Source organism: Mauremys reevesii, linkage group 15 (genome assembly GCF_016161935.1).
Source record: "Mauremys reevesii isolate NIE-2019 linkage group 15, ASM1616193v1, whole genome shotgun sequence".
In the NCBI taxonomy this organism is placed as follows: Eukaryota; Metazoa; Chordata; order Testudines; family Geoemydidae; genus Mauremys; species Mauremys reevesii.
Window position 1 is genome coordinate 19,596,529 of NC_052637.1, and position 143,517 is coordinate 19,740,045.

The 143,517-nt window shown below is 44.1% G+C and overlaps 3 protein-coding genes across 4 annotated transcripts; all 3 read right to left on the reverse strand.

Moving 5' to 3' along the window:
• Window positions 1–3,268: 3,268 nt before the first annotated feature.
• On the reverse strand, window positions 3,269–88,068 carry LOC120383845 (myosin-1B). Of its 2 annotated transcripts, none has more exons than XM_039502131.1 (40): window positions 88,021–88,068; window positions 87,745–87,796; window positions 31,305–31,544; window positions 31,076–31,219; window positions 30,831–30,987; window positions 29,978–30,005; window positions 29,769–29,877; window positions 29,580–29,672; window positions 29,318–29,381; window positions 29,124–29,222; window positions 28,446–28,549; window positions 28,145–28,283; window positions 27,107–27,225; window positions 26,858–27,007; window positions 25,976–26,146; window positions 25,067–25,373; window positions 24,863–24,936; window positions 23,239–23,326; window positions 23,027–23,144; window positions 22,518–22,641; window positions 22,296–22,432; window positions 21,155–21,410; window positions 18,541–18,783; window positions 18,257–18,433; window positions 18,025–18,170; window positions 17,849–17,939; window positions 16,920–17,309; window positions 15,979–16,105; window positions 10,963–11,081; window positions 10,442–10,638; window positions 9,919–10,102; window positions 9,677–9,842; window positions 9,400–9,524; window positions 8,843–9,151; window positions 8,539–8,742; window positions 7,001–7,126; window positions 6,737–6,907; window positions 6,548–6,652; window positions 5,064–5,159; window positions 3,269–3,543 (listed from the first exon to the last, which is right to left on the reverse strand). In XM_039502131.1, exons 3-40 carry the CDS (start codon window positions 31,506–31,508, stop codon window positions 3,391–3,393), a joined length of 5,814 nt encoding a protein of 1,937 aa, XP_039358065.1. In that variant the 5' UTR covers window positions 31,509–31,544; window positions 87,745–87,796; window positions 88,021–88,068; the 3' UTR covers window positions 3,269–3,390. The 2 variants fall into 2 exon arrangements, with proteins under 2 accessions (XP_039358065.1, XP_039358066.1); XM_039502132.1 differs by lacking the exons at window positions 87,745–87,796; window positions 88,021–88,068 and adding exons at window positions 34,874–34,925; window positions 35,149–35,162 and having other exon boundaries at window positions 3,391–3,543.
• Window positions 49,062–88,061, reverse strand: LOC120383847 (myosin heavy chain, skeletal muscle, adult-like). Its single transcript, XM_039502134.1, has 40 exons — window positions 88,021–88,061; window positions 87,745–87,796; window positions 85,163–85,402; window positions 84,934–85,077; window positions 84,689–84,845; window positions 83,835–83,862; window positions 83,626–83,734; window positions 83,437–83,529; window positions 83,173–83,236; window positions 82,979–83,077; window positions 82,775–82,878; window positions 82,557–82,695; window positions 80,071–80,189; window positions 79,822–79,971; window positions 78,965–79,135; window positions 75,210–75,516; window positions 73,645–73,712; window positions 72,228–72,315; window positions 72,015–72,132; window positions 71,045–71,168; window positions 70,823–70,959; window positions 69,544–69,799; window positions 67,671–67,913; window positions 67,387–67,563; window positions 67,155–67,300; window positions 66,983–67,073; window positions 65,888–66,277; window positions 56,500–56,626; window positions 56,105–56,223; window positions 55,592–55,788; window positions 54,963–55,146; window positions 54,717–54,882; window positions 54,440–54,564; window positions 53,885–54,193; window positions 53,581–53,784; window positions 52,847–52,972; window positions 52,583–52,753; window positions 52,394–52,498; window positions 51,981–52,076; window positions 49,062–49,358 (listed from the first exon to the last, which is right to left on the reverse strand). The coding sequence occupies exons 3-40, from the start codon at window positions 85,364–85,366 to the stop codon at window positions 49,206–49,208; spliced, it is 5,808 nt and encodes a 1,935-aa protein (XP_039358068.1). The 5' UTR covers window positions 85,367–85,402; window positions 87,745–87,796; window positions 88,021–88,061; the 3' UTR covers window positions 49,062–49,205.
• Window positions 88,069–95,406: 7,338 nt separating the features above from the next.
• Window positions 95,407–129,308, reverse strand: LOC120383846 (myosin heavy chain, skeletal muscle, adult-like). Its single transcript, XM_039502133.1, has 40 exons — window positions 129,256–129,308; window positions 128,982–129,029; window positions 127,531–127,770; window positions 127,302–127,445; window positions 127,053–127,209; window positions 125,648–125,675; window positions 125,438–125,546; window positions 125,242–125,334; window positions 122,590–122,653; window positions 122,396–122,494; window positions 121,703–121,806; window positions 121,485–121,623; window positions 120,999–121,117; window positions 120,750–120,899; window positions 119,670–119,840; window positions 116,760–117,066; window positions 116,584–116,654; window positions 113,653–113,740; window positions 113,440–113,557; window positions 112,931–113,054; window positions 112,709–112,845; window positions 112,354–112,609; window positions 110,005–110,247; window positions 108,690–108,866; window positions 108,458–108,603; window positions 108,286–108,376; window positions 107,612–108,001; window positions 107,190–107,316; window positions 105,391–105,509; window positions 104,656–104,852; window positions 104,071–104,254; window positions 103,825–103,990; window positions 103,549–103,673; window positions 102,992–103,300; window positions 102,688–102,891; window positions 100,847–100,972; window positions 100,583–100,753; window positions 100,394–100,498; window positions 100,176–100,271; window positions 95,407–95,720 (listed from the first exon to the last, which is right to left on the reverse strand). The coding sequence occupies exons 3-40, from the start codon at window positions 127,732–127,734 to the stop codon at window positions 95,568–95,570; spliced, it is 5,811 nt and encodes a 1,936-aa protein (XP_039358067.1). The 5' UTR covers window positions 127,735–127,770; window positions 128,982–129,029; window positions 129,256–129,308; the 3' UTR covers window positions 95,407–95,567.
• Window positions 129,309–143,517: the final 14,209 nt, after the last annotated feature.

Sequence of the window (143,517 nt, forward strand, 5' to 3'; positions counted from 1 at the left end):
CAAAATTTTATCTGACATGAAAAAAGAATCTATGTGTTTAACTTAAAATGATGATCTTTTCTCATTCTGAAAATAGTATTTTAAATTGTTTAAAGTTGGAGAGAAAATTAACCAATATGTGAACAACATAAATTTCAAGAGAGACACCTTTGATCATTCTTGCTGGTTCTCTGCACTGGTTCTCTGTTTTTGACATGCCTATGAAAGGCAGATTGACTTCACAATACACTTTGATAGATTCCTTTCTAAAAATATAGTTGCATACTTATTTCACAGCTGCCATCACTATCCTGAACCCAAGAATAGTTTCCACTGTAAGAGCAGTATGGGCAGGAAAAGAGTCTGACAGCTGGTTGCTAAACACTGCACATCACTGTACATCACAAGTTATCAGGAAATGATGCTCACTACAATAAACCTGTCACTTTGTCATCTCCCAGCACAAACCTGAAAAATAACCATGATCATATGTCTTTAGAACTGTGCGAATAACTGCTTTTTGATTTGGTGGCCAAACAAAAAAAATAAAAATAAAAAAGCATTAGGTTCAGGTCAGCCAAATCTTTCTTTTTTACTTTCAAAGTTTTCTAATTTTTTTTAAATAATAAAATTGAAGTAACATTCAAAACAAAAAGTTATTTTGACTTAAAAGATTGAAATGTTTAATTGAAAAAAAAATAGTTTTGACTGAAACAACTCAGTGAATTCAATACAAATTCCAGGCAGCCGCCCAACAGGAGGCAGTACGGCTGCAGCAGGAGACCAATTTCCTGCTGATAAGCCAGGCCGCCCAGGACCGCGCCATGCTGCAGGAAATGGTGAACGAGATGAAGGCCCATATGGAGCTGAGCCGTGGCTGTGACGGTACACGGACCGTACCAGTCAGCAACTGCCTGCAGGAAATGATGCAGGAGGATGATGTGGAGGCGTACCTCTTGGCCTTCAAGAGGGGAGCCCTACAGGAGGCCTGGCCCCGAGATCAGTGGTCTGGCATCCTCACCCCGTTCCTGTGTGGGGAGGCCTGCAATATGGCCGTGAAGGCTGTGGCAGACTACCCCCAGCTGAAAGCAGAGATCCTGGCTAGATCCGGAGCAACGACGTCATTGCAAGCCCAGAGGTTCCATGAGTAGCTGTATAGTGCGGACAAGGCACCATGGTCACAACTGTGTGACCCAATCCACTTGACCCAGAAGTGGCTGTGGCCCAAGGCCCTCAGCTCTGAGAAAATGATGGAGCTCCTGGTGCTGGACCAATATACGAGGGGGCTACCCTCGGGCATCTGAGCCTGGGTTGGCCAGAATGACCCTTCCACCTATGACAAGTTGGTTACCCTGGTAGAGAGACAGCTGGCAGCCAGTGAACTGTTCCAGACCTCAGGAGATGAGGCATGACAGACCAGGAAGCCAGTCCCAACCCTGAAGCCCTGGACTATCGAGAACTCCAGGAGAGCTATAACTGGAAGGAGGGGCACTGAGGAACAGCCCAAGGTCCTGAAGGGACCAGGGGGCTTGGGAGAAGGGGGCCGGGGGAGTGGGCCGAATAGCCCAATGCAGAGGGCGACAACCAGGGTAAAGTATCAGTGTTACGAGTGTGGGGAATTAGGGCACATAGCAGCCCCATGGCCCAACAGGAAGGAGCCCATGCAATGCAATCTGGGGTATCACAGGGAGGAATGTAACCTAATCGGCCTGGTGGGGGTCACAGTGACCCTACGCGGGTACATGAGATCGGTAAAAATGAATGGCATCGAGACCATAGCTCTGGTGGATTCTGGGAGTGCTGTCACACTGGTCTTGGGGAAATTAGTGGGGCAAGAACAACTGACGTGGGCCAAAACCACAGGAGTAATGTGCGTCCATGGCACTACAAATTTCTACCCCATGATTCCAGTGCGGGTTGAGATCTAGGGGAATATTACCAAGGTGACCACAGGGGTGGTCTCCGGACTCCCCTACCCGGTCTTAATCGGTAGGGACTTTGCAGGATTTGAGAACCTACTCCCCCCAGTAGAGCCAGGGGGGGGCTGCAATCCCCAGACTGAGATTGAGGCACCCATGCCAACTTTAACCAGACTTGCCCAAGAATTATTTTCATGTGAGAATTTTGGGTAAGACCAAGCCTATGCGAACATGAGGGAGGAGGTAGTGAAGGTAAATGGCTTGCCCACAGAGGGGAAAACCAAAGGCCCAGGTCCATACTAGGTGGTCAAACACAATCTGTTGTACCACGTAGCCCAAATATGGGGGAGGGGGAGAAGTAGAGATGCTCTTAGCGCCAAGGAAGCACCCAAGGGCAGTGTTAGAGCTAGCTCACAGCCATTTATTAGGAGTAGATAAGACCCTGGATAGAGTCCTAAGGAGGTCTTACTGGCTGGGAGTATAGGTGGAAGTCTAGCACCTCCTGCCCAGAATGCCAGTTGCACATCCCCCGGCCTCATTTACGGGTCCCATTGGTGCCCTTGCCTGTTACTGAAGTTCCTTTCAAAAGGGTAGCCATGGACCTAGTGGGCCCTCTAGAAAGATCATCCTAGGACCACCGAAGCATACTACCTCTCATCCTAAGTTGCCCAACCCTGTGGTGTTGAGCAGGAGGTGGGAAGGGGAAGGAAGATATGTGATACAGCAGGGCCAGAGTGCAGCAAGAGAGTGATAGATGGGAGATACATAAGTCCCTTCTCCGCTCCCCTTCTCTCTCCTACCAGGGTACTAGTGGAGTCCTCGATGCCCAAGAATAGGGGCAAGAGGTGGCACCCTGACTCATCACACGAAGGGAAAGCACAGCACCCACCATAATATCACTGGCCATTTGCCACACTACACAGGGAGCGGATCTGATTTGTGGGGTCAATTTAATGTAACACAAGTTCCAGGAAGTTGAATTTAGAAAAACTCAAATTGGAAATAAGATACAACTTGTTAACAGTGTGAGTAATTAACCAGTGGAACAGATTACCAAGGGATGTGGTAACTTCCTCATTGCTTGGTGGCTTTGAATCAAGACTGGATGGGCTGACAGCATTCCCTGTCATCATACAGAAGAATAATTTCCTTTACTCCAGGAATTCCTGGTGAATTCTGTGGCCTTGTATTTGCACGAGGTCAGATTGGATTATCTTAAGGGTGGCCCAAATTCTTTTAAAATGTAGGGATGACAGTTTACAAATATTTAGTGTATTTTTAGTTAGAAAAATATAAGTGCACAAACCTTAATAAGACTCTAGAGCTAATGAGTACAACACAAAAGCCACTTCTGGGTCTTTGTATGCAAAGCTCTCTACAATCTTTATTTGCCAGAAACTGAGGACAGAATAAACAATAATTACAAAGCAAAGTGACAGAGAGATTCACATTTTGTGCATTTCTTCAGTCACTTTGCAGCATGGAGACATCTTCACTCTTCTCCTTCAATCTTCTTGTGAACCTCGCGGCTCTTCACCCGGAGCTTATTGACCTGGGACTCCGCAATGTCAGCCCGCTCCTCAGCCTCTTCCAGCTCGTGCTGGATCTTGCGGAACTTGGTGAGGTTGACATTGGATAGTTCCTCCTGAGGATGGAGAGAGAGTTGTGAAAACCAAAAGGCCAACAGTTCCCCTTCTCCCACATTTGGGACATGATTCGATGCAATTCTTTGCCAAGGGGAAGGCCCAGACTCTGTCATCCACTGACCACTTCTTACCTCATCATTTTCTAATTTAGAAAATTTATTTAAAACTAATTGAAATACCTTTGCAAACATTTAAGAGTTATGTATCTTTAGCTGTGTATGCTCATTGATAATGCTGGAGTCTTTTGCATTTGCAAAATGACAGTAAACATATGATTGTTACAAAAAGTTTATCCTACAGTGGATGGGACAGTGAAGAAATCCAAATGACAGATGCCACAGCATTCTAGCTCATAAGCATTTTAAGGGGAACATTTTAGATGAGCAGTATAAAAAATCTCCTATTTGATAGATTTTTTATTAGATTCACAAAAAAATTACCTTTCATACAATTAGAATGTGTGCTCATGGTTTTGCAAGAAAAGGGCAATTGGTACTTTCTAGTGAGATGTATCTTACAAGGAAGAGGAAGACAGAACTGAATGAAAGGAACAGATCAATTGTGTTATATCAAAAGCACTATAAACCCGTCACAAAAACCTCAAAAAAGTTTTAGTTCCTTAGTGCAAATCTATCTACCTGTGTGAAACACACACAAACACACACACACACGGAGTGGCTCCTTATTTTTTGTGTATTGTTGCAGGGAAATCAAAAGTATTCTGATAGATAGTGGGGATTTAAATAATTAGAAGAGTTACTGGACAGGTGATTTACATTCTGGGAAAGATAAGAGGGAGTTTTATATTAAAAAGACTTTAATGGTATTTACTGTATGTACTTAATATTTGAGTAGGTAGTGTATACTGTAGTTCAGGTAGCTTCCATTCTAACCCCTTTCTCAGTTGCCCATAACTTTCTGTTACAAATTCTTTTCAAGAAATGTACAAGCACCCCTGAAAAACAGGAGGAGTGTAAATATTCCACCAGACTGATAACACCATGCTAAAGAATGTACAAGAGTGGTAAACCGAACAGGTACAGGCCAAAGGATGTGCAAGCTCTGCTACACAAATCCTGATTTGTTCCAAGACTGAAGTACCTCAGCCATTGCCCCAGGGGAAGAAACGTTCTTTGATAAGGTGACAGCATTTTCTGGCTCTGGCAAAATTGCAAATTAAAGGTATTATTTATATCTGAATGAAATTGTGTTTATTGCAGTCTCCATTGTTCTGGGTTGGCACTGTGTTGTGGGAAGCCCTCTCCCAATGACGTTGCTCTGAACCCATCCAGGTGTCTACAAGGGATGTTACAATGGCCAACACAAACTAATTCTCTGTGTACTTGAGCTGTTGTGCAAAAAACAACCATTAAGGCATCAAACAAATCCCAGGGGCTTAGATAGATAGGCATATAGACAGACAATCAGTTGAAAACAACTTAATATAATTCTCCTCAAAGTAGCAGAATTTCTATCCCATCAGAGGATGAATATTTGCCTGCCTCAGAATGATACTTACAGCCTCCTCAGCTTGTCTCTTGTAAGCTTTCACTTTCAGTTGTAGTTTGTCTACCAGATCCTGGAGCCTGAAAACATTCTTGCGGTCTTCTTCAGTCTAAAAAGAGTTTGTAATGGAAGAGAGTCAATTCATTTCCTAATTATTTGTCTATTTCCTTCATATTATACAGTGAAAGCAATGTTCCATATAAAACATTTTGGTAAGTAGGATAAAAAGGTTATAACATGGATATTTTAATAGTCTTTCAAATGATTTCCTGGTGAACTCTTTGTTTTTTCATAGTATTACTATTAAAAGTCTTGCTGTTTGAGAATGGCAATAAAAATTCTGCCCTGCAGGTTCAGGTACAAACAATTCATGCTCCCAGGAGAAGGATGTGACAGCACAAAGGCCCTCCCTCCTTACCCAGAGGTGAGCTGGAGCCGGTTCCCACTGGTTCGCAGGAACTGGTTGTTAAATTTAGAAGCCCTTTTAGAACCAGTTGTCCTGCGAGGGACAACCGGTTCGAAAAGGGCTTTTACATTTAACAAAAGCTCCAGCAGCTCCCTGCCCTTCCCCCAGCCCCAGCTCACCTCACTCTGCCTCTGCCTCCTCCCCTGAATGCTCCCCTGGCTTCTCCTCCCCATCCCCGGCTTCCCATGAGTCAGCTGTTCGCGCGGGAAGCCTGGGAGGGCTGAGAAGGAAGCAGCGGCTTCCCGCAGTTGAGCTGGGGCAGGAGGGTGGGGACGTGAGGAGGGCTCCAGGTGCCGCACGGCTCCGGCCTGGCCCCCAACCCTGTCCCCGTCCCCGTCCTCGGGTGGAGTGGCTCCGGCCCAGCCCGGCCCCGACCGCGGCCAGCCGGGCAGCGCAGCTCTGGCCCAGCCCCGACCTCAGCCGGGTGGTGCGGCTCCGGCTCCGGCTCCGGCCCCAGCCCTGGCCCCGGCTCCAGCCAAGCGGCTCCGGCCCTGGCCAAGCGGCCCAGCCCGGCCCCGTCTGAGCGGCTCCAGCCTGTGGCCCCGGCCCAGCCCCCACCTCCAGGCAGCGTGGTAAGGGGACAGGAAGCAGGGAAGGGGTGCTGGATAGAGGGAAGGGGAGTTGGAGGGGTGGATTAGTGTCGGGGCAGTCAGAGGGCAGGGAACCGGGGGATTGAATGGGGGCAAGGGTCCTGGGGGGGCAGTCAGGAAGGAGCAGGGGTTGGATGGGACGGTGGGGCGCAGTCAGGGGTAGGGATTCCAGGGTCAGTCAGGGGACAGAGAGAAGGGGTGGTTTGATGGGGCAGGGGTCCCGGGGGGCCATCAGGAATGAGAGGAGGGGTTGGATTGGGTGGCAGGGGGCAGTCAGGGTACAGGGAAGGGGGGTGGATGGGGCAGGGGTCCTGGGGGGGGCTAAGGAACATGGGGGGTTGGATGGGGCACGACCCCTGTGGGGGTGGGGCACAACCCCCTTGTGGGGTGAGGGGGAGGGAACCTGTTGTTAATATTTTGGCAGCTCATCACTGTCTTTACCTGATAGGTCAGTTCCTTTACTCTTCTCTCATACTTGCGCATACCCTTGATAGCATCAGCGCTGCGTTTCTGCTCATTGTCAACCTCACCTTCCAACTCACGCACCTGAAATGAGAAATGGATCGTTGAGTTTCACTGTGACTGGACATAGGAAATGCTCCTAAATGCACAAATATGGGGAATACGCACTCTAGCCTCCAGTTTCTGGATATGCTTCTTGCCACCCTTCAGTGCCAGCTGCTCTGCCTCATCCAGACGGAGCTGCAGGTCCTTCACCGTCTGGTCCAGGTTCTTCTTCATCCTCTCCAGGTGGGCGCTGGTGTCCTGCTCCTTCTTCAGCTCCTCCGCCATCATGGCCGCCTAGTGAATAAAGAAAGGAAACCGGTCCAGAAAACCAGCCATTTCAGGTGCAAACATGGCCATGTTCTCCAAAGAAAGGTGCCTTCAACTCACATCCGTGATTGCCTTCTTGGCCTTGTCTTCTGCATTACGTGCTTCCTGAATTGTCTCCTCCATTTCACTCTGGATTTGGGAAATGTCTGTTTCCAGCTTCTTCTTCGTGTTGATCAGGCTGGTGTTCTGTTTAACAACAACAGACAAGATGTGTTTACAGTTAGTCCCAAAATATTGACTCTGGAGCATGAACTGAATATTTGTATTTAATATACCGGTTACTATTAAAATTTTGTAAAACAGAACTCTCCTCTAAATGAATTATCACTGCAGAACACTGGCAGATAGTCAGTGACGTGCTGTGAATATTTTGAGATAGAGCTCTCAAAAACATTACCCCTCCCCACCCAGTTTGTGACAAACCCAGTATACCAAGGCTGTGTGCTTGCAGGAAGGACAGAAGTAGTGAGTGAATAAGGACTATATTAATACAAAGAAATATCTTTCTCATTCCCTTATTAAAGGTAGCAGTAAGGAGTACTTGGCAAACACAGAAAGCACCTCACGCACATGTTTGATATATATTACCGTGTACTGACAATTTAGTATAGCACACAGTTCAATGTGTGTCATTACAAAAAGGTACAATGGGAAGATCATCTTTTAAGGTCTACTGGTGATATCATCCCTTGTGAAAATAGGTTGGAAATACCTGCCAGTTGGTGCAATCTGGTCAACTCCAAAAGCAAAATAATTGCTCTTTAGAAACACTTTCTCGCCCCAAATATCATCTGTGGCAAAGATGATTTAACAGTATCCATCGACAGCAACTACGTCTGAGGCAGGAAACCCACCAGCTCTCCCTTCAGATTGGTTCCGAATGATTCCAAAAGGCTACCGAGGTCCCTGATATCCCCCTCCATCACTCAACTTCAAGTATTGCTGTAATTCCCTCTGACCTTCACAACCCCCATGTAGCCTTCAACATGGAGTTGCAGTTTTCTGCTTCCATTTCAGCAATGGTCCATCCTACTGAATATTGCCACAATGCTCATTTCAGAAAAGGTCTTTACTGCTTCTTAACGCTGCCTATCTCTGCTCTTTGGAGAATATGCTGTGAATATTTTAAGAGCTCTCACAGAAATTACCCCCATAGTCTGTGACAAACCCAATGTGCCAACTGTTGTAAATCTGGTCCTTTCCAAAACAAAACAATCACTGTGTAGAAATACTTCCTGAGCCCCAGGGGATGGCAGAGATGACTTAAAAGTATCCAATGCCAGAAACTGTATAAGAGGCAGGAAAGCCACTCCCAGAGCCTCTGAGACACTTGCCCTGCTCCATCACATCACTGCAATTATAACCTTCATCATCCCTGTGTCGCCTTTAACACAGCAACATGAGGAAAACCAAGGATGGCCTTGTAGCTTCTTGCTTTCTGTTTAACAAAGGTCTATCCTATGGACATTAGCATAAAGGCCATTTCAGGAATAAAAATCTTCTAAACACCTCCTAGCGCTGCTCTTTGGAGCAGGGAACATACAGAGCAGTCTCCTGCTTAGGGGTTTGTGGGATTTCTTTTCACACTAGACCCTAACCTGGGTGTGCAGGAGCTGCACTCGTTCACTTGCATCCAGAAGCTCCTGTTCAGCCACTTTCCTGGCCCTCTCTGTCTGTTCTAGAGCTGCCCTCAGCTCCTCAATTTCGGCCTGCATCAGGTTAGCTCTGCGCTCAACCATGGCCACCTGCTCCTTCAGGTCTTCTTGGCTTCGGAGAGCATCATCCAAGTGTATCTGGGTATCCTGTAAAACGAGTGAGAGAAATTACCTGGAGGCGCAGACTCCTTGCCATGCTGAAAAGACCAGCTGAGCTATCACACTAAGTATGTGTGGCTTACTGTACCTTGAGCACTCCTTGTGTGTTTCGCAGGTTCTTCTGTGCCTCTGCAGCCAGGCGGCTGGCATGGCTCAGCTGGATCTCCATTTCATTCAGATCCCCTTCCATCTTCTTCTTTAGCCTCAGGGCTTCGTTTCTGCTCCTGATCTCAGCATCCAGGGTGCTCTGCATGGACTCCACAACTCTGATATGGTTTCTCTTCAGCTGATCAATTTCCTCATCTTTCTCAGCAATCTTCCTGTCAATTTCAGACTTTACCTGGTTCAGCTCAAGTTGGATGCGGAGGATTTTGCCCTCTTCATGTTCTAGTGAAGCCTTAAGAAGAGCAAGTGAAGGGTTAATAAAGGGACATAAATAGATTTTTCCTTCCAAATAAAGTATTAAATGCTCCCACAGCCTGTAATGTAGTGCTATGGGTAGTATGGGCACTGAGTACATAACTTCCAGGACAGCATGAGCTGTCCTCCTGTCCCTGTGAATTATCCCACCATGTTTACAATAGGATACAGCTCCAAGGTTTTCTGACTTTCTCTCTGTAAAGCAGTGACTAATGGTGTGTGTACCTCAGCTTCCTCCAGAGCAGACTGGATTTCTGATTTCTCTTGCTCAATCTGCTTCTTCACTTTCTCCAGCTCATGCATGGCCTTTCCCCCCTCTGCAATCTGCTCCGTGAGGTCAGAAATCTCCTCTGTTGGGTTACAGATAAATAACGCAGTCAGACAAAGGGCCCAAAGAGAGAGAGAGGCTCCTTAGAAATGCCACAGGCACAGATAGATTCACTTTAGAGTGTTGACAAGCTTTCCAGAAGGCCCATGTTAGAGAAGAAATCCGGGGACTTACGCTGCAAGTTCTTGTTCTCACGCTTCAGAGTTTCAAGTTGATCCAAGGTTTCCTCATAAGCATTCTTCATCTTAAACAGCTCCGTGCTGAGAGAGCGAGACTCCTTCTGGGAAGCTTCCAGTTCAGCCTGCGTTTCCTCATATTTCTGCTTCCATTCTGCCAGAACCTGAAGAACAACAAGACCTTACAACAACAGAGATGACTAGAGGATGCTCCATCCAACACCCACAAGGCTGAAATACCTTATCGAAATTCTTCTGCTTCTTATCCAGAGCTGCACAGGCAGCATTAGATCTTTCCACATCAATCATCAGGTCCTCCACTTCATTCTGCAGCCTCTGCTTCGTCTTTTCAAGAGAAGCACATTTGGAATTCACAGCTTCAACATGTTCTTCAGCATCCTGCAGACGCTGGGCAAGCTTCTTCCTGGAAGATTGTAAATACAGCTCCCATTTAGTGAGCAATATGGGAAACAAACTGTGTGCAGCTGCTCTGGGATTTGTGAGAATACAAGTCACCTCTTCTGGGCTGTGACCCCAGTACATACATAATATGTGCCCTCTCCTAATCTTGGAGACACTACTGCACTTGGACTTTCTCCCTATTGTTTCCCAGGAGATATATACACTTTAGTTTTTCTTTTTCTCTACCATACATCCCATCTGGGCCCCATATATTCCATGTTCTGGGCATATTGTTGGCATCTTCCCATTTCCACATTACATTCTTGGTTTCTTCCAGTCCTTCCCCCATCCCAGCACATACTTGGCCTCTTCCAGTTCCTCTGTGCGCTGAATGGCATCCGTCTCATATTTGGTTCTCCACTGGGCAACTTCACTGTTGGCCTTGGACAGGGTGCGTTGCAGCTCACCCTTGGCTTCCTGCTCCTCCTCATATTGCTCCCGGAGCAGGTCGCAGTCATGGCGAGCAGACTGCAAGGCGTGGGCCAGTGCGTTCTTAGCCTGGAGATACAACAGTGTTAGTATAGTGTTGCTAAATATCCTGGGAATACTTCTGACAGTATCCTCCGTCTGTCGATGGAGTGGTAGAAACCCCATTGTATGGGAGCATTTAAAATTGATCCAGATAAATATAAATACGCTGCAGGGAAATTACCTGCATTGTAAGGGGCTGTGCTAGGTGACTTAATAAGTCATTTCCCTGTCTAGTTTCCAAACTGGTATGATTTTATATGAGGTTAAAGCATCCTTTGTAGATGATGAATCAGGCATCAAATGAAACTTCCAACCTTCAGATGAAGACAATACTTTTGGAAAAATCCTCACCTTTATCTCCTCCTCTAGGTGCCTCTTCAGTTCCTCAATCTGTTGGGTAAAAGCCTGCTTGCCTCTTGAGAGCTGAGAAACTAATGTATCTTTTTCCTCTACCTGGCGTGAAAATTCACCTGAAAAGGACAAAGTGAAATAGGAGGGATTTAATGAGACTCAACTGAAAATTATGGAAATAATGTTTTTTCACAAATGAGACAAAATCATATGTTAGATGTGAGAAACTCCTGTTACATCATCCAGTCTATTTCTCTGCCAATCTCGTGTTCCCTACAGTACATTTTCTAGTGGCTTTCACTAGTCCACTTTTCTAGTCCCATATAATTTTATAGACTCATCACCTGTAGAAGTCTAGTACATCTCGCTGTCAGGAAGGTTTTCCTAATATTGAGTCTAAATTTTCTTTTCTTAGTTTCATTCCAGTAATCCTACTTATACCCTGGGTGCATCATACTAAACATAGTCTTCCACCATTCATATTTCCATTAAAATAAACTTAAGTTATCACTTAGCCACACTGTATGTTATTATCTTATTAAATCATTTCTCATTACTAGTTCCTTCATCCCCTTGGTCAGGGTTGGATTAAAGAATTTTGGAGCATTGTGAACTGTGGAATTTGGAGGCTCCTTATCTTCCTTAAACCCTAGACACGGCATGTGATATACAGTCTGTAAATATGGCAGCATGTCTTGGTTAGCTTGGCATTGTGCCAAGACTCGAATGATCCAAATGTGTATATAAAGGGAATCATAGAATGTTAGGGTTGGAAGGGACCTCAAGAGATCATCGAGTCCAACCCCCTGCTCAAAGCAGAACCAATCCCCAAATGGCCCCCTTGAGGATTGAACTCACAACCCTGGGTTTAGCAGGCCAATGCTCAAACCGCTGAGCTATCCCTCCCCCCTGGACAGCCTTCTGAGAATCAGGGAGAGAGCACCTGTATCCCAATCATTTTCCTCTTCATAGAATCATAGAACTTAAGATCAGAAGGGACCATTATGATCATCTAGTCTGACCTCCCGCAAGATGCGGGCCACAAAAGCTGACCCACCCACTCCTGAAATAATTCTCTCCCTTGACTCAGCTGTTGAAGTCCCCAAATCCTGATTTAAAGACTTCAAGTAGCAGATAATCCTCCAGCAAGCGACCCCTGCCCCATGCTGCGGAGGAAGGCGAAAAACCTCCAGGGCCACTGCCAATCTACCCTGGAGGAAAATTCCTTCCCGACCCCAAATATGGCGATCAGCTGAACCCCGAGCATGCGGGCAAGACTCTCCAGCCAGACACTCAGGAAAAAGACTTTCAATATCCCAACATTGACCCTCGGTACTAATTACCAGTGGCCGCACGTTATTGACCTATTGACTAAATCACGTTATCCTATCAAACCATTCCCTCCATAAACTTATCAAGCTTAATCTTAAAGCCAGAGAGGTCCTTCACCCCCACTGTTTCCCTCGGTAGGCTGTTTCAGAATTTCACTCCCCTGATGGTTAGAAACCTTCGTCTAAACTCTTGCACCTATTGATTTCAGAGTAGGTCCATGGATTTGGTTTCAGGGCTCAGGGTGGAAGTTTTCAGCTCATTGTACAGCCACACAAGTTTGCGCTCAGTCTCCCAGTACTAAAATGAATGTCTGTGCCAGCCAAGCCCAATAACGTGGTAGCTTTGCAATGAGATTTGATTGCTTCCTTTTACTCTTGACCATAAAGATGCCTTCACAACCTCAGGTCACCATAGGACTCAGCATTGTTATTTTCACGTATGGGACATCAGGAATAATAACTTATCCACCTTTCACTAGGGGTCTGTCTACACTGCAATGTAAGCCCAAGGTTAATAGAACTCGAGTTAGAAGACCTTGGGTTTGTTAACCTACAGTTTGAGCGTCTACACTCATTTGTAACCTCAGGTTAGGAACTGTTGAACCCGGGGTCCCAAACTGAGGCTCCAGTGTCTATGCTACATTATGCAGGACCGAGTTCAGCCACCCACATCCCAGACTTCTTAGCACCATCCCAAAATGTGGCCACTCTAACCCTTTGTTCATGGTGCAGTGGAGGAAAACTTGATTGTTTGGAGGACAAAGAAAGTCAGCCTGTGGAGTTGTGCAGTACTTTTGGCAAACTCCCAGAGCATGAGTCCTGTGGAGCAGTGTCTACACTGCAAAGCAATAGGGCTTGGACCCTGGGTCCTGGCTTGACTCAGGCTTGGACCCCAGGGGGTCCTGAGACCCTGTGTCTGAACCCAGGGTTCGTGTGATTTGTGTGTAGTCAAAAAGGGGGTTAGGCTTAAGCTTGAACCTGGGCTTCCTTTCAGTGTAGACATACCCTGAGAGATCGGATCATGTCACCAGGACTTTCCCAAATAACCAGCTGAGATAACTATTCTAAACTGGTAGAGAAAGTTCAGAGAAGACTTAAAAAATTGAATATGAAATATATTAGTATTAATAGATCTAGAATATTTAATTTAAATATACATGGCCATTTATTAAAAATTTAATACCAACTCTCTGTTTCTTCTTTTGCTCTGGAAAACATTTGCAAAGTAAGATAATTGTTGGGGTATATTTATGAAATGGGACTTAGAAAATTAACATGACAGGGCCCAGTTGGCTCTTCAGCTACAGGGAGAAAGTTTCCAATGAAAGCAAAACTTGCCAGAGACCATACAAATCAGAAAAGAGGAAATACATTAGCGCATTGGAACCTGTGTGAGCCTCCTGAACCACAGATGCTTCTCCGCCTTTGAAAAACAGGGAGGGCTCAGAGAGGAACTTTGCCAGCTCCTCAGGGAAAGGGGTTCTGAGTCTCAGCTGGTTCCAGACACATGTTGGATCCAAATCAATACAAATAAGGGACTGACTCTAAGACACCAATTGTGGGATTGGGCTTCACCTGCCAAGCAAGCAAGCTGGTTCTTTTCCTCTGAGAAGAAGGGTGGACTTGAATACCAAGATGCCCAGCTCCCAGGACCCAAAGATGACAAAGAGGCAGAAGGAGACATGGACAAGCTGAAGCCCAAAAAGCGACCCGAGAAACCAGACTCCTCCCAGAAGCCCCCTCTGATCGCCATGGCATTCGGGAGAGCACTAAGAAGAGACCCAATGCTTAGGGCGCCAGTCCTGCCAATTCATCTGCCTACGGTGCCAAACCTGGGTAGCCTGCAACCCCATGAAGCAGGTCACTATACCACTCACTGAAGTCTGGCCCAGTTGCCCCTGTCTCCCCCCGTCATGACAGCGGGGGCAGCCGGGCCAGATTTAATGGAACCCAAAGGGGATTGCCATCGCCGAGCGTCAGAAACACCAGCCACTGACCTCCAATCCCTGGACACACATGCCAGCCTGTCCCTCCTCTTCCTCAGATAGACACCCCACACCAGCCTGACCCCCCCGCACTTTTCTCCTCCCAGGCATCCCCCATCATACTGACCCTCCTCTTCCCCTCCCAGGCATCCCCCAATCAGCCTGATCCTCCTCTTCCCCTCCAGCCAGACCCTCCTCTTCCCCTTCAAGGTGCCCCCCACCATACCACCCTGACTTACCTAGCCCATGAGCCCCTAGACGCATCTCCTCCTAGAAGCCTCAAGCAGGTAGCTTACTCTACGCTCCCAGGAGCCCCTGCCACCCCACCTTGGTCCCTGCTCCTTATCCCTCCCAGCTTGCAGAATAAAGAATGCAGTGCTTTAAGGCCTATGGACTCTAGACAATTTGCTTGGAATTGTGGGAATTTTTATTTCCTTGATGAGAGTCATGCCAAAAGAATCTGATATACTCAAAGGCCTTGCATGTAGTTAATAAAGGTCTACATCATGTATTGACATTAAAAAGTTGAAGCCTAAAATTATTTAAAAAAACCCTAAAGTAGAATCCTAGCTCTGACGTGCAAAGGAACATCCAAATTAACCCTTTGCTGTAAAAATGGCCCCACAATGTTCAATACAGCATGTTTAGAACCGCCCTGTTTTGTGACGTGATGCATTTGCCCATTCAGCACAAAACAGCACTGAGCTTCTTTGCTGTCATATTAGTTGGCAAATGTAAATCTAGTCTGGGGTCCAGTGTGTCTCCCAGACCTCTCTCAATGTTCCCATTTCTCAGAGTTCCCCCACCCATCAAGTACATGTACTTTGGTTCATTTCCCCATAAATCTTCTAGTTGTATCTTTCCAAAAAGCATCTTGTATTATTTTCCTGCTCATCTTCCTAATCTCTCTAGGTTCCTTTTTATTATATTTATCCTTGCTGGGTTTTGCTACTCTCACCATATAAGTATCCTCTGCAAATTTAATTAGTGTGTCATGACTTATGAGGAGAGGCTGAGGGAACTGAGATTGTTTAGCCTGCAGAAGAGAAGAATGAGGGGGGATTTGATAGCTGCTTTCAACTACCTGAAAGGGGGTTCCAAAGAGGATGGATCTAGACTGTTCTCAGTGGTAGAAGATGACAGAAAAAGGAGTAATGGTCTCAAGTTGCAGAGGGGGAGGTTTAGGTTGGACATTAGGAAAAACTTTTTCACTAGTAGGGTGGTGAAGAACTGGAATGGGTTACCTAGGGAGATGGTGGAATCTCCTTCCTTAGAGGTTTTTAAGGTCAGGCTTGACAAAGCCCTGGCTGGGATGATTTAGTTGGGTTTGGTCCTGCTTTGAGCAGGGGGTTGGACTAGATGACCTCCTGAGGTCCCTTCCAACCCTGAGATTCTATGATTCCCCTCTCTTCCTTATTATTCTTAGCAGTAACGGCAGTAGCAATGCATTCGGTGATGTATTCAAAATAAAACAAAAATCTTTCAGTCTTTATTCTATTCGCATGAAGTATTCAAGAAGGAATTTCTACTTGGTAATGATCTGACACATGGTAATCTAGAGTGTTTATAGGCATCACATAGAATGGCAGGTAGATTCTAAGCCATAGAGAGATAAATTCACCATTGTCAGAAGTATCCCAATTCTCAGGCATAGACTGGTCAAATTTCTGCCTTGAAGCAAACACTTATAAGTGTCTTACCTGCTTCTGTCTGTAGACGAGCTCGTTGAGTGCTCAGGTCATTGATCAGGCGCTGGTGCTCCTCTTCCTTTGTCTTAATCTCACTAAGCTGATCTTCCAGAGTGCGGCAAATTTTCTCAAGGTTTGCCTGCAATATGTGAAATGGACAAAAGGAAAGAGGCTACACAACTGGCTCTGTTGTATTCTGAGATCACATGATCTGCAATGCTCCTGGACCACAAAATGCTAGCCAGCATTTAAGAGTGAAAACAGTTCTATAGTAAGGACTTACATCACTAAGGCTGCAGGATTTATAGAAGCTATGCCCCACGATACGTAGTAGTGTGTGATAATGTATTATCATAAATCATTCAAATGTTATCTCACTTGTTTAAATTAAGGCACAGATTGTTAGTTGAGATGCAGAGTCCTTGATTTTTATTTTAAATCATGATTTATTGCGTATTTATTATTCCCAGGGAAGGGAGGGCAGAAGAGAAAAAGACAGGAAAGTTAAAAAGAGTGATGTTAAGATAATTAATCTGTCAGAAGTTTTTAATGTTTTTCCTTTTATTATTTAAATTTTAATCATTTAATTAAAGTTTCAGTGTAATAATAATTGTGAAGCTCTTTCCTGCTAACGTGGTACTAACCTGGGCTAATGAAGGTAGAGGCCTTTGGATTTCAAGTTTCTTTCCTATCAAAACATTGGCCATCAGCCTTAGACTCTATTCAATCCTGCATTTGATTCTTATCTTATAAACCAAAATACCCATTAGTTATCATTGTATTAATGCCAAAATTACTAAACACCAACTCATAGTAATACATGTACAGCTCTTACCCTTCTTTTAAACCCTGCTAACATGTAAATTTGATATAATTAAATATAAATCCTCTGCTCTTTTCATCTGCAATAACACTTAGGCTGAAGACAGCACTTTCAATACACAGCTCTGTACCTTGGTTTTGGAGACAGTCTCCATGTTACTAGCCAGGTCATCAATCTCCATCTTCAGTTCACTCTTCTCCTTCTCCAGCTTCTGCTTGACTCGTTGCAGGTTGTCGATTTGCTCCCCAAGCTCTGCTGTGCTGTCCGCGTGCTTCTTCCGGAGGGCGGCGGCTGTGGCTTCATGCTGCAGAGTGGCCTCTTCAAGGTCTCGGCGCATTTTCTGGAATTCTGCCTCACGCTTCTTGTTCATCTCAATCTGAACCGCTGTGGCTCCACCAGCTTCTTCCAGACGCTCACTGATCTCCTCAAGTTCCCTGGAGAGATCACCCCGCTGCTTCTCTGCTTTAGCCCGAGAGGCACGTTCAGCCTCTATCTCCTCCTCCAGTTCCTCAATACGAGCCTAGAGAACAACAGGAAACACTAACACTGTGGCTTCGTTCTGGGGTCTATACCAGTATGGCTGTTGGCAGAGTTCTGCTGGCATAACACCGTAGAATAGATGCGGCCTACACTGACAACAGGGGTTCCGGAGGCAAAGGAACATCACCTCCCTGAACTGGGGTAGCTACATCCAAATACCCATTGAGAGAAATGTGGGTCCCTGGTACATCACGTTCACTGGGTCCACCTCTTTTCATTTCACTTTATTTACACAGATGTTAAAGATGTTTTGGGGGGTCCCCTGAGCTCAAGGCCCTGGTACAACTATCCCTCCTTTCTCCCTCCTCTCATCTGCCTACATTGATGGAAGCTTTCTTCCACCAACACAGCTGGTGTGCATCTACACTGGGGCAAATCTATGTCAGTCAGGAATGTGGTTTTATCAAACCTCTGGCCGACATGACTATGTCAACCTAACTTAGACCAAACCTAAGAAAGATGGCTTCCCTTTAACTAAACTTGTTCTGAAGGCTAGAAGAGAGAGAATTTATGACTAGCCTGTAACTCTTTGATCTTCTTCTGCAGCTGGATGCCCAGGACTTGTTCATCCTCAATTTTGCTTTGGAACTGACTGATTTCAAAGTCTTTCCTTTTCACATGCAAAAAAAAAAAAAAAAAGCGTTGGTGCTGGAACAAAATGTATCTGCAGGATACCCCCTGCAAACCATACCTACTTCTTCAGTTTTTCCTCCAGCTGCTGTTTATCATTTTCTAAATCCATTGTGGATTCCTGGGCCAGCTTCAAATCTCCTTCAAGTTTCCTCTTAGCTCTTTCAAGGTCCATGCGAATCTTCTTCTCTTGCTCCAGTGACCCTTCAAGCTAAACAGAAAAAGGCCATAAATTCTCTGCTAACAAGAGCCTAACTTCACACTGTTTTTGTTCTCTCCATATGTTATTGTGCCTACATCATCCACTTGCTGCTCCAGCTTGGTTTTAGCTTTGCTCAGCGTGTTCACTTTGTCCTCTTCTGCCTGCAGGTCATCCAGGGTCTGCTGATGGGCCTCCTGGAGGGCTTTCTTTTCCTTTGTCAGTTTAGCGATGGTCTCATCCAGGACTGCCATCTCCTCCGTGAGGTTTTTCACCTGCAGAGTTGAACAGAGGTAGTTAAAGAAAATGGATACAAAATGTTATTGTTTGTGAACCAACAGTGTCATATTTTAAAATGTTTGTTAGAGATTCTGCCTTATACCTTGTTTTCTGTGGCATGTTTTTCCTTTTCAACCTTGGCCAGTGTTAACTCAAGGTCATCAATGTCTTTCTTCAGCTCTGAACACTCGTCCTCCAGTTTCCTCTTTTTGGCTGTCAGCTCAGCATTCATCTCCTCCTCATCCTCTGCTCTTTCAGTCAGCTCCTTAATTTTAGCTTCAAGTTGGATTTTGGTTTTGATCAGCTGGTCACATCTTTCCTCAGCATCAGCCAAGCCATCAGATTCCTACAGTGAATCCATTATTAGGAACTTTTTTTAAAGGTTTCTTTTTCTTACTGATGTTTGTCTCATAATGACTTTTACTGCGTCTTTTATAGCACGGAATAGGTATTTTATAGTTATGGTTCTGATGACACTTCCACTTATAGCTCATATTATCAGTCACTTAAAATTTTCTGGAAAAAAACAACCATTTGGCCTGAAATTTCTCTAATTTCAACACAACTCAGAAATGAAAAACAAATATATTTCAAATATCTGGCCATAAATGAAGCATCTCTCACCTGTTCATATTTTTGGCAAATATTTTTAGTGCTTAGGTACCTCAAGTATGGCTTGACTGAGAATATCAAATTTGGGGATAGATCCTGCAAATGGATCTACTCACATGGAGCCCATGTCTTCCATTTGACTCCACCCAGCTGGACTCTGCACCCACACAGAGCCCTCTGACATCAGTGGGGCACCCTGGAAGCAGATCTTTTTGCAGGGTCTAGCCTTGGCATCAATTGAGTGTTCAAATTGAGGCTTAGTCCTTCAGAAGCCTGGCTGAGAAACAGTGGAGTTAAGCCCATGCAAAATCATCTACTGAGTGATTTTTTTAAAGAAAAAACCTGAAATTTCCTTAACTTTTTATGCACATCCTGTAGCTCAGGCTCCAAAATTTTCTCTAAGAGTCATTATTTTCACAGGGCCAGATTAAGGCATAGGCACTATAAGCTTGTATGTAGGGCTTCAACTCTGGAGTCATGTGGCTGCAATAAAACCTCAGCATGGGGCTATGAAGAACAGCTTGAAAATGTGAGCCAAGTGTAACTGATGCAGTGACAACTGCTTGAGTTTGCAGACAGCCTAAAACAATAGTTCTGAGAGGGCAGAATGGCCCCATTCATCTCTTTGGGGTGTGAGCTCCAAGCCCTGCTGCTTTGATGGGCAACAGACACCACCCAAGCAGAGGACTGTGTGCGGCCAGAGTGGAAGGGTGCATGGATAGACACCCTGGACAGGGGCGTGTGCAGGAATAAAAATTTGACACCCCCCCTTTAGGGGGCACATTCCGTGCTCTCCCCACTGCCCTGGGCCAGAGGAGCTCGCTATCCCCCCAGGGCAGCACTGGGGACCCTGTGCTTCTCCCTCCTACCCAGCCTGTGCTCCCACCACCACTGTCCAGGGGCCCTGTGCGCTCCCGTCAACCGATCCCTTTCCTTGCCTGCCCATCCCAAGAGGCTCTGCTCACTGCCGCACTACTATTGGTTAAGAGGATTGTCACTCTGTATCATCTCAGTGCTAATTGGTGGAGGCAGAGAAGGGGGTGGGGTGAGTGAGCTCCAGAGAAGGCGGCTACTGAAAGAGGGGATCTGGCTGCCCAGTGCTGCAGTAAAGAGCTCTGCATTGCTAGCAGCCCTCCAGTATGAAACTCAGAGGGCAGGTCCTAGCGTGACCACACAACAAGTGTGAAAAATCAGGAAGGGGTGGGGGGCGGTAATAGGAGCCTATATAAGAACAAGACCCAAAAATCAGGATTGTCCCTTTAAAATTGGGACATCTGGTCACCCTATCAGGTCCCCACTCCACCCTGGGGGCTGAGGAGCTTGCTCTCCCTCCACGGCCCTGGGGCTGCCAGAGTTGTTTTGTCCCCCTGCCAATTACTAGGGGGCGTGCCCCTGCTTTTCCCCCCCTGCGCACACCCTGGCTCATAAAGCAAGTACTCAGGGTGCTGCCACCTCTACTTCTGTGGAGTGAGAGAGGGAACCCTACATCTGACACTGCTGCTCCAGAGGAGAGGAGGTCCTTTCTGCCTCTTCTTCTGGGAAAAGAGGACCTCGTACTGTGGCCACTGCTTCTCTGGGAAGTGAGGAGCCCTGCTGCCACTGCCATTTCAACTGTGTCTGTTGGAGAGGTCAGGGGACCACATCACAGGGCTGGGCTGTGCAGGTGGAGCCACAGATGGACCCTTGTCATGGTGTGTGTGAGGCTCCAGATTGCCTTAATCCAGCCTGGGATGGCAACATTGGTGGCATAATACATTTAAAGGGTACAGCAGATGTGTAAATTCATCAGGGCTTGTGAATACATTGGCATTGTCACGGTAAGTTGCCATGGGTGAGGCAGGAGTATTTAAAGAGCATAACTTTGCTTCTCCAAATTTGCCTGCTCTCACCTTGTTTTAGGGCACAACCTGTCATACGTGGCTGGGAGTATTGTTATTTATTTATACACCAATACTTTATATTTTAAACACTGGGAATATTTTATCTTGGCCAAACACTGATCCCAGTGCTATTAATGGGATGCTTCATGGGAAAGTTGCATTTGGAACTTTCAGCTTGGACTTTTCTACTGTGCAATAAGGGTCGAATGCACTGGTGATACTCACAGACTGCACTTGGAGCTGCAGGTCGTTTTTCTCTTGCAGCAGGGTCACCATTTTTTCCTCCAGTTCTTTCCTTTTTGCCTCAGACTTAGCAAGCTCTTCCTTCGTTTTCTCAAACTCTTCCTTCATGTTGGCCATCTCCTTCTCAGATTCAGCACTCTTCAGCAAGGGCTTGATCTTGAAGTACAGCTTCATCCAGGGCCAGTGCTTGACATTCATGAACGAGCGAACGTTGTATTGGATACAAAAGAGGGACTCTCTATAATGTAATCAGAATATATGGTTAATGTTAAAGGCCAGATACTGCAATGTTACTAATTGTGAGCAGCACTGGGGCCACTCACATGAAAAAGCACTACTCTGAGGGTTACATCTTTGGACCTGCTTGAGCCTTAGAAAGTCTAGGGGCAGTAAAACTCCACTGTCGATCTCCTTAATGTGCATGTTGAACTAATGTCTGTTCTCTGTAGACTCACACTCACAAACCGGGATAAACTTTCACTCCCTCTTTACACATCACATCTGTAACTGACCCACTCCCTCTGATGAGTGTTTTGAAGTCTAAGGGACTCTGACTTGGTATAACTCACAGGTTGAGGATTTAGCATAAAAGTACCCAACTGGAAGGTGTAAGTTAAAGTTGGCCACCCTTAGTCTAACATGCACTTTATTACACCTTCTTCTTGCTGCTTGGTATACCAGTTATATCGATTTGCACTCCCAGATAGAGCTGGGCAAATAATTGATTTGTTGGTTCACTGGCAGTTCCGAAAAATAAAATAAAAAAAATCAGTTTGGGTTGAACCAAAACTAATGTTCAACAAAAACTACTGAAAGGTATTCTGGGGCTCCTCCTCAGGTGTCATTCACAAAACAACCAAAGGCCCCTTGTGAATCTTAATTGGACATTTTCTTGGGCCTAAATTACAAGCAAATTCATTAATGGTTTTGGTTGACCTAAAACTGCATTTTTCAGCAAATGAACTATTTGTCTGAAAATTTTCACCCAGCTCTATTCCCAAGCGCTCACACCTTGATACAGTGGATTAATGAGATCTAAGTTAGACTGAGTCCATCCTACAATTTTGTTCATTTCACCTCTGTGGGGTGACACAGACCTAGCAGATATACAGTATGTTGCTACCTTCTTTCCATCATTTTCTTGAACTCCACTCTCATCAGGAAGCCACGACACATGGCTTGTGTGCGGGTGATAAGCTGTGCCAGTTTATCATCTCTCATCTCCTCTAGAAGACCCAGAAGTCCTGCTTTGAAGAACACCTTGAGGAAGAGAATGTTACAAACAATCACTTTCATTCTGAACAGAATACAAATAGACGGTGCTTGAATCAAAGAGTGTTTGTACCTTGGTGTGACCAAATTTATACTGGGTCTGATCAATATCAATGGACCCAAGTAGTTTCTCAGAAGCCTTCTTGCTGTCCATGAACTGTCCTTCTGGAACAGCGCTTGCATTTAAAATCCTATATCTGTGGGAGAAAACAAAATATGAAAAAGCTCACATTGCTCACAATTCTGGCCACACTGGCCATGTCTCTGCATTTGTCCTCCCATGAAGCACCTATTCTGAGGTCCCACAAACAGACCCATCATGAAACTCAGCTTTATGGTATTTAAAGGGCTACATAGTCACCTGGCATGGCCACTCCACTGCTCACCCAGCCTCTTTTCCTCCCCCCACATAAGAAAAGTGTGGCATTTTTGCTGCTTTTTGGACTACACCAGTTTGGTTCTAAATTTCTTCTATATACACAGCATGTGCTGGGTGCTGGACTGACTACAATAGTTAAAGCATTTAGAAAATGCAAGCTACTCAACAGACAGCGAATGGAACAGGAATTAGAGGACTCTGACCTCTGTTTAAAGTCTGCATAAATGATTCTGCTGGGGAATCCTTTCCTGCAAATTCTGATCCCTTCCAGCACGCCGTTACACCTTAGCTGGTGTAGTACGAGTTCATGTTCCATGGCACCTTAACAAATCACAGCATGAATTAGTACCTTATTGTGCAGCCCAGAAGGAATGGCTGCATCTCACTGAGATTTCTGTACACTGACACTTCTTACCGGGTGTCTTTGTTTCATTGGGAATGAGGCACCGCACAAAGTGAGGATGAGTGCTTCTCAGATTGCTCATCAGTTTGTTTAAATTCTCCTGTGAAACCATAAGCAAAGGTTTAGGTTAACCAATATTACTCCTATGCAGATGTATGCAGATCTATTCATGGATAGATACAGTGAAATGTTTATAATGGGATCATGATTTGTAGCAAACTGTTGACCAGTGTTTGAAATTCAGACAAATGAGTTGTCAGGTCTTACCAGCTGGAGCCATTCTAATCTATGCCTCCTCCTTCTTGTAATTTTGAAACTTGTTAATAAATTGAAATTAAATAATTACAAATAGTACAATTGAGCCTATGAGAAATGGCCATTATGACTGGCAGAAGAGCCATTGGAGTTGCTGAAACATAAGGCATCTTTCAAAAATCTGGGACAAACATCAGAAGTTTATTCTAAACTTAAAATTTAATGGCCTGTATGTCAGGATAAAACACAGGCCTGAACGCAGACTCTCCATGCCCTCCACCTTGTCTAGTCATCGACATCTGAACAAAGTAAGTGCGAGGTGGGTGTCAGGCACTGCCATTCACGGGACAGACGGAGGGAGGAATTCTGATTTGGGAGCGTTGTACACCGTTTGCACTTCTTTGCACCAGTGAAAGTGACACCGAAGGTGTCAGGCAAGGGAGAATCAGGACACTTAAGAGCAGGGGTGGCCAACCTGTGGCTCCGGAACCACATGCGGCTCTTCAGAAGTTAATATTGTATAGGCACCAACTCTGGGGCTGGAGCTACAGGCGCCAACTTTCCAATGTGCCAGGTGGTGCTCACTGCTCATCCCCTGGCTCTGCCAAAGGCCCTGTCCCTCTCCACCCCTTCCTGCCCCCTCCCCAGAGCCTGCAGTGCCCTCGCTCCTCCCCCCAGAGCCTCCTGCACGCTACAAAACAGATGATTGGGAGGTGCGGGGAGGGAGCGGGAGGCGCTGATCAGTGAAGCTGCTGGTGGATGGGAGGAGCTGGGAGCAGGATGGGGGAGCTGATGGGGGGCTGCTGACGTATTACTGTGGCTCTTTGGCAAAGTACATTAGTAAATTCTGGCTCCTTCTCAGGCTCAGGTTGGCCACCCCTGCTTAAGAGGATGAGAAAGGAAGGGGGGTGAAAGGCAGAAGGGAAGTGAGACACATGTGACACACTCATAACTTTGTCATCTCTTCAGTTATAACCAGAGACATGAAGGGCGCCTACAGACCCGACCCCATTGCAACATGTGGGGGGCGGGGCGGAAGCTGCATAGTTTATGGCCTTGAATCAATTTCCTCTGAAAGGGTAAGTAGAAGAAAGGAACACGTTAAGCCCCATATCAGAGGATGATTTTGTTTTATATCATTTTTTACATCATCCAGAGGAGACAGTGACTCTGGCCCTTATTCTCATGTTGTTAATTAGGCAAAACTCCTAGTGACCTGCCTGGAAGTTTTGTTTGATTGAGGATTACAGCCTTTGCTTTTTATGAGCAAGGAGGCTTGTGCACGTCAGAACTAACTGGAAATCAGGCTATGCAGAATTAAAGGGGGTCTTCTTTCCTCCTTCACATAGAAAAGAGATTTATAGTAACCACTGTACTGTACCCTGAAAAGAGCAGAGACGGTCTGGAAAGAAGAACCCTTCTTCTTGCCTCCCTTCTTGCCACCACCACCACTCTCTGAATAATACAAGAAAAGGATGCAATTAAAATGTAAGGATCTCATGAAGATGAACATTTTGCATCATTTTTAATTCTATAGGAGCCACCTGCTGTGTGTCAGAGAAAATACTGATTTCACAGAAATTACCTGCATCTCCACCATACGCGGCAAAGAGCAAAGCCAGTGTTTTCAGTGACGATTTCTGGTACAGCCCAATGACAGTTTCATTCAGGGGATCCTTGTTCTTCTCAAGCCAGCCAGTGATGTTGTAGTCCACAGTGCCAGCATAGTGCACCAGGGCGAAGTGGGCCTCAGCCTTTCCTTTGGCAGGCTTGGGCTTCTGGAAGTTGTTGGACTTGCCAAGATGCTGGTCATAGAGTTTGTTCTTGAAAGACACATCAGTTGCCTTGGGGAACATGCACTCCTCTTCCAGGATGGAAAAAATACCCATTGGCTGAAAGAAACAGCAACAGATGAGAGGAAATAGAGATATTACAAATCAGCCTCCTAGACAATGTGAGCATCTCTTGGTTGTGTTCAGGAGGGATATTGTGTCAGGGAACATGCCTTCAACGAGATGAAATCATGCTAACCTACCTGTGGTATCTGTCTGTAGGTTTGAAAATAATAAAGATATCGTTCATGGAAAATCACCTTGCGTGTGCTAGACAGATTTTCTGTGTGCTAGAGAACCAAAGTGAATGAAACAGGAATCACTCTAAACCTGCTGTGTCTAGGTGTGAGGCCATGCAGTTCTTTAGAGGGCCTTCAAATAGTGACTGTGTCTCAGGAACTGAAAAGAGGCTCCAAAACTTATACTCTCCTCTTCTTTGTGGAAGTGAGCAGGGACAGGGACTGTTGCCATCGAGTTATGTGTGGCTGCCTTGTGACCCTATCCCAAAGTTATGGATTGAGACCTTTTCACAACCAATGTCCAGTATATTTATTTAATTATTCAGAGTATAGTAAATCATTTACATGCATTTATTAATTATCTTAAGTATAGCAAAATCCTTTAGAAGCTAAAGAACCCTTGAGCACATAAAGCATAAGAACCTTCTCAATGAGCTCAATGCAGGCAGCCAAGTCCATCCCAAAGTCAATGAACTCCCATTCGATTCCTTCCTTCTTGTACTCCTCCTGCTCCAGCACGAACATGTGGTGGTTGAAAAACTGTTGAAGTTTCTCATTGGTGAAGTTGATGCACAGCTGCTCCAGGCTGTTGTACTACACAAAGGCAAAAAGAAGATCTCTATCTGTAAAATTCTGGGCACACCTGATATACCTAATAATGACTCTTCTTTCAACTCATCATGTCTGTGTAACTAACCTGGGCTTCAATGGAATTCTGAGTTCTCTTCCCTAAAACTAGCCAGATGTTTTGGGATTCGACCCTCAGCTCTGCATAGACATTTCTGCAGTGTACAGCCCAAGCTTGTCTAGCTATTTTTGTGCTCTGGGGACCAAGCCTACTCGGGCATTTTTAAGCTCTTGGTCCTGATCAGATATTAGGATCTGGGCCTTCCCAGCTCCTTCTGAGCTCTCAGTCCTCTGGCCTACCCAGACATTTCCAGATACTCAGCTGCAAGCCTGCCTGGGAGTTAGTGAGCTGCCCTCTAGGTGTCATGAACACCTACAATAATTTGCGTTAGGTGCAGGATAATTTCTTTGCTATTAGGCACCACCTGTTAACAATTTGAAGGCACTTTCAGTGTAGTTGCCATTTCTGCATGTACCACACAAAATCTATCCAAAAATTAAATCACTGGGGGGTCATACTACTGTGGGGGAAGATCAAGAGACACCTGTTTCTGCAGAAAAGTCAGGCTTTTGCAGGAAATTATTTAAATAAAAAAATTGTTAAAAAATAGCCCTCAAAGTTCTCAGAACCCCTGAGCATCCCCTCCAAGAACCTGCTGTAAAATCTCTGCTCCTTACATCAAAGATCTCAAAACCAGCAATGTCCAGGACACCAATGAAGTACTGTCGGGGCTGCTTGGTATCCAGCTGCTGGTTGATACGAATGACCATCCACAGGAACATTTTCTCAAAGACCGCCTTTGCCAGAGCACCCACTGAATTGTGCACCTACAACAGTGGGAGAAGGACTGGTGTTACCATACAAAGCAGAGGAAGAAACCTGGGTGTGTTAATTCAAACCAGGAGTTCTAGATCACCAATTGTTACCTGCTGCACGGTTTGACCTTTGGTCACATATTCATTCCCAACCTTGACTCGGGGGTAACACAGGGCTTTGAGCAGGTCAGCTGAGTTCAGACCCATCAGGTAGGCTGCTTTGTCAGCCACTAAACAAAGAGTGAGAGGAATGAACTAGTAGCTCAAAGATAGACTTTGGTGTCTTTTATAATGACTAGAAAAGAGCAATGAGATCTGTTTGTGTTTCACCAGCTACCACATCTATTAATAACTCCAGTAATTATGGAGTTTAGAGCTTCCTTTATTTCTTACTGAAATGTTTTGCATTTGATTCAGAGGGTCTGTACATCAAGTGATTGAAAGAATTTGTCAAAAAAAATATCCCATATGGTCTGAATAAAAAAATGTTAAAGGAGAAAGAAGCAGATGACTAGCCAGAATGGAAAGATGGCTTTGAAGTTCTTTCTTTGCCACTTTACTGTGCAGCCTGTCTAGAGATTCTGATTTCTGAATGATCAGAATAAAGGACTCAGGTTAGTGGCCATATACCATTCTGTGCAATCCAACTGACTTCAACAGGATTACAGAGGGATGCATTTCAGTGCAGAAACAAATGAGAAAGTCTCTCTTCAGTTTCGAACCGTGGCCCAAATTGTGTCCACAGAATGAACATAGACAGGAGTCTTCTGGGACACAATGGAACTTCATGACGTTTAACTAGTATAAATACCCACTCCTGGCCCTCTTCTGCCATCACATCCCCACTGCCTGTCTCATCTCATAGCACGATCCACAAGCTGGTTTGGCAATAAAACACCTACATGGCCCTTTTCATGTGCAAAGCTAAGCTGCTTTACAAAGATGGCCATTTTAAGATTACACCTTATGTGTCATTTACACCTATGTGTAGTAGGTATGTTATAGTAGGTATGATATAACTTAGATCAGCCCTTATAGCCACCTCCCTCATGAGTTAAGTTGTGCCAACACCCAGATCAGCACAAGTGATGATTTAGGCTTCAGTTTTTGCTTGTATTATTGAGCGTTTAGCTCAGATTCTGCTACTACCTTCTGTGCCATCCGGCTCCGCCTGCTCCTCGCGCTGCTTCTGCTTGAACTTCATGTTCCCATAGTGCATGACTGCCCCCGTCAGCTTGTATATGGCCATTTTTTCATCAGAACTGAAGCCCAGAATGTCAATGGCGCTCTGTTGACAGAATCATTAAAGGAAAGATCTACCACCTAGGTGATTTAGGAGCCAAAGCCCCATTGACTTAAAATGGGATTTCAGCTCTTAAAGCACTCAGACATTTTACTCCTTCTCTGATATAGTTAATAGTCCCTGTGCTAATTTATGTGTGTTACTCACATCTGTGGCCATGAGTTCTTCCTGGTCATCGATGCTGGCTACAGTGATCTCACCTTGACTCACAAACGGGAAGTCATATGGGTTGGTGGTAATCAGAAGCAGCTCTGAAAACAAGAATAGATCCCAATTTTTACCTGCTGCAGTTTGGTCTTTGGTCACGTATTTATTCCAGACTTTGCCTCAGGGTAACACAGGGTTTTAACGGTATGTCAACATTCCATTGCAAACCCAGGTCGGTGGGCCCCATGCATACAGACTCAGTGTTTCCAAGCTTACACATGTGCATCATGCTCCATAGTAAACCCAGGTTTACAATTGAAGGACCTGGTTCTCAGAACCATGCTGATGCGTCCATACTGCTCGCAGACTCCAATCAGACTTTCTGCTTCTGGGGATCCAGGCTTATGCTGTGTCCACACTGCGAAATGACGGAGTTTGGACCCACCTCAAAACAGGATTTGGGGTTGGACCTCCCATGCCACATGGGTCCTAGGACATAGTGACCCAAGTCAGATAGATTTGAGTGTGAACTGTAGAGGAGGGGTTGGGCTCAAACCTGAGTCTGAGCCTGGGTTTCCAATGCAGTGCAGACATGCCCATAATTGCCCATGTAACAAAGCTCATCAGTTGGTGTTACTCAGTGACCAGTTCCGCCAAAAGAGTGAAAATGTTTCTTACCAATTAGTTCTGGCTTCTTGTTGGACATGATCTGATAAAATATGTGGTAGCTTCTTTCCGCCTTGAGCTGAAAAGTGACTCTAGATTTCTCCAGCAGATCTTGCAAGGCAGGTAAAGTACAATTAGTGACAAGAAAACACAATGAGAACGAAAGAGAGACAGAGAATTGTGACCCATAAAGGGAGGTCCCTTACATGTTTCAATGTCAGCAGAAGCCAGTTTCCCTGTGGTACCAAAGTGGATTCTGATGAATTTACCCTTTAAAGGAAAAAAGTCATTTCATTTAAAACCCTCACAGGCAGACTCCAAAAGTGGGATTTGCAAAGCTGCCCTGGGGGTCCCTTCAGCAGGCTTGAAAACTCAGCCAAGATTTGTATTATCACAGTCTAATGATAGGGAAATATATGGTCCATCACTGCACTTGTGACTAGGAGCAATTTTGGCAAAAAGACTTACAAAACGAGAGGAGTTGTCATTCCTCACAGTCTTGGCATTACCAAAGGCCTCCAGCAGGGGGTTGGCGCTGATGATTTGATCTTCAAGGGTCCCCTACAAAGTAACAATTATCATCAAATTAAGGTTGTTTTAAACGACGCGGCAGTTTCAGAACGGAACATTTAATCCCATCCCTAGTGACCAACTCACGTGCATTTTGCCTGGCTCTTCCTTCTTCTTCTCCCCAGAAACTGCAATTGTTGCAAAGTACTGGATGACACGCTTGGTGTTCACAGTCTTTCCAGCACCGGATTCTCCGCTGCAAATCAAACAGAGAAGCAGAGAACACATAACCAAAGAGTTTCTTCCTGCAGTCCACAGCAAAGCCAACAAAAACCGGAGCAGGGAAATATACATACGTGATGAGGATCGACTGATTCTCCCGATCTGTGAAAGAGACAGAACCAAAGAGACTTTTGAAAGAGTTACTGAGTAACATTGAACTCACTGAAAACGGAGTGAAACAAATAAGTGCTGGGATTTGCAAAGGGGCCTCAGGACATCAGGCAACTAACTCAAAGTCCATAGGAATTGGGCATCCAACTCCCTTAGGCCTCTTTGAAAATCCTGGCCATAATAAATAATAACTATACGCTCATGCAGCTCAATAGAGCCACCCCAGGATACTTATACCCACTTCCCTTTCACAGAATTCCCTCTTACAGAAATCTGATAAAGCTACTTATCTCTCTGGACAGCAAAGGGTTATACAGAATAATGACTTGATCCTCAATTTATAACCATCTGCATAGCATCAGTGCAAGAAGAGTGCAAAGTGTGTGCGAATTACTGTGCAAGGTGTAGGGGAGTGGAGAATTATGATGCACCACTTTGCACAAGTGTAAATGACACATAAGATGCAAAGTCAGGAAGAATCAGGCTTCCTGAGAACAGAGCGTCATGATTTTTGACAGTTCTTCTTTGGGCCCAGTTAGAGCCAAAATGTGCAGAAGCAGATATGGACATTCTGTACTTTTTCCATTAACCACATGCTTGTGAACTTCCAAAAAGGTTTGCTTTGGGTTCTTCAAGAGCTGGGCTAATGTTTGGGTCAGGCTCAGTTTGTCTTTGAACAAATTCATGTTTGCACATTGCTAGTTCTGAATGTTTTTGGTGTCGTTAGCTGTATGTCATATTTCCCGGAAAGAAGATTGTGATTCCTCATAATAAATTTTCATTCTGTAATCGCTTTTCAGGAGTTGAGCCACTCACCAGTTAACATGAACTGATAGGCATTGTCAGAGATGGAGAAGATGTGGGGAGGGGCCTCTTGACGCTTTTTGCCCCTGTAGGCAGTCACAACTTCTGGGTTGTACACAGGCAGCCACTTGTAGGGGTTGACAGTGACACAGAAGAGACCCGAGTAGGTCTGAAAGAAAGGGAGATAGCCTGGTTGGCTTCCACAGTGATTTAGCTGTTAGTTTAGAAATCCAGGAAAGACTTTGACCTTTACTTACATAGATCATCCAGGCTGCGTAACGCTCTTTGAGGTTATACAGGACGCCAGGTTCATGGAGATGGGTCATCATCGCCATGTCCTCGATTTTATCATATTTGGGAGGGTTCATGGAGAAGACTTGATCGTCCTTAACAGTCAAAGTCTGGAGGGAAAGAAGAGACCCATTTCTATCAGCTAAGAACAGAGGAGGAACAAAATGCTGTTCCTTACTCCTTGTTTTTACTCACTTCTCCTTTTTCAGACTTGACTGTGACCTTCCCACCTTCCCTGCTCTGGATTACGCTTTTCACATAGGATTCCTTGGGATGCACCACAAAGACCGAATTCTTAGCATCAAAAGGCTTGTTCTGGTCCTCAATTCTCTCCTTCTCTGTCTTTCGGAGGAAAGGAGCTGCTGCCCCAAAAATGGCCATCTCAGCATCCGACGACATGGCTGCGGTTTATCTAGGGCAGCTCAGCAGTGAGCTCTGATGAGGAGAAAATGTGTGACATTGATTCACATGCTGTTTATTTAGAATGTCAGTTTCTTACACTTGTTTAACTGGTCACGTCACTCCCAACTGCCCCTCCTGAGATCAGGGTGAGAGGCTTTCTCAGCCATTTAGATCCAGACACTAATTTTGGGCCTCTGTTATCACACACATGGGGGACCAGGAAGACCCAAAAACATACCAGGAATTTTGAAAGCCCTGTTAGGTCCTCTTTCCTGAGTACATATTAGCAGGGGCGGCTCTAGACCCCAGTGCGCCAAGCAGGCGCGTGGGGCGGCCCTTTCCCAGGGGGGCGGCATTTGGCTCCGGGACGAGCGGACCTGCCGCAGGCATGACTGCGGTGGGTCCCCTCTTCCCGCGGCTCCGGTTGAGCTCCCGCAGGCATGCCTGTGGCAGGTCCGCTCATCCCAGGCTCCGGTGGACCTGCCGCAGGCATGCCGGCGGGAGCTCAACCGGAGCCGCAGGAAGAGGGGACCCGCCGCGGGACCGGGGAAGGGCGGCGCAGCGCACCGCGCTGCTTGGGGCAGCCTACTTTCTAGAGCCGCCCCTGCATATTAGACTGTGGCCTTGGCTACACTTGAGAGTAACAGCACTGTTGGTGGCTTTATAGCACTGTAACTCACTCCCCGTCCACACTGACAAGGCACATACAGTGCTGTATCTCCCTCGCTACAGCACTGCTTGTACTCCACCTCCATGAGAGGAATAAAGAGTATAGTGCTGCTGCTGCAGCGCTGGGGTGCCAGTGTGTAAACAGGGAATAATCTTAGTATGCTGTAACTGACCTCCAGAAGCTTCCCAAAGTCCTTTTAAGTAAAGATTACTCTCTTTGTTTTGTTGTGATGCCTCTGTTTGTTTTGTTGTGAACTCAGGGCTCCCGGAGCTACTTATCAAAAAAAACAAACACAGCTACTGTTTGCTCTGAATGAGCAGAGGCAGGCAGGGGGGCTTCCTTTGGAACGCCCACAGCTAGTGTTTGCTTGAAGAGAGGGGGAGGGAGGGAGCTTGAGGAGAGAAGCAGCTCGGCGGGCAGGAGAAGGGGTCCATTTCGGTGTGGCTGCTTATCTGGTCAGTGAGGGAAAAAAACAAAGAGTTTCTGTTTGCTTTCAGTGAGTGAGAGAGGAGTGGGGGAGGGAGTCGGAACTTGCAAGGCAGCTGCTGACACAGTGTCGGCTCCAAAAATCCACTCTCTCTCTCCCCCACACTCCCTGTCACACTCCACGCCACCCCACCCCACCCCTTTTGAAAAGCACGTTGCAGCCACTTGAACACTGGGATAGCTGCCCATAATGCACCGCTCCCAATGCCGCTGCAGATGCTGCAAATGTGGCCACGACAGTGCGCTGGTAGCTGTCAGTGTGGACAGACTGCAGCGCTTTCCCTACTCAGCTGTACGAAGACAGGTTTAACTCTCAGCGCTGTGCAGCTGCAAGTGCAGCCATACCCTGTGTGTTATGGTTACAATGAAACGGTTGATGGGGGCACTGCAAAGTGGGTTTTGGGAGAGGGACAAGATAGAAGCTGCTATTGTCAGTGCTTTTGATACAGAATTTTCTTGCACTGAATAATAAAGATACTGGTTTTGATGTAATTTAAGCTTTTCATTCAGGATTCCATTCCGCATCTTATAAGTATGATCTCCCTTCTTTGTATTTGATTTTCTATTTGGCTATATTAAAACACAAGTTGATCAAATGAGCTAAGCTTTACAAGTGATCCAGTTTAGTCTCTATAACTGACCTGTCCTCATTGTCATTTACCACTTCACCAATTTTAGTGTCATCTGCAAACTTGAGCATTGATAAAGAGATTGAATAACATCGGGCCAAAAGCAGGTCCCCCTGAGCCTCCATTAGAAATCTGCCAATGGATAATGATCCTACATTTACAATCACTTCTTGAGATCTATCAATTAACTAGTTTTTATTTCATATGAGCTACACTGATAAAACAAACTTTTTTTGTTTTATTAGAATGTCATGTGGAACTAATCCAAATACCTTACTGAAGTCTATTATGTGAACAGAGTTACTTTTATCAACCAAATTCATGAACGCCTACAAAAATCACAAGTTTGTTTAGGAAGATCTATTTTCTGAGATCATATTGATCAGAATTAATTAATCTTAATTAATTATATTGCTTTACTGACTGCCTTCCACACCCGCTTTTCCATGATTTTTCCTGGGATCAATGTTAGGCTATCCCATAGGCGCTGGAACTACGGGTGCAGGGGGTCCTGCAGCACCCCCTGGCTTGAAGTGGTTTCCATCATATACAGGGTTTACAGTTTGGTTCCATGGCACTCAGCACCCCCACTAAAAAACTTGTTCCAGCACTCCTGGGCTAACCAGGTGATCTTGTTTATCCTTTTTAAATATTGGCACAACATTGGCTTTTTTTCATTTCTCTGGAATTACTCGTGTTCCAAGGTTTGTTAAAAATCATCATTAGTGGTTCAGAGAGGTCCTCAGCCAATTCTTTTCATACATTTGGGTACAAGTCATCCAGTGCTGCCAATTTAAGAATGGTTACTTTAATAGTTACTCTGCCTGCCTGCCTCTCCCATGCCAGTTAATCAAATATTATCAATATGCCTTTATTTGCCATTACTCCTTTTAAAGTTTTCCTTATTTAACTATATAAGAACTATACGTGCATTAGTGGCACTGTCAGACTGGTCAAGGAGACAGTGTGAAAGGACCACCAGTTGCTTTAAATGCTGCCTGAAACCCTCTTCTGCAGTTATTTTCACACATATAGCATCTAAGGGCCCCTTTAAGCTACTCTGCGCAGTAAGAGATGAAAACTTGATTAGCATTTACCAGAGAAATGTGTGTCTCTTTCAGATGGGGCACAATTATTGTCAGTGATGTTTGGGGTGTGGGGGAAAAGCAAATTCTGGATACATGCTCATTAAAAGAATAGATTTATTCTATGGACAAGTAATTAGATTCTATCCCCTGTTGGGTCGCCTCTGTTGGGCCACTCTGTCCTGGTTTATTAGAGACCTATGAGCTGGAGTGTTGGAGCTCTCTGTGTACAATTGCGTTGTGACGTGTGTATTCAGGAGAGGTATCTCAGAGAGGGCACTGGCCGGTCCAGCATTAGTGGTGAGTGGCTTCAAGTCCAGCCACTTTGGAGACCTGCCTGTCATGGGCAACAGAGCCCAGGCACAATATACAGTGAATTTACACAATGGGCATAGGTATTAGGGGATACAATGTCTGCTTATTGAGCTAGATAGAAATCCCACCCTAGAGGGTACTCACCATCCCCTGGGAATTAGTAAATCAGGATCTTACCTCTTTCGGGATACCAGATGGATAGTATGCAGGCTGCAAGCTGGTCAATATTCTAAAATAGAAATAGAAATGCCTTTCTTATTGATGCATGAAACTCCAGTGATAAATTGGAGACTGAAAATGTATAGATGCCTCGAAAAGTAGATATAAAAGTCCTGCTGTCATAGGCAATCCCTCCTGGAAATGAGTGCTAGCGGCAGCAGGAATGCAGTGGGATGTGTGGAATGCAGAGTGGGCTCCCCCTCCCTTCAAACCCACGTCCCTTATACTCTTACCTTAGAGCTTTCTGCGAAAGGACAAGACAGACTGGTCCCAGGGGCTTTTATAGGGTGCGAGCTGCAAACACAGCAGCCGCCTCCTCTTTCTTAGGTCAAAATATTTTTGGCAATCCTGTCTCCTAACATATTCCGATTCATATTAGATGTGAATGGATATAATTAGCCATAGGTCTGTGAATGAGTCTCCTATAAATACTTGGACAAGGGAGCTGGCAGGGGCAGTTGGGGAGATGAAACGGGCTGCCTGGAGTTTGTGCTTTAGGGGATCCTGAAATCAAGCAGAAGAAGAGAGACTGGGAAGAATCCAGTTCCTGCAATGGGAGACAGCTCCTAGCAGAGGGAGCGAGGAGCGAGATAGAGAGGGGAGAGATTTCCATGGGCACGTAGCTGGAGAGGAAATTGGGGTCTCAGGGACAGGGATCTAGCAGTGGAAGAAGGTCTCTGGGTCTAGCAGGAGGGAGCCTGGGAATGGAGGCAAAGCTGACAAGAGCAGGGGACTAGAGAGGATACAGATGTCAGGGGAGCAAGGGGCCTGGAGGCTCAGTGATAGGGAATAAAGAAGAACGGGAATCCTTGGGGCAGTGAGATAGAGAGAAGAAGTAAATCCAGGGCCACAAGGGAGGGCAGTAAGTGCAAGGGAATAGCTAGGAAATGTGGGCCAGTGGAAGGGAAAGAGCAGAGAAATGGAAGTCCAGAGTCAAGAGACTGGAGCAGAAGTCCTGAAGAAGGAGGTCCCCACATGAGTGAGTCCAAGGGGAAGAACCCTGGAGATGGTGTGGATGGAGAATGTTAAATGGATGCAAAAATTATACATTCTACTGAAAAGGGGCAAGGAACAGCTACCCCCAGACTGTGATAGGTAGCCAGATTCCACCACCCCTGATATGGGGACGGTACATGCATCCCACATTGTTATGGAGGGAGCAGATGCATCCCAAACTGATATGAGAGAGCAGGAGCACCCCACATTGATCTGGAAGGGGAGGTTCCCCCTGCTATTTTATGGGGAGATCACGTGCATCCTCCCATTCTTGGTGGTGAGTCAGGTGCACCTCACATTGTTATGGAGGGGCAGATGCCTTCCACACCATTCCTGGGTGCACTGGGGTTCTGGGGCCACTTTGGCATACACCACAGAGTGACGGAGAGTCCGTCTCTTTCCCATCTGTCATGCCTCAGTTTCTAGGTGTCAATTTCTATAATAAGCCAGGCAAACTGTTGTGTAACTGGGATTAGTGCTGAAATCCCAATACAGGGATCACTGCATACACCCCCATTAGTGCTTCCAGTTTGGGCTGCCCACCCCATTAAAGCTGCCTGCCTAGATGTCCAGCTATGAGGTTGAGGAAATGCTTTCCTCCTTTGCTCCCAGTGAGCTGACTGCCTGGTACAGCACAATAGTGCTGGAGGTGGGGGCTGGATCCTAGGAGCCCTGCAGAGGTCAGGTTTCACATTTGGCATAAATCCACCTTGAAAATGTGCAGAAGATATTAAGCTCCAAGAACTTAAAGCCTAAGAGCAAAATTCTCAGCGGGTGTAAATCAGCATTGCTTCATTGACTTCAGCGGATTTATACCCGCTGAGAATCTGGGCCTAAAAATGCTGTAGGATTTCAGCCAGCATATCAATCGCTGTGAGCTGTCCTCACGCCTGTGCTGGTATGAAAATGATTAAAACCAAATGAAGCACATATGTATCTCAGCACAAACATACCGCTTGACACCGCCGTTATGTTCACATACCTGCAGAAACTCTACAACTGAGTGAAATTCTTTGGTCAAAACTTTCTTTTAAAACAAAAAATTACTGCTTTCAAAGCCAAATCTTTCACAAAAAACCTTCTGTTTTTCAAAGTTTGCTGGTTTTTCTTCAAAACTGGACATTTTATAAAATTTCAAAGTTTGTTTTTTGAGGTTGTTTTCCTCTATCCCTTACCACTTTTGCCCCTTTTTTCCTGTGTTCCTTTTGCCTCTGAATTCATTAGAATAAATTATATTTAGGGACTTGGGATTTTGGGGGTTATTTACTTGTTTGTTTGTTTGCTTTTCTTTTTGCCACTCTGGAAAATTTCCACAAGCACAAAAAGAAAAATTAACTGTAATTTTTCCAAGTTGGAGAAGTTCTGAAAAGTTACAGAATAGGAAAAGGAAAAACTGAGGGACACCGGGGAATTAAAACATTAAATGGCAGTGCGGGGAGAACCTGAATACCATATTTTTGGTTGCATTAATGGCAAAAAATGAAAGGTCATAAATTGGAAATTTCAATTTTGTAAATTAAAAATTTCACAATTTTTCAATAAAATATTTCAGATGAAAATCAAACTATTAAATATTATTACATTTGGAACCCTGCAAAATGGAAACATCTTCAGAATTTCAAAATCTTTCACAAAACAGTATTTCCATTTTTCAGCCAGCTCTCATCATCTCCCTGCTCTCTTCTGTATGCCCTCCAAGCTTCCCTTTCCACATTACCTACACACAACCACATACACCGCTGCAGAGACCCAAAGGACCAAAGCCTCAAAGGGCTAGATTCACCAAAGTACATAGGCTTTCGACTCCAAAGTCTCAGCTTTAACTCCCATGCAATCCACAAACCTCCTGCTGAACCCACCTAAACTCACTACTTTTTTGCAGTGGAAGTTCCCTAGGCACCTATCTTTCTGGCACTGAGCACATGCATTGCTGTCTTCTTCTAGGTGCCTGTCTCCCACCTAAGCCCCAGAATGATGCACAAACCAGGGCAGACAGGTGGCTGGCTGCCTAAGGGCTTGTCTTCACTATGGCACTTCTTCTTCTTTCATATGGCTCATGTAGAGCAGCAACTACAATTTCACCTGAAGTTGATTGAGCCAAATGGCTACATCAGGAGTAGCAGAATTTATTGGAGTAATGCCTCCTTCATATTTATAAATTGGGCAGTAGGTAGTGATATGTTCAGTGGTCTGTCATGGAGAGCCACAGTCACACACCAGGGAGTCCTTGATTTTCCATTTGTGCATTAGATATCCACATCTACCATGGTTGGTTCAAATTCGGTTCAGAGTTGACCAAGATGACTGTGGAAGGTCAAACCCAGGAACCTTCTGCATGGGATCTGGAACAAGGTGCTTCTTTTTTAAATCTTGTTTAGCCCAATCCGCTTTCCAAGCCTCCTTCTGATCATAGCCTGATTGCATGAGGCTAAATGAAAGTTCCCAGAAAGGCCTTGTGGGACTTAAGACGTTGCGGTGGGTAGGGACATTGTTAAGGTCTTGGTGGCTAGGAGGATATCTGTTTTCCTGGATTCGCTGAGCTTCGCAGAATGTTGCAGCAGTTCGGCGTATCAGCAGGGGAGCGATGTTAGACGGGACAGGTAGCCATGGTGTTGGAGTTGACTTAAGGGTTCCCATGATGCACCACATCACTGTATTTAGCTGGCTATAGACAAGTCATGTGTGGCTGCATCTGCTCCTGTCAGGGTTCCTCCCTCGAACTCTGAATTCTGGGGTATGAAAGACCCCCTAAGCTTATATTCTACCAGCTTAGGTTGAAAACTTCCCCCGGGCACAAATTCCTTTCCTTGTCCTTGGACAGTATTGCTAACACCAAGTGATTTACACAAAAATTCAGGGAAGGGTCACTTGGAATCCCTATCCCCCCAAAAGATCCCCCAAGCCCTTTCATCCCCTTTCCTGGGAAGGCTTGAGAATAATATGCCAACCAATTTCCTTAGCAATGCGAGTACAGACCAGACCCTTTGTCTTCAGGACACTGAAAATCAATCAGGTTCTTAAAGAAGAACTTATTTAAAAAGAAAAAAATAAAATAATCACACCTGCAAAATCAGGGTGGAAGGTAACTTTACAGGGTAAATAAAAGATTTAAAACTCTCTGGCTCAGCTTCACAATTACAAAAACAGGAATAAAACTACTTCATAGGAAAATTCACAAACTAAAACAAAAGACAACCTAACGCATTTCCTTGCCTTACTTACAATTGCTGTGATTTTAGATGGCATATTCCACGTATCTTTTCAGGAGATGTTGTACTTGCTTGGCTTCTCCCTACATCCATAGAGGGGACAACAAAGAGAGAACCCAAACAAAACCTTCCTCCCCCCCAGATTTGAAAGTATCTCCTTTCCTCATTGGTCCTTCTGGTCAGGAGCCAACTAGGTTATTTGACTACTTTACCCCTTACAGGTAAGGCAATTCAGTACAGCTGCCAAGGAGGAATTTTATGCTATCCTTCTCTATATATTCATGACAGCTTCACACCAGGGCACAATATTCAGCTACTAAATATACAAATGGTATTGATGATCTTTGCAACACTGATACTGATGCACCCCAGGTTGTACCTGCTAGTTTCTGGATTATGTTGGCTCTTGTTTTTATCTTTGCAGCTACCTTCTCAAGATGATCATGGAAGGAGAGGCTGCAGTCAAATTTCATTTCGAGATATGTTGGATTGTGTAGCGGGGTGGTTACCTGCTCCAGCCCTGACAGGATTGAAGCCACCCCTGGGAGAGGGCTGAGAGAAAAGCTGGGCTGATTGGGAGGCAGCCTCAGCTGGAGGACATGCCCCAAACAGACCCAGCTGGCTGTATAAAAGTCAGGGAAGCCAGGAGTTTAGAAGGCTCTCTCTGGTCTGAGAGGGAGCAGGGCCTGGCTGCCTAGAAGAAAAGGTACTAGGAGTGAAGCAGGGCTGGGGAAAGCCAGAGGAGCAGGGGAACTCCTGGCTGGCAACTCCCCAGGCAGCAAGGCCTGGTTTAAGGCCTAAAAAGGTACTGGGTGGTAGAGGAAGGCGGCAGGTCTGAACCCCCTTGCCTGTGATGAGTGGCTTTTATACTGCAGTCTGCTGCAGTGAGCGGGTGCTAGGTGAGGACTGGCAGTAGCCCAGACTGAGGCGAGGTGGGGGTAGTGGGTGGCAGTTCCCTGGGGAAGGGAGACCGCAGAGAGTGTTGGGGTATTGCCAGGGGGCAGCACCTCAGGGAGAATGGGCACTGGGGTCCAGGAGGGACACGGGGGCCAAACTGTGGTGGATCACCTGCCTGCAGAGGGTACTCCAGACTGGAAATTGAGCTAATTCCCTGAGAGACCAGCAGAAGGTGCTGCAGGGGGTGAGTCCACATGCTTTCAGAGTGCAATCGTGTTGCACATTTTTACCACAGAAAGCTACTTTTGGTGTGTTTTTGGCACTCTTATTATCAAGATGAAATGTGCTTACTATTGTTTTTCCAGGGTTTGGTTTGAGCCTCCATTTCCGGAAATATTGTTCCATATTTTGGAGATCCTCAGTTAATGCTTTCTCACTGTCATGGAGATTTGATGCTTGGATTGTCATGGCAAGATCATCTACATATCCAAATTTTCGTGATTTAATTGGAGGCATGTCCCTTATGTATACTGTATCTTAAAAAGGATTGGCACAAGTACAGAGCCTTGTGTTAATCCATTGTTTATGATACAGGGCGAGCTGGTCTTATTACCCAGGTACACCCACAGGCGTCTCTTACTCAGCAAGGTCCACATCAGGCGAAGTGTTTGGTAGAAAGGTATAATTTTAGCAAGTTACTACATCAATGTAAATTATACTGCTTAAGTTACATAAACTAAGTAACTTAAGTCAAGTAACCTACATTGACTTACTGCGGTGTCTCCACTGCGCTGTGTCGATAGGAGAAGTTCTCCATCAACATAGCTTCTGCCTCTCGTTGAGGTGGATTCCTGAAGTTGACGGGAGAGCACTCTCCCATTGACTTAGCGTGTCTTAACCAGTCCTGCTAAATTGACACCACTGCACTGATGGCAGCAGTGCCGATTTAGTGCTGTAGTGAAGACAAGCCCTAAGTCACATGCGGGAGCTGGTCCTGAAGGTGTGCTTAGAAGCCATCTATTGGATTGAGCCTTTCACATGAATTCACACCAAACAGTTGCAGGGAGAGGAGTCCCTCATAGCTTTTAGTGATTAGAGTGCACCACCCAGAATAGAGGAGACACATGTCAAATCTCCCCTCTGCCTGATGAGAAGGGATTTGAACAGGGATCTGCCACCTTTCAGGTGCATGCCCTAATCATAGAATCATAGAATATCAGGGTTGGAAGGGACCTCAGGAGGTCATCTAGTCCAATCCCCTGCTCAAAGCAGGACCAATTCCCAGCTAAATCATCCCAGCCAGGGCTTTGTCAAGCCTGACCTTAAAAACCTCTAAGGAAGGAGATTCCACCACCTCCCTAGGTAACCCATTCCAGTGCTTCACCACTGTCTGAGTGAAAAAGTTTTTCCTAATATGCAACCTAAACCTCCCCCACTGCAACTTGAGACCATTACTCCTTGTTCTGACATCAGATATCACTGAGAACAGTCTAGATCTATCCTCTTTGGAACCCCCTTTCAGGTAGTAGAAAGCAGCTATCAAATCCCCCCCATATTCTTCTCTTCCGCAGACTAAACAATCCCAGTTCCTGCCGCCTCTCCTCATAAGTCATGTGCTCCAGCCCCCTAATCATTTTTGTTGCCCTCCGTTGGACTCTTTCCAATTTTTCCACATCCTTCTTGTAATGTGGGGCCCAAAACTGGACACAGTACTCCAGATGAGGCCTCACCAATGTCGAATAGAGGGGAATGATCATGTCCCTCAATCTGCTGGCAATGCCCCTACTTATACAGCCTAAAATGCTGTTAGCCTTCTTGGCAACAAGGGCACACTGTTGACTCATATCCAGCTTCTCGTCCACTGTAACCCTTAAGTCCTTTTCTGCAGAACTGCTGCCTAGCCACTCGGTCCCTAGTCTGTAGCTGTGAATGGGATTCTTCCGTCCTAAGTGCAGGATTCTGCACTTGTCCTTGTTGAACCTCATCAGGTTTCTTTTGGCCCAATCCTCTAATTTGTCTAGGTCCCTCTGTTTCCTATCCCTACCCTCCAGCGTATCTACCACTCCTCCCAGTTTAGTGTCATCTGCAAACTTGCTGAGAGTGCAGTTCACGCCATCCTCCAGATCATTAATGAAGATATTGAACAAAACCGACCCCAGGACTGACCCTTGGGGCACTCTGCTTGAATCCGGCTGCCAACTAGGCATGGAGCCATTGATCACTACCCGCTGAGCCTGACGATCTAGCCAGCTTTCTATCCATCTTATAGTCCAATCATCCAGCCCATACTTCTCTAATTTGCTGGCAAGAATACTGTGGGAGACCGTATCAAAAGCTTTGCTAAAGTCAAGGAATAACACATCCACCGCTTTCGCCTCATCCACAGACCCAGTTATCTCCTCATAGAAGGCAATTAGGTTAGTCAGGCATGACTTGCCCTTAGTGAATCCGTGCTGACTGTTCCTGATCACTTTCCTCTCCTCTAAGTGCTTCAGAATTGATTCCTTGAGGACCTGCTCCATGATTTTTCCAGGAACTGAGGTGAGGCTGACTGGCCTGTAGTTCCCCGGATCCTCCTTCTTCCCTTTTTTAAAGATGGGCACTACAGTAGCCTTTTTCCAATCATCCGGGACCTCCCCTGTTCACCAGGAGTTTTCAAAGATAATGGCCAATGGCTCTGCAATCACATCCGCCAACTCCTTTAGCACCCCTGAATGCAGCGCATCCAGCCCCATGGACTTGTGCTCGTCCAGTTTTTCTAAATAGTCCCGAACCACTTCTTTCTCCACAGAGGGCTGGTCACCTTCTCCCCATACTATGCTGCCCAGTGCAGCAGTCTGGGAGCTGACCTTGTTTGTGAAGAAAGAGACAAAAAAATCATTGAGTACATTAGCTTTTTCCACATCCTCTGTCACTAGGTTGCCTCCCTCATTCAGTAAGGGGCCCACACTTTCCTTGACTTTCATCTTGTTGCTAACATACTTGAAGACACCCTTCTTGTTACTCTTAACATCCCTCGCTAGCTGCAACTCCAAGTGTGATTCGGCCTTCCTGATTTTACTCCTGCATTCCTGAGCAATATTTTTATACTCCTCCCTGGTCATTTGTCCAATCTTCCACTTCTTGTAAGCTTCTTTTTTGTGTTTAAGATCAGCAAGGATTTCACTGTTAAGCCAAGCTGGTCGCCTGCCATATTTACTATTCTTCCTACACATCGGGATGTTTTTTTCCTGCAACGTCAATAAGGATTCTTTAAAATACAGCCAGCTCTCCTGGACTCCTTTCCCCCTCATGTTATTTTCCCATGGGATCACTGGGCTGTGGGACAGTCTGACATGGGGATCCCACAATCTCTCCGGTAGAAGCTGTTACACTGTGGATAAATCATTTTTAAAAGTCACTGGAGCAGGGGGAGTGGATCCCAGGCCTCCCACATCCCGGGTGAGTGTTCTAACACCAGGCTTTGGGGTCATTCTTATGCCTGTGTTCTCTTTCACTCTCTCTGGAAGATCTCTGTTCAAATCCTGTCTCCCCTCAGGTGGTTGGGAGACATGAAGTGGGGGTCTCCCACATCCCAGGGGAGTGCCCTAACCATTGGGCTAAAGCTTATGATGGAAGTCCTCCTCATCCCCCAGACCCCCAGCTTCTTGTTAACAGTGTAGGCACCTACTGCAAAGAGTAAGTTTGCATCTGAGACTCTCATGCAGAGCTAGAATCTCCCTGAAGCCTAGATTTAGGTACCTATTGCTGAGAAAGGGGTGTGTGCTAAGCCTGCCCCTCTTGTTGGCATCTCCCATTGGCTAGGTTAGGTGACTCCCTGCCTAGCATGCTGCCTTTTGTGATTCACAGTCTAAGATGCCTGCTTCTCCCCATTCCTTATAAAGGAGTTTAGGTGCTTAACTCAGCTTTTGGAATCTCAGTGATTTTCAAGGCATCTTTTGTGTACTGCACTCAGGTCTCTATTCCTAGATGTATACATTTATCTTTGGCCATATTAAAATATCTATTGTTTATTTGCTCTGTCAGTGACCTGTCCTCTTCATTGTTTGTTTGTCATTCCCCCAATTTTTGTGTCATCTGTAAACTTTATCAGTGATGATTTTATGGTTTCTTCTAGGTTATTGATAAAAATGCTAAATAGTGCAGATCCAAGAACCAATCTCTGTGGGACCCCACTGGAAACATACCTGCTCGATAATGATGCCCTGTTTACAATTGCTTTTTGAGACCTGTCATTTAGCCAGTTGTGCACGATGTTAATTTTATATCATTTTAGTTTTTTAAAATCAAAATGTTATGCTGTACCAAGTCAAATGCCTCACAGAAGTCTGACTATATTAGGTCAACACGCATATCTTTATCAACCAAACTCATAATCTCATTAAAAAAATCAAGTTAGTTTGACAAGAACATTTTCCATAAACCCATGTTGATTGGCATTATTTATATTACTTTCCTTTAATTCTTTATGATGAATCAGACACTCCATTATCTTGCCCAGGACTGATGTTAGGCTAGCAGGCTTATAATTACCGGGGTCATCCCATTACCCTTTTAAAATATTGGTACAAAATTAGCTTTCTTCCAGTCTTCTGAAATCTCTGTTCCAAAGCATATTGAAAAATCAATATTAATGATCTAGTGAGAGCATAAGTCAGCTCTCTTAAAACTCTTGGATGCGGGTTCTCCAGACCTGCTGATTTAAAATGTCTAGCTTTAGCAACAGCTGTTTAACATTCTTCTGAGTTACTATTGGAATGGAAATAGTGTTTCAGCATCATCATATGATGTGACTACATATACAGAACAGAAATATTTATTGAACACTTCTGCCTTTTCTATATTATTGACATTTCTGCCATTTCCATCTAGTAATGGACCAATAACATTATTAGGATTCTTTTTGTTCCTAATATACTTTTAAAAACTCCTAATTGTCCTTAACGCTCCTGGTCATAGATTTCTCTTCATGTCCTTTTGCTTCCTTATCAATTTCTAAATTCCTAGCTTTTGAGTTATATTTTTATTATCAATTCTCCTTTCTTCCATTTGCTATATAATGAGTTTTTATTATTATTACTATTATTGTATAGATGCTTTCACTTCCTGTCTAAGCCAGATTTATTTTTTTAACCAAAGCGTCTTTCTCTGTCAATTGTGGGATTGTGGCTTTTTGGATATATAGTAAAGTCTTCTTAAACAATTCCCAATTATCTTGCTAATTTAGTTTTGCAGAATTTTGATTTTTTTGGCACAGAATCCCCCCAGGAGTAATCAGTGGCTATTAACTAAGGTGGTCAGGGATGCAACCTCATGCGCTGAATGTCCCTAAACCTCTGACTGCCAGAAGCTGGCCATGGGTGACAGGGGATTGATCACTCAATAATTGCCCTGTTCTGTTCATTCCCTCTGAAGCATCTGGCACTGGCCACTGTCAGAAGACAGGATACTAGGCTAGATGGACCATTGGTCTGACCCAGTATGGCCGTTCTTATGACAGTAGATAAATTAAAAGGACAAAAACTGACTGGTCAGTAAATGAAGAACATAATGTTTCACAAACACAAAATAAATAAAGATGATAATGACCAAAAATACTCAAGATGACTGAGTGATGACTGAACAGCAAAAGAAGTACAGAGCCAATCACATACAAGAAAAAATAGAACAATGACGACTAGCTGAACAAAAACAGAATAACCCCAATGACTGGTTGGAGAAAAAGGAGGATGACAATAACCACCAAAAGAAAGGCTATGACAATGAAGATGACCAAGCATGAAAGGCTAGAGAAAGAGAATCAATAAAAGGAAAAGGATGACAATGATGACTGAATACAAAATAGAAAACGATGTTGCTGATAGGCCACAAAGAGAAGAAAAAGAAGCATAATTTTGACAACTAAGCAGAGAAAGAAGAGAGAAAGGTGACTGGAAACTTTGGTGGATCATTGTGGAGGTTTCTGAATATGACGTGGAATGGGAATACAAAATGCATTCTGCTATAATTGTATAAAGCTTGGACTTTTCAAGAGCGCAGTGATAGTGGTATGATCTTGTATTTCCTAATTTGTGTGATTTTGACTTGGGTGCCATTTGTCCTTTGGAACTTTAATTGTTTTCTAAGGAATTTTTTTTTGTAATTTTTGTAATATTGGATATTTGAACTTCATTGTGTTGCTATTAGTAAGGAGCACTGAAGTGTTGCTGCATGGTTTATAAAGCAATTGTTGTTGTTTAGTAGGCAAGGGATAGCTACCATAACTTAGCATTATTGGGTTAGAGTTGTCTGGACAGCATGCTGGCGACCCTGGTTGGTTACTGTTGATTTTTTTGTGGTAAGGATGATACACACCCAAACACACTCACAATCCCGTATGTGTGAGAAGGTGATGTATGTAGCTATATGACCTTATGCTTTATTTTATCATTTTTGTGGTTTTGAACATAAGTTATCCATAAAACATTAAACTGTTTGTAGCAATTTTTTCTGTATGTTTGAATTTTGCTGGATTCTTTGTTTTAAAACTGAAGACATTTTAAAGAGGACAAAGAGACCAACTGTAAAGTTTCAAGTTGCCCGCCTGCGGTCCCTCAGGCTGCTCCTCATGACTCCATCCTCATCACAAGTTTGGCCCAATAAAACATTTGGATTGGTCAGACTGATATTCTCATATAATTTGCTGTCTGGGTCTGCTGCACTTTTTCACATGACATTGCATTGTGATATCATTTGGTTTCTCTCCACTGTCCCCCTTAGGTGTCTTTTGTCATTATTTCCTACAAGAAAATATCTGTTCTGTACTTTTATCCAGATGTGTTAGATTTCAGCCCATTGAAATCTCATTTTGTTATTCCTTACCCATATTTATAACCCTCCCAATCCTTTTGTATTGTAATCCCTCCCACTTCAGTATCCGGTGTGTAAGCAGAGTCAGGATGAGCTCTACCCTGACATCTGGTGATGAATTGTGGCAAGTTGTGGAAAAGAACTTCAGTGGCTGGTCTTGTTTACATAGGCACACCGACTCTGCCTATCATGAGCCCACAGCAACCCAAATGGTCACTTTGGCTGCTGTGGGATCCCCAGTTTCTCTGTTATTGGGGCAGGAAGAATAAAGTGTTGTTACCCTGATTATGTGAGTCAAGGCCAGTGGAACTGTTTTATGCAGAGAGGCTCACCATCAACTAAGTAGCACTCGCTAGATAAGGGACATGGGTTCCAAAACACAGTGAATTAAGAGAGACTGAGAACAAGTATTTGTATCTGATGGTATGGGCCCCTTTTGAGGGCCTGAAACACCAATTGCTCCTCCTCCTTCTCTCTCCACTGTTAAATAGCAGAGCTAATTTTGATTCCATTAAGAGTTTAGTTGCAGGTGGCTGTGCTGAATTCACTTTGGGCCAATGGTGCACCAGCACTGGGGTGCCCCTACTACAAGCAGAAACCACTAAAGAGCTAAAATTACTAAGAGCTGAGATCACTGAGTACTGTGTTAACTAATGGGGAAGCCTGAAGATATATTGTTAGGCAGCTGGCAGAGCGGAGCAGCTTGTGGGATGATTGGAGCAGCCCATGGGACAGTGAGTGGAGTGGAGCAGAGCGGAGCTGAGCAGTTTGTGAGATGGTTGGAGTGGCCCATGGGATGGTGAGTGGAGTGAGGCGGGGCAGAGTGGAGCAGTTTGTGGGATGCACGGTTGGAGCGGCTCATGGGACGGCTCGTGGAGTGGAGTGGCTCGTGGTGAAGACTGCAGCAGAACCCCATGGAAAGGTGGGGCAGTTGGCCTCAGACCACGTACGGTTCCCCTTAACACCCTGTGTACCTCTTCCCCCCCCCCCATTTCCACTCAGGCCTGGGGGGTGCGGTAAAATTCTGCAGATAAACTTTTGAACTCTGGGCTGCGCTGACCAAGGACAGAGACTTTTGGGTTGTTGGAATTTTGGGTGATTTTTTGGGTTGCTGGACTCAAGAGACTTTTGGGGTGTTGGACTTTTGCGACTTTGGGGTGATCTTTTGGGTGGTAGGACTTAAGCCCCTGAGGGGAAAAGGATATCTCCAAACTTACTTGGGGGTGGGTCTTTTCCTCACGGTTTGTGTTATGAATCCTGTTTGTGGTGTTTCCCCAACATAATGCCGCATTGTTTCCCTCCTTTATTAAAAGGATTTTGCTACACTCAGACTCCGTGCTTGTGAGAGGGGAAGTATTGCCTCCTAGAGGTGGCCGGGGTGGTGGTGGTATGTAATTGTCTCCCAGGTCACTGGGTGGGGGCTCGAGCCGCTTTTTCATTGCGTTATTGAAATGGAACCCCTGGATACTGAACCCAGCCCTTGTTGCTGTCAACTCAGACGGGCATGAGGGTTACATGTGTAAAGTTCCATTTGCCCCATCTCTCAATCATTAATAATCATGTTTAATAAAACCAGGTCTTACACTAATGTCTATGGCTCCTCACCAGATATCTCCCCATCCCAAAGTTACCAGCGTATAGGTTTAGCATCATGTGCACTATGTCAAATGCCACGCTAAAATGCAGAATTACTGCACTTTTATCTCTAATGCTGTACCTTACTAAAAATTCAATTATATTTGTCCAGCATTAGCTTGTACTTTATCATCTGTGCTGCTTATTATTATTGCACAGAAAATTCATATCCTTTAGATATTTGCAAATTTTAAAAAAAACGTATTTATTCCGTTGTTTTGGAGGAAATTATATTTAGCTTACCAGATGGTAATTGTCAGGAAAATTTCCATCCTATTTTAAAGCAAATCTGTCTCTACAATTCTGTCTGGAGTGCTGTTTGAAACGGTTTGAAAGAATAAAGCCATGAATGATCTCAGAGGACTTTGGCATCTTTCTCCATACAAGAGGTCTGATTCATTCAATTGACAGAACAATCAGTTCTGAAGCTAAAACCTGTGAATTACAGTATTTGAAAATTTAGGGGTAAGTGTTCAACGTATGTTTGATTATGCAAATATATCTTGTAAATGCACAAACCTTAATAAAACTCCAAAGCTAATGAGTACAACATAAAAGTCCTTCTGCTTCTTTGTATGCAAAGGTCTCTACAATCTTTATTTACCAGAAACTGAGGACAGAATAAACAATAATTACAAAGCAAAGTGACAGAGAGATTCACATTTTGTGCATTTCTTCAGTCACTTTGCAGCATGGAGACATCTTCACTCTTCTGCTTCAATCTTCTTGTGAACCTCGCGGCTCTTCACCCGGAGCTTATTGACCTGGGACTCCGCAATGTCAGCCCGCTCCTCAGCCTCTTCCAGCTCGTGCTGGATCTTGCGGAACTTGGTGAGGTTGACATTGGATAGTTCCTCCTGAGGATGGAGAAAGAGAGTTGTAAACCAAAGGTCTGAGGGTTCCCCTTTTCCTGCATTTGGGACTTAATAGGAGGTGTTTGTTTGCTGAGGGGACAGGGAAGGCCCAGACTGTTACCCACTTACCATTTCATATCTAAAATCTAAGCACGGCCCTTCTCACTCTTGCCCTTTTCTAATTTTTTTTAAAAATCATTAAAAACTAATTGAAAATAGATTTTTGAACATTTTGGAGTGATTTTTTCTTTAGGTTTATACATTCATTTATAACTCCCTTTTCCTAATCAGGCCATATTAATGCAGTAGTATATGTTATTTTAAATATAGATACATGACAGTAAACAACAATATGCTCGGTGATAGATACGGAAATGAAAGCATCCAATTTAGGAAAGCAACAGTATTCTAGTTTGTGAGTCCTTCATGTCAGCAATTTCACAGGCAAGTTCAGGGTTAGACAATCAGAAATTATTCTTCCTCATAACAAAAATCTTAGGACAGCCAGCTTCCTACCAACTGTAATGAGGTGCCCCATTCAAAGGGAGAGGGGAAGAAGATAGCATTGAATTCATGGAGCTTGTACAGTACTAGAGGCTCTCTAGCCCTTTCACACAGGATGGAATCGAGCAAGAGATGTACATTTTAACTGTGTGTGTGCATGTATTGTATAGAAAGATAATGCTAGTAGTCTAATTGTAATGTGAATTTATTGTAAGGGGGTTTCTCCATTCCATGAGTACAGAAACCCTGACCGTGGGCATGGAGTAACCAGTATCTGGCAGGGCTGGTGTCAATTGAGCTCAATCTGCCAGTGGGACTTTGCCCTGCTGATTGGCATGAGCACATCCCTTCCTCGGAAGGCTTTCTCTTGGAATTGGGGGGCAGTGGCCCTTTTTGATGGTTCCCTAAACCTGGGAGATGGGGAATGCAGCTGGACACCCACTGAAGCCAGTGGGCTGGGAGCAGAGTAGCCATCAGGTCCCCCAAAAGTGCCCTGTGGTCAGGGGGAACTGGGACCTGGGGGTAGGTGTGAGACATGAGAGAGACAGCAGCACATCAACATGGGTCATGGGACATCATACCAAGAAGGGCAGAGGCAAGACATGGGGTAAATAGGGGTAGGGCCATATGGGGGCAGCGTATGGGGTTAACAGAGGGCAGCAGTACATTGGGAGAGAGGCAGCAAATGCCGGAACAAACTCGGTATACATCAGCAATCTGTATCAGTTAGTCACCAAAACCATGGTCACGGTCATAGCAAAAGCTGTTAAGATGTCAAATCAGCATGATCAAAATGGCCAACTGAGTTTAATCACTCTCTTCCTCTTCTCCTCCCACCCCAGCTAAATGTAAAAGACTCAGTGGCGTTCTATTTAATATAAGAAGCAGAGGGATGCTGCTCTTCCCTTTGGTGAAGAGATCCCTTGGAAAACACCAATATCATTTTATGACCATTATATGTTCATCTGTTTGGTTGGTTGTGTTTGTGTTGATTGCTATATGATTGCTAAAGGGTTAAACCAGGCATGGCTCACATGTAAGCAGGAAGGGAGACAAGAGTTTCAGCACCATTCACCAGTACTAAAGCAGATGTCAGAAGTTTCCTTCTGACCATGCCGAGTTCAACATCCTGTCTTGGTACAGAGGAGTGGGTAACCCAGACAGGAAACTGAGGCAACAGGGCTTAGGAGTGGGGTAAAAACTGAGCAACTGCGGCACAGGGAGAGAGGGTGACACAGGGATTGTGGGAAATCAGGCTGTGCCCACCCCCATTCCTAGAAAAGGGGGTGTCTGGATAAGCTAAGCCTACCTACGTTTTGGGTAACATAGCTCTGCATGTAGACAGTGATGTTAATAACCATTTGCTCTTGTTACTTTGTGTTCCTTCTGCTGAGATTAAACAATATATTGTTTTGAAAAGGCTGTTTTATGTCCTTTGTGTTTGCACTGGTCACAACTCCTGAAGAAAAGACTTGCAAGGCAGCTGACTGGGTCAGGCCTCATGAAGAATCTCAGTTGGTTGCAGTACTGTACCCTGGGACCCAGTCTGGGAGCAGGAGAAAATTCTGCTGCAGAAAGATGACGTTTCAAGGCCTGTCACCCAAGGGGGTTGCACTCAGACAGACCAAAAGGGGTCAAAGGTGCAGTTAGCCCTGAACTGTGACAGTCCAACAGCTGTGACATCCCAGAAGATTCCCAACCAGCCTATCAGAACGTAAATTTAAACTAAAAAAAAAAAAATCCATATCCCCACTGGCCACCTCATGTATTTCAAGTAAAAGAGGTAAAATAGCTGCTTCCTCATTTCTCAATACTACATGATTTGTAGTAGCAAACAGAGCCTGCATCTCCAACCATGTCTAAGTGACATATGCAGATCCAGGTAGCGTGTCACTATAGAATTATGAAAACTGTCAAACTAAGTCAGATCTTTGATTACCCTACCAAAAAGTGATAGAGAAACAGTCAGAGTTCCTCACTAAGCTCTGCACACATAAGTATTTGTTAATGAGAGCCAAGCATTTTTACTAAAGGAGACTTAGAAAAGGTGTATTCTGACATCCCTAAAACATTCTGCAATATCAAAGGATGCATATCGTCCCTCCTCAGAATGATACTTACAGATTCCTCAGCTTGTCTCTTATAAGCTTTCACTTTCAATTGTAGTTTATCTACCAGATCCTGGAGCCTCAAAACATTCTTGCGGTCTTCCTCAGTCTAGAAACAGTTTGTAATGGAAAAGAGTAATTTCATTACCAAATTATTTGTCTATTTCCTTCACATTATACAGTGAAAGAAACATTGCATATAAATATTTTGGTAAGTATATAAGATGGATAATAAAGATTATAATGGATATTTTAACATTCTCTTTCAAATGATTTCCTGGTGAACTCTTTGTTTTTCCATAGTATTACTGTTAACCATCTTACTGTTTGAGAAGGACAATAAAAATTCTCCCCTGCAGGTTCAGGTACAAACAATTCATGCTCCCAGGAGAAGGATGTGACAGCAAAAAGGGCCTCCCTCCTTACCTGATAGGTCAGTTCCTTTACTCTTCTCTCATACTTGCGCATACCCTTGATAGCATCAGCGCTGCGTTTCTGCTCATTGTCAACCTCACCTTCCAACTCACGCACCTGAAATGAGAAATGGATCGTTGAGTTTCACTGTGACTGGACATAGGAAATGCTCCTAAATGCACAAATATGGGCAATACGCACTCTGGACTCCAGTTTCTGGATATGCTTCTTGCCACCCTTCAGTGCCAGCTGCTCTGCCTCATCCAGACGGAGCTGCAGGTCCTTCACCGTCTGGTCCAGGTTCTTCTTCATCCTCTCCAGGTGGGCGCTGGTGTCCTGCTCCTTCTTTAGTTCTTCCGCCATCATGGCCGCCTAGTGAGTAAAGAAAGGAAACTGGTCCAGAAAACCAGCCATTTCAGGTGCAAACACGGCCATGTTCTCCAAAGAAAGGTGCCTTCAACTCACATCTGTGATTGCCTTCTTGGCCTTCTCTTCTGCATTCCGTGCTTCCTGAATTGTCTCCTCCATTTCACTCTGGATTTGGGAAATGTCTGTTTCCAGCTTCTTCTTTGTGTTTATCAGGCTGGTGTTCTGTTTTACAACAACAGACAAGATGTGTTTACAGTTAGTCCCAAAATATTGATTCTGGAACATGAACTGAATATTTGTACTTAAGGTAGAGGTTACTATTACTGCAGCAGAACTCTCCTCCAAATGTATCATCACTGCAGAACATTGATAGCTAGTCAGTGATGTGCCGTGAAAATTTTAAGAGCTCTCACTAACATTACCCCCATAGTCTGTGACAAACTCTATGTGCCAATTGTTGTAAATCTGGTCCATTCCAAAACAAAATAATCACTGTGTAGAAATATTTCCTGAGACTTAAAAGTATCTGATGATGGAAACTGTATAGGAGGTAGGAAAGCCACTCCCAGAGTCTGAGACACTAGCCCCCCTCCAACACATCACTGCAATGTGTTGCCTTCAACACACCAACATGAGGAAAATCAAGGATGGCCTTGCAGCTTCATGCTTTCTGTTTAACAAAGGTCCATCCTAAGGACATTAACATAAAGGCCATTTCAGGAACAAAAATCTTCTAAACACCCCCTAGAACTGCTCTTTGGAGCAGGGAACATACACAGTAGTCTCCTGCTTAGGGGTTTGTGGGATTTCTTTTCACACTAGACCCTGACCTGGGTGTGCAAGAGCTGCACTCGTTCACTTGCATCCAGAAGCTCCTGTTCAGCCACTTTCCTGGCCCTCTCTGTCTGTTCCAGAGCTGACCTCAGCTCCTCAATTTCGGCCAGCATCAGGTTAGCTCTGCGCTCAACCATGGCCACCTGCTCCTTCAGGTCCTCTTGGCTTCGGAGAGCATCATCCAAGTGTATCTGGGTGTCCTGTAAAATGAGTGAGAGAAATTACCTGGAGGCACAGACTCCTTGGCATACTGAAAAGACCAGCTGAGCTATCGCACTAGGTATGTGTGGCTTACTGTACCTTGAGCACTCCTTGTGTGTTTCGCAGGTTCTTCTGTGCCTCTGCAGCCAGGCGGCTGGCATGGCTCAGCTGGATCTCCATTTCATTCAGATCCCCTTCCATCTTCTTCTTTAGCCTAATGGCTTCATTTCTGCTCCTGATCTCAGCATCCAGGGTGCTCTGCATGGACTCCACAACTCTGATATGGTTTCTCTTCAGCTGATCAATTTCCTCATCTTTCTCAGCAATCTTCCTGTCGATTTCAGACTTTACCTGGTTCAGCTCAAGTTGGATGCGGAGAATTTTGCCTTCTTCATGTTCAAGTGAAGCCTTAACAAGAACAAGTGAAGGGTCAATAAAGGGACAAAAATAGATTTTTCCTTCCAAATAAAGTGTTAAATGCTCCCACAGACTGTAATGTAGTGCTATGGGTAGTATGGGCACTGAGTACATAGCTTCCAGCACAGCATGTGCTGTCCTCCTGTCCCTGTGAATTATCCCACCGTGTTTACAATAGGATACAGATCCAAGGTTTTCTCTTTCTCTTTGTAAAACAGTGACTAATGGCATGTGTACCTCAGCTTCCTCCAGAGCGGACTGGATTTCTGATTTCTCTTGCTCAATCTGCTTCTTCACTTTCTCCAGCTCATGGATGGCCTTTCCCCCCTCTGCAATCTGCTCCGTGAGGTCAGAAATCTCCTCTGTTGGGTTACAGACAAATAACACAGTCAGAGAAAGGGCCCAAAAAGAGAGAGAGGCTCCTTAGAAATGCCACCAGCACAGACAGATTCACTTTAGAGTGTTAACAAGCTTTCCAGAAGGCCCATGTTAGAGAAGAAATCCAGGGACTTACGCTGTAAGTTCTTGTTCTCACGCTTCAGTGTTTCAAGTTGATCCAAGGTTTCCTCATAAGAATTCTTCATCTTAAACAGCTCTGTGCTGAGAGAGCGAGACTCCTTCTGGGAAGCTTCCAGTTCAGCCTGCGTTTCCTCGTATTTCTGCTTCCATTCTGCCAGAACCTGAAGAACAACAAGACCTTAGTCTAAGCAACAGAGATGACTAGAGGATGCTCCATCCAACACCCACAAGGCTGAAATACCTTATCGAAATTCTTCTGCTTCTTATCCAGAGCTGCGCAGGCAGCATTAGATCTTTCCACATCAATCATCAGGTCCTCCACTTCATTCTGCAGCCTCTGCTTCGTCTTTTCAAGAGAAGCACATTTGGAATTCACAGCTTCGACATGTTCTTCAGCATCCTGCAGACGCTGGGCAAGCTTCTTCCTGGAAGATTGTAAATACAGCTCCCATTTAGTAAATTCAGCTCCCATTTAGTGAGCAATATGGGAAGCAAACTGTGTACAGCTGCTCTGGGATTTGTGAGAGCATAAGTCACCTCTTCTGGGCTATGACTCAAGTGCATACACAGTTCAGGTCCTTTCTCAGTCACTCTTATCCAATTGATGTACAGTACAATGTCTCTGATAATCCCTCTACCATCAGCTCACACGCATTATCAACAGGGTCTCTCTCAGTCTTTCTTAACCTAATGAGCATATTTGCCATTTTCCAACCCATACCATTACATGGATATACTGCATCTCCTCTAATCCCCCACCCCAAAGCACATCCTTGGCCTCTTCCATTCCCATCCTGAGCATATCACTGGCCTCTTCACATTTCCCCATTTAGTTCTTGGTTTCTTCCAGTCCTCCACCCCAACACATACTTGGCCTCTTCCAGTTCCTCTGTGCGCTGAATGGCGTCCGTCTCATATTTGGTTCGCCACTGGGCAACTTCACTGTTGGCCTTGGACAGGGTGCGTTGCAGCTCACCCTTGGCTTCCTGCTCCTCCTCATATTGCTCCCGGAGCAAGTCGCAGTCATGGCGAGCAGACTGCAAGGCATGGGCTAGTGCATTCTTAGCCTAGAGAAACAACAGGAGTAGCACAGTGATGTAGCTAAATATCCTGGGAATCCTCCGGACAATGAACTCTGTCAGACTGTGGAAAGCTATCCCAGGGAAGTGGTGCTAGATTTGATGGATGGCAAATTTAAAGCTGGGAGTAAATAAAACATTGTTAAATATATTGTAGGGAACAATCATGCATTGGCAGGGCCTGGGTTAGGTGACCTAACAAGACCTTTCCCCCTCTATCCTCTATGGTTTCATTTGAGGTTAAAGCATCTTGCTCACAACAAGAATCCAGCTTCACAGAAAAGGCTGCTGGAAAAATCCTCACCTTTATCTCCTCCTCTAGATGCCTCTTCAGTTCCTCAATCTGTTGGGTAAATGCCTGTTTACCTCTTGAGAGCTGAGAAATCAAAGTATCTTTTTCCTCTACCTGGCGTGCAAATTCACCTAAAAAAGTGAAAATGAAATAGGAGGGATTTAATTTCACTGACTGGAAAATGATATAGTCATCCATTAACTACAAATGGAAATGCTTTAAAGAAAAGCAAATAACTTGAGTTCTCAATTCATCCAAGTCATTGTTCAAGAACTTCTAATAGCAGGTGCCAAGCAGCATGGTGGATATGCAGTTTTTCCATAGAATGGCAATTTCCTCCCTTTTGCGCCTCATATTTTCTCCATACACTCACAATGTCTACATCAAAAAACATGTATGCATCTTACCTGATTCTGTTTGTAGACGAGCTCTTTGAGCACTGAGGTCATTGATTGTACGCTGATGCTCTTCTTCCTTTGTCTTAATTTCACTGAGCTGATCTTCCAGGGTGCGGCACATCTTCTCAAGATTTGACTTTGTGTAAAATGGACAAAAAGAAAGAGGATAAATACATGCGGTCTCCAGCATTCTGAGATAATTGAGAGCTTTGGCATGACAAACACACATGGGCTCAATTAGTGAGGAAACCTCACCCTTCATAAATCTGTGTGCAACAAAGTATGCAAAAGGTAAAATGAGAAGGGGAATGGAGCAAAGAGGGAGCGTGAGGAGAGAGGGACAGGCTGAGACCTTAGTAGAATGTGGCAGAAAGTATGGTAATGGGAAGAAGACACAGGATGGTAGAGGCTGTGTCAGCCCTATCATAGAATCATAGAATCATAGCATCTCAGTGTTGGAAGGAACCTCAGGAGGTCATCTAGTCCAACCCCCTGCTCAAAGCAGGACCAAACCCAACTAAATCATCCCAGCCAGGGCTTTGTCAAGCCTGACCTTAAAAACCTCTAAGGAAGGAGATTCCACTACCTCCCTAGGTAACCCATTCCAGTTCTTCACCACCCTACTAGTGAAAAAGTTTTTCCTAATGTCCAACCTAAACCTCCCCCTCTGCAACTTGAGACCATTAATCCTTGTTCTGCCATCTTCTACCACTGAGAACAGTCTAGATTCATCCTCTTTGGAACCCCCTTTCAGGTAGTTGAAAGCAGCTATCAAATCCCCCCCATATTCTTCTCTTCCACAGACTAAACAATCCCAGTTCCTGCCGCCTCTCCTCATAAGTCATGTGCTCCAGCCCCCTAATCATTTTTGTTGCCCTCCGTTGGACTCTTTCCAATTTTTCCACATCCTTCTTGTAATGTGGGGCCCAAAACTGGACACAGTACTCCAGATGAGGCCTCACCAATGTCGAATAGAGGGGAATGATCATGTCCCTCAATCTGCTGGCAATGCCCCTACTTATACAGCCTAAAATGCTGTTAGCCTTCTTGGCAACAAGGGCACACTGTTGACTCATATCCAGCTTCTCGTCCACTGTAACCCTTAAGTCCTTTTCTGCAGAACTGCTGCCTAGCCACTCGGTCCCTAGTCTGTAGCAGTGGATGGGATTCTTCCATCCTAAGTGCAGGACTCTGCACTTGTCCTTGTTGAACCTCATCAGATTTCTTTTGGCCCAAACCTCTAATTTGTCTAGGTCCCTCTGTATCCTATCCCTACCCTCCAGCGTATCAACCACTCCTCCCAGTTTAGTGTCATCTGCAAACTTGCTAAGGGTGCAGTCCACACCATCCTCCAGATCGTTAATGAAGATATTGAACAAAACCGGCCCCAGCACCGACCCTTGGGGCACTCCACTTGATATCGGCTGCCAACTAGACATGGAACCATTGATCACTACCCGTTGAGCCCGACCATCTAGCCAGTTTTCTATCCACCTTACCGTCCATTCAACCAGCCCATACTTCTTTAACTTGCTGGCAAGAATACTGTGGGAGACTGTATCAAAAGCTTTGCTAAAGTCCAGAAATAGCACATCCACTGCTTTCCCCTCATCCACAGAGCCGGTTATCTCATCATAGAAGGCAATTAGGTTAGTCAGGCATGACTTGCCCTTGGTGAATCCATACTGACTGTTCCTGATCACTTTCCCCTCCTTTAAGTGGTTCAGGATTGATTCCTTGAGGACCTGTTCCATGATTTTTCCAGGGACTGAGGTGAGACTGACTGGCCTGTAGTTCCCTGGATCTTCCTTCTTCCCTTTTTTAAAGATGGGCACTACATTAGCTTTTTTCCAGTCGTCCGGGACCTCCCCCGATCGCCATGATTTTTCAAAGATAATGGCCAATGGCTCTGCAATCTCATCGGCCAACTCCTTTAGCACCCTCGGATGCAGCGCATCCGGCCCCATGGACTTGTGCTCGTCCAGCTTTCCTAAATAGCCCCAAACTACTTCTTTCTCCACAGAGAGCTGGTCACCTCCTCCCCATACCGTGCTGCAGAGTGCAGCTGTCTGGGAGCTGACCTTGTCTGTGAAGACAGAGGCAAAAAAAGCATTGAGTACACTAGCTTTCTCCACATCCTCTGTCACTAGGTTCCCTCCCTCATTCAGCAAGGGGCCTACACTTTCCTTGACTTTCTTCCTGTTGCTAACATACCTAAAGAAACCCTTCTTGTTACTTCTAACATCTCCGGCTAGCTGCAACTCCAAGTGTGATTTGGCCTTCCTAATTTCACACCTGCATGCCTGAACAATACTTTTATACTCCTCCCTGGTTATTTGTCCAATCTTCCACTTCTTGTAAGCTGTTTTTTTGTGTTTAAGACGAGCAAGGATTTCACTGTTAAGCCAAGCTGGTCGTCTGCCATATTTACTTTTCTTCCTACACATCGGGATGGTTTGTTCCTGCAACCTCAATAAGGTTTCTTTAAAATACAGCCAGCTTTCCTCGACTCCTTTCCCCGTCATGTTATTCTCCCAGGGAACCTTGCTCATCAGTTCCCTGAGGGAATCGAAGTCTGCTTTTCTGAAGTCCAGGGTCTCTGTTCCAATGCTTTCCTTTTTTCCTTGTGTCAGGATCCTGAACTCGACCATCTCATGGCCACTGCCTCCCAGGTTCCCATCCACTATTGCTTCCTCTACTATTTCTTCCCTGTTTGTGAGCAGCAGGTCAAGAAGAGCTTTTCCCCTAGTTGGTTCCTGTATCACCACCCCTGGCCTCTCACCTCTGCAGAATGCCCAAGAAGCCTCTCCAGCCATCCCCTCTGATGTGACAAGTAGGCTCGTGCCTCCCTCTACCCTGTTCCCAGTGCTCTGGGGTGCCCCGGGGCAAAGTGATTAAATAAGTGACTATTTCCCACTGGCAGGAAATGTCACATGGAGCCACACAGAGCTTGACAATTGTGGTCAAGTCTATGGGGTGGGGTGCTGATCTGGGAGGCAGGAGCAGGCCATGACTTCTAGTTCCAGGTTTTTACTGACTGATGTTAATGGTCTATTGCACTCCATAGCCCGTATTATTGAACAAGGATACATGTCCTGACTTTGGGAGTCAGGCAAATATAATTTTCCCCCATTTTATGGATGGGAAATATGAGGTTATACAAGTCACTTTCAGCACACTGTGGCATGGAATCCAGTGTGCTATCATGGAAAATCCAAACTCCAGTCACTCTGCTTTGCAGAATGAATGTGGCAAACTTATATGGATGGCTGTGCTGTCTGTAACTGCTAGCCCACACTCCTTACACCTAAGCTTTGAAGGATTAGATTTTTATCAGTAAATGTCAATAATCATTGATGTCACCATGCACACAAACCAACAAAAACATTTCCATGATAATAAACGAAATTTACAGATAGGAAAGTCAGAACAATGCTTCTGAAAACTTCTTAGAGTTTGATTTAAGGCTTTTTACTTTGTATATTTTGACATGTGATGCTGTCAGTTTATGTTTTAACATTGAAAAAGCTTTAACTTTTTGACTCTCAACCTCTACTGTCATTAAATAATTGTCTGAACCCCTACATTGTCTGATCCCTCATAATTTTGTGCAAACATGAAAATTTAAATACATAAAAATACTTAAAACCCATAATTTTGTACAACTGTGAAAAATGAAATAGATTAAAAAATTAAAAATACTTCAAAATAAACATCAATATTATCAATGAAAATTATAAAAAAATAAATATCAAATTCTGCCAACCCTACTTATACCTAACATTCCTCAGTTATATCACAAAGTTGTATGACCTACTGATAAAAAGTGTGTGTCATCCCTCTCTAGATGCTGGTCCACATAGAAGATAAGAGCTTACTACTGCTACCAGTTATTCATTTAGCTCAGGTTGCTGTGGAGCTAAAGGTTTCAATCCTGATGATGACCATTTTAGGGGGATCAACATGATTACACTTTATAAAATTTCTGGTTTTTCAGTCTGCTTTATGAAGAAAAATCCTAAAATTTTGCATAACACCATCTCCCTACTTTAAAAGAGCTTTACAATTGCAAGCTGAAGCACTCAGAAGCTAAGTGATACCAGAATTAAGTTTGCCTCTCCATGGGCAGCAATAATTCTGGCATATTCATTGCTGTTAGAACATACTGAATCAGACCAAAGATCCATCTAACCCAGTATCCTGTCTTCTGACAGTGACCAATGCCAGGTGCTTCAGAGGCAATGAACAAAACAGCTGATCCATCCTCTATTGCTCATTCCCAGTCCCTAACAAAGAGAGGCTAGGGTAACCATCACTGCCCATCCTGGCAAATAGCCATTGATGGACTTATCCTCCATGACGTTATCTAATTATTTTTCAAAGCCTGGTATAATCTTGGCCTTCACAACATCCTCTGGCAAAGAGTTCCACAGGTTGACTGTGATTTGTGTGAAGAAATACTTCCTTTTGTTTGTTTTAAACCTCCTGCCTATTAGTTTCATTTGGTGATCCCTAGTCCTTGTGTTATGAGGAGTAAATAACCCTTCCTTATTTACTTTCTTCTCACCAGTCATGATTTTATAGACCTCTATCATATCCTCTCTTAGTCATCTCTTTTCCAAGCTGAAAAGTCCCAGTTATTAATCTCTCCTCATACAGAAGCTGTTCCATACCCCTAGTCATTTTTGTTGCCGTTTTCTGCATGTTTTCCAATTACAATATATCTTTTTTGAGAAGGGGCGACCATATCTGCACACAGTATTCAAGATGTGGGTGTGCCATGGATTTATATAGAGGCAATATGATATTTTACGTCTTATTATCTATCCCTTTTTTAATTATTCCCAACATTCTGTTTGTTTTTTGACTGCCGCTGCACATTGAGTGGATGTTTTCAGGGAACTAGTCACAATGACTCCAAAATCTCTTTCTTGAGTGGTAACAGCTAATTTAGACACCATCATTTTGTAGGTATAGTTGGGATTACGTTTTCTAATGTGCATTACTTTGCATTTATCAACAGTGAATTTCATCTGCCATTTTGTTGCCCAGTCACCCAGTTTTGTGAGATCCCTTTGTAGCTCTTCACAGTCTGCCTTGGACTTAGCTATGTTGACTAGTTTTCTATCATCTGCAAATTTTGCCACCTCATTGTTTGCCCCTTTTTCCAGATCATTTATGATTGTTGAATAGGACTGGGCCCAGTACAGACCCCTGGGGGACACCACTATTTACCTCTCACCATTCTGAAAACTGACCATTTATCCCTACCCTTTGTTTTCTATCTTTTAACCAGTTACTGATCCATGACAGGACCTTCCCTTTTATCCCATGACTGCTTACTTTGTTTAAGAGCCTTTGGTGAGGAACCTTGTCAAAAGCTTTCTGAAAATCTAAGTACACTATATCCACACGCTTTTTGACCCCCTCAAAGAATTATAGTAGATTGGTGAGGCATGATTTCCCTTTACAAACACCACGTTGACTTGCCCAACAAATTATGTTCATCTATGTGTCTGACAATACTGTTTAATGACAGTAGAGGTTGAGATTCAAAAAGTTAAAGCTTTTTCAATGTTAAAACACAAACTGACAACAGTTTGCTTGGTACTGAAGTCAGGTTTACTGGCCTGTAATTGCTGGGATCACCTCTGAAGCCCTTTTTAAATATTGGCGTCACATTAGCTATCCTCCAGTCATCTGGTACAGAAGCTGATTTAAATGATAGGTTACATACCACAGTTAGTAGTTCTGCAATTTCACATTTGAGTTCCTTCAGAACTCTTGGGTAAATGCCATCTGGTCCAGGCAACTTATTACTGTTTAATTTATCAATTTATTCCAAAACTTCGTCTAATGAGACCTCAATCTGAGACAGTTCCTCAGATTTGTCACCTAAAAAGAATGGCTCAGGTTTGGGAATCTCCCTCACATTCTCAGCCATGAAGACCAATGCAAAGAATTCATTTAGTTTTTCCGCAATGGCCTTATCATCCCTGAGTGCTCTTTAGCATCTCTATTTTCCAGTGGTCTCACTGATTCTTTAGAAGGCTTCCTGTTTCTGATGTACTTAAAAAAATTTGCTACTACTTTTTGACTCTTTGGATAACTGTTCTTCAAATTTTTGTTTGGCCTTCCTAACAGGGGCGGCTCTAGGCACCAGCAAAGCAAGCATGTGCTTGGGGCAGCCCATTTGCAGGGGAGGCAGGGATCCAGCATGGAAGCTGAGAACCAACAGGGGGCCCTGGGAGCTGTAGTTCCTTGGTTAGCTCCCTGACTATAGAACCAGCCCTGGAGCAAGAAAGAACTACATTTCCCAGCATTCCCTTGGCCACTACCAACAGGAAAGGAAGGGGAAGGGAGTGAGGTAACTGAGACCTCATGCTGTAGCCTGCTGTAAATGGAGGGTGAAGGGTCGGGATACCATATTTTAACATTCAAAAAATAGGACACTCCACAGGAAGGGAGGGTAGCCCCACCCTGCCACCATCCACTCCCTCGCCCTGCCACCATCCACTCCCTCCGACTGCCCCCCACAGAAACCCCAACCCACCCAACCCAACCCCCCCCCGTCCCCTGGTCACCCCCTCCCGGGACCTCTGCCCCTAACTGCCCCTTGGGACCCCACCCCTATCTAAGCCTCCCTTCTCATCCCCAACTTCCCTCCTGAGACCCCCACAACTTCCCCTAGGGCCCCACCCCCTACCAGTCCCCAGAAAAACCCCAGGTACACCCATGCCTATCCAACCGCAGCCTGTCCCCTGACTGCCCCTGAACCCCTGACCCATCTAACTCCCCCTTCTCCCAGCCCCTGACTGTCCCCCAAACCTCCGCCCCATCCAACTCCCCCTGCTCCCTGTCCCTTGACTCCGCCCCATCCAACCGCCCCTTCTCCAACTCCCCAGTCTGTTTACTGTGCCACTCAGACCACTGCTGTATACATGCTGCCATGCTCCCCCGTGGAGCCACAGCCCCCACTCCCAGCACCTGCCTTCCAGATTTGAACACCTCAAAATTCAGGAGTGCTCAAGCTCAGTTTGGGCAGCTGTTACTTCATTTCTCCCAAATCAAATATACTGATCCACTGTAACTTGCTGTAAAAAAAGTAGGATAAAATTGAGCAAGAAATGCTTCTCAGTGGTTATTAGGACTGGAATTGCTATTTTCAACAGCCTTTGCCTTTTGTTTGTTTGTTTGTTTAAAAGGAAGACAGTAATATTGCATTGGCAAATTCCCCATAGAAAGAAAGAGTGGAACAAAAGAATAATAAAGGCACCTCAACTTTTCCTCGTTTATGTAGGACAGTCTTATAATATGCATCCAGATATCCTCCAATCACACAAGCTGAAAATTGTTCCACTTTACTGCAGTTCTGTAACCATATGGGAACCAATCCTGTCTGTGTTCTGTGCACATCCAAAATTCCTGCTGAATGAGCCGCCCTGGGAGCGAGTTACCAGTGACCCAGGGCTGCGGCGAAAGGAGGGTGCAGGTGGGTGGGGGAGAGCCCAGGGCTGGGGCAGCAGGAGGTGTGTGGGGGGGCAATGGAGGGGGGCAAAGGGGGAGCCCAGAGCTGGGGCGGCAGGGGGTGTGGGTGGGGGGGGAAGCTCAGGGCTGGGGCAGCAGGGGGGTTCAGCGAGGAGCCCAGGGCTGGGATGGGGGCAGCCAAATTTTTTTTTGCTTGGGGCGGCAAAAAACCTAGAGCCGGCCCTGCTTCCAAATTATATTTTTACCCTTAATTTGCTAGAGTTTGTGCTCCTTTCTATTTTCCTCACTAGGATTTAACTTCCCCTTTTTTAAAGGATGCCTTTTTGCCTCTCACTACTTTTTTGTTTAGCCACGATGACTCTTTTTTGGATCTCTTACTATGTTTTTTAATTTGGGGTATACATTTAAGCTGAGCCTCTATTATTGTATCTTTAAAAAGTTTCCATGCAGCTTGCAGGGATTTTAGTTTTGGAACTGTACCTTTTAATTTCTGTTTAACTAACCTCCTCATTTTTGTGTAGTTTCCCTTTCTAAATTAAATGCAACAGGGTTGGGCTGCTGTGGTGTTTTCCCTGCCACAGGGATACTAAAAATAATTATATTATGGTCACTATTACCAAGCGGTTCTATATTCATCTACACATCTATATTCACCTCTTGGACCAGATCCTGTGCTCCACTTAGGATTAAATCAAGAATTCCCTCTCCTCTTGTGGGTTCCAGAACTAGCTGCTCCAAGAAGCAGTCATTTAAGGTGTCAAGAAACTTTGTCTCTGCATCCCATTCCAAGGTGACATGTACCCAATCAATATGATGATAGTTGAAAACCCCCCATTATTATTGAGTTTTCTATTTTTATTACCTCTCTAATCTCCCTGAGCATTTTACAGTCACTATCACCATCCTGGTCAGGTGGTTGGTAATATATCCCTACTGCTATATTCTTATTATTCAAGCATGGAATTACTATCCTTAGAGATTCTATGGTACCGTTTGGTTCATTTGACCTTTTTATATCATTTGATTTTACACTTTCTTTCACATATAGTGCCACTCCCCACCACCACGACCTTTTCTGTACTTCCAATATATTTCATACCCTGGTATTACTGTGTCCCATTGATTATCCTCATTCCACCAAGCTTCTGTAATGCTTATTATATCAATATCCTCATTTAATATGAGGCACTCTAGCTCACTCGTCTTATTATTTAGACTTATAGCATTTGTGTATAAGCACTTAAAATAATTGTCACTTTTTAGCAGCTGTCTGCCATCTCGTGATGTAATTGAATGGGACTCTTTTTCATTTGACTGTTTCTCATCACATCCTACCCATATTTTATCATCTTCCATCCTCTCTTCCTTACTGGGACATAGATATTCTCCATTAATAGATCCTCCCCTAAGGGATGTCTCTGTCCAAAAAACATACTTCTCTGCACCTGTCAGCTTCCCCGCTACCCTTACTTTAAAAATTGCTCTATGACCATTTTAATTTTGTGTGCTTGTGCTTGACTCTGCAACTTTAAAATTATTTTAAGGTAGTTTATAAAGGTAATTCTGGGTAGACTTGTATATTCAGTACTCTATGGTAGAGTAATATGTTTCATATAAATTTTAATAATTCACTTCAAAAACCAATATAATGCTAATTATTATACTCTAACTGTGATGGCTATTAATTTAGTAATAACTGTATTTGGAGTTTATAAACTTCTTGGTCCTGTTTGAGATTTTATGTATGTTTTATACAAATTAAACTGTAGATAATTCTGTTAGAATCCAAATTACAGTCAACTCATATCCTGCTCTTACAATCTTTTGTACAATTAAACATGATAAAAATTCTTTCATGCTGCAATAACACTTAGGCTGAAGACAGCACTTTCAATACATAGCTCTGTACCTTGGCTTTGGAGACAGTCTCCATGTTACTAGCCAGGTCATCAATCTCCATCTTCAGTTCACTCTTCTCCTTCTCCAGCTTCTGCTTGACTCGTTGCAGGTTGTCGATTTGCTCCCCAAGCTCTGCTGTGCTGTCCGCGTGCTTCTTCCGGAGGGCGGCGGCTGTGGCTTCATGCTGCAGAGTGGCCTCTTCAAGGTCTCGGCGCATTTTCTGGAATTCTGCCTCACGCTTCTTGTTCATCTCAATCTGAACTGCTGTGGCACCACCAGCTTCTTCCAGACGTTCACTGATCTCCTCAAGTTCCCTGGAGAGATCACCCCGCTGCTTCTCTGCTTTTGCCCGAGAGGCACGTTCAGCCTCTATCTCCTCCTCCAGTTCCTCAATACGAGCCTAGAGAACAACAGGAAACACTAAGACTGTGGCTTCATTCTGGAGTGAACACCAGTATGGCTGTCGGCAGAGTTCTGCTGGCATAACACCATAGAATAGAATCATAGAATATTAGGGTTGGAAGGGACTTCAGGAGGTCATCTAGTCCAACCCCATGCTCAAAGCAGGACCAATCCCCAAACAGAATTTTACCCCAGTTCCCTAAATAGCCTCCTCAAGGATTGAACTCACAACCCTGGGTTTAGCAGGCCAATAGATGCAGCCTACACTGACAACAGGGGTTCCAGTGGCAAAAGAACATCACTTCCCTCAACTGGGGTAGCTACATCCAAAGACCCATTGAGAGAAATTTGGGTTCTTGATACATCATGTTCACTGAGTCCACCTCTTTCTATTTCACTTTATTTACACAGAGATTAAAGATGTTTTTGGGGTCCCCTGACCTCAGGGCCCTGGTACAACTGTCCCTCCTTTCTACCTTCTCTCATCAGCATTGCCTATATCGACAAAAGCTTTCTTCCAGCAACACAACTGCATCTACACTGGGGGGTAGGTCGGTAAACCTATGCAAGTCAGGGATGTGGTATTATCAAACCCCTGGCCGACATGACTATGTCCACCTAACTTAGACCAAGCCTAAGAAAGATGGCTTCCTTTTAACTGAACTTGTTCTGAAAGCCAGAAGAGAAAAAATGTATGACTAGCCTGTAACTCTTTGATCTTCTTCTGCAGCTGGATGGCCAGGACTTGCTCATCCTCTATTTTGCTTTGGAACTGACTGATTTCAAAGTCTTTCCTTTTCACATGCAAAAAAAAAAAAAAGGTTAGTGCTGGAACAAAATGTATCTGCAGGATACCCCCTGCAAACCATACCTACTTCTTCAGTTTTTCCTCCAGCTGCTGTTTATCATTTTCTAAATCCATTGTGGATTCCTGGGCCAGCTTCAAATCTCCTTCAAGTTTCCTCTTAGCTCTTTCAAGGTCCATGCGAATCTTCTTCTCTTGCTCCAGTGACCCTTCAAGCTAAACAGAAAAAGGCCATAAATTCTCTGCTAACAAGAGCCTAATTTCACACTGGTTTTATTCTCTCCATATGTTATTGTGCCTACATCATCCACTTGCTGCTCCAGCTTGGTTTTAGCTTTGCTCAGCGTGTTCACTTTGTCCTCTTCCGCCTGCAGGTCATCCAGGGTCTGCTGATGGGCCTCCTGGAGGGCTTTCTTTTCCTTTGTCAGTTTAGCGATGGTCTCATCCAGGACTGCCATCTCCTCCGTGAGGTTTTTCACCTGCAGAGTTGAACAGAGGAAGTTAAAGAAAATGGATACAAAACATTATTGTTTGTGAACCAAGAGTGTCATATTTTAAAATGTTCGTTAGAGATTCTGCCTTATACCTTGTTTTCTGTGGCATGTTTTTCCTTTTCAACCTTGGCCAGTGTTAACTCAAGGTCATCAATGTCTTTCTTCAGCTCTGAACACTCGTCCTCCAGTTTCCTTTTTTTGGCTGTCAGCTCAGCGTTCATCTCCTCCTCATCCTCTGCTCTTTCAGTCACCTCCTTAATTTTAGCTTCAAGTTGGATTTTGGTTTTGATCAGCTGGTCACATCTTTCCTCAGCATCAGCCAAACCATCAGATTCCTACAGTGAATCCATTATTAGGATCTTTTCTACAAAAATTTTTAACTGGTTTTTGTATCATAATGATTTTTACCGCATCTGTTGAGATGACACTTCTATTTTTAACTCATACTATCAGTGACTCATAATAGTTTTTTAAAAAACAACCATTTGGCTTAAAAGTTCTGCGTCTTCAAAACAATTTAAATATGAAAAATGTATATTTTTCAAATATCTCACCGTAAATGAAGCATCCCTTACCAGTTGACATATTTGGCAAATATTTTTAGTGCCTCGAGTATGGCTTTACTTTGAAGATCAAATTTGAGGCTAGATCCTGCAAATGGATCTACTCTCATGAAACCCATGACTTTATAGGAATCCACATGGGTGGACTCGGCACCCACTCAGAGTTCCTCTGAAGTCAGTGAAGCTCCCTGGGGGCAGATCCATTTGCAGGATCTAGCTTTTGCATCTACATAGTGTTAAAACTAAGGCCTAATCCTTCAAAGAACTTTGTAGCCCTCATGGTTATGAAGAACAGGTTGAAAATGTGACCCAAGTTTATCTGATGCAGTGTCAACTGCAGGAGTTTGCAGACAGTCTAAAACAAAAGTCTGAGAGGGCAGAATTGCCCCATTTCTCTCTATGAGGTATGAGCTCGAAGACCTGCTGCTCTGATAGGCAACAGAGACCCTGCCCCCAGGGAGTAGCCTCCCTGCCTCTGCCACTCTAAGTGCTATTGTGTGTGGAGATCACATTATGGGGTGGGGATGTCAGGGTAGAGCCAGAGAAGACCCTGTGTCATGGTCTGTGTAGGGCCCTGAACTGCCTTAATCCAGCCCTGAATGGTAACATCAGTGGCACAATAAATATAAATAGTACAGCAGATGTGTGAATTCATCATGGCATGCGAATACATTGGGATTGTCACAGTAAGGGTATGTCTCCACTGCATGCTTCTTTTGGCTCTGTGGAGTGCACACATCCAGGTAGCCACTAGCATGGGTAACAAATAGCAGTGTAGACGGTGAGGCCAGGTTTAGGCAAGTAGAGTACAGACATGCCTGAAGGGTGTGGGTATGTACTCACACACATACACAGCTCTCTACGTACTCAAGCCGGGCCTCCCTGCCTACACTCCTGTTCTCTGCTTTCCCCACATGGAAAGACTCCACCAGCAGGGAAAGCCTCTGGCAGGGGAGAGGCAGCTGAAACCTTTTCTTGCTGTCTACTCTCTGCCAGAGCCTTAAACAACACACGTAGCTGCACACTGCAATGTAGCCGTAGCCTGCTTTTCACTGCTGTGGGTAGCCACATGTACCCTACAGGCCACCAGCCATAGTTTGTATTGTAGATGTTGCCTAAGTTGCCATGGATGAGGCAGGAGTATTTAAATAGCATAACTTTGTTTCTTTGAATTTACTTGCTCTCACCTTGTTTTAGGGCATGACCTGTCATACGTGGCTGGGAGTATTGTTATTTATTTACACACCGATACTTTATATTTTAAACACTGGGAATATTTTATCTTGGCCAAACACTGATCCCACTGCTATTAATGGGATGCTTCATGGGAAAGTTGCATTTGGAACTTTCAGCTTGGACCTTTCTACCTGCAATAAGGGTCGAATGCACTGGTGATACTCACAGACTGCACTTGGAGCTGCAGGTCGTTTTTCTCTTGCAGCAGGGTCACCATTTTTTCCTCCAGTTCTTTCCTTTTTGCCTCAGACTTAGCAAGCTCTTCCTTCGTTTTCTCAAACTCTTCCTTCATGTTGGCCATCTCCTTCTCAGATTCAGCACTCTTCAGCAAGGGCTTGATCTTGAAGTACAGCTTCATCCAGGGCCAGTGCTTGACATTCATGAACGAGCGAACGTTGTATTGGATACAAAAGAGGGACTCTCTATAATGTAATCAGAATATATGGTTAATGTTAAAGGCCAGATACTGCAATGTTACTAATTGTGAGCAGCACTGGGGCCACTCACATGAAAAAGCACTACTCTGAGGGTTACATCTTTGGACCTGCTTGAGCCTTAGAAAGTCTAGGGGCAGTAAAACTCCACTGTCAATCTCCTTAATGTGCATGTTGAGCTGATGTCTGTTCTCTGTAGACTCACACTCACAAACCGGGATAAACTTTCACTCCCTCTTTACACATCACATCTGTAACTGACCCACTCCCTCTGATGAGTGTTTTGAAGTCTAAGGGACTCTGAATTGGTATAACTCACAGGTTGAGGATTTAGCATAAAAGTACCCAACTGGAAGGTGTAAGTTAAAGTTGGCCACCCTTAGTCTAACACACACTTTATTACACCTTCTTCTTGCTGCTTGGTATACCAGTTATATCCTTTTACACTCCCAGATAGAGCTGTGGAAATAACTGATTTTTTCATTCACTGGCAGTTCCGAAAAATAAAATTTAAAAAAAAATTCAGTTTGGGTTGAACCAAAACTAATATTTTTCTGAATTTTCAGTGGATTGAAAAAGTTGGAAAATTTAATTTAAGATTGAATAAAACCTTTTGTTTTGAGTTCAGGCTTTTTAAATTTTCATTTAATAAAAGCAAAGGAAAAGAAAGGCTAGATTCCCCAGACCAGAGGGGAAAGTGGGGGTGGTGCTGTGTCTCTACCTTCTCCTCCGGTTGTCTATATAGCATTTAAGTTTCCTCGTGACTCTAGCCTCAGTTTTTGGGACTAAACTATCAGCAATTTTGTGACTAGCTTAGGTCAACCTGAAACCGCATTTTTCAGCAAATGAACGATTTGTCTGAAAATTTTCACCCAACTCTACTAAGTGCTCACACATTGATACAGTGGATTAATGAGATCTAAGTTAGACTGAGTCCACCCCTCCAATTCTGTTCATTTCACCTCTGTAGGGTGACACAAACCCAAAAGACCAAATGCAGTACATTGCTACCTTCTTTCCATCATTTTCTGGAACTCCACTCTCATCAGGAAGCCACGACACATGGCTTGTGTGCGGGTGATAAGCTGTGCCAGTTTATCATCTCTCATCTCCTCTAGAAGACCCAGAAGTCCTGCTTTGAAGAACACCTTGAAAAAGGGAATATTACAAAACATCACTTTCATTCTGGACAAAACACAATTAGATGGTGTTTGAATCAAAGAGTATCTGTACCTTAGTGTGACCAAATTTATACTGGGTCTGATCAATATCAATGGACCCAAGTAGTTTCTCAGAAGCCTTCTTGCTATCCATGAACTGTCCTTCTGGAACAGCGCTTGCATTTAAAATCCTGTATCTGTTGGAGAAAATGGACTATGAAGATACTTACATTGCTGAAACCATAATTATATGTGGCACTAACTGGCCCCATTGTTAGGATTTTCCACAGTAGAATCAAGGAGTGTATGGAGCTGTGAAGAATGAATTTCCTTCTCATGCTTTGAGATGACATTCCAGGTCAGAAGGAAGCACATTTTCAGGGCAAAGTGAAAAAGCTTGCACTATGACTGCTTGCAATGTATTTATATTAACTGTTCTCAATGCATAGATGAAATTGGTCTCCAGGGATGTCAGGCTGATATGTTTCTCCATCTCCAAGGGTAAAAGTCACATCCCCAAATAAAGAACCTTGTGTGTGGGGAGCTATGCAAGCATGTATGTGGAGATGAACAAATCTGAGAGAGGAAACAGTGCATCAGTGCAATCAAGCTAATATTGCTAATACAGCCCATGAGAATTAGTAGTAGCCATGTCCCACTGCACCTACACTATCCACAGCTGTGGCTCAGTGGGCCATAGAATTCTCGGCCACACTGGCCATGTCTCTGTCACTGCCTCCCAAGAAGCCCCTATTCTGAGGTCCCACAAACAGACCCATCATGAAATTCAGCTTTATGGTATTTAAAGGGCTACATAGTCACCTGGCATGGCCACTCCACTGCTCACCCAGCCTCTTTCCCTCCCCCCACATAAGAAAAGTGTGGCATTTTTGCTGCTTTTTGGACTACACCAGTTTGGTTCTAAATTTCTTCTATACACACAGCATGTGCTGGGCGCTGGAGTGACTATAATAGTTAAAGCAGTTAGAAAATGCAAGCTACTCAACACAGAGCGAATGGAACAGGGATTGGAGGAGTCTGACCTCTGTTTAAAGTCTGCGTAAATGACTCTGCTGGGGAATCCTTTCCTGCAAATTCTGATCCCTTCCAGCACGCCATTACACCTCAGCTGGTGTAGTACGAGTTCATGTTCCATGGCACCTTAACAAATCACAGCATGAATTAGTACCTTATTGTGCAGCCCAGAAGGAATGGCAGAAATCTCACTGAGGTCTCTGTACACTGGCACTTCTTACCGGGTGTCTTGGTTTCATTGGGAATGATGCATCGCACAAAGTGAGGATGAGTGCATCTCAGATTGCTCATCAGCTTGTTTAAATTCTCCTGTGAGACCATAAGCAAAGGTTTAGGTTAACAAGTGTTGCATCTGTATGCTCACCGATAGATGCAGTAAATCCATTGCCAATGTAGACAGACTAGCTTCCCAGCTGGGGTCATTCTAACCTAAGGTGCCCTCTTTCTTTGGATCTTGAACACGGTCATTAAAGTAAGATATAAAACTTTGAAAGTGGCACTACTTGAGCAAGCTGGAAGAGGCTACCAAGACAGGACCAGAAACTAATGGGAAATGGCCAAAAGGGCTGTTATGGAAACCAAAAGAGGAAATTTTCAAAGATGATTATCTGCAAACATCAGGCCATCATTCTGAACAAGGTGTTTCTTTCTGTTGATTATATTGGAAAATGCAGAGGGGATGAGAGAGGACGGGGGCAGATGCAGTGGCAGAAGAGGCTAACAAATGACACACTTCTGTGTTTTCAGGTGTTTGAAATGTAGGCAGTATGGGCCATTAACATCCCTGAAATCCAGAGCTGAGTGGAAGGCTGCACACGACCCTGTAACAATTTCCACAGAAAGCGAAGGAAGCAGGAAAGGAAATATTAAATCCTATAACAGCATCTCGGGGTGGGGTGGGGGGTCTCAAGACTAGTTTGGTTTGACATAATTGTTTCTGACATCTTCATCATGGGAGAGGAGACAAAAGGACAGACTCTGCTTCCCATTACACCTAGGTATATTCAGAGTAACTCTGCCATGGAATAGAAATGGAGTTACTATGAGACACCTCCTCAGATCTGACGCTGCTGCACTAGGCACAAATCAGGAGGGAGGCTGCATTGTTAGCTATAAAGGCTGCCCCAAGACACAGTTCTAAGCAATCCCTGGGCAATTCTAAGATGTGCCTACTGCCCATAACACCAAGAGCCTGTTCTGGCTTCCAGACCTTAGCTGGACCATGCCGCTTTTCCTCTGTCATATCCCCTGTGCCAGTTGCTAGAAAGCAGGTGGTCTTGGACCCACTGTGCTGGCCCTACTCCTTCTGCACATCCCCCCATGCTCGGCAGGCAGCCAGCCTAAGGTGGGCAGACAGACCCACTAATGCTAGTACATAGTGGGCACAGTAGAGGGCAAATTTAGCCCTATTGGTTTAATCCTGTGTAAAGGCCACAGTACTTTAGACATCATCCAAAGATGGGTGTCTTTCCACTGATTTCGATGGGCTTTGGACCAGGCCCTTTAAGAGCAACTGAAAGAGGCTTTTTGACTTAAAAAGTTCACAACTGAGACCACTAGGAAAATAGACTTTTTAGATGTAAAGGGAATTTCCAACCCACCATCACAGAGAACACAATAATGAACAATGTACTGCACCCTGAAAAGAGCAGAGACGGTCTGGAAAGAAGAACCCTTCTTCTTGCCTCCCTTCTTGCCTCCAGCCTCTGAATCACACACAAAAAGGACAAAATTAAAAGGACGCACTTTAAGGTTTGAACAGTTACTCTCACAGGCTGGTTCTGTTTCCCTGTAACAGCCAACCCTGTTAATAAACATTGGTCATGCTGAGAAAGGACTAATGGTTTCTGCTACAGCAGACAGCTCATTATTAGGGCTGTCGATTAATCCCAGTTAACTCACGCAATTAACAAAAAAATTAATCGCAATTAAAAAAATTAATCATGATTAATCACAGCATTAATCGCAGTGTTAAACAATAGAATACCAATTGAAAGTTATTAAATAGTTTGGATGTTTTTCTACATTTTCACATATACTGTATTCTGTGTTGTAATTGAAATCAGTGTATATTATTTTGATTACAAACATTTGCACTGTAAAAATGATAAAAAAAAGAAATAGTGTTTTTCAATTCGCCTCATATAAGTACAGTAGTGCAATCTCTTTGTCATGAAAGTGCAACTTACAAATGTAGATTTTTTTTGTTAGATAACTGCAGTCAGAAACAAAACAATGTAAAACTTCAGTGCCTACAAGTCCACTCAGTCCTACATCTTGTTCAGCAATCGCTAAGACAAACAAGTTTGTTTACATTTACAGGAGATAATGCTGCCCTCTTCTTATTTACAATGACACCAGAAAGTGAGAACAGGCATTTGCATGGCACTTTTGTAGCCGGCATTGCTACATGTCAGATATGCTAAATGATCATGCCCCTTCATGTCCTTTCATGCTTGGGCCACCATTCCAGAGGACATGTTTCCATGCTGATGATGCTCATTAAAAAAATAATGCACCAATTAAATTTGTGACTGAACTCCTTTGGGGGAGAACTGTATGTCCCCTGCTCTGTTTTACCCACATTCTGCCATATATTTCATGTTATAGCAGTCTCAGATGATGACACAGCACATGTTGTTCATTTTAAGAACACTTTCACTGCAAATTTGACAAAACGCAAAGCCGGTACTAATGTGAGATTTCTAAAGATAGCTGTTGCACTCAAAAATAAATATAAAGTGAGCACCGTACACTTTGTATTCTGTGTTGTAATTGAAACCAATGTATTTGAAAATTTAGAAAACATCAAAAAATATTTAAATAAATGGTATCCCATTATTGTTTAGCAGTGTGATTAATCATGCTATTAATTGCGATTAATTTTTTAATCATGCGATTAATCACTTTTAATTTTTTTAATTGCTTGACAGCCCTATTATCACACCCATTTGTAAGGGAGGTAGGAGTGGCTGTCTGGAGAAAGAGGATCTAGGGTGTGCAATGCACAGTCTTGACAATACTAAGGAGGAGGCTTGAGCTACACTTGATCTGATTTTTTATTTCCTTGTTAATAAGACCAAGCCACAGGCAGAAGGTGACTTTTCACTCTCTACAGTGTGCTGCTAGATTAGAACTGGTAGGGATTCTAGAGGAATCAGTTTATTGTGACTCAATTAAAATACTGATTTTACAGAAATTACCTGCATCTCCACCATATGTGGCAAAGAGCAAAGCCAGTGTTTTCATTGACGATTTCTGGTACAGCCCAATGACAGTTTCATTCAAGGGATCTTTATTCTTCTCGAGCCAGCCAGTGATGTTGTAGTCCACAGTGCCAGCATAGTGCACCAGGGCGAAGTGGGCCTCAGCCTTTCCTTTGGCAGGCTTGGGCTTCTGGAAGTTGTTGGACTTGCCAAGATGCTGGTCATAGAGCTTGTTTTTGAAAGAAGCATCAGTTGCCTTGGGGAACATGCACTCCTCTTCCAGGATGGAGAAAATACCCATTGGCTGAAAGAAACAGCAACAGATAAGAAAGGGGATAAGAGAAGAGAGCGAGATTACGTGAGGATTTTCTGGATGCAACAACATGACCATCTCTTGGTCTAGTTAAAAAGAGGATATTACTAGTGCTTTAGAGGACAGGGAATAGTGTTGATGTAATATACTTATATTTCTGTAAGGCATTTGGTTTCATACTCATCACATTCTGATTACAAAACTAGAAAGATATAAAATTAACATGGCACATGTTAAGTGGATTAAAAACTGGCTACGCCGATAAATCTCAAAATCTAAATGTACATGGAGAATCATCATTGAATGGGTGTGTTTCTAATGGGAACCCACAGGGATTAGTTCTTGGCCCAACACTATTTAACGTTTTTATCAATGACCTGAAAGAAACCATAAAATCATTACTGATAATGTTTGCAGATGACACAAAAATTGAGGAAATGGCATATAATGAAGATGACAGGTCACTGACACCGAGTGAGCTTGATCACTTGGTAAGCTGGGCTCAGGCAAACACTATGCATTTTAATATGGCTACATGTAAGTGTATCCATCTGGGAACAAAGAATGTGGGCCACACTTACAGGATGGAGGACTCTATCCCACGAAGCAGCGACTCTGAAAAAGATTTGGGAGCCATGGTGGATAATCAGCTGAACATGAGCTCCCAGTTCAATGCTGTGGCCAAAAGAGCTAATGCGACCCAGGGCTGCATAAACAGGGGAATCTTGAGCAGCAGTAGTAGAGAGGTTATTTTATTTCTGTATTTGGCAGAACTGCCCAGAGATTGCTTAGAATTGCTGCTGGAATACTGCACCTAGTTCTGGTGCCCACAATTCAAGAAGGATGTTGATAAACTGGAGAGGGTTCAGCGAAGAGCCATGAGAATGATTAAAGGATTAGAAAACCTGCCTTATAGTGATAGACTCAAGGAGGTCAATCTTCTTCACTTAACAATGAGAAGGTGAGGAGTAATGTGATTACAGTCTATAAGTATCCACGTGAGAAACAAATATTTAATAATGGGCTCTTCAGTCTAGCAAAGAAAGGTATAACACTATCAAATGGCTGGAATTTGAAGCTAGACAAATTCAGAGTGGAAATAAGGTGTAATTTTTTAAGAGTGAGGGTAATTAACCATTAGAATAATTTACCATGAGTTGTGGTGAATTCTCCAGCATGGATAATTTTTTAATCAAGATTGGATATTTCTCTAAACAATATGCTCTAGGACAGAGGCTCTCAAACTGTGGTCTGCGAGCTCCATTCAAGTGGTCTGTGGATAGTTCCCCTAAGGTGCGCACCTGGGCAGCTGCACAGGAAAGAATGAAGGGCTACCCACCTGATTAGTGGAGCCACGTGGGCTTGGCTCCACTAATAAGGTGCCTCAACCCTAGAGAAGACACACATATAAGGTGAGGTGGTGGCCTTGAGGGGAATAGGGGCTAGGTGGGAGGGGGGCAGTGGGGTTAGAAGAGGGGGTTGGGGAATTTGGGACATGCAGGGCTGCGGCAGCCGAAGAAGGAGGTGACTTTCCCCAGCTCCATGGCTGTGGCTGCCAGGGAGAGACGGCCCTCCTTCCCAGCATCAGCTCTGTGGCTGCTGTGGCAGGGGAGAGACCCCCCTCCTTCATTTGAAAAATGAACATTTTCTGAATAAATTATTCATCTGATTTTTTCAATCAACCCTAGATACATTAATGGCTCATGAAAATTAATGTTATTTATGCTAGAAGGGATGTGAAAAATAAAATAATTAAATTATGAATTAATTGGAATCACAGAGGCTTGGAGGGATAGATCTGACTGGAATATTGATACAGAGGGGTACAGCTTGTTCAGGAAGGACAGGCGGGAGGAAAAGGGAGAAGGTTCTGACAAGAATATATCCATTTGTTCTGAGTCCAGAAGTAGGTGGGAGTGAAGGAAGCAGGTGCCTGGGGCAGACAATACATTGGGGCGGCACTCCATCCATTGTTGGGGCGGCACATCCGGGTCTGCGGTGGTAATTCGGAGGTGGGTCCTTCAGTGCCTCGCTTCCTCTTCAGCGGCAGCCCAATTGCTCTGCTACAGTCTTCGGCGGCAATTTGGCGGCAAGTCCTTCACTCCTTCTCTTCCTCTTCAGCGGCACTTTGGTGGCAGCTCAATTGGTTTTTCTTTTTTTTACTTTTTTTTTTTCTTCACAGCTTCGGGCTGCAAAAAAACTGGAGCCGGCCATGCTAGGAATGTGCTGCGTACAACTTTTGGTTCCATAAAGTGGAGGAAGTAACCACGGGGACAGCCATTTTAGACTTGATTCTGGCCAACAGGGAAGAATTGGTAGCGAATCTGAAGGTGGAAGGCCATTTGAGTGACAGTGATCATGAGATGGCAGATTTCATGATTCTAAGGAAAGGAATGAGTGAGAGCAGCAGAATAAGGACAATGGACTTCAGCAAAGGAGACTTTAAGAGACTCAGAGAAATGGCAGGAGAGATCCCATAGGAAGAAAATCTAAGGGATAAAGGAGTTCAGGAGAGCTGGCCGTTTCTCAAGGAGACAATGTAAAGGCACAACTGTAAACTATCCCAATGCAAAGGAAAGACAGGAAAAATAGTAAGAGATTAATATGGTTCTTTAACGACCTGAAAATCAAAAGGAATCTTCCAAAATGTGGAAACATGGTCAAAATCCTCATCTTCACATCCAAAGAGGCCATAGAAATGAAAGATTGTCTATATTGGCCCAGCCTGATTTAACCTTATGTATATAAGGTATATGGTACCTAGCACAACAGGGTCCTAGTTAGTGACCTGGGAGCTCCTGCACTACAAATAATAATAATGATTAATAATGCATGTGCATTACAAATATTCAGCTTGTCAAAAATGGTTATAGTATCTGTGAAGAAAGACATCAAAATAATCAGTACATATTTCAGCATGAAAATTGAGTTCCCAGCAGGTGAGCTGTCCTATTGACAACAACATGCAGAAGCAGACCTTTCAACACATAAAATTGGCATAAAGTTCCTGCTATCTGTACAATAATCACATCAAGGCAGAAAAATTTACATCTTTTTCAGGAATTACTTCTGGTTTTCCTGAAAAGAATGATGTATTCCACTGACAAAAAGTAGATAAATTTAACTTCCAGGATACTATCTCTTTGAGTTGTGATAGTGGGGCTTTCTGGGTATGCTTTAAAATTAAATCTGTATCCAGGATTCTGAAAAGAATCCTGCTAAAGGTAAACGATGCCATCTTTCCACTTTTGGAAAGAAGGTGCAGGACTGTTGTCATAAAGCTGTGTGTGGTCTTCTTAATGTTTCAGACTAAAAAATTAAAACATTATGGGTCAAGATGTTTATAGCCCTGAGCATGGAAAACTCGTCTAAAATTCAATGCAACCCATAGTAATTAAAGAATTCTTGAATATATAAGGCATTTGAATTGAAAAGATACCTTCTCAATGAGCTCAATGCAGGCAGCCAGGTCCATCCCAAAGTCAATGAACTCCCATTCGATTCCCTCCTTCTTGTACTCCTCCTGCTCCAGCACAAACATGTGGTGGTTGAAAAACTGTTGCAGTTTCTCATTGGTGAAGTTGATGCACAGCTGTTCCAGGCTGTTGTACTACAAAAATGCAAATAAATTGATTACTTTCAATGTATATGTGAAAAAGCTAAAGTATGAAGAGCAATGCTACTATTGCTTAGCAAATCCTGGGAGACTTTCTGAATTCTTCTCCCTAGAGCCAGCCAGATGTTTTGGGAGTTCTATTCTCAGTTCTGCAGTATCAGACCCAGGCATGTCCAGGTATTTCTGTGCTCTGGGACCCAAGTCTACTCAGGCATTTCTCAACTCTTGGCCCTGATCTTTGACCAGGCATTTGGATCTGAGCCTGGCCAACTCCTTCTGAGCTCTCAACCCTCTGGCCTACTCAGACATTTCCCAACCCTCAGCCCCAAGCCTGCCTGGGAGTTAGCAAGCTGCCCTCCAGGTGCCATAAACACCTAAAAATTTGAGTTAGGTACACAATAATTTATTTTCTTTTAGGCACCACCTGTTAACAATTTGAAGGCACTTTCAATGCAGTTGTCATTTCTACATGTACCACACAAGTCTATCAAAAAATTGAGCCATTAGAGGGTCATGCTGCCTTAGTGGAAAATCAAGAGACACCTGTTTCTGCAGAAAAGTCAGGCTTTTACAGGAAATTATTTAAATAAAAAAATTTATAATGTTAAAAAAACCCTCAAAGTTCTCATAACCCCTGAGTGTCTCTTCCAGGAACTTGCTGTCAAATCCCTGCTCCTTACATCGAAGATCTCAAAGCCAGCAATGTCCAGGACACCAATGAAGTACTGTCTGGGCTGCTTGGTATCCAGCTGCTGGTTGATACGAACAACCATCCACAGGAACATCTTCTCATAGACCGCCTTTGCCAGAGCACCCACTGAATTGTGCACCTACAGCAGTGGGAGAAGGACTGGTGTTACCATACAAAGCAGAGGAAGAAACCTGGGTGTGTTAATGCAAACCAGGAGTTCTAGATCACCACTTGTTACCTGCTGCACGGTTTGACCTTTGGTCACATATTCATTCCCAACCTTGACTCGGGGGTAACACAAGGCTTTGAGCAGGTCAGCAGAGTTCAGATTCATCAGGTAGGCTGCTTTGTCAGCCACTAAACAGAGAGAGGAATGAAAGATAGGCTTTGATGTCATTTATAATTACTAGAAAAGAGCAATGAGATCTGTCTGTGTTTTACCAACTACCACCTCTATTAATAACTCCAGTAATTATGGAGTTTAGAGCTTCCTTGATTTCTTGATGTATTGTTTTGCATTTGACTGAGAGGGTCTGTACATCAAGTGATTGTAAGAATTTGTTTACAAATACTTCATAAGGGCCAAATAAAAACCATTTTTAAGGAGAAAGAAGCAGATGAACAGCCAGAATGGAAAGATGTCTTTGGAGTTCTTTCTTTGCCACTTTACTGTGCAGCTTGTCTAGGGATTCTGATTTCTGAATGATCAGAAGGAAACAGGCTAATGGCCAAACATTGGCTTGACCTAAACCTGTGCAGTTCCATTGACTTCAGCTCCCACAGTTCCTATGGCCTCCAGTGTTGGCTGAAATTACTTAAATGATTTTATTATTAATAACAGCATGTAATGCCATTATTGAATATATCATGACCAGGTCTATAATGGGTCATGTTTTCTTTAGTTCTGTTTGCATTTGTCCTTAGATCCTAATCCTCTCAAGAAAGTGAAGCGTTTTCACTCTGTAAAGAGCAGTTAGCTTTTGACAGAATGAACAACTGAGCTTGAAATAATGACTATTTATAGAACCACTCCTACATTCCCTTCCAGAGACATACATCCTAGAGCAGTGGTTTCCAAACTGAGGTTTGTGAACCCTGGGGGTTCGCACAGTGTTACAGGGTGTTCGCCAGAAAAATTTCCTTAATGGCGGCCAGAGGACCCCAGGCATGGGAGGCAGCAGGTGGGACCCAGTTCCAGAGGAGACAGCCCAAGCCCGGTGGAGTGCTGAGCAAGCAGCTGAGCCCTGGTCAGCGGAGGCACCGGCACCCCGAGCCCAACGCAGCACAGGGCCAGGCAGATGGGTCTGGCAGCCCAAGCCCCATGGAGCATGGGACCAGGCAGTTGGGGCCGGCAGCCCAAGCCCTGCAGATTGCGGAGCCGGCAGCCCAGCAGAGGTGGCTCTAGACATTCCAGCGCCCCAAGCACAGAGGCATGCCGCGGGGGGCGCTCTGCCGGTCGCCGGCCCCATGGCTCCGGTGGACCTCCCGCAGGCGTGCCTGCGGAGGGTCCGCTGGTCCCGTGGCTTCGGTGGACTTCCCGCAGGCGTGCCTGTGGAGGGTCCGCTGGTCCCGTGGCTCCACCGAAGCCGCGGGACCAGCGGACCCTCCGCAGGCACGTCTGCGGGAGGTCCACCGGAGCCCTGCCTGCCGCCCTCCCGGAGACCGGCAGAGCGCCCCCTGCGGCATGCCGCCCCAAGCACATGCTTGGCATGCTGGGGCCTGGAGCCGCCCCTGCAGCCCAGACCCCAGCGCAGGGCCTGCAACCTGAGCCCTGTGGCAGGCAGGGAGGCAGCTGGAACCCCAGGTGCACAGGTGGCAGGAAGTTAGGTGGCATGAGGGGCAGAGTGAGCGGGAGGCCCCGCTGTACGTGAGGGGTGGTCCAAGCTAATTTGTCCCTCATGGGGCACTCCCCTAGGGATGGCCCTGGTGGGGGAAGAAAAGGTGTTTGCACACCAAACCAGCCAACAAAAACCAGAGCAGGCAACAGCCAACCCAGACCTCCCCAACTGCAACTTGAGAGCATTGCTCCTTGTCCTGTCATCTGCCACCACTGAGAACAACCTAGTTCCATCCTCTTTGGAACCCCGCTTCAGGAAATTGAAGGCTGCTATCAAATCCCCCTTCACTAAGTGAGGGACTAGGTGCCAGGCCATGTAAAATTAGGCCCTTTGCTTCTCTGTTTCTTCATCACTGTTGGCGGAGACTTTGGAAGGATTCTTCACTGCATTACTTTAGCTTTACACCAGGGCAACACCACTGACATTAGTGGACTTACATCAATGTCAAACTGATGACGGAGTGGCAAATCAGTGTCTAATATAGCAGCAGACATAGGGACAGATTCACTAGCAAACTCTGGCCCTTATGTGCGTTCCAGTGATGCAAAGCAGGTCGGAACTCAACTGAATTATGTGCTTAAGCCAAATTAATGTTAAATATATGGAGATATACACCCTATCCCACAGATCTGGAAGGGACCCCCAAAAGGTCATCAAATCCAGCCCCCTGCTTTCACTATCAGTACCAAGTATTCATTTTTGCCCCAGATCCCTAAGTGGCCCTCTCAAAGATTGAGCTCACAACCTTGGATTTAGTAGGCCAATGCTCAAACCACTGAGCTATCCTCCATTTGCAATGCTAGAGTTGCATGAAACATCCAGAACATATCTGTTAATCTGGCCTTGAGTTATTGCTTGAGAGTTTAGATACAGATTTTGCCAATACCTTCTGTGCCATCTGGCTCTGCCTGCTCTTCACGCTGCTTCTGCTTGAATTTCAGGTTCCCATAATGCATGACTGCCCCTGTCAGCTTGTAAATGGCTGTTTTTTCCTCAGCACTGAAACCCAATATGTCAATGGCGCTCTGTCAAAAGAATCAGTAATATAAATAACTTCTCTAGTAAAGTTAACACTCCACACAATAATTCTCATGTGTTACTTACATCTGTGGCAATCAGCTCTTCCTGGTCATCGATGCTGGCTACAGTGATCTCACCTTGACTCACAAACGGGAAGTCATATGGGTTGGTGGTAATCAGGAGCATCTCTGAAAACAAGCATAGGATATATATGGGTATAATTTAATTGACCATGTTCCTGAGTTCATCAGTGACCAGTTCCACCAAAAGAGTTAAAACGTTTCTTACCAATTAGTTCTGGCTTTTTGTTGGACGTGATCTGATAAAATATGTGGTAGCTTCTTTCCGCCTTGAGCTGAAAAGTGACTCTAGATTTCTCTAGCAGATCTTGCAAGGCAGGTAAAGTACAATTAGTAACAAGAAAACACAATGAGAAAGAAAGAGAGACAGAGAATTGTGACCCATAAAGGGAGGTCCCTTACATGTTTCAATGTCAGCAGAAGCCAGTTTCCCTGTGGTACCAAAGTGGATTCTGATGAATTTACCCTTTAAAGGAAAAAAGTCATTTCATTTAAAACCCTCACAGGCAGACTCCAAAAGTGAGATTTGCAAAGCTGCCCTGGGGGTCCCTTCAGCAGGTTTGAATCTCAGCCAAGATTTATATTATCACAGTCTAATGATGGGAACATATGTGGCCCATCATTGCACTTGTGACTAGGAGCAATTTTGTCAAAAGAAAAACTTACAAAACGAGAGGAGTTGTCATTCCTCACGGTCTTGGCATTACCAAAGGCCTCCAGCAGGGGGTTGGCGCTGATGATTTGATCTTCAAGGGTCCCCTACAAAGGAATAATTATTGTCAAATTGAGATTGTTTTAAACCACGTTGCAGTTTCAGAATGGAACATTTAATCCCATCCCTAGTGACCAACTCACATGCATTTTGCCTGGCTCTTCCTTCTTCTTCTCCCCAGAAACTGCAATTGTTGCAAAGTACTGGATGACACGCTTGGTGTTCACAGTCTTTCCAGCACCGGATTCTCCACTGCAAATCAAACAGAGAAGCAGAGAACACATAACCAAAGAGTTTCTTCCTGCAGCGCACAGCAAAGCCAACAAAAACCGGAGCAGGGAAATATACATACGTGATGAGGATCGACTGATTCTCCCGATCTGTGAAAGAGACAGAACCAAAGAGACTTTTGAAAGAGTTACTGAGTAACACTGAACTCACTGAAAACGGAGTGAAACAAATAAGTGCTGGGATTTGCAAAGGGGCCTCAGGACATCAGGCAACAAACTCAAAGTCCATAGGAATTGGGCATCCAACTCCCTTAGGCCTCTTTGAAAATCCTGGCCATAATAAATAATAACTATACGCTCAAGCAGCTCAATAGAGCCACCCCAGGATACTTATACCCACTTCCCTTTCACAGAATTCCCTCTTGCAGAAATCTGATGAAGCTACTTATCTCTCTGGACAGCAAAGGGTTATACAGAATAATGACTTGATCCTCAGTTTATAACCATCTGCATAACATCAGTGCAAGAAGAGTGCAAAGTGTGTGCGAATTACTGTGCAAGGTGTAGGGGAGTGGAGAATTATGATGCACCACTTTGCACAAGTGTAAATGACACATAAGATGCAAAGTCAGGAAGAATCAGGCTTCCTGAGAACAGAGCGTCATGATTTTTGACAGTTCTTCTTTGGGCCCAGCTAGAGCCAGAATGTGCAGAAGCAGATATGGACATTCTGTACTTTTTCCATTAACCACATGCTTGTGAACTTCCAAAAAGGTTTGCTTTGGGTTCCTCGAGAGCTGGGCTAATGTTTGGGTCAGGTTCAGTTTGTTTTTGAACAAATTCATGTTTCCACATTGCTAGTTCTGAATGTGTTTTGGTGTCGTTAGCTGCATGTCATATTTCCCGGAAAGAAGATTGTGATTCCTCATAATAAATTTTCATTCTGTAATCGCTTTTCAGGAGTTGAGCTACTCACCAGTTAACATGAACTGATAGGCATTGTCAGAGATGGAGAAGATGTGAGGAGGGGCCTCTTGACGCTTTTTGCCCCTGTAGGCAGTCACAACTTCTGGGTTGTACACAGGCAGCCACTTGTAGGGGTTGACAGTGACACAGAAGAGACCCGAGTAGGTCTGAAAGAAAGGGAGATAGCCTGGTTGGCTTCCACAGTGATTTAGCTGTTAGTTTGGAAATCCAGGAAAGACTTCGTCCTTTACTTACATAGATCATCCAGGCTGCGTAACGCTCTTTGAGGTTATACAGGACGCCAGGTTCATGGAGATGGGTCATCATCGCCATGTCCTCAATTTTATCATATTTGGGAGGGTTCATGGAGAAGACTTGATCGTCCTTAACAGTCAAAGTCTGGAAGGAAAGAAGAGACCCATTTCTATCAGCTAAGAACAGAGGAGGAACAAAATGCTGTTCCTTACTCCGTGTTTTTACTCACTTCTCCTTTTTCAGTCTTGACTGTGACCTTCCCACCTTCCCTGCTCTGGATTACGCTTTTCACAAAGGATTCCTTGGGATGCACCACAAATACCGATGTCTTAGCATCAAAAGGCTTGTTCTGGTCCTCAATTCTCTCCTTCTCTGTCTTTCGGAGGAAAGGAGCTGCCACCCCAAAGACGGCCATCTCAGCATCCGACGACATGGCTGCAGTTTATCTAGGACAGCTCAGCAGTGAGCTCTGATGGGGAGAAAATATGTTACATTTTTGACTCAGGACCTGGAATGAAAGAAACCCCAGAGCTGGGTGAGAGGCTCTCTAACTCACTTTAGACCCAGAAACTTATATGGGGTTTCACTTTACCACACTTTTCATTCCCACCCCTTTTTCATCTTGCCTGTTTAGATCTCTATAATTAGGGGCCATGCACTTATATGGGGATGAACTCCATTGTCCACTGCATTTGTTGATAGGAATAGCATAAGCAGATCCCTACATGAGGGGACCAGGAAGAGCCAAAAACATATTAGGAATTATGAAAGCCCTCTTACATCCTCTCTTCTGGCTACATTTTAGACTGTGTCATGTGCTTACAATGGAAGGGCACTGAGGGAAAGGGAACAGGAGGGTGGATATTGGAAAAGGTGCAAAAGGGAGGCTACTACTGTCAGTGCTTTTGATAAAGAATTTTCCGGCATTAGAGAATAAAGCACTGGGATCTCATGTAATTTAAGCTCTGTCTGTCTGTCTGTCTCTCCCACTCCAGTTAACCAAATATTATCAATATGCCTTTATTTGCCATTACTCCTTTTACAGTCTCCTTACTTAACTATATAAGATCTATCTGGTTCATTAGTGGCACTGTCAGACCAGTGGTATAGCCAGGTGGAGTGAACTTGGGGAGAGAGGGAGGGAAAAAGGCAGCACCCACTGCGGCACTTGTATTCACCTGGTGGCGCTCCGGATCTTCAGTGGGCACTTCGGTGGCAGGTCCCTCACTCGCTCCAGGTCTTCAGCGACACTGAAGGACCCACTGCTGAAGTGCCGCCGAAGACCCAGAATGCCTCCCGGTGAGTACAAGCCCTGCAGCAGTATGTCCGCCCCCCCCCCCCCGCATTCAGAGTAAAAGTTAAAAAGGTGCCAAAAAATTATAAAGGCACCACTTGTGCTCAGTGGGGGAGCGGCCATTCCCCCTGCTCCCCCCCTAGCTAAGCTACTGGGTCAGACTGGTCAAGGAGTCAGTGTGACAGGGCCACCAGCTGCCTTAAACACTGCCTGAAACCTTCTTCTGAGGGCATTTTCACAGATAGCATCTCAGGGCTTGGCTATGCTTGCAAGTTAGTGTGCAATAAAGCACATTAGCTCACTACCCATCCACACTGGCAAGGCATGTAGAGCGCTCTGATTCCGCACCTACAGCACTGCTGGTACTCCACCTCAGCGAGTGGAATAACGTTTGCTGCATCTCCACTGGAGCGCCGCGGCGCCAGTGTGAACGGGGTGTTGTATTACTGCACTCTGATTGGCTCCAGAAACATCCCATAATCCCCTTAAGTCAAGTGGCCACTCTTGTCATTGTTTTTGAATTGCTGCAGGAATGCAGATATGCCCTTTCAAAGCTCTGTTTCTGACAGCCGGCATGCTTGTCTGCCCAGAGACAAAACAACCATTAGTGTGTAATGCTGTGTGTGAGAGAGAGAGGTGGCAGGGGAAGGGGATCTGCTGCTGTCTGAACTTACAAGACAGCATGCTGACATGCTCTCAGCTCCCTAAAAACCCACTCTCTCTCCCCCCACATATACACAACATACTCCCTGTCACACCCCACCCGACCCCATTTGAAAAGCATGTTGCTGTCACTTGCATGCTGGGATAGCTGTCCATAATGCACCGCTTCCAATGCCACTGCAAGAGCTGCAAATGTGGCCACGCCACTGTGCTTGAAGCTGTCAGTGTGGACAGACTGCAGCGCTTTCCCTACTGCGCTCTCTGAAGGCTGGTTTAACTCAAACCACTCTACATCTGCAAGTGTAGCCATGCCCTAAGTGCCACACACTAAGCTACTCTGCGCAATAAGAGATGAAAACTTGATTAGCAGTTACCAGAGAAATGTGTGTCTCTTTCAGATGGGGCACAATTATTGTCAGTGATGTTTGGGGTGTGGGGGAAAAGCAAATTCTGGATACATGCTCATTAAAAGAATAGATTTTTTCTATGGACAAGTAATTAGATTCTGTCCCCTAGTGGGTCTCCTCTGTTGGGCCACTCTGTCCTGGTTTATTAGGGACCTATGAGCTGGAGTGTCGGAGTGCTCTGTGTACAATTGCGTTGTGACGTGTGTATTCAGGAGAGGTATCTGAGAGAGGGCACTGGCCGGTCCAGCATTAGTGGTGAGTGACTTCAAGTCCAGCCACTTTGGAGACCTGCCTGTCATGGGCAACAAAGCCCAGGAACAATATACAGTGCATTTACACAATGGGCATAGATATTAGGGGATACAATGTCTGCTTATTGAGCTAGATAGAAATCCCACCCTAGAGGGTACTCACCATCCCCTGGGAATTAGTAAATCAGGATCTTACCTCTTTTGTGATACCAGATGGATAGTATGCAGGCTGGAAACTGGTCAATATTCTAAAATAGAAATAGAAATTCCTTTCTTATTGCTGCATGAAACTCCAGTGATAAACTGGAGATTGAAAATGTATAGATGACTCAAAAATTGATTTAAAAGCCTTGATGAAAGAGCCAATCCCTCCTGGAAAAGAGTGCTAGCAGCAGCAGGAATGCAGTGGGATGTGTGGAATGCAGGGGGTACTTTCTCCTCTCTGCAAGCTCAGATCTCCCCATACACTTACCTTGAAGCTTTCTGTGCAAGGACAAGGCAGATTCATCCTAGGGGCACTTTTATAGGGTCTTATCTGCACATGTAGCAGCCTCCTCCTCTTTCTTAGGTCAAGACATTTTTGGCAAAGTATTGTTTGGCAAACTTGACTCAGAGCATGATTGTCATTCATATAAGACATGGATATATATAGAAATATTTGTTGTCTTACCAGCTATGTGAATAAATCTCCTATAAATATTATGACTGGGAATTTGAAGAGGAAGTGCTCTGTAGTAGTTAGAGCAGGGCACTGTTGGGACTGCTGGCTTCTAGTTCTGTCTGGGCCACTGACTTACTATGTGACACTTAAGATTTCTGTATCATAGAGCTCAGTAGAGATTAAATGGTTTATTATTAATTATTATAATAATAAAGACTTTTGGCAACTGTGGTCTGGAAAATCCTGCAATAAAGCAAAGAGCGAGAGATTTAGAACAGTCCTGATCCCAGAAATGAAAACAGTATATCTACACTTTGAGCTGGAGCTACAAATTCCATTCCAGCTTGAGGCAATATACCCACACTAGCTCGGCTAGTGCACTAATCAGAGCAGTGGTTAGCTGTAGCTGTGGCGGCCAAGCAGCAGGAAGAGCTAGCCACCCAAGTACATGTCTGGTGTCGCAAACAGATTTTTAAATAATAATAATAAGAAGAATGTTTTGTGTAGATTTTGAGCTTTATAAACATTTTTTAATTTTTCAAAATACAATTTAAGAAAAATATGAAACAACAAATTTGAACCTTTTGTTTAGAAAATATCAAATCGAAACATTTCTGATTTTTAAGGGTTTCTTTTGACCAAAACAATTCAGCAAAATCTGCATGAATTCACAAAATGTTTGGTATCAAAGAAGCTGCATTTTTGTTCCAAAAAACACCCTTTTGGGTAGAAACATTTTGCCCAGCTGTATTTGGGAGCCACTTGCAAACACATTGAAGGGTGACGGTAACTTTATTTTTAATTCCACATATTGTGCCTCACTTTTTAGGTGTCAGTCTGTGTAGTGGGTTGCATTGCAGAGACCAGCCATGGAACAGTATCACATCCCATGTGCTCATATTACCCAATAAAGGGGATGACATATAATTAACTCATCAGTCATGGGTAATCTCTTCTCCTGTCTTCATTCTGTCTTTCTGAAACTAAACTCGGAACGAAAGCAGTGCTCTTGTTCTCCCAAGACTTTCACCTCACTGCACATGGTGTGGCTCTGTTGTATCTGACTATGCCATCGTGGCATCTCATGTGTTCTCGTGAGTGTATAGTCTGATCTGTAGGGAGCAAGGTCACAAACAGATGTCACATAGGCATGTGAAAGCTCCCACTGAAGACTTGGCATGATGCTTGGCCCTTTTTTCAATCCGTTTTTCATGTCTGTCTTTCTTAAACTGTTTACAACCTTTATTGATGGTTGTTTTCCATTCAGGCCTACGTGCACAACCTCCACATCACTCCATACCCTCACTCCCAGGCCTGTCAGTATAGGCAGGGCTTTGGATGCGCCATCTTTCCTGTCAGCCGCCATTGAGGAGGCATTGCTGTGAGCCACCCTATTGCACTGGCCTGAGAGCTCAGCTCAGCCATTTTGGAGCCTACAACCTGTACCACTTCTGCCCTCTTCCATCAACACACATAACTGTTAATGCTGAAGGTCCGGAAATCTGGAGGCTTCATGCAAATAACTAGTATATTAATTCACATATTTTGAGAATATGCTTGTGCTCTTTTACATAAACAGCAGAAAGAATGCAGGTTATAACCCACCAGAGTTCAGAATACACTACTATCTATCTATCCTCAGATGTTTCTACCTCTTCATCTCATTCATAAGCTTTTTCCTTACAATGGAAGTCATTCAAAAGTGCTGAGGAGGAAGCTCAGCATCATGTCCACTCCTGCACCTGGTCAGCTTTGGAGTGGGAGTTGTGGCTTGTTCAAAACATAACAACACTGGATCGCAATTATACACCTCAAAAATATGTCTGTGTTGCCAGGTGAGACATAAAACCAAGATGCTATGCAGCTATGTGGGATAGTCAAAGATCTTGTGTGGCTTTTAACTCCTTCCATGCAAAAATCAGGGCATGAACAAAATTGTCCCGGACAAATTCCAGTCTCAGCAAGTCTTCTGCATTCCCACATTTCCTTCACATTTCCTCTGTGGTTAGAATAGTAGTTACCTTCCCCTTGCCCTCCTGCTGTGCCACCTCTGCTCTGAGTGACCACCATTTCCCCTCAAGCCACCCCTGTTGCACCCCCGCTGACCTGCTTGGAATTGCTGATTTGCAGAAACCCACTCCCACCAGTAGGGGCGGCTCTCCCTGTTTCCTCCCCCAGTATGTGTTTTTCCTGCTGCAGGGACTTTGCTGGGGTTGCTGTCTCCAAAATCAGTCGCTCTGTGGTTCCCTAAAACCGCTCCCCTTCATGTGAGTGAGGCAGAGTCACTGAATGGTGTCCTGCGAGAGCTGCAATTTCCTGTTACACTAATGGACAAGGAAGGGCAGCCCGATATGGGACCTAATGAGCCTCGGCTTGGTAAGATCCTGGAGGGACAGCCGTCACTTGGTCCATCCCATTGGCAGTCACCCAGTGGAGGCAGACTGGGGCATCACCCTTTAGTGCTGCTTTTCAAGTTGCCATGTGACTGAAGAAGTCACAGCCTGCCAGTAGCAACGAGAGAGGCAGGCGTCTGATTGAGAGGCCTAGAGAGGAAGCCCAACTCCAGGAGTCTCCCAGGAAACCCAGAGTCTTAGAAGATCTAATGTCTTTGACTCCTCCCCTCCCCACATGTCCCAGCCCACGTCCCACTTTGCTGTCAGACAGGGAACTCAAATAAGTTGATCTGAGTACAGCCCCTGCCAGGCCACACTGCCCCATGGCCAAAGCCAGCATCAGCGCCCACCTGAGCCCCTGCCCTGTGGCCATAGCCAGTGTCACCACTCACCTGAGCCCCTGCCCCGTGGCCAGAGCCAGCGTCACCACCCGCCCGAGCCCCTGCCCCGTGGCCATAGCCACTGTCACCACCCGCCTGAGCCCCAGGCCCGTGGCCAGACCCAGCATCACCACCCACCCGAGCTGCTGCCCTGTGGCCAGAGTCAGCGTCACCACCCACCCGAGCCGCTGCCCCGTCGCCAGAGTCAGCGTCACCACCCGCCCAAGCCCAAGCCCCAGCCCCGTGGCCAGAGCCAGCGTCACCACCCGCCCGAGCCCCTGCCCTGTGGCCAGAGCCAGCGTCACCACCCACCTGAGCCCCTGCCCTGTGGTCAGAACCAGTGTCACCACTCGCCTGAGCCCCTGCCCTGTGGTCAGAACCAGCGTCACCTGGTGCTGGTCACCTGGTGCAGGTGTCTATCTTATTCTTGACTGCTAAATTGCATTAAAAGAAGCTAAAAATACATGACATTTTTTCTACTATTTCTCTTCCCTGTCAGCTATTGCTGTAGTTGCCACAAGACCGTTACGCAATTGCAAAGAGGAGACAGTACTTGTGGTTGTGAATTTAAAGGGAGGATTCACTATAAAATCCTATTATATGGCTATGAAAAATTTTAGCAACTCTTAGTCTAGGAAGAAGCTTTGTAGTGAATCAGAGAGATAGGGAGGATCTCCGTTTTTTTCTTATTCTAATAAAAATGTCTTGTTCAGTGTTAAAAGAACATGACTCTGTGAGTCTTTGCCATTGTCACATGATGTGGGCTTTGTAATTTCTTGTATAAACCCACATCTAGACTTTTGATCTAATTCCTGTTCAGGTCACATTAGACTTGAAATTCCCCAGTGCTGCATGAAAACTGTAATAAATAATTTCCACTCTAATTTTAATTTTGGTGAGGTGCACTGCAGTGCTGGTCTCTCCCCAAAAGCATCAGTATGATTGTTACAACGAGAGCACTAGTCTCCTCTTCCACTCCTTCTTGGGTGAAACAGTTGTTAATCTGTGGAGCTCCAAAACTACACACTTTGGACTGCTAATCTGTACTCTACCTTTAGGTTTAGTTTTAGCTAGAAACTCTCTCTTAATTTTAAGCTTCACTTCTGGACTCCCTATGATAAACATAGTGTGTGTTAACTGAGGAGGATTATTCAGATTCCACTACACTGATTCAGAGGTCCCACTTACATATCTTCTGTGTCAGTTTTAAATCTGATATCTAGCTTTACCTCCCAGGGCTAACGAAAATCATCTGGGACAGCAACAGATCCAAGAAGGAATGATGGATGCTTGTCATTTTCTTGTGCTCCTACTCTCCTTCTGTGACATGATAATAAATCAGCATATTCTTGATTCAAAGCCAGCATCTTCTGCACGTTCCTTGTACACTGAGTGCATTAAAGAATTTGCTGTTGATTGTAGCTGGCTTACTACGCTGTGATCTGTAGGATGGATGTTTCCATGCTACCATATCTAGTCCTTTCCTGGCTCTGTGGTTAGGCAACAGGGCAGAATTGTAGTGAATCTGAAGATGGAAAGCAATTTGGGTGAAAGTGACCGTGAAATGATAGATTTCATGATTCTAAGTAAAGGAAGGAGTGAGAGCAGCAGAAAAAGAACAATGGACTTTAGAAAAATAGACTTTAACAAACTCAGAGAACTGGAAGGTAAGGTGCCATAGGAAGAAAGTCTTAGAGATAAAAGAATTCAGGAGAAGTGGCAGTTTTTCAAAGGGACAATATTCAAGGCACATCTGCTGAAGAAGACCCTGGGTGGCTCGAAAGCTTGTCTCTCTCACCAACAGCAGTTGGTGCAATAAAATATATTACCTCGTCCACCTTGTCTCTCTAATATCCTGGGACCAACACGGCTACAACTACACTGCATTCAACTATTTCAATGTTAAGGAAAGTTAGCAAGAATAGCAAGAGGCCAATCTGACTCCATCAGGAGCTATTTAGTTACTTGAAAATAAAAATAAAAAAATTCTACAAAATGTGAAAACCTGTAAAAATTGCAAAGGAAGAGTACCAAAGAAGAGCACAAGCTTGTAGGAACAACATCGAAAGGCTACGCTACAAAATAATTTATACCTAGCAAGTGACATAAAAGGCAGTAAGATGTTTGTTAAATATATTAGGAGCAAGAGAAATGTAGGTTCTCTACTTAGCAGGTAGCAACGCTAACAACTGATGGCATCAGTTTAGGGATGGTTTAGTCTGCAGAAGAGAAGAATGAGGGGGGATTTGATAGCTGCTTTCAACTACCTGAAAGGGGGTTCCAAAGAGAATGGATCTAGACTGTTCTCAGTGGTAGAAGATGACAGAACAAGGAGTAATGGTCTCAAGTTGCAGAGGGGGAGGTTTAGGTTGGATATTAGGAAAAACTTTTTCACTAGTAGGGTGGTGAAGAACTGGAATGGGTTACCTAGGGAGATAGTGGAATCTCCTTCCTTAGAGGTTTTTAAGGTCAGGCTTGACAAAGCCCTGACTGGGATGATTTAGTTGGGGATTGGTCCTGCTTTGAGCAGGGGGTTGGACTAGATGACCTCCTGAGGTCCCTTCCAACCCTGAGATTCTATGATTCTATGATTCTATGATCAAGAAGGCTGATGTGTTTAATGCCTGTTTTGCTTTAGTCTTCACTAAAAATGTTAATGGTGACCAGATACTCAGCACAGTTTAATGTTAACAAGGGGGAAGGAATGCAAGACAAAATAGGCAAAAAAAACAGGTTAAAGTTGCTGAATCAACTTTGGAACCATTAATAATTATCTTTGTGAACTCCTGGAGGCCAGGTGAAGTCGCAGAGGACTGGAGAAGAACAAATATAGGACCTATCTTTTAAAAAGGTAACAAAGAGGACCTGGGAAATTATAGATCAGTCAGCCTAACTTCAATATCTGGAAAGATACTGGAACAAATTATTAAACAATCAATTTGTAAGCACCTAGAGGATAAACAGGGTTATAAGTAATAGCCAGCATGGATTTGTCAAGAACAAATCATGCCAAACCAACCTTGTTTCCATTTTTGACAGGGTCACTGGCCTAGTGGATGGGGAGAAGCAGTAAGCATGATGTAACTTGATTTTAGTTAGGCTTCTGTCACAGTCCCCTATGACATTCTCATAAGCAGACTAAGGAAGTGTGGTCTAGATGAAATTACTATAAGGTAGGTGCACAGCCGGATGAAAGACTGCACTCAGAGGGTACTTATCAATGGTTAAGTGTTAAACTGAGATGGTGTATCTATTGGAGTCAGTCTTGGGTCCAGTGCTAGTCAATATTTTCATTAATGACTTGGATAATAGAGTGGAAAGCATGCTTATTGAATTTGCAGATGACACCAAACTGGGAGGGGCTGCAAGATCTTTGGAAGACAGGATTAGAATTCAGCACTACCTTGACAAATTATATAATTGGTCTGGATTCAACTAGATGAAATTCAAAAAAGGCAAGCGCAAAGTACTTCACTTGGAGAGGAAAAATGAAATGCACAACTACAAAATGGGGAATAATTGACTAGGTGGTAGTACTTCTGAAAAGGATCTGCGGGGTCTTGTGGATCACAAATTGAATATGAGTCAACAATGTGATGCAGTTGAGAAAAAGGCTAATATTCTGGGGTGTATTAACAGGCGTGTCATACATGTCATACATAAGGGAGGTAATTGTCCCACTCTTCTTGGCACAGGTGAGGCCTCAGCTGGAGTATTGTGTCCAATTCTGAGTGCCACACTTTAGAAAAGATGTGGACAAATTGGAAAGAGTGCAGAGGAGAGCAACAAAAATTATAAAAGATTTAGAAAATCTGATTTATGACAAAAGGTTAAAAAAAACTGGGCACGTTTGGTCTTGAGAACTCCTGGAGGAATTCTGGTCCCAGACTGTGAAACAAACTCCCCAATGAACTAAGCACCCTCACACACATCCCCACCTTCCACTCCAAGTGCCAGAGGCACTTCTCCAACCTGTTTTACCTAATGTAAAAACACCACCAACAAAAAACCCTACCAAAACACTCCTCTGCACAACAATTCCTTCCTGGAGAGAAGCTGAGAGAAAGAACAAACCACATGTGAGAATTGTTAATCACATTGCTTAATACACTACTGGAAGGTGCTCAGATACCACGATGATGAGGATGATATAAGAATCTGAATAGAATAGAATAGAATAGGGTTTAGGCTGAACTTTCAACATTAACATTTGGCATTTCTTACTCTTGAGCACTCACTTTCTCAATCTTTGTATCACGTTTAACACTATTTTTCCTCTCAGTGAATAATTTTATGATGTATAATGAAGAAATACTATGTGATCAGGTAATTAAAGACTGTGTTGTAATGGATGCATGCAAAGGACAAGAGTTAAAATTAAACATTCAATAGTGCACAAACCTTAATAATACCCCAAAGCTAATCTGTAAAAAACAAAAGCCCCTACTAGTTCTTTGTATGCAAAGGTCTCTACAATCTTTATTTCCTAAACAGTGAGGACAGAATAACCAATAAATACAACAAAGTGACAGAGAGATTCACATTTTGTGCATTTCTTCAGTCACTTTGTAGCATGGTGACATCCTCACTCTTCTCCTTCAATCTTCCTGTGAATCTCGCGGCTCTTCACCCGCAGTTTGTTAACCTGGGACTCCGCAATGTCAGCCCGCTCCTCAGCCTCCTCCAGCTCGTGCTGGATCTTGCGGAACTTGGTGAGGTTGACATTGGATAGTTCCTCCTGAGGATGGAGAGAGAGTTGTGAAAACCAAAATGCTGACAGTTGCCGTTTGTCAGGAATCAGGCCCTGCAACAGATCCACTCTGGAAGCAGTGCCTGCAGTAGGGCCAGTCTCCGGGCAACCTTAATGAATGCAGCTGGCCTAACGTAGGCTGCCTGTTTGGCTACACACCCTGACTAGTTGGATGGATCAGCAGACCTGCTCTTAAGCCCAGCTGCAGCAGCAGCAGTTCAGCAGTTGCTCACAGCAGTCATCTATATCTATGATATCTCCTGTTGGTTCCCAGCCCTGCTCCTGCCTTGCCTCGCTCCAGGTAACCTGGACCCTTGGCTCAGATTTCTGACCTCTGACTCTGGCTCTGACCCTGGGCTCCAATTCCTTGCTAGCAAATGCTCTTCTAACCACTAGAAGTAGCCTAACTGACTTTTGCTCTGACCACTAGGCAGCAACTGCTCATATTCCAGTCACTGACAGTTTGCGCAGCCCAGCACAAAACAATACAAGAACTAGAGCTAATACAGGAATCATGAATTCCACAAAGGCCAATATCTCTCTGAGTGAGATAATGGGAGCCCTATACCTTGCAGAACCAACTTGCCACCCTAAAGGTTTAGCATGCAGTCCTGCAAGCTCAATCTGAGCTGTCTTCAGCTCCAACCCCAACTCTCCATGAGAGCAACTTCCCCCTGTATGACAAGTTAAATGGCAATTGCAACAAATTTTGTGGATTTCTAAATCAGTGTTGGCTCCTATTTCTACTATGCCCACAGTTGTACCCCACTGACAAAGCCTCTCACCTACACCCGGTGCACCAGGAGCTCAAGGAACATTTCCAGTCTGCCAATAAATATCATGCTGACTGAAGCTGTCAGGGCCACCCCAAATCTAGTCATAGGGGATAACATGTGGCTCTCGGCCCAGAACTTTAAATTTAGCTGCCCATCTGCCAGACTACCAATACCTGAGCCCTTTCAGTGTTATACAACGTGTGAATCCTATGCCTTTTAGGTTACAGCTGCCCAAGTCCTTGAAGATACACACTGTCTTTCACATCACACTTTTAAAGCCCTACATTGAGAACCCATACGCAAACCGCTCTGACCTTCCACTGCCCACTGCCATCCATAACAGTCCACAGACAGGAGAAGTACTTGGTCCACTGAACCCTCCACTCTTGGCAAATTAGGGGAAGGCTCCAGTAAGGGGTGGACTGGGAAGGCTACAGAATAAACTAGCGGTCATGGGAATGAACATCCACACCCTGGCCTATTGCAAGAGTTTTTCAGTAGTACCCTGAGAAACCAGGCCCTGGGTCCATAGGAGATGCACTCGAAAGGAATCAGGGCTTGTAGCAGAGCCAGTCTGGAAGCAGGGCCCAAAGCAGAGCCAGTCTCTGGGCAATCTTAATGCGCACAGCTGGCCTACAGTAGGCTGCCTGATTGGTTGGAAGGTTCAGCAGATTGGCTCTTAAAGCCAGCAGCAGCAGCAGCAGTTCAACAACTGCTCAAAGCATGTACCCAGAGCTGCAGTAGTGCCTGCTCCTGCCTTGTTCCCAACCTTGCTCTTGCTTTGTTCCTGCCCTGCTCCTGCCTTGGCTCCAACGTTGTCCCTGCCTTGCCTCACTCCAGGTAAGCCAGTTCTGCCCCTGGACTCCGACTCCTGACTGATGACTTTGTCCCTGACCCTTGACTCTGGTGTCTGGACTCTGGCTGCAGCTCTGACCCTGGGCTCCAATTTCTGGCTACCAACTAGGCTATCTAACCACTAGGTCTAACACCTGCTCTGACCACTAGATGTGACTGTGCTTGTCCTAGTCACTGACCCCCTTTTCTGCATTTGGAACTTTATGGGATACAATTGCTTAATCTGTCACTCACTTGCCATCTCTTATCTGGAAACCAAGTACAGACCTTCTCACACTCACCATTTTCTATGTTAGAAAATTCATTAAAAGCGAGGTGAAATCCTTTTTAAATGTAGAATGATGCTGCACATGTAATTGCTACTAGAAGTCTATTCACTTAGGGACAGGGAAATGACAAAAATCCAGAAGAGAAGTGTCATCCATTCTTGCTTGTGAGCCTTTCAGGAGACAGTTTTAGGTCTGCAATTTGTATGCTCCGAGTTCAGGATTGTACAATGAACAAACCACCTTTCATTACATTGTAGCGCCAACAACAAGAGTGCATCCACCCTGAAGCTGAGTTCCAGGAGACACAGCCTTGATAACAGTGTGTTTCATTGAGCAGCATGGAGAGTTATTGTTGCATCCGCACCATTAATCTACCATTTGAATACTGAGCTCCACCGAGTCAGATATGCCATGTATTGTGTGCACACAACTGCAGTGTATGAAAGTGATCTTTTGATTGGCAGTCTGGGTACTTTGAACCATTATGGGATATTCAAAGAGTCAGATTGCCCTGAACAGAATGAGAAAATGAGGAGCAGTTTCAAGAGAAAAGTAGGAATTTCTCATTCTGTCACAATCCTATTCCTCCCTAAGAGCCTGATCCAAAGTCCATTGAAGTTAACTGGAGCCTTTCCAGTAATTCCAGTGAGGTTTGGATCAGATCCTCACAGAGGAGGCACTTGCCTCCCACTCATTTTCCCTCTTCTCTCTCCCAGTCAGGCAGCATAGACTCAGATCAGGCAGATCCCTACTTCCTTCCTTCTCTTCCAGCCAGGCAGCTCCTCTCTCAGTCCCTAACTATCCTCAGGCAGCTGTCTGGGTTACCAAGGAAGCAGCATAATGCTCTTTCTTAGGAAGGATGGATCTTTGCAGAGGAAAATGAAATTTGATTCTTGGTTTGGAATGAAAGCTGAGAATTTGCATAAAATTGTGGAATGATGAAAAAATTCACAGAGAGCTTAAATCATGGGATCCTCCATTCTGCTTAACGTTATTATCCTGCTGCCCCTTAGGTGAAGGCAGGGATTTAGAGGAGTTAGTGAGTAATGAGACACTCACAATCTCCCTCTTGCAAATTGTCCCATCCGCAGAGACCAGACATCCTTATCTGTACTGGGTCTGGGGCAGGCAACACAAGGAGCATGTTCACAGAGGCAAGGCCTCATCAGGCCATGCTAACAACCTTGGCAGTTGAGTTGCCAGCTGACTCAGGTGTGCACTTCCAATCATTTAGCACTTTTTGTTATTTTTAAACTACCCTCCACAAACCCAGCAAGAAGAATCTGCCTCATGGTGGCCTAGGCACATGCTAAATCTGGAAGATTTTTTGTGCAACTGCGATTGAGTTATTAGTAGAGCTAAGCAAAGTCTTCAGTAGAGTTGCTAGAATTTTTTTTCATTTTAATGAAAAATAGTCTTTTTTCTAAACAAATTATTTCACAGATTCCTTTCAAAACAGCTTTTCATTGAAACTGAAAATTTCAAAATTTTGAATTTCAAACTGTTTCACCCCATCCTATCAATTTTCTTCCCTTTTTCCATTTTGCAAAATGAATGTGATCGAATGAATGATGTTTCATTTGTCCTTTGTTTTCTTTTTCCTTTTCCCACTAGGTAACCTTTCAAAATGTTCTCAACTTTGGAAAAGTTGCACAATAGCAAAATGGTAAAGGAGCTCTGTAACTTTGCATTCTAGAACTTTTCCAAGTTTGAGAAGATTTTGAAAAGTTACGAAGTAGCTGAAGAAATTTTCAATGAGGTGAGAGCTCTTTTGGGGAGAGATGAAAAAAAATGCATGTACCTAGCACATATGGTTTTCATCTGCACGAGTCAGTGATTGCTGATTTAGGCACTGGTCCCTAACTGGCATATACATAAAACAGCAACATTTCTCCACTTTCAGCAAAAATTTAATTGCAAAATGCTGTAGAATTCTTATATTGCTCAGTTTTCTTATCATTTATTAAATCCTCTATATAATGTACTATGAAATATGAACCTAAACACTGACAAATAAACTATGCTTACCAAATGTACTTATATATATTATTATTTTATGATTTTTTATTGTTTCTTTGCTTACTCTTTCAGTAATTAGTTCCTCAGATATAAGCATGAATTATCAAGCTTCTGTTGATCCTTAAACCTTGTTCTCCTGTACAACTTCATAATTTCTTATATCCACTAGTTAGCATGGGCGGCACATGAGCCTCCCATTTGGGGAGGCTAGCCCCTGGCCCCGTCCCAGCCGCCCTGAGTCCCGCCGCACCACCCGGCCCAGGCCACCGGTCACCCCGTCGTGGCCAGCCCGCCCTGAGTCCCAGGCCGCTTCAGGGAAGAGGAGCAGCCTGGGCTGGGACCAGGGGAGAAGAGTGGGAGGCAGGAGGGGGCCTTGGAGCAGAGCATGGGCAGGGCCATGCCTGGCTGTTTGGGGAGGCTTAGCCTCCCTGAACCTATGATACCTGCCACACATCCTATGCTAGTTAGTACAATTCCTACCTCGTTAGCAGGTAACTATCATCCCTCCTCCGACTGATACTTACAGACTCCTCGGCTTGTCTCTTGTAAGATTTCACTTTCATTTGTAGTTTATCAACCAGATCCTGAAGCCTGAGAATATTCTTCCGGTCTTCCTCAGACTGAAAGCAGTTAATAAAGCAGGAAAGAGCTGAGTTCATTTGCCCATATGATAAAATAAAATTATCCCCTGCAGGTTTACATGAAAAAAGGATGTGACAGCACAAAGGGCCTCCCTCCTTACCTGATAGGTCAGTTCCTTTACTCTTCTCTCATACTTGCGAACACCCTTGATAGCATCAGTGCTGCGTTTCTGCTCATTGTCAACCTCACCTTCCAACTCACGCACCTGAAATGAGAAATGGATCGTTGAGTTTCACTGTGACTGGACATAGGAAATGCTCCTAAATGCACAAATATGGGGAATACACACTCTGGCCTCCAGTTTCTGGATTTGCTTCTTGCCACCCTTCAGTGCCAGCTGCTCTGCCTCATCCAGACGGAGCTGCAGGTCCTTCACCGTCTGGTCCAGGTTCTTCTTCATCCTCTCCAGGTGGGCGCTGGTGTCCTGCTCCTTCTTCAGCTCCTCCGCCATCATGGCCGCCTAGTGAATAAAGAAAGGAAACCGATCCAGAAAACCAGCCATTTCAGGTGCAAACATGACCATGTTCTCCAAAGAAAGGTGCCTTCAACTCACATCCGTGATTGCCTTCTTGGCCTTGTCTTCTGCATTACGTGCTTCCTGAATTGTCTCTTCCATTTCACTCTGGATTTGGGAAATATCTGTTTCCAACTTCTTCTTCGTGTTGATCAGGCTGGTGTTCTGTTTAACAATAGACAAGACGTTTTTACAGTTAGTCCCAAAATATTGACTCTGGAAAATGAACTGAATATTTGTATTTAATGTACAGGTTACTATTAACATTGTTCTGCAGCAGAACTCTCCTGCAAATGTATCATTGCTGCAGAACATTGACAGCTAGTCAGTGATGTGCTGTGAATATTTTAAGGGCTCTCACTAATACCCCCATAGTCTGTGACAAACTCAATGTGCCAATTGTTGTAAATCTGGTCCATTCCAAAACAAAATAATCACTGTATAGAAATACTTCCTGAATGTCAGAGATTACTTAAAAGTATCCAGTGACAGAAACTGTAAAGGAGGCAGGAAAGCCACTCCCAGAGCCTCTGAGACACTTGTCCTGCTCCATCATATCACTTCAATTATAACCTTCATCATTCCTGTGTCATCTTCAACACAGCAACATGAAGAAAACCAAGGATGGCCTTGCAGCTTCTTGCTTTCTGTTTAACAAAGGTCCATCCTATTGACATTAGCATAAAGGCCATTTCAGGAACAAAAATCTTCTAAACACCCCCTAGCACTGCTCTTTGGAGCAGGGTACATACATAGCAATCTTCTGCTTAGGGGTTTGTGGATATTATCATCTATAAGGTGGATAAAAACCTCGCTAGAGTGTCGGGCTCAACGGGTAGTGATCAATGGCTCCATGTCTAGTTGGCAGCCAGTATCAAGCAGAGTGCCCCAAGGGTTGGTCCTGGGGCCGGTTTTGTTCAATATCTTCATTAATGATCTGGAGGATGGTGTGGCCTGCATCCTGAGCAAGTTTGCAGATGACACTAAACTGGGAGGAGTGGTCGATAGGCTGGAGGGTAGGGACAGGATACACAGGGTCCTAGACAAATTAGAGGATTGGGTCAAAAGAAATCTGATGTAGTTCAATGAGGACAAGTGCAGAGTCCTGCACTTATGATGGAAGAATCCCATGCACTGCTACAGACTAGGGACCAAATGGCTAGGCAGCAGTTCTACAGAAAAGGACCTAGGGGTTATGGTGGACGAGAAGCTGGATATGAGTCAACAGTGCGCCCTTGTTGTCAAGAAGCCTAATGGCATTTTGGGCTGTATAAGTAGGAGCATTGCCAGCAGATCGAGGGACATGATCATTCCCCTCTATTCAGCATTGGTGAGGCCTCATCTGGAGTACTGTGCCCAGTTTTGGGCCCCATACTACACGAAGGATGTGGAAAAATTGGAAAGAGTCCAGCAGAAGGTAAGAAAAATGATTAGGGCACTGGAGCACATGACTTATGAGGAGAGGCTGAGGGAACTGGAATTGTTTAATCTGCAGAAGAGAAGAAGGGGGGATTTGATAGCTGCTTTCAACTACCTGAAAGAGGGTTCCAAAGAGGATGGATCTAGACTGTTCTCAGTGGTAGCAGATGACAGAACAAGGAGTAATGGTCTCAAGTTGCAGTGGGAGAGGTCTAGGTTGGATATTAGGAAACACAGTTTCACTGGGAGGGTGGTGAAGCACTGGAATGGGTTACCTAGGGAGGTGGTAGAATCTCCATCCTTAGAGGTTTTTAAGGTCAGGCTTGACAAAGCCCTGGCTGGGATGATTTAGTTGGGTTGGTCCTGCTTTGAGCAGGGGGTCAGATTAGATGCCCTCCTGAGGAACCTTCCAACCCTGATATTCTATGATTCTATGATTTCTTTTCACACTAGACCCTAACCTGGGTGTGCAGGAGCTGCACTCGTTCACTTGCATCCAGAAGCTCCTGTTCAGCCACTTTCCTGGCCCTCTCTGTCTGTTCCAGAGCTGCCCTCAGCTCCTCAATTTCGGCCAGCATCAGGTTAGCTCTGCGCTCAACCATGGCCACCTGCTCCTTCAGGTCTTCTTGGCTTCGGAGAGCATCATCCAAGTGTATCTGGGTATCCTGTAAAACGAGTGAGAGAAATTACCTGGAGGCGCAGACTCCTTGACATGCTGAAAAGACCAGTTGAGCTATCACACTAGGTATGTGTGGCTTACTGTACCTTGAGCACTCCTTGTGTGTTTCGCAGGTTCTTCTGTGCCTCTGCAGCCAGGCGGCTGGCATGGCTCAGCTGGATCTCCATTTCATTCAGATCCCCTTCCATCTTCTTCTTTAGCCTAATGGCTTCATTTCTGCTCCTGATCTCAGCATCCAGGGTGCTCTGCATGGACTCCACAACTCTGATATGGTTTCTCTTCAGCTGATCAATTTCTTCATCTTTCTCAGCAATCTTCCTGTCGATTTCAGACTTTACCTGGTTCAGCTCAAGTTGGATGCGGAGGATTTTGCCCTCTTCATGTTCTAGTGAAGCCTTAACAAGAGCAAGTGAAGGGTTAATAAAGGGACATAAATAGTTTTTTCCTTCCAAATAAAGTATTAAATGCTCCCACAGACTGTAATGTAGTGCTATGGGTAGTATGGACACTGAGTACATAACTTCCAGCACAGCATGAGCTGTCCTCCTGTCCCTGTGAATTATCCCATCGTGTTTACAATAGGATACAGCTCCAAGGTTTTCTGACTTTCTCTTTGTAAAGCAGTGACTAATGGTGTGTGTACCTCAGCTTCCTCCAGAGCAGACTGGATTTCTGATTTCTCTTGTTCAATCTGCTTCTTCACTTTCTCCAGCTCATGGATGGTCTTTCCCCCCTCTGCAATCTGCTCCGTGAGGTCAGAAATCTCCTCTGTTGGGTTACAGACAAATAACATAGTAAGACAAAGGGCCGAAAGAGAGAGAGGCTCCTTAGAAATGCCACTGGCACAGACAGATTCACTTTAGAGTGTTGACAAGCTTTCCAGAAGGCCCATGTTAGGAGAAGAAATCCAGGGACTTACGCTGCAAGTTTTTGTTCTCGCGCTTCAGAGTTTCAAGTTGATCCAAGGTTTCCTCATAAGAATTCTTCATCTTAAACAGCTCCGTGCTGAGAGAGCGAGACTCCTTCTGGGAAGCTTCCAGTTCTGCCTGCGTTTCCTCGTATTTCTGCTTCCATTCTGCCAGAACCTGAAGAACAACAAGACCTTAGTCTAAGCAATGGAGATGACTAGAGGATGCTCCATCCAACACCCACAAGGCTGAAATACCTTATCGAAATTCTTCTGCTTCTTATCCAGAGCTGCACAGGCAGCATTAGATCTTTCCACATCAATCATCAGGTCCTCCACTTCATTCTGCAGCCTCTGCTTCGTCTTTTCAAGAGAAGCACATTTGGAATTCACAGCTTCGACATGTTCTTCAGCATCCTGCAGACGCTGGGCAAGCTTCTTCCTGGAAGATTGTAAATTCAGCTCCCATTTAGTGAGTAAATTCAGCTCCCATTTAGTGAGCAATATGGGAAGCAAACTGTGTCATCTCTTCTGGGCAGTGACCCCTTTCTCAGTCACTCTAATCCAATTCATATACAGTACAATGTCTCTGATAATCCCTCTGCCATCAGCTCACACACATTATCGACAGAGTATAGCGCCTCTCTTAGTCTTTCTAAACATAATGTACATATTTGCCATTTTCCAACTCATACCACTAAATGGATATACTGCATCTCCTCTAATCACCCTCCCCAAGCACATCCTTGGCCTCTTCCAGTCCCATCCTGAGCATATCACTGGCCTCTTCACATTTCCCCATTTAGTTCTTGGCCTCTTCCAGTCCTCCACCCCAGCACATACTTGGCCTCTTCTAGTTCCTCTGTGCGCTGAATGGCGTCCGTCTCGTATTTGGTTCGCCACTGGGCAACTTCGCTGTTGGCCTTGGACAGGGCACGTTGCAGCTCACCCTTGGCTTCCTGCTCCTCCTCATATTGCTCCCGGAGCAAGTCGCAGTCATGGCGAGCAGACTGCAAGGCGTGGGCCAGTGCGTTCTTAGCCTGGAGATACAACAGGAATAGCACAGTGATGTAGCTAAATATCCTGGGAATCTTCCTGACAGTGAACTCTGAAGGCTGTGGAAAGCTATCCCGGGGAAGTGGTGCTAGATTCAATGGATGATAAACTTTATGCTGGGTTTTGATAATTGCAGGTGCCTCAGGCATTAGCGCACCTTGATCTCTCCTATTCTCTGCCTGTGGCACAAAATAGTTTAGTCTCCGGAGGGTTGTAACACTTCAGTATAATTTTGGATGATGGGCTCAGTATGTGGTTGCTGATTTGTGTTGGGGTCCTCTGATATACAGGACAGATTAAATGATCCAGTGGTCCTTTCAGGCCTGAAACTCTGTGACTCTATGAAAGCATTCATAAATATAATGTAGGGAACAATCCTGCATTTGCAGGGGCTGGGTTAGGTGACCTACAGGACCTTTCCCCTTCTATTCTCTAGGGTGCTATGGTTTCATTTGAGGTTAAAGCATCTTGCTCACAACAAGAATCCAGCTTCACTGAAAAGGCTGTTGGAAAAATCCTCACCTTTATCTCCTCCTCTAGATGCCTCTTTAGTTCCTCAATCTGTTGGGTAAATGCCTGTTTAGCTCTTGAGAGCTGAGAAATCAAACCATCTTTTTCCTCTACCTGGCGCGCAAATTCACCTAAGAAAGATTCCAGATAGATTATATTAAATGGCAATTAAGTGAACATAATAAAGGAATTTATTTTAAAACAGATTAATTTAGAAGGGTCTTCTAGAGCCTTGTCAAAGGCTTACAAAAGGGTACTGGGGCTGCAAGGGGCCAAAACATCTGTTAGTCTATAAGGTACCACAGGACTCTTTGTCGCTTTTTACAGATCCACACTAACATGGCTACCCCTCTGATAGATTAACATAATTTGTTGTGGAAGAGTCAACATGTTTTTTGTAAAGGGAAATCATGCCTCACCAATCTAGTAGAATTCTTTGAGCGCATCAACAAGCATGTGGACAAGGGGGAGCCAGTGGATATAGTGTATTTAGATTTTCAGAAAGCCTTTGACAAGGTCCCTCACCAAAGGCTCTTAAACATAGTAAGCAGTAGTGATAAGAGGGAAGGTCCTCTCATGGATTTGTTACTTGTTAAAAGATAGAGAAAAAGGGAAGGAATAAATGGTCAGTTCTCAGGATGGAGAGAGGTAAATAGTGGTGTCCCCCAGGGGTCTGTACTGAACTCAGTCCTATTCAATATATTCTAAATGATCTGGAAAAAGGGGTAAACAGTGAGGTGGCAAAATTTTCAGACGATACAAAACAGGCAGACTGCAAAGAGCTACAAAGGGATCTCTCAAAACTGGGTGTCTGGGTAACAAAATGGCAGATGAAATTCAAAGTTAATAAATGGAAAGTAATGCACATTAGAAAACATAATCCCAACTATACATATAAAATGATGGGGTCTAAATTAGCTGTTACCACTCAAGAAAGAGATCTTGGAGTCACTGTGGATAGTTCTTGGAAAACATCTGCTCAATGTGCACTGGCAGTCAAAAAAACAAACAGAATGTTGGGAACCATTAAGAAAGAGATAGATAATAAGACAAAAAATATCATACTGTCTCTTTATAAATCCATGGTATGCCCACATCTTGAATACTTTATGCAGATGTGGTCACCATATCTCAAAAAAGATACATTGGAAATGGAAAAGGTTCAGAAAAGGGCAACAAAAATGATTAAGGGCATGGAACGGCTGCTATATGAGGAAAGACTAATAAGACTGGGACATTTCAGCTTGGAAAAAAAGAAGAGTAAGGGCAGATATGATTGAGGTCTATAAAATCATGACTGGTGTGAAGAAAGTAAATAAGAAAGTTGTTATTTACTCCTCATAACACAAGAACTAGGGGTCACCAAATGAAATTAATAGGCAGCAAGTTTAAAACAAACAAAAGGAAGTATTTTTTCACACAACGCACAGTCAACCTGTGGAACTCCTTGCCAGGGGATGTTTGAGAAGGCCAAGACTATAACAGTGTTCAAACAATAACTAGATAAATTCATGGAGGATAGGTCCATCAATGGCTATTAGTCAAGATTGGCAGGCAGGATAGGCTGTTTTCCAGAAGCAGGGAATGGGTGATGAGATGGATCACTTGATGATTACCTGTTCTGTTCTTTCCCTCTGGGGCACCTGGCATGGGCCACTGTCAGAATAGAGGATACTGGCCTCCATAGACCTTTGGTCTGACCCAGTATGGCTGTTCTTATGGTGGATCAGATGTTGTGCATACGATGGAAATTTCCTCTTATCCCAAAATCTCCTGTATGCGCTCACAGTTGTACAACATGTATGTTTTACCTGATTCTGTCTGTAGACGAGCTCTTTGAGCATTGAGGTCATTGATCATACGCTGATGCTCTTCTTCCTTTGTCTTAATCTCGCTAAGCTGATCTTCCAGAGTGCGGCACATTTTTTCAAGGTTTGCCTTTGTGTGAAATGGACAGAAAGACAGAGGATTAAACACATGGGCTCTCCAGCATTCTGAGATCATTGGCATCTTTGTCATGACAAACTACATGTGGGCTCAATTAGTAAGGAAACCTCACCCTTCATAAAACTGAATATTATGCAAATAGTAAAATAAAAATGGTATTATGTATGTGACATAGCAATGACATCACTGAATTTTTCGTCTTTATAATTAAGACTACTACTACAAAGTGCAAATCTGAAGGTGCAGTCTGTTTTCTGCAGTAAACATATATATATTGTTTCTGTACCTTGGCTTTGGAGACAGTCTCCAGATTACTAGCCAGGTCGTCAATCTCCATCTTTAGTTCACTCTTCTCCTTCTCCAGCTTCTGCTTGACTCGTTGCAGGTTGTCAATTTGCTCCCCAAGCTCTGCTGTGCTGTCCGCGTGCTTCTTCCGGAGGGCGGCGGCTGTGGCTTCATGCTGCAGAGTGGCCTCTTCAAGGTCTCGGCGCATTTTCTGGAATTCTGCCTCACGCTTCTTGTTCATCTCAATCTGAACCGCTGTGGCTCCACCAGCTTCTTCCAGACGCTCACTGATCTCCTCAAGTTCCCTGGAGAGATCACCCCGCTGCTTCTCTGCTTTTGCCCGAGAGGCACGTTCAGCCTCTATCTCCTCCTCCAGTTCCTCAATACGAGCCTAGAGAACAACAGGAAACACTAAGACTGTGGCTTTGTTCTGGAGTCAACACCAGTATGGCTGTTGGCAGAGTTCTGCTGGCATAACACCGTAGAATAGATGCGGCCTACACTGACAACAGGGGTTCCGGTGGCAAAGGAACATCACCTCCCTGAACTGGGGTAGCTACATCCAAAGACCCATTGAGAGAAATTTGGGTCCCTGATACATCACGCTCACTAAGACCAATCCCTTCCTTTAAACTGAACTCCCTCTTGGGCTGAAGCAGATAAACTATGACTTGCCTGTAACTCTTTGATCTTCTTCTGCAGCTGGATGCCAAGGACTTGCTCATCCTCTATTCTGCTTAGGAACTGACTGATTTCAAAGTCTTTCCTTTTCACACACACAAAGAAAAAAATAGTTAGTGCTGGAACAAAATGTATCTGCAGGATACCCCCTGCAAACCATACCTACTTCTTCAGTTTTTCCTCCAGCTGCTGTTTATCATTTTCTAAATCCATTGTAGATTCCTGGGCCAGTTTCAAATCTCCTTCAAGTTTCCTCTTAGCTCTTTCAAGGTCCATGCGAATCTTCTTCTCTTGCTCCAGCGACCCTTCAAGCTAAACAGAAAAAGGCCATAAATTCTCTGCTAACAAGAGCCTAATTTCACACTGGTTTTGTTCTCTCCATATGTTATTGTGCCTACATCATCCACTTGCTGCTCCAGCTTGGTTTTAGCTTTAGTCAGTGTGTTCACTTTGTCCTCTTCTGCCTGCAGGTCATCCAGGGTCTGCTGATGGGCCTCCTGGAGGGCTTTCTTTTCCTTTGTCAGTTTAGCGATGGTCTCATCCAGGACTGCCATCTCCTCTGTGAGGTTTTTCACCTGCAGAGTTGAATAAAGATAGTTAAATAAAATGGATACAAAACATTATTTGTGAAATGACAGTGTCATTTAAAATTTAGATTTATTAAATTTGATGTTTTTTATCCAAGATTTTGTAAGATTCAAGCAATGGCTGCATGGAAATGTAATATAATAAGCAGAAAGCACTGTATGTGTGAAGTCATAGCTACTTTATCATCTTTATCATCTTTTCTCTGAGTGAACTCAGAAAAAATGGGAAGAGATTTTCATGAAACTGTAGTAATTTACAGCTGAAAACTCCCACATCTGCCCTACTAAGGTCTGGATTTGTCTCATTTCAGTCAGTTTGTTCCCTCAACAATAAGAGACCAAATAACAATTTTAATGCCTGCGTTTCAAAAGAGGTCACTTCTCAATTTTTAGGCACTGAAATACATGTTCAGATTTTTAAAAATATTGAGTACTCGGCAACAACCTTTGTCTCAGTTGACAGTTTAGAGTTATGAGGGCTTTAGAAATTTCTATTCCAATTGAGTGATCTGAGCAGTTTTGAAAATCTGTCTGTTTACCACTGAAATATAAATTAGAATGGAGCCTACTCAATTGGTGGCATATCATACCTCATAAGTGTATTAATGTATTTATTATTCCTTACTTGGAGAGTAAATGATTAAGATAAATAAATACATTATTATGTATTGATCTTTTTATTAAATGAATGCAAAGTATAAACTAAATATGTAAATTAAGAAAGTATGTGTGTGTGTGTGTATAATATAAATCTCTCACACAAAAACAATGTTCAAAGAAAAATTTCAAAGTCAAGCACTCCAAGGTTAGGAAATTCTTGAATTAAGGTTGCCTGTGCAACATATCCATTATGATAGAGTTTTTAATTACGTGATTACATACAATTGTTTAACATAGGACCCCCTAGGACTCCTGCTTCATTCAGTATGCAGAATAGATGGTGCACTGTCCCCTTGGCCAGCCAGTCCCAGTTCTTCCCTTCCAAGCTCTTTGTCTGATCTGTCTTTCCCTCACCCCCTTGTTCCTCCTGCCCACATTCCTCATCCTACTGGCTGCCAGTCCCAGTCTCCCTCCAGGCACACATGCACAGATCTCTCTCTCTCATTCATATATATATGGCCTTTACCTTGTTTTCTGTGGCATGTTTTTCCTTTTCAACCTTGGCCAATGTTAACTCAAGGTCATCAATATCTTTCTTCAGCTCAGAACATTCATCCTCCAGTTTCCTCTTTTTGGCTGTCAGCTCAGCGTTCATCTCCTCCTCATCCTCTGCTCTTTCAGTCACCTCCTTAATTTTAGCTTCAAGTTGGATTTTGGTTTTGATCAGTTGATCACATCTTTCCTCAGCATCAGCCAAGCCTTCAGATTCCTGTTGGGGATATGTAGTTTTTCCATTTATTTGTGTTTTGGTGACTTTTAGCTCTATCTTTTATATCACACTAAATAGTGGTATTGTAATAAAGGCTGAAAATAATTATATTTCATCTCAGCACAAAATATGATTGATTTTAATTGTTTACTTGTTGTTTAGAGGATAGGTCCATCAATGGCTATTAGCAAAGATGGTCAGGATTGCTACCCCATGCTCTAGGTGTCCCTAGCCCCTGATTGCCAGATGCTGGGACTGGATGACGGGCTGGATCACTTGATGATGCCCTGTTCTGTTCATTCTCTTTGAAGTACCTAGCATTGGCCACTGTCAGAAGACAGGATACTGGGCTAGATGGACCATTGGTCTGAATCAGTTTGACCATGCTTATGTTCTTATGAGATGTCTGATCATGAAAAATAGCAACTAGATTATTTTTTTAGTCTATTCATAGACAAAAATTAATGTAATAACTACATATGAATGTATATAATCTGTCCCTAAACCATTAAGGTCCAGATCCTACAACAATTTTGCACATGTTCAACCTGAAGTATATGAGTATTCCTCCTGACTTTCCTTTGCTTGTATGCAGAGGTGAAAGTAAGCCAGTACACCCTGGTACGGCATACTGGCAAGAGCCGGTGGGCCGTACCAGGGCGGATCGGCTTCCCTGGTGCAATTTAAAGGGCCTGGGGCGGCGATTTAAAGGGCCCAGGGCTCGGCTGCTGCTACTGCCCCTGGCCCTTTAACTTGCCGCCAGAGCCCCGCCGCCGCCACTCCAGGGCTCCAGCAGCAGAGAGTAGCGGTGGCAGCCAGGAGCCCCCTCCGATGGTGATTTAAAGTGCCCAGGGCTCCGCTGCGGTAGCAGCAGCTGGAGCCCCGGGCCCTTTAAATTACCCCTGGGGCTCCCAGCACCTCTGCAGCTGATAGCTCTGGGGGTTATTTAAAGGGCCCAGGGCTCCCAGCTGCTGCTACCACAGCCCCAGCCCCAGGTCCTTTAAATCCTGATTTAAAGTGCCTGGGGATTTAAAGGCCACGCCTCTTCCAGTTGGGGCCCCACTCCCTCCTAAGGACTCCAGAGTACTGGTAAGTCCTTTAAGTTACTTTCACCCCTGCTTGTATGGTGGTTTGTTAAGCATGTGAGCAGGGTCAGAGCCTAGACATGCATATAAACATCCTATATAATTACATATGCTGTTTTTAATTTTATCTTCTCATCATTGGTTTCTTACCCCACTGTTGGTTGGTGTCACCTATTGTATTTGCATATGATTTGGATTTTAATGGCCTAATTTTCTAAAATGCTGAGACCCAGGAACATTGATTATTCTCAGTAAGAAGGTCAGCTGAGAATGAGAGCTGTTTTGAATACTGAGCATTTTTGAAAATCTGGCTCTTTATGTTAGGAGTCTTGCATTTTTTTTAACTGTTTGAGCATTGTATAAATAAAAATTACAATTTTACCAATTAAAAAGAATGTAGAACTTTTTTGTGCCAGACACCTCAAAAACGGGTATGCTTTAAAATATCATACTTGACATATACTGTACGTAGTATTTGAAGACGAAAGACTTTGTTATTGTTAAAATAATTTAATTTAGAAATAACTAAATTATAGCTACATAAAATTACTACACTTGATATATGCAGTGTTGTGGTGGCCGTGTAGGTCCTGGGATATTAGAGAGACAAGGTGAGTGAGGCAGTATCTTTTATTGGACCAAATTCTGTTGAGAGAGACAAGCTTTTGAGCTTGCACAGATCTCTTTAGGACCCGAAGAAAAGCTCTGTGACCAGAAGTTGGTCCTATAAAAGATATTACTTCCCCCACCTGGTTTCTCTAACACACTTGAAATAGGTGACTTACGTGTGTGTGTGTATACGCCAGATAATTGGACCCATACATTTTGGATAGTGCCCAAATGCACATGCTTAAATTTGAAAATGTAACATTTAATCCTTGTATTTTAATTTGACTTGCAGCATTTTTCTAGTGGAAGGTAACCATCTGTTTGTGCTTCTCTTGCTGGGAAAGTTGCATTTAGAAATTTCAGGCTTAGTTTCCCCTGTGCAATAAGGGTCGAATGCACTGGTGATACTCACAGACTGCACTTGGAGCTGCAGGTCGTTTTTCTCTTGCATCAGGGTCACCATTTTTTCCTCCAGTTCTTTCCTTTTTGCCTCAGACTTAGCAAGCTCTTCCTTCATTTTCTCAAACTCTTCCTTCATAGTGGCCATTTCCTTCTCAGCTTCAGCACTCTTCAGCAAGGGCTTGATCTTGAAGTACAGCTTCATCCAGGGCCAGTGCTTGACATTCATGAATGAGCGAACGTTGTATTGGATACAGAAGACGGACTCTCTATAATGTAATTAAAATATATGTTAAGTGTTGTGTGTGATGAATATAGATGCAATAGCACAAATACAACGAATCCCATGCAAGATGACATATTGCTACCTCCTTTCCACCATTCTTTGATACTCCACTCTCATCAGGAAGCCACGACACCTGGCTTGTGTGCGGGTCATAATCTCTGCTAGTTTATCATCTCTCATCTCCTCTAGAAGACCCAGAAGTCCCGCTTTGAAGAACACCTTGGAAAAGGGAATATTACAAAATATCACTTTCATTCTGGACAAAATACAATTAGATGGTGTTTGAATCAAAGAGTGTCTGTACCTTAGTGTGGCCAAATTTATACTGGGTCTGATCAATATCAATGGATCCAAGTAGTTTCTCAGAAGCCTTCTTGCTATCCATGAACTGTCCCTCTGGAACAGCACTTGCATTTAAAATCCTGTATCTGTAGGAGAAAACCGAATACAAGGATGTTCCTATCACCAAAACCACCATCACCATTGACACTAATTGGCTCCTATGTTGTAACTGGAAGCCAGAAAAAGGGATGACTGGACCAGTTCTCATGTCTAGAGGCTGTCCATCTGTTTGGCTGAGGAACAATTGTAGGATAGTCTGAGAAAGCTTGTACTACAATTATATCCTACCACGTATGTTCTCTGGAGAGAGGACCTTAGACTCCAAAGATATCAGTCTCAGTGTTAACCCACAGTAAATTACTTTAATTTGGTATATGCTAAATACTTCAGTGAATATAATATTTGAAACAATTAGGAAATACAAGCTACTCAGCACAAACATAATGGGATAGTATAGTGGAGCTCTCTGACCTCTGCTTAAAGTCTGCATAAATGACTCTGCTGGGGAATCCTTTCCTGCAAATTCTGATCCCTTCCAGCACGCCGTTACACCTTAGCTGGTGTAGTACGAGTTCATGTTCCATGGCACCTTAACAAATCAGAGCATGAATTACTACCTTATTGGACAGCCCAGACGGAATGGCAGAAATCTCACTAAGATTTCTGTACACTGGCACTTCTTACCGGGTGTCTTGGTTTCATTGGGAATGATGCATCGCACAAAGTGAGGATGAGTGCTTCTCAGATTGCTCATCAGCTTGTTTAAATTCTCCTGTGAGACCATAAACAAAGATTTAGGTTAACCAATGTTACACTCCATATGCATCGATAGATGCAGTAAACTCATTATAATGGGATCATGCACATTACCCATGGGGAGAGGGGGATTCTGTGCCAAAAAAATAAAAATTCTGCAAAATTCTGCCAATTTTATTTGTCAAAATAATGTAATATAATCACACCAGTTTTAACTATTTTAGTAAGTTATTTAAACTACAATGCAGAAAAAAGTCACAATATCTATTCAGCATTTCCTAAACACATGAAAGTTAAGTTACAAACACGTGTTAACTAATACCCTGCATTCCAGTAAATTTTCATTTAAATTACATTACAGAATACCAAACAGCCAAAAAAAAAAGGCAGAATATCATTTTTAATTGCACAGACTTTCACACATGAAAGTCGTACAGTTTTGATAATCATTGTCCTGGACCTTTGGGAAGTGCTTGCTTCTAATTGTCCTGACATTTTATTGACTGCTTGGTAAATATTTTATTTGCCCTCAAAGTCTTTTTTTTTTAATGGGTAAGTAAAATAAATCCTGAGCTGTAATCTAACCCATTGTGCCACTTTGGCACAGGAAAAAAGTAAGAACGCACATAGATCTTCCTACCTGATTCCCTTACTATCATGTATAAGGCTTTACATCATTCTGGTAATGTAGGGGCCTTAAAACTTTTACAGGTTTTATGCTACTGGGGGAATTGACTAAGAATGGGAACAGTTAACTAACAATAGGAACATTAACAATATTACTATGTAGGCAGGCTGCTACATTTCTGCCTCAGGGCATGAGATCAATTAACCATCAATAGCAACATTAACAAAATGTGTTTTTAATTACAAAATCAATTTTCATTCATTTAAAAACAAACAATTGGGGGGCAGGGATAGCTCACTGGTTTGAGCATTGGCCTGCTAAACCCAGGGTTGTGAGATCAATCCTGGAGGAGGGGATTTGGGGATTAGTCCTGCTTTGAGCAGGGGGTTGGACTAGATGATCTCTTGAGGTCCCTTCCAACCCTAATAATCTATTATTAATGTTCAGTAACATGATACCAATATTTAATTAAATGGTTTTTTTCAATTCTCAAGAAGTTACAGACGTTACTAGGCAGGCAGGCTGCTACATTTCTGCTTCAGGGACAGAGCCTTCCTCATGCATAATAAAAAGACCTCCCCCCCTCCACACCCAATGAGCCACAGTAGCAAGTGAGAGGGATAAAGTCTCTCTCTCTCTCTCTCTAGGTGACCAGCCCCACCCCCTGCTGGTAATCAGTGTCTCTCCCAGAGACATGCATGCCCATCCCACCTTCCCCTGCAGAGATTTGCATCTCTGAAGCTGCTCCAGACATGCTGGAACAGATGTGCTGGTGGGGAAGAGGCGCATGTCCCCCTGCAGAGTTCTTTTGCATTTTTCTGCATGGGGGGGGGGGGCAGAAATATGCAGACCATATGAATTCTGCACTCCCACAGTGGTGCAGAATTCTGTTGGGGTAGCACATGACCAATGTAGGTAGACTAGCTTGCAAAACATCTCAGCTGGAATCATTCTAATCTAAGTTCTCTTCTTCCTTTGGATCTTAAATATGGTCATTTAAAGTGAGGTATAAAACTGTAGAAATAGTGCTACCTAGAAGTGTGAAATGTAATGTTCCCATCTCACAATTTTATCATGAGTCTCACTATATTTGGTGTTTTTCTTATGCCCCAGTTCCTGAATCAATTGATTTGGGGGTAATGTCAATTTTTAACTGAAAAACAAGGGGTTGAGGAGAAAAGCTGGAAAATGTGACCTAAGTGTGCACTAAAGACTCAGAGAGCAGAGGGCAAGGAAAAAAGCCAACACTTATTTCTTGAAATCATATTTCACTCTCGTGAGTTTTGGTGGCCCAACTCATGGCTTTTGAATGCCACAAGTTGGCAATACTGAAAATGTTCACCAAAACAGGACAGGAAACCAGTGTCAGAAAGGGCATCATATCCTGGGAGCCCTGGAGGTCCTTTGTTTTTTACGGGACATATGTGAAGGAAAACACAGAGAGCATGAGAATGGAAAGGGGTAAAGCAGTGAGGGAAGTGAGACATTTCTAAGTTTTCAGGTGGTAAGCAGTCTGGACCTGGGGCACATGCATGTATCCAAGTTTCCTGGTTCAAGACTTTGGCCAGCAGATGGGCCAATGTCACATGATGGTGGCCTGTGAGTGGTAATAAAGAGGGAGCCAGTTCATACAGAGGAGTGTGACCCAGAGTCAGGAGAAGAACCTGGCAGGAGATATCTGCAGGGAGAAGGAATAGAAGCTTTGGCTGGTAAAAGCTTTAGGAAAGGCCAGACAGCTGAGGCTGGCATTGGGAAGGAATTGTAAAGTCTGTGGGGAAGATTTGTGGTGAGTTGAGTTGAAATGATGTGTTATAAACCATACCTCAAAAAGGAGATGAATTTGAATCACATAAGTCTACATGCATTCTTCAGGGAGTAGAATCAGGGAAACTGAGGCAGCAGGCACCTAACCAGATGAGAGAAGTGAACCCCATTACAGGGCCACATACAGCCCTGACTCCAGAGCTGGTGCAAGGAGGGCCTGTAACAATCTCATAGCAGCATTTCTTAGAAACTACTTTTGTTTAACATCATTGTTTGTTATATCATCCGGGGTGGGGGAGGAGACAGACTCTGCACTCAATGAAATGGAGATACAGCAGGTTAACTTCCCATAAGAATCAAGGGGCTTTTACCACAACTGAGCCAGCTGGAAAATAACCTTTTCAGATTTAAAAGTGAGATTTTTCATTATCTTCACAGAGAAGGCAATAATGAACATTGTACTGTACCCTGAAAAGAGCAGAAACAGTCTGAAAAGAAGAACCCTTCTTCTTGCTCCCCTTCTTGGAGCCACCGCCTTCTGCACAATGAAAGAGAGAGAAAACGTTTTCGATTTTTTATGTTCCCTTTTGTGATTCTAGAAGTATCACTGTGTATATTGGATACTGTGGATAAATACAAATACCTGCATCTCCACCATATGCGGCAAAGAGAAAAGCCAGTGTTTTCATTGACGATTTCTGGTACAGCCCAATGACAGTTTCATTCAGGGGATCTTTGTTCTTTTCGAGCCAGCCAGTGATGTTGTAGTCCACAATGCCAGCATAGTGCACCAGGGCGAAGTGGGCCTCAGCCTTTCCTTTGGTAGGCTTGGGCTTCTGGAAGTTGCTGGACTTGCCAAGATGCTGGTCATAGAGTTTGTTCTTGAAAGACACATCAGTTGCCTTGGGGAACATGCACTCCTCTTCCAGGATGGAGAAAATACCCATTGGCTGAAAGAAACAGCAACAGATAAGTAGAAAGAGGGAGAGACTGATTACAAACTGCCATCCTGGATAATGTTGCCATATCTTGGTCAGAAGACTGACAGCATCCAGAGGTTGATAAACAGGTCAGAAAAGGATGTACTCCAAGTACATCTCCTGACAAAATGGGAGATTAAACAAGCTGAATTTCATCCATTTCAGCTCTGAATGTAACATAATGGCTCATGGAAATTTTATTTTTTTGTAACAAACATTTTGAGAGGTGCAACAATATTGTCATGTTTACATAAAAGTCCTTACCCAAATGAGCTCACAGAACATGGAGACATATTGGTAAAAGAACCTGTTGTTCTCCAGAACTGTATATTCAGGGCTGGCTCCGGGGCTTTTGCAGTCCCAAGCAGCAAAAAGAAGGGGGAAAAAAATAAGCCGTGATCGCGATCTGCAGCTCTACCGCCGCTGCTTCAGTCTTCAGCAGCAATTCAGTGGCTGGTCCTTCACTCCGAGAGGGAGTGAGGGACCCGCCGCCGAATTGCCACCGAAGACCCGGACGTGCCGCCCCTCACCATTGGCCGCCCCAAGCAGCTGCTTGCTGGACTGGTGCCTGGAGCCGGCCCTGCGTATACTTTCAGCAAATGTTCTGAATTCTATGTGCCCTACATTCAAAATCACCACCTCCTCATTGTTGCACTCAGAAGCTGTATACATTAGAGAGAGAGAACATATTTGCCCAGAATTATATTTTTCCATTTTCTATATTCACCATGCTCAAAATTTCTTAGCTACAACTGTTGAAGACGATGTCAAAGTGATCAGAATATTATATTTCTGCCTTCCTTACCAATCTGCCCAGGAAATGATTAACTGGCTATGACATTGAGGGCCCGTAGAGCACAAATGTAGAACATTATTTTAATGAAGTTCTCATACTGATATAATCTTCATGTTACTTGGGCAATAATATCAAGAAACCAAAATATACTTCTTTTTCAGATTTCTCCATGGTTTGCTTTGAAGAATGAATTCTTTCAGTACTAAAGAGTATAGAAGCATGCTTTGTCCAGGTTTCTGAAAAGGGTCCTATTAGAAGGTAATTTGGGTCATCTTTCTGTTCTGGAGAAGGACAAACATACTACCTATCTTAAAAAGGGGTCCAAAGAGGGCCTGGGGAATTGCTGAACTGTCAGCCTAATTTTGATACCTGGAAAGATACTAGAACAAATTATTAAACAATCAATTTGTAAGCACCTAGAAGATAGAAGGGTAATGAGTAATAGCCAATATGGATTTGTCAAAAAACATCATGCCAAATCAACCTCATTTCCCTCTTTGACAGGGTTACTGGCCTAGTGGATAGGAAGGAAGCTGTAGACAGGATATATCTTGATTTTTAGTAAGGTTTTGACATTATCCCACATGACATTCTCATAACTAAACTAGGGAAATGTGGTCTAGATGAAATGCAAAACTGGTTGAACAACCATTCTCAAAGAATAGTTATCAATTGTTCCTTGTCAGACTGGGAGGATGTATCTAGTGGGCTCTCACAGGTGTCAGTCCTGGGTCTGGTACTACTCAATATTTTCATTAATAACTTGGATAATGGAGTGTATAGTATGCTTACAAAAATTGTGGATGACACCAAGCTGGGAGGGGTTGCAAGCACTTTGGAGGACAGGATTAGAACAGAAAATGACCTTAGCAAATTGGAGAACTGGTCTGGAATCAACAAAATGCAATTCAATAAAGACAGATGCAAAAATACTATATTTCCAAATTAAAAATCAAATGCACAATTAAAAAGTGGGGAATAACTGGCTAGACAGCAGTACTGATTAAAAGAATCTGGAGGTTATAGCGGAACACAAATTGAATATAAGTCAACACTATAATGCAGTTGCAAAAAGGGCTAATATTCTGGGATATCATATGTTAGACACAGGAATATGGTAGGTAAAACATGGGAAGTAATTGTCTATTGTCTATGCCAGTCTATTCAGCATGGTGAGGCTTTAGCTGGAGGCCCACTTCTGGGAACCACACTTTAAGAAAGATGTGGACAAACTGGAGAAAGTCCAGAGGAAAGCAACAATAATGATAAAAGGTTTAGAAAATCTCACATGTTTAGCCTTGAGAAAAGAAGATGAAGAGGAAACCTGAAAACAATCTTCAAATATGTTAAGGGCTGTTACAAAGAGGATGCTGATCAATACTTCTCCATGTCCACTGAAGGTAGGACAAGAAGTAATGGGCTTAGTTTGCGGCAAGGGAGATTTAGGTTAGATATTAGGAAAGACTTTCTAACTATAAAGGTAGTTAAGCTCTGGAATAAGGTTCCAGGGGAGGCTATGTAACTCCCATCATTGGTCCTGCTTCAGCGCAGGGAGCTGGACTAGATGACATCTCGAGGTCCCTTCTAGCCCTACTTTTTTTTTTATTCTATGACTAATGTTTTTATCCCAAAATATATTCAATTGTGGGTCAAGGTATTTTTAATAACTAAGGCTGAATGTATGGACCTGAGCAGGGAAGAGTCCCTCTAAAATGAATACAACCCCCAGCAAATAAAGAATTCTCAGATGAATCAGGCACTTGAATTGAAAAGATACCTTCTCAATGAGCTCAATGCAAGCAGCCAGGTCCATCCCAAAGTCAATGAATGTCCATTCAATTCCTTCCTTCTTGTACTCCTCCTGCTCCAGCACAAACATGTGGTGGTTGAAAAACTGTTGCAGTTTCTCATTGGTGAAGTTGATGCACAGCTGCTCCAGACTGTTGTACTACACAAAGGGAAAGACAAATGTATGTGTATTAAAGATGTAACAGCAACTGTGAAGCTGTGGTGGCACTTCTAATCCTAAAGTGGGCTTCCTAGTGTAAATGTAAAGGGTTGTATTGACAGGTTGTCACCAGCTCAGGCCTTGTGTGCAATTCCCTCAATGGGATTTGTGCATGAATATGGGAGAGCAAAAATATGTTGAATTCATTGTTCCCAGGAGAGCTCTTATTAGCCTTTGAAGTCAATAGTAAGGTAAATCTATTATTTACTATACTATCATATCTCCTGGGACATTTCAACATTTTCTGTGCCTGCCCGCACCAGGATTTCTATGCTTTCAGATCAAGGCCATGCTTCTTTCCAGGCTCTGGCCCAGATAAGCTCCCTGCTGTGCCAGGATTTCCTCACTCTCGCTGCAGGCTTTTTATGGGGTCAAGCCCCCAGTACTCACCCATCTGACCTGTCTGACCAGGCATTTATGCACTATTGACTTGGCCCACTCAGGAATTCCCATACCCTGGCTCAGGCCTGTATGTGCCTCAGCCCTTGGGCTTGCCTTTGTGTTCATTGCCTCATGCTTGCTCAGGCACTTCTGAGCATTCACCTCATTACACAATAGTTTCTTTGATAATAAGCTCAACCTGTTGAAAAGTTGAAAGCACATAATGCTGCAGTTGCTATTTATTTCTACATACAAAACCTAATTCCGTCTTTTTAGAAGTGGAGCCCTTCAAGTGTCATGCTCTTCAGAAGCCGAGAAAGGGCACTTCTCCAGAAAAGGCAGGCTTTTCCAGAAAATTTTAAATGATCTTAAAAGTTCTAAGATCTTCAGGAAAAACATATTTCTCTGAATTTTCACAACCCCCCAGTGTCCCTTCCAGGAACCTGCTGTCAAATCCCTGCTCCTTACATCGAAGATCTCAAAGCCAGCAATGTCCAGGACACCAATGAAGTACTGTCTGGGCTGCTTGGTATCCAGCTGCTGGTTGATACGAATGACCATCCACAGGAACATCTTCTCATAGACCGCCTTTGCCAGAGCACCCACCGAATTGTGCACCTACAGCAGTGGGAGAAGGACTGGTGTTACCATACGAAGCAGAGGAAGAAACCTGGGTGTGTTAATTCAAACCAGGAGTTCTAAATCACCAATTGTTACCTGCTGCACTGTTTGACCTTTGGTCACATATTCATTCCCAACCTTGACTCGGGGGCAACATATGGCTTTGAGCAGGTCAGCTGAGTTCAGATTCATCAGGTAGGCTGCTTTGTCAGCCACTAAAAGGACACAGTCAGAGGAATCAATTATTGAACAACAGAGTGTGGTGTATGTGAGATTCTCTCAAAAGCACATGTAATGTTAAATGTTCTATTCATGCAATTCTATTAATGTAATCTTACAGTAGAGATTTTGCAGGCATAAAAGACATGAAATTCAAAATTAGGCTTTTTTGAAAGTCAGTGGGAGTTAAGCACTCAGTGCCTTTGAAAATGTACCCCTAAGCACCTAAAAATAAAGGATAGTTTTAAAAGAGACTCCTCAAACAGAACTGAAAGCTAAAGCTTGACATTTTGACATAATTCGCCTTCTATGGATTGATTTATTTATTGCTTGCATTATTGAGAGTGTAATTTCTGTTAATACCTTCTGTGCCATCTGGCTCTGCCTGTTCCTCACGCTGCTTCTGCTTGAATTTCATGTTCCCATAGTGCAGTACTGCCCCTGTCAGCTTGTAAATGGCTGTTTTTTCCTCAGCACTGAAGCCCAAGATGTCAATGGCGCTCTGTCGACAGAATCAGTAAAGTAAAGATCTTATCTAGTAAAGTTAATACTTCACATAATAATTCTCATGTGTTACTCACATCTGTGGCCATGAGTTCCTCCTGGTCATCGATGCTGGCTACACTGATCTCGCCTTGACTCACAAACGGGAAGTCATATGGGTTGGTGGTAATCAGAAGCAGCTCTGAAAAGAAGAATAGATCCCAATTTTAACCTGCTGCAGTTTGGTCTTTGGTCACGTATTTATTCCAGACTTTGCCTCAGGGTAACACAGGGCTTTAACGGTATGTCTACACTTCATTGTAAACCCAGGTCTGTGGGCCCCACGCCTACAGACTCAGTGTTTCCAAGCTTACACATGTGCATCATGCTGCATTGTAAACCCAGATTTACATTTGATGGACCCAGTTCTCAGAACCATGCTGATGCGTCCATACTGCTCACAGACCCAAGTCAGACCTTCTGCTTCTGGGGACCCAGGCTTGTGCTATGTTCACACTGTGAAATGACGGAGTTTGGACCCAAATCACAATAGGATTTGGGGTTGGACGTACCACCCCATGTGAGTCCTAGGACCCAGGCCTTGAGGACTTACTGACCCGAGTCAGATAGATTTGAGTGTGAACTGTAGAGGAGGGGTTGGGCTCAAACCTGAGTCTGAGCCTGGGTTTACAATGCAGTGCAGACATGCCCATAATTGCCCATGTAACAAAGCTCATCAGTTGGCGTTACTCAGTGACCAGTTCCACCAAAAGAGTGAAAATGTTTCTTACCAATTAGTTCTGGCTTCTTGTTGGACATGATCTGATAAAATATGTGGTAGCTTCTTTCCGCCTTGAGCTGGAAAGTGACTCTAGATTTCTCCAGCAGATCTGGCAAGGCAGGTAAAGTACAATTAGCCACAAGAAAACACAATGGGAAAGAAAGAGAGACAGAGAATTGTGACCCATAAAGGGAGGTCCCTTACATGTTTCAATGTCAGCAGAAGCCAGTTTCCCTGTGGTACCAAAGTGGATTCTGATGAATTTACCCTTTGAAGGAAAAAAAAAAGTCATTTCATTTAAAACCCTCAGAGGCAGACTAGAGATGAAATCCTGGCCCCATTGAAATCAATGGGAGTTTTGCCTTTTACTTCAGAGGGGCCAAGGCTTCCCCCTAGATGTATTTTATTAATATGTAGTGAAATTTTTACCCTATGTCACTACTAAATATTTAGGTAAAGACCTACGCTAAATTATTAACATCCATAGTGACCAATATAGCCACAATTGTACAGTTCACATAAGTTGAATGCATGGGAGGAAGGAAGGCCCAAATGCACAAAAGTACCCAAGCACCTAAGTCCTTGTTTAGGCATTTAAGTCCTGGTTTCATCAGAACTGTGACGCACAAAACTCCTGCTGAACCCTGTCGGTGCCTAAACTCCCTTGACACCTATGTTTTTGCAGTAAAAGTTCCCTACATCTGTGTTCTTGCCGCTGGGTGTGTGCACTTCTGCCTCCCTGTAGCCATAGGTGCCAATCTCCTGCCTAAGCCCCAGAACGATTGATGTACCAGGGGAAGACAGGCATTCAGCTGGCTAAATCGCATGCGGGGCCTGATCTGGCAGACATGCTCAGAGGATTCCTCCTGGATCAGGGCCCTCAGATGAGTTAATACAGAACAGCCAGGGATGAAGGACTTGCCTTCTAATCTTTAGCCCAGTGGTTAGGGTGCTCACCTGGGATGTAGGAGACCCCCCCTCTGCCTGAGGGGAGAAGGGTTTTGGACAAGTACCTCCATTCAGGTTAGTATGTTAACCACTGGGCTGTGGGCTCTTCTGATGTGGGGCTCCGTCAGTCTCTCCTGTTGTTGCTGTTGCACTCTGGATAAAATTAAAGCATCACTAGAATAAGGAGATTAGCTCCTGGGTCTCCCATCTCCCAGGTGAGTGCATGAACCACCAGACTATAGAGTCATTCTCACACATCCTTCTCACCCACACAGAGAGCAGAAGCATGAGAATGACTCCATAGCTGGGTGATTACTGCACTCACAGGAAAGGAGGGGAGACCCAGGGTCCCACTCCAATGACTCTTTAATTATTGATCCAGAATGAGACAGTTTCATCCAGAGAGACTGAAGGAGCCCCACATCAGAATAGCCCCGAGCTAAATGGTTAGGACTCTCCCCTGAGAGGCGGTAGGTCCTGTTCAAATCCCTTCTCCTCATCCAATGGTGGTGGAACTTGAACTGGGGGTTGTAGTAGAAAAAGAGCATGAGACATAAGCCCTTGTATCAGAGGCCTGGTATGAGACCTGAGGCCTGGGCTAAAGTAGTGGTCAAAGTTTTGCTGATATCAAGCAAAGTCAGGCTGTGAGCTAGAGGCAGGCCGTGCTCACAGAATCTGGCAAGAACAGAGCTGACATTTCAGAAAAACACATTCCTAAGAAGTGCTACGCACAGGCCACTCACACAAACACATTCCAGAAGGTGGTACCAGAACACCTCGATACCAGATACATTCACCAAGATAACAGGAACATGCTGAGCCACCCTAAAGATAATGTCAGGATGACAGCATGATGGATAGAGATGTTTATATCGAACCAACAGGTACAAGGTGGTGGTTAGCTATGTCAGAGGGCAGTATCCAACCACGTCAGAGGCACAATATGTAACTTGTTTGTATTGGTATATAAAATGGAGTCTCAGACGGAATGTCTTTGGCCAGCATTGGAGGGAATGGAAAGTCCTGCCATTCACTGAGCTGCATCCATTGTCATGGGCATACATGCATTGAGTGTACTTGTAGCAAGTATAGGGCTTTGTCGACAATAAACCTGGCTGGGTGCCTTCAGACCTTAAGAGATCTTGTGGTCATTGGGCAGTTCGCTCGAGGTCTGCTGCCCCAGCTCTGTGCACTAACTGCCCTAATAACAACTATGTGGGTGAAACCAGATAATCACTACCTCTCAAATGAACACTCACAGGAAAATGATAAAAGACAAAAACACCCTATCACCTGTGGGTGAACACTTTTCACAGAGTGATCACTCTATGTCTGACCTCTCAGTGCTCATCTTCAAAGGAAACCTGCACAACACTTTCAAAAGATGAGCCTGGGAGCTTAAATTCATCACTCTGCTAGACACTAAAAACCATGGACTGAATAGATACTCTGGATTTATGGATTATTACAACAATCTGTAACCCACTAACCCCCATTTTTGTCCTATGACTGCAAAGGTGTTAATGGACCACTCTACCTTGAATGGGCTTTACAATATGCGTTAACTACTTATACTAGACAATCTGTTCCACCTTACATTTAGCTGTGATGCTCAGAGTACCTTTCCCAGACCTGAAGAAGAGCTCTGTGTGGCTGGAAAGTTTCTCTCTCTCATCAACAGAAGTTGATCCAATAAAAGATATTACCTCATCCACCTTGTCTCTCTACTATAATTTCTGTTATTTATATGTATGTCTGATCTGTTTTCGTTTGAAGACCAGTCAAGACACGATAAAAAATTCTAATTATATGAACATAAATTGTCCCATCACTGCAGTTGAGTGAGTGGCAGACACCGTACCCTCATGTTTGCCTAGAACTAAAAGGATTTCTGACAAAAGGACTTACAAAACGAGAGGAGTTGTCATTCCTCACGGTCTTGGCATTACCAAAGGCCTCCAGCAGGGGGTTGGCGCTGATGATTTGATCTTCAAGGGTCCCCTACAAAGTAATAATTATCGTCAAATTAAGGTTGTTTTAAACCAATACATACATGGCGGTTTCAGAAAAGAGCATTTAATCCCATCCCTAGTAGCCAACTCACATGCATTTTGCCTGGCTCTTCCTTCTTCTTCTCCCCACTAGCTGCAATTGTTGCAAAGTACTGGATGACACGCTTGGTGTTCACAGTTTTTCCAGCACCGGATTCTCCACTGTCAAATCAAACAGAGAAGCAGAGAACACATAACCAAAGAGTTTCTTCCTGCAGCGCACAGCAAAGCCAACAAAAACCAGAGCAGGCAAATATACATACGTGATGAGGATCGACTGATTCTCCCGATCTGTGAAAGAGACAGAACCAAAGAGACTATTAAAAGAGTTACTGAGTAACATTGAACTGATTGAAATGTGTTTGAAGTAAATATGAGATTGTCAAAATTTTTATCTGAAACTTTTTTCAACAAAATCTAGCCTTTTTCAAAACTAGAAACTTTCTCTAGTAGTTTACGATTTCTTGAGATTTTTTTTTTAATCAGCATTGGAAATTTTTGAGTTTTTAGGAGATCCTTTTTTTCCCTTTTTGTTTTCTTTTTTTGTCACTGAATGCCAATAGAATGAATTATGTCCAGAATGGGTTCAGGGGGTTTCTGGTCACTTTTTCTGTTTTCTTTTTCACTTTTTTTCATTTTAGTACTAATCTTACCCTTCCCTTCATTTTACCTATTCTGGAAGTTTCTAAAAGTTACAAAGTGGGAAAAGGAAAAAACAAAATGAAAATGTGAACATAAAATAAAGCTCTGGGCATCATCCACTCTACTGCATTCAGTGGTAAAGGGGGGCGGAGAAGAAAGGAAGAAAACAAAACCAATATTTTAAAAATCATTTCATTTTGTAATGAAATTACTTCAAATTTTTTATTTTTTCATGAACTGTTTTATCTCTCTCTCTCCCTTGCTCTTAAACAATCAATGTATCAATTCCATGATATTTAGGTTTTGAGTTAAATTCACATGGATTGACAGACCCATAGGATACATGGGCTTCAGACCAACATATACACATTTTCCTTTCATCAAATTATATTATTCAGGAATCTGAACAAGTGACAAATCTCTGTAGGGCAAATGATTATATAAACAATACTCTTAACTAAAAGACAACTAAAAGTTTGCAAGTTCATCCAAAGCTCTTGGAGCTGAAAGTTCATGAGATCATAGTAGTTTCTGAATCCAGCTGTGCTGGCAATACCATGAGATCAATATTTTATCAAAGCATTTTGCACTTTTGTTCTAGGCCTGGTTGAAACCTGGGAACAAAGAACAGTTATTTTTTTAGAAAAATTAATCAAACTTTCCAGAATATCAAAAAGGATTTGTGTGAAATTTTGGGTCAGGTTTAGATTCAAGTGCTGGACAATGTTTTGGGTCAGTTTCAATGTAGGTTTGGATGAATTCTTGTTTCATCTGAACCACTTTACCTATCACTATTCTTAGCATGTTCAGTGTCTTTGGCTATATGTTATGGGTTTGATTTTTAGAAAAACGACGTGAAAAAATATGTGTAATTTGCACTGGTACTGATGATGGCTGTGAAGGAAATAAGGCTCACAGATATTTGCTCACTGGTGCATGCCCCTAATACTGCTAAAACTCAGCCACTGTGATTCCTCATATGAAATTTTCACTCTATAATCACTTTTCAGGAGTTGAGCCACTCACCAGTTAACATGAACTGATAGGCGCTGTCAGAGATGGAGAAGATGTGGGGAGGGGCCTCTTGACGCTTTTTGCCCCTGTAGGCAGCCACAACTTCTGGGTTGTACACAGGCAGCCACTTGTAGGGGTTGACAGTGACACAGAAGAGACCCGAATAGGTCTGAAAGAAAGGAAGATAATGTGATTGGCTTCCATGTGATTTAGTGTAGCTGTTGGTTTGGAAGTCCAGGAAAGACTTCAGTCTGTACTTACATAGATCATCCAGGCTGCATAACGCTCTTTGAGGTTATACAGGACGCCAGGTTCATGGAGATGGGTCATCATCGCCATGTCCTCGATTTTATCATATTTGGGAGGGTTCATGGAGAAGATTTGATCGTCCTTAACAGTCAAAGTCTGGAAGGAAAGAAGAGACACATTTCTATCAGCTAAGAGCAGAGGAGGAACAAAATGCTGTTCCTTACTCCTTGTTTTTACTCACTTCTCCTTTTTCAGTCTTGACTGTGACCTTCCCTCCTTCTCTGCTCTGAATTGAGCTTTTCACAAAGGATTCCTTGGGATGCACCACAAAGACCGATGTCTTAGCATCAAAAGGCTTGTTCTGGTCCTCAATTCTCTCCTTCTCCGACTTTCGGAGGAAAGGAGCTGCCACCCCAAAGACGGCCATCTCAGCATCCGACGACATGGCTGCAGTTTATTTAGGGCAGCTCAGCAGTGAGCTCTGATGGGGAGAAAATGTTACACTGATGAATCAGTAATATTCTGCATCCGTTGGGACACCTCTGACATTTTCTACCCTTGGGATGGTTTAGTGGGGGTAAATTGTAAGGCATCTGTTGAAAATCAGTGGGAGTATGGCTCCTCATGGGTATGAGGAATGTGAGGGTAAGGTTCTGAACTACAGTCCTGAAGGTTTGAATCTTGCCTGCCTCACACTAAAAGGCCACCTTGAGTTAATTTAGCTGCAGACTGGTTCCCCATTCCATTGGGTTGGTGTACCCCAAGGTAATCAGACATGATGTTGCCACATTGCTCCCTTGTGTACTGTTAGCTATGACACTAATATGTCTTAACTACAACAGCATGATGAGCCATTGGCTTGCGGGAGTTTGACTCCTAATTCAGTTAGGCATTGCAGAGCAGAACAATAGTTTAATGATCTGGGCCTAAATCTATTGAGAAGACCCTTGCTATTCTGTACTCAGTGATTCAAACAATAAAACAAAGTGAACAAACAATAAAAACCATGGATAACACAACTTTTTTAATGAATTGCCACTGTTCAATTTCAATTATTTATTATAACACTTAGTACAGTTGTAAATGTGCTGGAATATAATTTATAAAAATAACTAAGGCCAAGATTTTCAAAAATAGGAGTTGGAATTCTAAACCCATTATTAGGCTCTTAAATAAACTATGGATTTATAACAACATGGAACTGCTGAGTTCTCAGCAGTATTGAAAATGAGGCCTTTGTATTACATATTACAAAATGACTTGTATGTTCTGATGACAAACTTCTCAAAATTTGGTACAGAAAATTCCTGACAAAATGATCATTACAATAATACATATGTCTGAGGAAAACGAATAAGATTTTGCAATATTCCTTCAGCTGGTGGGCTCTAGCCACGTTGGATACAATCATATCAAAGACCTAAAGTCTAGAACTGATCAAACTGATTGGTTAAAAGTGAGGATCTAGGACAGGGCACTGGCCGGCCTAGCATCAGCAGTCACTGGCTTCAAGTTCAGCCACTGTGGAGACCCTGACTGCCATAGGCAGCATAGCCCAAGCACAATATGTAATGCATTTGCACAATGGGTATAACTATTAGGGGATACAGCAACTGTCCATTCAGGAATACAGAAATCCCACCCTAGATAGTCTCTTACTATCCCCTTGGAATCAGTAAATCAGAATCTTACCTCTTGTGATACCAGATGGATAGTATGCAGTCTGGAAGCTGATCAATACTGTAAAATAGAAATAGATATTCCCTTCTTATTGCTGCACGAAATTCCAGTGATAAATTATAGACTGAAAATATATAGGCACCTTGAAAAGCAGATTTAAAATCACTGCTAACAGAGCCAATCCCTCATGGAAATTAGTGCTAGCGGTTTCAGGAATGTAGCTGAATGTGTGGAATGCAGGAGAAATGTCCCCTCTCCACAAACCCAGGTCCCTCCATATGCTTACCTTGAAGCTTTCTGTGCAAGGACAAGGCAAATTTTTTCCCAGGGGTCCTTTTATAGGGTCTGTTCTGCATCTGCAACAGATCTTCAGTCAAAGCATTTTTGGCTAACCTTTCTCTGGCAAAGTATTGTATGGCATACTTAACTAAAGGCATAATTGTCATTTGACATGACTAGATATAATTAGAAATTTTTGATGTCTTACCGGCTATATGAATTAATCTCCTATAAATAATTTGACAAGGGAATCTGGCCTAATGGGTCAGCTAGAGAACTGAATCCAAGGCTCCAAAGTTCTATTGCTGGCTTCCCACTGACTCTTGGAATGTCCTAGGGCAGATTACTTAGTATTGCTTTGCCTCAATTCTTCTAGCTATAAAAGTGCCATAATAATAATTATCCACATCAAAGGCTGTTGTGAAGTTTATGAAGAAATGCTTTAAGACCCTTCTGGCCTTAACCTTGAAATTCTATTAATCTAGGTGTTCCTCCCCCTGGCATTGTGATAGGGACCTCCTTTCTTTCCCTTGTCCTTTCCCCCAAAACATTCCTGGTGATCTCTCAAGTAAATAGAGCAAATACTTGGGCTATAGACCTCAGCCCATAGAAATGTATCACATCCTAAAAGCTCATGTTACTCATGGAGGATGTTACACAGAGACCAGATCAGTCAAAATTCTTTCTGCTGCCTCTCCTCCTATCCTTGTATTGTCCTTCCAGAGACAAATCGATTCAAGCCTAAATATGACTCATGCAATGGTACAGATGGTCCCCAAACACATGCTTAATCCACAAACACATAATAACATAATCTCCTTCTAACACATACAAACACACCCACTCCCTAAGCCTCCATCTCACATATCTACACTCCCACTGTTAACCCTCACAAACAACTCCCTCAGGCAAATCACCAAACACCAAAACCACATATACCCAGTCCCCACGCCCAACGCTCATAAACACCTCATCCATCCCAACATGCACACACACAAATGTCACATGAGCATACAACTCCTAGTATTAATACACCCTCAAGCCAACAATTCTCCCCCCCCACACCTCCCGCCACCACATATACCTTGCAGACTACTCACAACTTCACACAATCCCATACACACATAAGAAAGCTTGCCATATTGCAGGAGTATATTACCTCGAGAGCAGGATTAGCGAGTAGCACTGGTCCTTCAGTATACTAATACTATAAGCAAGGGGAAATTTGAAGACAGAACATGAGACTACTGCTGTAGTTTTAAGAAAATGGCAGACTTGCTTGAGCAGTTTTAATTCCTGTCAAGCTATAAACAAGTTGTTCTCCTGCTCATTAATTGTTAGGTTATTAAAATAGTTTCAAAACCAAAACACATACAAGATCAGAACAATTATCTATCAAATCTAGTACCGTATTACTGTGCTTTGGCCCTACATTTCAGAAAAACCTCCCACATTATTCACTTGGCCAATTGTGAAATGCTGCACATAGGAATGGGGCTTGCGAGCTCATAAGACCATGCGCTGCTAGCTTTAGAACAAAACTGGATTAGCTATAACTACGAGCAGTGCAAAATTCAATTAATGTCAAGAGGCACACTTGAAGCTGAATGTGGCGTATATCTGTGTACCATTAGTTACGTGTTTTGGGAAATGCCTATAAACTGAGCTCAGCTAAAACGATGAAGGCGTCTTGTAAAAGAACTTGCCCTGCTGCTTCCTCCAAAAGCCTCATAGCATGTACAGGACTGCACCACCACTGGGGTGTGACCTTGAAGTGAGTCACTTGCTGGGTTAGGCCATGGGGGGCTGAGTGAAATAAGCAGCAGGATCCACTGTTGCCAGGACCTAACAGAGGCCAGGCAGGGAAAGGAAAAAGCAACTCACTCTCTCTCCACCCCTCTCCCTGCTATTGCTGGACCTCTGCTCTATCCCCACGCGGTGCCATAGCAACTCTTCTCTTACACTTCTCCCCATCCACACAGCACACAATAGGGGAAGCAACACTTCTGGGGAGATACGTGTGACTGCATAATCACAGCAAGTCTGTACAAAATTATTAGTGACTAGCTGAGGGCAAAATAAAATAGAAATGAAGCTTCTTCCATACAGCTGGCACAGAATGAGCCCATGTCGCAAAGCTACTGTGCGCTGGCGTCTTTCTTCAAGGACAGGTCCCACTTAGTAAAATGTGGAAGAGTGGAACTGGGAGTTGCTTAGGTTGAAAAGCAGTCTGAAAATGGATGTAGAACTTGTCTACAGCACAGGACACAAAAGACAGGGACTATGATGAGGTGTTTAATTGATGGGGTTGCACTAAGGATATGATACATCATCTTGAGGCAATCCTCAAATATACATGTGCACTTCAGTCAGCTTAGCACTGAAAGGGAAAATAAAAACTGAACCTGACCAGGTAAAATTAGACATTAGTGAATTAATTCAAACACTAGCTGAGTGGGGCTAACACTATTGTCAGTGTAATAAAATCAGAAGAGTTAAGGATTAGTATAGATCCAAAAATTGTGAATAAGGCTATTAAAGTGAGTGCCTGTCCATGAGAATAGTTGAAGAAGTCATACCAAGGCTACAAAATGCAAGAGTATTTTCAGTTTTAGATGTAAGGATTTAGACATGTTTGACTTGATGGAGAAAGTCTAAACCTGTGAGCCTGGACTCCCCTTTGGATCTATGTGTGTGTAAGAAGCCCCTTGCTCCACATGTCAGCAGCAGTGCTGCGAAGACCTGAAACCCTGATTGGTCAGGGGATGGGCTTCTTCCCCCAACCCATCCCCTAAGCCCATGGGTTGGGCATGGAGCTAGCAGGAAATACCACTCCTAGCTTCTGCTGCCAGTTTTCCTCCCCCATCCCCTGCAGAATAGGAAAGCCAAGCTAGAAGAGAAGGCAAGCATGAAGGTCATCATCTCCGAGGCACAGAACAGATGGGCACTGGCTGTGCCTGACACATCTCCAGCCTGACCCTCCTCTCCCCACTCCGGTGTTCCCACCATCAGCCTGACCTTCCCTGCCCAGGAGCCCAACATCCACTCCTTCCCAGGAGCCCCAGCTCTTGAGAGAGCCCCCTACCGTGGGAGGGCATGGTAGGGGGCTCCCTTGAAGGCTTCAGGAAGTGGATTGACCTCAGGCTTGCCAGCAAGGAGCAGTAAGGAGCTGGATGGGTGAGACTGGAGTTCCAGAGGCTCCTTGCCCCTCCTTTGGTAAGCCTTGTCCCACTTCCCAGAGCCCTCAAGGGAGCCTTTCCTGCTGCCATTTCCCACGAGTCCGCGCCTCCCCCATCCTGCTCCTTACCTTATCCTGAACCTCACCTAGGGATGCCAACTTTCTAGTTGCACAAAATCAAACATGCTAACCCTGCCCCTTCCCTGAGGCCACACCCCTTCCCGGAGGCCCCACCCCCCACTCACTACATTCCCCCTCCCTCAGTGGCTCGCTCTCCCCCATTCTCACTAAGTTTCACTGGGCTGGGGTAGGGGGGGTTGGAGTGCGGGAGGGGATGAGGCTCTTACTGGGTGTGGACTCTGGGGTGGGGCTGGGGATGAGGGGTTTGGAGTGCAGGAGAGGGCTCCAGATTTGGGGGGGTTCAGGGCTGGGGCAGGGAGTTGGGGCACAGGGTTGCGGCATGGGTTTACCTCAGGCAGCTCCTGGTCAGCAGCACAGTGGGGGTCTAAGGCAGGCTTCTTGCTGGTCCTGGCACCACGCTGCATGTGCCCCAGAAGCAGCCAGCAGGTCCGGGTCATAGACAGGGGGGCCAGGAGGCTCCACGCACTGCTCTCACCTGCAGGCACTGCCCCCCTCCAGTTCCCATCGGCTGGGAATAGGCCAATGAGAGTTTGGAACCGGTGCCTGGGGCAGGGACATTGAAGGTGATTAACCGTTGGAACAAATGGCCAAGGGAAGTGGTTGATTCTCCATCTCTTGACCTCTTTAAATCCAGACTAGGTGCCTTCCTGGAAGATATACTTTAGCCAAACTCAAATTACTGGCCTCAATGGAAGTGTGTCTGGTTGAAATTCTATGGCCTGTGTTGGACAGAAGATCAGACTGGATGAAGATCTTAATGGTCCCCACTGGCCTTAAAGTCTATGAATTTATTAATCAAATATTTTGGCATATTAATATTTCTGTGCAAATTTGTAAAAAGTTGTCAGAAACATTGGCAATGTAGTTCTGGGGAGTGTGGGATGGAGGACGCTGCCATCTGCAAGATGTCTACTGGGGTTCTCACTGGAATATCTGACAACTCCCAAGGGAGAATCAACAAAATCATCAGTGATTCACCAAAATCATCAAAATAACCCAGTGATCTAATTTTCAATGCATTGCTGCCTTCACACAGTAATTAACCCACTTGTCTGCTCATCAATAGGCTGCTGTAACCCTTCTGTTCACAGTTAATTAATATCTCTCCTTCATGGACTTCATTCTAGAAACATGCATTTGGATGAAGATAGCATGCTCATTCAATAAAGTGACAGGAAGGATCCCAGACTGTGCAACTCTTCTCCGCCTTTATCAGAAGGCCATGTCCTTTAAGGTCGGGTCAGAATTGAAAATCTGCTACTGCTATGACCATATGTGGTACAACCCGTACTCAACAACGCCGACTGCTGGGTGGTGGTTAATTAACCCAGAAACCTGAGGAAGCACCAATGGCTTCGGGCTGATAAGTGCCTAAGGAGGGTAGTGGAAACCTTGATGGAGGAAATGCCATCAAAAGGCAGATGAGTAAATTCACTCAGTGTTTTTGCCAATGACATCCACACAGGACAGATTGGGCACTTCATCTGTGGCTGATAACTAATCTAGGAGTGGAGCTCTGGACGGCAGGCAGATGCACTGGCAACTCCTGCAGCATAGCTGGTTCCAAATGTATAGACTCCAATCCTTCCTTTGGTCCAAACCAGTGAAGTCAAAAGGGGGACGCTGACACATGGGCAAAGCAGCGCCTCCATATCAACTGCCCAGGTTCTTGCAGCCACATTACATGGAGAGGACACTCCATCCTTGCTGACAACATGGACACAACATGGAAGGTGGAAGTTATGGGTTATAAGTTCTTACTTGAATGGCATAGAGGAGGGTGCCATGGGTCACCTTCAATGGTGGGAGGAATCATTACATTCCATTGGTAACCCACCGCCCCTCACAAAGCCAGGTAGCTCCTAGACAGTTAGGTGCTGACCCGCCACGATCTGTCCACCTCATGGGGTGCATGGGGCTAGACCAAAAGTTGAAAAGCAGACAGAAACCTTGCACCTGGCAAAAAATAAGAAACCAAGAACTTTCTGGTTTGGCAGCTGGAATGTCAGGACCATGTGTCCAGGATTGACAGGTGATGAGGACCTACAATACACAAGCAGCATATGGAAGTCAGCTTTGATAGACTGTGAGCTGTATAAACTCAGTGTTGACATTGCAGCACTTCAGGAAACAAGACTTGCAGATGCTGGTTCTGTCCAAGAGGCCAATTACACCTTCTTTTGGCAAGGTAGAAGCAGCAAAGAAAATCATCTCCATGGTATTGGTTTCACTGTGAGAAACAAGTGGGTAAAGCTCCTAGAAACACCCATTTGGAACTCAGAGCATATCATCTCACTTAAACTTCAGACGACTATCGGCTCTGTGAACGTCGTTATTACCTCATTCCCATATGCTAAACTGAAATAGCCTGATTTAAACTGGAAACAGAGCATCCACACAGGGATAGATGTCAGTGTCAGAAACCGGGTTTAAAATCTGACCTTTAGTGAAACAAGTGCAACTTTTTCATATAGCCCCAAAACTGAAGGACTCAGCGTGTCCACGTGCCCTCTCACCCGTGGGGAGAGTTATGTTGCCCCGAGTGGGGAAAGTGCAAAAATAGCTGGAGTGGGTGGAGCAGTGGGGTGGGACAGTCGCATAAAGGTGCCCCTAACCGGTGTGCCACCATGCTCATGAGGTGCAGAGCTGGTGAAAGCATAAAATAAACAATGTGCTTAACATACCCTAGTTTTACACTTCTCTTAAAGTAAACTAGGTGAAGGTCTCTTGGCTTTTAATTCCACAGTGAAGTGAAGAGTCTGACATGTCCAAAGAGCCATTCCTGCACCTCACCTTCTCCTCAAGTATTCTACCCCGCACTGTCCCAAGAGCAAATGTCCCTTAGCTGTGTTCAGAGATCTCCCATCATCCCTCCAGCCCTCACTCTGTATCAGGACAGCCACCACAGGAGAACCAGGAAATGCAGAGTTAAGGAGACACTTTGCACACAACACGGCTTTCACAAACTTCTTGCTGAAACAACATGTGCATCCATATGCCCCTTTCTGCTGCCTGCGCAACAAGAGAACAGCTGTCTCTTCCCTCTCCAGCCTCTTGTACTGTACCTCCTCCTTTTCTCCAGTGAGAGCCCACCACCAAGCACTTGCAGTGCTGCAGTTACACAGCATAGCTCTAGTTTAACTAACCTTCATAAACATGTAAAAAGAAAATATGGAATTAGCGAGCTATGTAAATACCAACACTAAGAAATCAAGTGATCTCTATTGTATCCTTTACTGTACCTGCTCTACTACTCCTTGCAAAAATCACCTGGTTCACAACCATATATGACCTGTAAAATGGTTAATTTGTTTGGTTAATTTATTTCTCATTAATTATTTGACCAATTGTCCTTATTATGAAAAATTAAACTATTTAAAGATTAAAAAGAGCTTGTGGGAGCAACGAGTAAAGGATGGGCATGCCAGTCCGCAAGTACTGTATTAGAAAGGTGCAAATCCAAAGGAAGGAGAGGAAGTATGGAGTGTGATATATGGGGTTTGAGAGTAATGGGATGAAACAAAGAAGGGGCCCCCCCCCCTCTGGTGAGGAGGGAGTGGTATTTCCCTCCCTTTTTTTTTTTTTTTGAGGGCTTGCTTGCCCTGGCTGGGATGATTTAGTTGGGTTTGGTCCTGCTTTGAGCAGGGGGTTAGACTAGATGACCTCCTGAGGTCCCTTCCAACCCTGAGATTCTATGATTCTATGATTCTTTGAAAAATTAGGCTGATGCAAAAGCATTAGGGTTAAAACAGTATAAAAATTAGTATAAGCAATTTTCATTAATATTTTAATGTCATATTCATTGTATTTCAGGTGATTTAGTGCAGGCTTGAGTACAGGCTCAAGAATTCTAATAAATCTATGTGTTATTACTCAAAATAGAATTTCAAGTTAAATAAGAAATTATAGAAAATAAAATAAAAATGGTTATAGTACAGTGTTTAAAAGATGCAAATCTATTAATTTAACATTGACTCTTAAATTGCATCAAGCACTAACAAATCAAATCACAGTAACCCTAAGTCTTAGCACAGTGGTAAATTCATGTTAATTCTATACTGTTTGGTTCCAGAGAGGTCATTTTGATACCAATGTGGAGCTATGGATCTTTAATACAGGCCTATATGGATTTGCAAACCATACTTTATCATAATCAAAAGTAATGAGACTGTCAGGTACAGTTAAACCAAAGACAATACTAAATCAGAATTTTAGAAATTAAACTAATTACCTAATGACTGGAATGTCAGTCTAACCCAACATTGCGTCCCCAGATAATTACACAAAGCTCGGCCTTTCTCATTTCCCCATCTGCACAAACATCACACACAGCCTTCAGCTGTGTACTTACACCTGGAGCCTACAAAGACTTGTACACATGCTGAACTTTACGCACAAGTACAGTCGCTGAAGTCAGTGCACAAAGGTAAATCTTTGCAGGACTGGGTGATACAAATCCACCTCCATATTATCTTGAAATCCACCATTAGGTGTATCTGTAGGTAATTTGTAACCCTACCCATAGATTTCTATAAGATCTTCTGATTACTGTAACCAAATGATAAAACAACAGGGAACTCTTTATCTTGTAGCTTGTTACACTCTAATTCAAGCACTGGGGTTTTTTGCCTGAGAACCTCTCAATATCATGTGATACCACAAAGCATGCGTTAGCTGAAAATCCGTAGGCTCCAGAGTATATGAGCAGTTATGCTTTCTTCCAGTTCGCTTTTTACTGCACATGAACCTGTGGAAGTGATACCACGCTGAACAAGTGAGATAAAGCTTCCCATGTCAGCACTCTCAACCGCTTATGGACTCAAAGTTATTTCTGGGCAGCTGGGGGAAACAGGTGAGTGAAATACACGTACCTATTGGGAGAGGTGGGGGGTGGGGATTTACCAAAGGGTTCACCCTTAGCCTATCTGCTCCCACTGAAGTCAATGGTAGATGGCCCATGGACTTGAAAGGCAGCAGTTAGGCCGATGCCGCACCCTTTGGAGAAACCCAGCCTGTACACTGAAGGCAGTTACAGTCTGGTAGCAGCTCAGGAACACTCTTTGGTTCAGTTAAAGGTATTTGTTATTCATTCCGTTCCCATCAGCCAGGGGAGAGGGGTGGCCTAGGGAAAATCACCACAAAGGCAGCAGAGAGGAGATGGAGTCATAGCATTCCCACCTCTCTGCATCAGTTTGCAGAGCTGGATCGCCACGCAGGGTGCAAAGTGTGCCATTAGAAGGGCAGGGGCTGTGGGTGCATTCCTGCAGGGCACTTGGCCCCATCTCTCCCAACACTCACCCTATGGTGCAGCTCGACTCTGCACTAACCCTCACACAGGCACTGTGTAAAGTACACAGCCTGGCCCAATGCAAGGAGATTCTAGTGCCTGGTTCCACCTCATCCCCTTAGCCTAGCCACATTCTTACAGACCCACTTCAGTCACCTTGCCTCTACTGATGCTGGTTCATTTGTAGATACATCATTTATAAGCTGCCTATTTTTATGCCTCTTCTCTGAGCTCTGTCTTTAGATTGTGACTCCTCAGAACAGGGGGTGTCCTAAAGTGTTTGAAAGTGCCCTGTACATGGTGGGCTCTACACAAGCACATAGTAAATAATGTTCATTTTACATTCTGTTTGACCCAGTGGTTTTCATGGTAGCTGTTCTCTGCCCATTGCAAACAGTAGGTAACTCCAAACAGGAGAAACTGATACTTTAGTCGGTTGCATTGAACTTATCTTCGGTGTAAGCTGTTGACCTTTTAATACTGAAAATTTATTTTAGCTCCTTGTCAGTGCCTATCACCAAAGAGCTATAAGTTACTGCGGATCTTATCAAGTGTCCATGGCTATGCTCAAGTTACCCAAAGCCAAGTTACACAGAGAACCTAGGAGATCTGAAGCGCTTCTTTAGTTAGGGACTTTGAATGTGTCCAACCAGTTTAAAAACCTAAGGCAAATTTTCTGATAGAATCTCTTCTCCCTTTGAGCGAAATACTCATGGCCACATTTGATGGAATAATTTTTAGTTGAAATGGAGGCATTTTTCCATTCTTTAAGAACAGCACCAGGCACACTGAGAGCGGAGTACAGTTCAGTATCGTCTCAGGATAGCATAATTATTTGTATTGGCACACACTGTGATAAAAGTAACTGAGAAACAGCATTAGATCTGTTACTAACTTCCAAATACTACACCAGCTAATTAGAAGCTGATGTTTTAGCAGCTACACCATTAGTCCAATGCAAATGGAAATGCATTTAGAAGGCACCATCTGTGTCTATCAGTTCACTGCTCTTTGAAACAAGCTAGAACACAAGTTAGCTATTATTCAAAATATTTTTGAAAGCCTAAGAAAACGAATTCCAAACCCATCAGAAAAATGAGTGCCAAGGTTACGGGACTTCCTTTAAGGACTGACCAGTTTGACCCTTGATGCAATCCACTTGCTTCCCCACCACAGTGAGAAACCCATGACACAGCTCACTCACCGCATCGATAAACCTCCTCAAAAGTTATCCCCACCCACACAACAAGGCTGCAGAACCCGTCACGCTGCCATCCATCCCTGCAATACCACTCAATGCCTGGATGATGTCTCTTGCCTGTTTTAAAACTTACAGACTTCCTGTCAGACCACAAGCACCTTGCTGGAACAGCATACACTCAACTTACTAATGACAAAGTGCAGATTGTGCACTGTCAGATGTCTGTAATTTTATTTCAAAGCTGATGCTTTTTAAGCCTAGCAAAGTCCACACTGCTCAATGAGGTTCCAAGGCAAAGCCATTCTTGAGTCATCTGAGAGGAAAAAGAATATGAACAACTGGATTCTAAGTAGGAAATGCTGTTGCACCCTTTCTTGAGTAATTCCATTTGGATTGAGACCAAATATCTCAACCTAAAAGAAACACCTGAAACAAATGCATCAGAAGCTGCAAATAGGTATTTAAAATAGAAAGAATGATCTCCACCTTAGCTATAACAACACAGCCCACTGAGCTGCCTATAGGACACCAGGGGAGAACAGGACTTTACCATTTTTCATGAGAGGAGGGCAGCTGGAGACTCTGGACTCTCTCGATACACAAGGGGGACTCTGGTGTCTAATTGCCCCTTTAGGTGCCTAAGTCCAACATCTAGGTGTCACTAATATTCACAAAACCTCTGCTCAGCTACTGCCTAATCCTTTAGGTGCCTAAGTTTCTACCTATAAAGTCCCTCAAGTGCCTACATTTCTGTTGGTGAGCATACGCAGATCTGCCTAAATCTTGACGGCACCAAGAACTTCACAAACTAGCCATTCCTCTGCCAATGTCCTCAGCAGGGCCCAATCTGGTAGGCATGCTGAGAGGCCACTTCAGAGCATGCCTATAGATTGGGCCCCATATAAAACATAGTTATCATAGCAGTGCCCTCCCCTTCCCCCAGTAGCCCTTTGGTTAGTGCACTGAAACACGTAGACCCAAATTCAAATCCCTATTCCGGCTGATGTGGTACAGGGAGTTGAATAGATAAGCTATTCTGGGTGGGGTCTCTCTCAGCCTTTCGTGTTGAAACTGTTCCAACTTGTATAAATAATTAACTATTAACTGAGCCAGAGAAAGATTGACTCTATCAATCAGTGGTTCAGATGTTCACATGAGCGGTCAAGTCCCTACACCAAATCAGGCAGAGTGGGGTTTGGAACCGAGGTTTCCCACATCCCCAGAGAGTGTGTTAATCAATGGGCTATTGGGTGTAAGGGGCACACAGTCACCAGGGCCTCAGTTTTGTGACGGTGTGAGAAAGGGCTGATCTGGCTTAGATGCCTAACTCCAGGAGAGAGCTCATGGCTGAGATTCCCACGTAAGTGGTGGACCTCTCTCTGGCCCAGACTTAGGCACCTAACTCCCTTAGTCCACACCCCTCTCCTCGGCATTTCCTACTCGTTAGCTACTCCCTGCTCAGCATGCTGGGTTCTGTGAATCCCTCCTTTAGGTACCTAACCCTCTCGATACATTGTATAGGGAGCCTGCATGCCTAATTTGGGATTGAGGAGTCCACCTAAAAATTAGGCATTGCAATGCTGAGTCTGAGTTTCCTTTGTGAATCTCAGCATGGGCAGATGGGTAGGAACAAGTTCTGTGGTCAGGTCAGTGATTATGAAGCTGCTTAGTCCAAGTTCCTCTTGCACTTGCAAGAGATTTAGCTCAGCAACCTCTGGGCAATGGAATTGCAGATCCCCTTGGGGTGATGTTCAATGTAATGTTAGTGGGTAGTAAGACAGACTCCCTGATCTAGATCAGACCCCCTGATCAGCCTGGACATGCTTTGGGCCAGTACTGGCACATCTTAATCTGGCTGAGTTAATTCTTCATGAGACAAGGGGGAATTGTTGGGGTAATGGTGCTGCTGTGGTTTTCTTCTGAATACAGCCTCATGAGACATGGGACTTAAAGAACATCATAGAATCATAGAATTCAAGATCAGAAGGGACCATTATGATCATCTAGTCTGACCTCCTGCAAGATGCAGGCCACATAAGCCGATCCACCCACTCCTGAAATAATTCTCTCCCTTGACTCTGCTGTTGAATGCTCCAAATCATGATTTAAAGACTTCTAGTAGCAGATAATCTACCAGCAAGCGACCTCTGCCCCATGCCCTCCAGAGCCACTGCCAATCTACCCTGGAGGAAAATTCCTTCCCGACCCTAAATATGGCGATCAGCTGAACCCCGAGCATGCGGGCAAGACTCTCCAGCCATGATAGCCTCATAAAGCTCCTAAGACGGGTTTTGCTTTTACTGTACCAACTTGCTCAGTTCACCTCACATTTCCTGAAGAAATCAAGGGGCAACTTTCTGTTTTGATGACAGAGCCTCCTGGGAGACTGTGACATCTGTGTAGATGACAGCTCATCTTCATTGGCCCATATGTTTATGAATGTCATGCCTCCATGCACCGTGATTGGCCAGGATGTCCCTTTTTCATGGCCAGCTCATTGTCTCACATTGGCAAGGATCAGGACATCGCACCCCTAAAATGCTGGCTTTTGAGCCAATTCTCAGGGCCCTATCTCTTGCTCCATAGGGAACCTGGGCACCTATCTCAGCCTTTATGGATCCCACTGATTTTCAAGGTGACTAAAAGTTAGGCGTGGCAATGCCTAAATCCCTTTGTTGACCCAGAGCTCGATGTTAGATTATGCTGGCCATGAATATATATATATGAGCCTTTGGTCTTTCCTATGGAGGAGATGGAATCTAGGAGCCCCTACCCTTCCTTTGCCTCTGAGAAATCATTGGTTCAATGAACAGCAACAGGAGATGAATTTTGGGACAAGGTGCTCGAGAGAGTGCAATGTAACTACTCAGAATCTGGTCAAATACTCTGTTTCAAGTCCACGCAGATGCATTTGTATGCATGGTGTCTATGTGCTTATGTGCCTGTTGAAGGTTTTTCTATATTGATGGTATAACTGTGCCATGTGAATGTCTGACCTCTTCACAAAAAGGGCAGTCGTCATCCACTTGGCATGTCTGTTCTGAGCTCTGTGCACTCTGCTCAGTCCCAGCAGCTTGTGGTCTGGGCTTGGAGACTCGCTGCCATGGGCTGCCACTCACTGTGTACTTTCTCACTCAGAGGAAGTAATAACTGGGCAGCTCCAGGAACATCCAATTTAGTGAGGATGGTTTTTCTTACATCTTTTGAACGGTCTGCAGCCTGTGCCATGGCACTGAGAGTCAATAAAGAACCTGCTTCCATTGGCTGTTCCCATTAGCTATTTCTGCACTCTTCTGTGCCAGTGACTATTGGGGGTTGATAATAAAACAGGAGTCCATGCCAGGTGATCATGGGGCTGTTCCCAAGTGGCTGTGCTCTTTCCTGGAGGTGGGTATGGGTGCTTGATAGATTTCACCTTTGGAGTTTTTCCGGTGCAAAGTGATAGGGTTAGAATAGTAGAAATCTGTTCCACAGAAAATTCCCACCGGTGCTAGCGCAGGTACAGGTGTGCTGCTGGAATAGAGAAGGTGCCAGTAGTGGTTTTACCATTGTGTTGTCTAACACCAGCACTCTTACCAGGGCTGCACTGGGGAGAGCAATATCTGGAAACTTTTGGCAAAAGGGTCTAGTATAGACAAGTCCCCATGCATCCGACGAAGTGGGTATTCACCCACGAACGCTCATGCTCCAAAACTTCTGTTAGTCTATAAGGTACCACAGGACTCTTTGCTGCTTTTACAGATCCAGACTAAACGGCTACCCCTCTGATACAAGTCCCCATGGAGCAGTGTTAGGTCTCTTCTTATTTATCATCTTCATTAATGCTCTGACTATGGTAGTAAACAGCAGAGAGAGGCAGAAATAATACAAAGGGACCTAGAGAAATTAGAAACTTAGGCAGGGAAAACAAAATGAGATTCAGCTTGAAAATTCTCCTAATACTTCTGGCAAAGATCACCTAAACCTCTCATTGCTAGGGCTGGTCAAAAATCAACATCAAAACATTTTTTTATGCAAAATTGGGTTTTGAGTCTTTGACTAAATACATTTTTTCACAGAAAGACTCTGCTTTCCTTGAAACTGTTTTGAGTTTTTGAAAAGTGAAAAACTAAAAATTTCTACCAGTTTTTATTGAAAACATTTTCTGCTGAGAATTTTGACAAAAACAAAAAAAAATTACATTAAAATTTTCCACAGAAAAGAAACATTTGCCAACCAGCCCTTCTCTTAGCCCCTGGGAGGAGGACCTGAACAGGGAGCAAGGGACGTCAATAGAAAGTTAGACGTGCGCTCACGATGTAGTCTGGCAGGGAAGAAACCCATGTGGGTTGGGGTACACCTGCAGATTTGGGAGAGTACGAAGAGGCAGCAGGAGAGTCCACAGTAAAATATCAGGGGCAGAACACTGGAAGGAGATCTTTGTTCAGTGCCTCTGCATGGGGGAAGATAAAAAAATACAGTT

Coding starts and splice junctions, on each gene's coding strand:
- LOC120383845 (XM_039502131.1), bottom strand. CDS start 31,508: ATGTCGTCGGATGCTGAGATGGCCATTTTTGGGGCAGCAGCTCCTTTC. Junction 29,673..29,768: donor AAGAGCCAGGCAAAATGCAC/GTGAGTTGGTCA, acceptor GTTACTTTGTAG/GGGACCCTTGAAGATCAAAT. Junction 26,147..26,857: donor CTGGTTTTGAGATCTTTGAT/GTAAGGAGCAGA, acceptor GCCTTTGTGTAG/TACAACAGCCTGGAGCAGCT.
- LOC120383847 (XM_039502134.1), bottom strand. CDS start 85,366: ATGTCGTCGGATGCTGAGATGGCCGTCTTTGGGGTGGCAGCTCCTTTC. Junction 72,316..73,644: donor CCGTCTCTGCTCTTTTCAGG/GTGCAGTACATT, acceptor ATGGTCTCACAG/GAGAATTTAAACAAGCTGAT. Junction 67,301..67,386: donor TGGAGCAGCAAGTGGATGAT/GTAGGCACAATA, acceptor TTTTCTGTTTAG/CTTGAAGGGTCACTGGAGCA.
- LOC120383846 (XM_039502133.1), bottom strand. CDS start 127,734: ATGTCGTCGGATGCTGAGATGGCCGTCTTTGGGGTGGCAGCTCCTTTC. Junction 113,055..113,439: donor TATGCAGACTTTAAGCAGAG/GTCAGAGAGCTC, acceptor TTTCTCCTACAG/ATACAGGATTTTAAATGCAA. Junction 100,272..100,393: donor TAAAGGAACTGACCTATCAG/GTAAGGAGGGAG, acceptor AACTGCTTTCAG/TCTGAGGAAGACCGGAAGAA.